Source organism: Chanodichthys erythropterus, chromosome 13 (assembly GCF_024489055.1).
Source record: "Chanodichthys erythropterus isolate Z2021 chromosome 13, ASM2448905v1, whole genome shotgun sequence".
NCBI classification, from domain to species: Eukaryota; Metazoa; Chordata; class Actinopteri; order Cypriniformes; family Xenocyprididae; genus Chanodichthys; species Chanodichthys erythropterus.
The window spans coordinates 41312880-41433301 of record NC_090233.1 but is presented as its reverse complement, the minus strand read 5'-3'; the positions used below and the strand labels follow the sequence as shown (position 1 = coordinate 41433301).

The 120422-nt window shown below is 37.1% G+C and overlaps 7 protein-coding genes across 24 annotated transcripts; 5 read left to right on the top strand and 2 right to left on the bottom strand.

The window, feature by feature from the left end:
- The first annotated feature begins 1665 nt into the window (after positions 1-1665).
- LOC137034997 (uncharacterized) lies at positions 1666-13719 on the top strand. Its single transcript, XM_067408242.1, has 8 exons — positions 1666-1746; positions 8297-8653; positions 8751-8834; positions 9484-9516; positions 9634-9675; positions 10376-10408; positions 10513-10554; positions 13688-13719. The coding sequence occupies exons 1-8, from the start codon at positions 1674-1676 to the stop codon at positions 13717-13719; spliced, it is 696 nt and encodes a 231-aa protein (XP_067264343.1). The 5' UTR covers positions 1666-1673.
- Positions 13720-18332: 4613 nt separating this feature from the next.
- alkbh2 (alkB homolog 2, alpha-ketoglutarate dependent dioxygenase) lies at positions 18333-20866 on the top strand. Of its 2 annotated transcripts, none has more exons than XM_067407143.1 (4): positions 18333-18453; positions 19178-19429; positions 20041-20239; positions 20357-20866. In XM_067407143.1, exons 2-4 carry the CDS (start codon positions 19186-19188, stop codon positions 20682-20684), a joined length of 771 nt encoding a protein of 256 aa, XP_067263244.1. In that variant the 5' UTR covers positions 18333-18453; positions 19178-19185; the 3' UTR covers positions 20685-20866. The 2 variants fall into 2 exon arrangements, with proteins under 2 accessions (XP_067263244.1, XP_067263245.1); XM_067407144.1 differs by lacking the exon at positions 18333-18453 and adding an exon at positions 18810-18913.
- A 234-nt stretch (positions 20867-21100) lies between these two features.
- On the bottom strand, positions 21101-25049 carry bcl7a (BAF chromatin remodeling complex subunit BCL7A). Its single transcript, XM_067407145.1, has 6 exons — positions 24872-25049; positions 23794-23875; positions 23331-23427; positions 22766-22936; positions 22587-22684; positions 21101-22437 (listed from the first exon to the last, which is right to left on the bottom strand). Exons 1-6 carry the CDS (start codon positions 24961-24963, stop codon positions 22372-22374), a joined length of 606 nt encoding a protein of 201 aa, XP_067263246.1. The 5' UTR covers positions 24964-25049; the 3' UTR covers positions 21101-22371.
- A 391-nt stretch (positions 25050-25440) lies between these two features.
- On the bottom strand, positions 25441-39737 carry cfap251 (cilia and flagella associated protein 251). Its single transcript, XM_067408241.1, has 20 exons — positions 39507-39737; positions 39077-39217; positions 38866-38975; positions 38337-38445; positions 37965-38045; positions 37725-37802; positions 37604-37648; positions 37299-37501; positions 36871-37059; positions 35939-36189; positions 35532-35683; positions 35062-35235; positions 34789-34973; positions 33218-33332; positions 32851-33014; positions 32030-32120; positions 30365-30508; positions 30024-30252; positions 29474-29554; positions 25441-25577 (listed from the first exon to the last, which is right to left on the bottom strand). The coding sequence occupies exons 1-20, from the start codon at positions 39735-39737 to the stop codon at positions 25459-25461; spliced, it is 2892 nt and encodes a 963-aa protein (XP_067264342.1). The 3' UTR covers positions 25441-25458.
- A 1970-nt stretch (positions 39738-41707) lies between these two features.
- Positions 41708-73966, top strand: atxn2 (ataxin 2). 14 transcript variants are annotated; one of them, XM_067405708.1, is made up of 28 exons: positions 41710-41922; positions 42174-42331; positions 44236-44269; positions 44526-44585; positions 44743-44814; positions 47114-47264; positions 49326-49340; positions 56142-56266; positions 56469-56560; positions 56646-56834; positions 58091-58257; positions 59095-59310; positions 60439-60621; positions 60710-60889; positions 61010-61117; positions 63230-63300; positions 63378-63724; positions 63827-63893; positions 64091-64231; positions 65017-65034; positions 67825-67897; positions 68192-68385; positions 70057-70095; positions 70492-70618; positions 71689-72059; positions 72142-72316; positions 72641-72679; positions 73234-73966. In XM_067405708.1, exons 2-28 carry the CDS (start codon positions 42213-42215, stop codon positions 73260-73262), a joined length of 3402 nt encoding a protein of 1133 aa, XP_067261809.1. In that variant the 5' UTR covers positions 41710-41922; positions 42174-42212; the 3' UTR covers positions 73263-73966. The 14 variants fall into 14 exon arrangements, with proteins under 14 accessions (XP_067261815.1, XP_067261818.1, XP_067261823.1 ...); XM_067405709.1 differs by having other exon boundaries at positions 41709-42331; positions 67825-67891; XM_067405714.1 differs by lacking the exon at positions 70057-70095 and having other exon boundaries at positions 41708-42331.
- Positions 73967-74179: 213 nt separating this feature from the next.
- Positions 74180-83508, top strand: riok2 (RIO kinase 2 (yeast)). The gene is made up of 10 exons (XM_067406381.1): positions 74180-74346; positions 77588-77726; positions 77819-77935; positions 78092-78267; positions 79114-79202; positions 81030-81221; positions 81308-81400; positions 81480-81899; positions 82533-82623; positions 83267-83508. Exons 1-10 carry the CDS (start codon positions 74281-74283, stop codon positions 83426-83428), a joined length of 1545 nt encoding a protein of 514 aa, XP_067262482.1. The 5' UTR covers positions 74180-74280; the 3' UTR covers positions 83429-83508.
- A 398-nt stretch (positions 83509-83906) lies between these two features.
- epg5 (ectopic P-granules autophagy protein 5 homolog (C. elegans)) lies at positions 83907-117720 on the top strand. Of its 4 annotated transcripts, XM_067405913.1 has the most exons (47): positions 83949-84024; positions 84173-84195; positions 84304-84515; positions 84606-84737; positions 84837-85694; positions 86198-86444; positions 86825-86955; positions 88791-88898; positions 89045-89118; positions 89339-89450; positions 89764-89878; positions 90274-90424; positions 90680-90841; positions 91098-91255; positions 91670-91824; positions 91948-92088; positions 92295-92456; positions 92729-92851; positions 93181-93446; positions 93592-93732; positions 93876-94017; positions 95296-95493; positions 95592-95702; positions 95795-95917; positions 96653-96819; positions 98254-98484; positions 98745-98868; positions 99171-99318; positions 99638-99809; positions 100034-100196; positions 102227-102369; positions 102448-102604; positions 102832-103026; positions 103419-103632; positions 104125-104246; positions 104360-104567; positions 106764-106839; positions 106926-107029; positions 107181-107356; positions 107983-108162; positions 108241-108450; positions 108566-108710; positions 111373-111615; positions 111862-112081; positions 114251-114466; positions 114628-114742; positions 115467-117720. In XM_067405913.1, exons 4-47 carry the CDS (start codon positions 84684-84686, stop codon positions 115647-115649), a joined length of 7644 nt encoding a protein of 2547 aa, XP_067262014.1. In that variant the 5' UTR covers positions 83949-84024; positions 84173-84195; positions 84304-84515; positions 84606-84683; the 3' UTR covers positions 115650-117720. The 4 variants fall into 4 exon arrangements, with proteins under 4 accessions (XP_067262016.1, XP_067262013.1, XP_067262015.1 ...); XM_067405912.1 differs by lacking the exon at positions 84173-84195 and having other exon boundaries at positions 83918-84024; positions 84361-84515; XM_067405914.1 differs by lacking the exon at positions 84173-84195 and having other exon boundaries at positions 83946-84024.
- The last annotated feature ends 2702 nt before the right edge of the window (positions 117721-120422 follow it).

The following is a 120422-nucleotide window of genomic DNA, read 5'->3' as shown; positions in this document are numbered from 1 at the left end:
ACAATGCATGGAATGGAAACATTTATGTTAAAAAATTGTACATGGTCCCTTTACAAATAAATAAAGTAAAGTAAAGTAAAGTTAATATCATGAAAGAAGAGGAAAGAACAAGTATTGTAGTCCCCTGCATTGCTAAATGCTAAATCTTTAGTTGCTTTGGCAAGAATTTTTAAGTTAAAAAAACTTAAGTCTTTAAGTTAGGTCAACTTTTTTAAAGTGCATGTTACTTAATGCTTTACATCAAAAAAGAAATCTGATTACATAATGCATGTTACTTGTAATGTGTTACCTCCAACACTGCTTATTTCAGATGAGATTAAAAATACCTGATCGCTAGTTTTTACTGTTTACTATTTACTACGATTTACTATTTTGTTCCCTTGATTTATAAATCATGCACATGATTTATAAATCAAGGGAACGAATTAATAAATCATGTGCACGATTTAGTAAATCAAGGGAACGAATTAGTAAATAGTGCGCATGATTTATTTTTTTTCTTGCATGTCATGTGCGGGGCTCCATACAGAACAATCATATAGTGACAATTTTAAAACACAGCCACAGAGGGGGCTATAGGGTTTGCTGAATTTTACTAACACAGTGACATCATGGATAACATGTAATGGTATTCATCTCTAATAACTTTTCTGTCACAGGAAGTTGTTGGTGGAAAGGTGCATGAGCTGTAACCAGCAGTACCCTGCAGTCGATTCAGTTTCATTTGTTGCAATGTAACTTTTAACAAGCCTTCAACTAAAAATGAAAACAGCACAGTTGAATCTGTGACTCATTTTAGTAGTTAGCTAACATGCAAAAACGTCACATTTAAGAGAATTAATATTGTATGAACCTTTTAGACTATTTATAAAAGCTTTACCTCAAAACCACATCCCTTCAGCCGTTTAACTAAATGTCAGTTGGTGAGAAATGCCTAACATTCTTTTAATTTTGTGCCTGAAAATTGTATAAAGTAAATCAGTCTCAGTATGCAAAAACATTTATATTTTACATCCACATTTATTCATGTGGCAGACACTCTTCCAAAGCAACTTACAAATGACAAAAAAGCAATTTATCAAAAATGAGCCAACAATATCATCTACATTCAGATAAGACTTTCTATACAATTTCAAACTCCGGAAAGTTTTAGTTGTCCTTATATAGACCATGTAATAGTCTGATAGAAGCATTTACTGCTATAATTGAGGCTGTGAACTGCAGTATCAGTATCACACTGAGGTGAAGGCTTTGTCTATTTGTTTTTGCCCTTAATGTAGATTGCAGATTGCATGTAACTCTGCCCAAAAGTATAAATGTCATTATGAAATGTCATTAAATGTTATTAATTGATCTATGATGTGAAACTGAACAACAGTTTTGTGGTGACCCATATGCAATATTCATTATTTTATGCAGTATAATGTTCATAATATTCATTATTTTATTCTAACATTCTTAAAATATTGTAAACAAATAACTGAAGGACATGAAGGTCACCATAAAAGTGTATATTTTTGTTACTGTTGAAAACTGTTTGCTGTAGTACCACCGTAAGCTGCAACAGGCACAAGAATGGTTTAAAAAAAAAAAAAAAAAAAGGTTGAGAGAGAGCCCACAGTGTTCAGTGGTGGTGTAGACCACAACACATACTGCAGCTGCTCTTCTGGAACATGCCGTGTGAGATGAGTTACTATATGTCTTGGATTTTAAGACTGCTTCTTTTTGATGTTAAATTAATTTATGGTAAGATACAAACATTTATTTTTGTTAATTAAGCAGGAATATATCATTTCTAAACTGTAAATTGAGTTATTCTATTAGAAATATTGGTAAAACTTTACAATAAGGTTTCATTAGTTAACATTAATTAACTATTTTAGCTGAACATGAACCAGGAATAAACAATACTTCTACAGCATTTATCAATCTTAGATCATGTTAATGTCAACATTTACTCATAAATTATTTAAATAAAAATCAAACATTATTCAAAAGTTGTATTTGTTAACGTTAGTTAATGCACTGTAAACAGACAATGAATGACTGTATTTTTATTAACTAACATTAACCAAGATTAATAAATACTGTAACAAATGTATTGCTAGTTCATATTAGCTAATACATTATCTAATGTTAAAGTGCCCCTATTATTCCTTTTTTAAAGGGATAGTTCACCCAAAAATTAAAATTATCCCATGGTTTACCCACCTTCGAGCCATCCTAGGTGTATAAGACTATCTTCTTTCAGACAAACACAATCTGAGATACAGTGTTCAGCATAAATGAGTTCACCGCCTTTGAAAAGTAACATTTTAAACAATATCTCAATGAACACAAAAACAATTTCCAAAATGTTGACAAGAATAAGTTTAATATAACATCTGCTTAACTAATAACATGAAAGTAAGGTTAATAACATAACTTGGATTACACATTTTTCAGTTTTACTCAAATTAGGGTCATGCAAAAATTAGTACACCCCACAACAAAAACTACTCCATCTAGTACTTTGTATGGCCTTCAAGATTTTTAATGACAGCACCAAGTCTTCTAGGCATGTAATGAACAAGTTGGCGACATTTTGCAACATTTATCTTTTTCCATTCTTCAAGAATGACCTCTTTTAGAGAGGATGGAAAGTGACGCTCAACTTGTCTCTTCAGAATTCCCCAAAGGTGTTCGATTGGATTCATATCAGGAGCCATACTTGGCCACTGAATCACTTTCACCCTGTTCTTCTTCAGAAATCCAACAGTGGCCTTAGATGTGTGTTTAGGATCATTGTCATGTTGGAAAAGTGCACGACGACCAAGGGCACGGGTGATGGTAGCATCTTCTCTTTCAGTACAGAGCAGTACATCTGTGAATTCATGATGCCATCAATGAAATGCAGCTCCCTGACACCAGCAGCACTCATGCAGACCCACATAAGGACACTGCCACCACCATGTTTCACTGTAGGCACCATGCATTTTTCTTGTATTCCTCACCTTTGCGACACCATGCAGTTTTGAAGCCATCAGTTCCAAAAACATTTATCTTGGTCTCATCACTCCAGAGTATAGAGTCCCAGTAGTCTTCATCTTTGTCAGGATGGACCCTGGCAAACACTAGGTGGGCTTTTTTGTGCCTGGGCTTTAGGAAAGGCCCCTTTGTGGACGGCACCCATGCATGCCATTCCTCTGCAGTGTACGCCATATTGTGTCATGGGAAATAGTCACCCCAGTTTGGCTTTCTACTTCTTTAGATAACTGCAGTGAAATTTCATGCCGATTTTTTTTCAGTCTTTCTCATCAGAAGACGCTCCTGTCGAGGTGTTAACTTCCATGGATGAACTGGGCGTCTCTTTGAGATGGTTGCAGTTCCATCTTTTTTCATTTTTTATGCCACTTTTGCTACAGTATTCTGACTGATAAGTAAAGCTTTACTGATCTTCACCTTTCTGGTGTAAAGAAATTATTATACTTTTGACATTTCTCTTCCATGTGGTGCCATTGCTGACAGCATGAAATGGGAAGGGGTTTTAACACCCTTTTATAGTCAACTGTTTGCTGGACACCCGTGTAATGAATAATTAGACTCACCTGTTGTGGAATTCTTGTTCAATTAGACATTTGTAGTCTAAAATTTAGCTTTCCTCCAGAGATTTTCTGTGGGGTGTACTCAATTTTGCATCACCCTAATTTGAGGAAAACTGACAATTTTGTTCTCAAAGTTAAATTATTAACCTTACTTTTGTTATAAGTTAAACAGATTCTATATAAAACTTAGTCTTGACATTAGTGTCAACATTTTGGAAATTGTTGTCTTCATTGAGATATTGTTTAAAATGTTACTTTTCAAAGCGGGTGTACTCATTTATGCTGAGCACTGTATATTTAAAAATATCTTTAGTCCTCCAAGGTTTATAATGGTTGTGAATGCTAGGTCAAATTCTGAAGACAGAAAAAAAATCATCTATCCATAAAAAAAAAAAATGAATCCATACGACTCCCAAGGGTTAATAAAGGCCTGTTGAAGCGAAGGGATGCCTTTTTGTAAGAAAAATATTCACATTTAAAACTTTATATATTCAAACAACTAGCTTACAGTGAAAGACAGCACGCAGAATGCGTAAGTCGACTTGCACCAAAGAATATACACTAACAAGAAGCGACACTCAATAGAACATTCCATTGCAACACCGGCACCCAGCAGCAGCCCTGCGTTTCCGCCATTTTGTGGTGAAAGCGAGTCGTCAGTCCATTAGTTTCTATGGCAATATCAGCTGCTTCGTTTAAAAGAAACATACATTCAGCTGAAATCCAACCTGAATGATGACAACACAGCATAAAATACTATCACTAGTGATCATCAAATCCTTTTAACAGTTTATTTTACACTTTGTGTTTGTCATAGTTGCATAAAATGGAAATACTCAATAAAGTAGGCTAACTATGTTACCTCAGATGGATGAATGGTTGGATTCCACAACTGGTAAAATAAAACATATACAGTGGCAAGAAAAAGTTTGTGAATTTTTTTGAGATCCATCTTTTCCTAATGAAATTAAACAGATGTTATATTAAACTTTTCCTCAAACTCAACTATTAAAAAAGTTTCAAACATTCACTGATGCTCCAGAAGGAAACACGATGCATTAAGACCCGGGGGGTGAAAACTTTTAAATTCAAATATCAAGGTAAATTTTACTTAATTTTTCTTCCGGGAAACAGGCAAGCATCTTCTGTTGCTTCCAAAGGGCAGTACCAAATGTAACACAAAGATATTTAAACAAAATAAGAAAAATTGTGACATCTTCATCCTGTTCGAAAGTTTTCACCCCTTGACTCTTAATGCATCATGTTTCCTTCTGGAGCATCAGTGAATGTTTGAACCTTTTTTAATAGTTGTGTTTGAGTCCCTCAGTTGTCCTCAGTGTGAAAAGATGGATCTCAAAATCATTCAGTCACTGCTGGAAAGGGTTCAAATATGCAAAAATGCTTGAAAACTGACCCAGACAGTCACCGTGATTTTGCCAAGAAAGATAGGTTCCTGGATCAACATCTTTGTTGATCCTTGAACAACACTCCAATCAACCAATCAGATTTGAGGGACAAGTTTACCATTTATGTCAAGTTTAGGCTCACAACCAGGGTTAGGTGCTTCTACATCAATGTTATTCCCCTCTGATTTTAGGGATAAATTATGGGTAGGATTAGTTTTAGGGGTAGAAATAGGGTTAAGACTAAATTTTAAGACTGGAATGTTGTTCCAGGATCAACAAAATATGTTGATCCAGGGACATGTCTTACTTCACAAAATCACGGTGACCTTCACAGACAGCCGATTAATAATGAAATTCTGGCAGTGTCAGAAGATTTGGCGCACAGTCCTGCAGTATGACTTCTCCTACGACAAACGTCCAATTGTCTTCATTTTTCAAGACAAGCCGTGATCAAAATTAACGTTATAGATGTCTTTGTTAGCTACCATTTCAGTCCAGCGTGTAATGCAGCTCACAGTCACCGAACGTGTGTGGGTTGATGATGTAATACTCCGGACAGGTTTTCAAGCGTGCGTCCATTTTTAACGCGTCTTGACAGTCGCACAGTCTGACATAAATGACAGCTGAGATCCCACAGTGTGACATGAGGATCATGTTCGTACAGTCTGACAAGAAACAATCGTAAAGGACTAATATAAATCGCACAGTGTGAACCCAGCTTCCGAACTTCACTCTAACAGTTTGACCAGGGAGAAGTTCAGGGAGCGCGCATGCCGAATGCCGTTGGTTGTAGTCGAATCTGTATGAACCTTTTGCTGTTGCGTCCTTCATGTAGACTAGATCCGGGTCGAATGGACGTGGCAGCAATGTCTTTTCCAGAACAGGAACAGTAGTACGGATTTGTCTACCAGTCATGAGTCATGAGCTTTCACCGGTTGCTGCGATTGGTGTAGAGCGATAACCCATAAGGGCTAAGCAGGTGTTTGAGGATGTACTTGGCAGTCCGAACAGCCCTTTCGGCAGCTCCGTTTGACTGTGGATAATGTGGGCTGGAGGTAATGTGAGTGAAACCATACCTCTGTTTGAAATCTTGGAACTCGGCTGATGTGAATTGTGTCCCGTTGTCACTGACCAGTTCTAGCGGGATGCCCCATCTCACAAAAATGTGCTTGAGCTTGTTAATAACCTGCTTGCTGGTAATGGTGGTGAGGGAAGCAATCTCAATGTCTCTAGAGAAATAATCGACAGCGACGAGAAAAGTCTTACCCTCTAACTCAAACAGGTCAACGGCAATCCTTTGCCATGGCCACTGGGCAGGGGAGTGGTCACCAGTGGTTCACGTATTTGTGTAGGTTTGTACTCTCTGCAAAAATCACATAATTTCACTTTGTTTGTGATCTGAGCTCCGATGTTTCGCCACCAAACTGTCAACTTGGCTCGCTCCCGACATTTGGTGAGGCTCTGGTGACCTTCGTGCAGTTTGTCCAGGACCCCAGCTCTGAGTACTGCTGGAACTACTATGCGGTCGTGATATAGGACCAGACTGTCCGACTAAGTGACTTCTGGCTGCATAGTATCCACGCAGTGGTGAGCCTTCCGTCATTTTGCGAGGCCACCCTTTTCGGATGAATGTGATTACTTTTTGAAGTTCGGCATCGCTTTGTGTGACTTTGCGAATTTCCTCGAGCTTGGATGACTTGATTGGTTTGCTAGCCACCATAGTGTTCACATATGCCTTTACTTGCGTTTCTGTTTCAGGCACGTAACTGTCTTTCAGTGGATGTCTGGAGAGTGTATCTGCAACTACTAGCTGCTTACCGGGAAAATGTTCAGCAGTGACATTGAATCGCATGAGGCGCATAAGCAGTCTCTGGTATTGTAGTGGCGTTTTGTCCAGATCGTATGAGTTGATCAATGGCACCAGTGGCTTGTGGTCAGTTTGTAAACAGATACCTTGGATGTAGCGGGCGAAACGTTCACAAGCCCAGACAGATGCCAGACACTCTTTTTCGATCTGCGAATACCTCTTCTCCGCATCAGTGAGTGTGCGCGAGCAAAAGGCAACGGGCCGCAACTCTCCATCGTGGTCTTGCAACAGGGCAGCACCAAGGCCATAACTGCTAGCGTCTGCACTGACCACTGTTGGTTTATTGGCGTCCTAAGAGCTGGTGCAGCCATGAGCATTGCTTTTGCTTTGTTAAATGCTTGCTCCTGAGGCTCACCCCAAACCCACGCAGTCTCTCTCTTGAGCAGGTTAGTGAGTGGATGCAACACCGAAGACAGGCCTGGCAGGAATTTTCCAACATAGTTAACCAGTCCAAGCACCTGCTGCAGCTGCTCCACGTTGGAGGGGCTGGACATCTGAGCGATAGCCTCCACTTTGCTTTCATCAGGCTTCACACCATCCGCGCTAATGATGTGTCCAAAGAACTGCAGTTCAGTCTTTCGAAAGTGACACTTGGCCCTGTTGAGCTTGAGACCGGACGCCTTAACCGTCCGCAACACCGCGTCGAGGTGGCGGACATGTTCCTCTTTTGTAGATCCATAAACCAGGATATCATCCATTACAATGACAGTCCCTTCTAGGCCTTTGAGCAGGTCGGTCATCAGCTGCTGGAAAATCTCAGGTGCTGATGTAATGCCAAATGGCAGATGTTTAAAGCAAAACCGGCCCATTGGGGTAATGAAGGTTGTCAATTTTTGGCAGCTGGGGTCCAATGGAATTTGCCAGAACCCGCTAGAGGCATCCAGAGTGGAGAAAACCTTGGCTCCTGCCAGCTTAGGTGTTATATCATCCAGTGTGGGCAAAATATAACGTTCACGCTTCACTCCCTTGTTCAAGCGTTTCAAATCCACACACACTCTGACCTCGTCCTTGTTGCGTTTTGGGGCGGGCATTGGGGCACACCAGTCTGTCGGCTCTGTAACTTCCTCAATGATTCCGAGGCTCAGCATACGCTTTAGCTCTTTCTCTACTTTTGGAAGGAGCGGAAACGGAACTCTGCGTGGCATGTTGAAGCTATACAAATTTACATATGGCTTCATTTTTGTTAGTTCAAGTTTTTCATTTAGTTTAAGCCTAGTGTTTTGGATGCCGTTATCTGGTTTATATGATTCTAAGCAATGATTCAACAGCACTATAAATAGTATTATAGTAAAAAGCATTATTACAAAAAAAGATTCAAAAGACACTAAAACAGATTTAAGATAAAGAGATTGCAAATTCATTTATGAGAAACCAGATCAGCCCACAGAGCAAATGAAACTAGACAAGATGTTGATGCTAAGTTGTTGTGGTTTTCACAGGTTTGAATGTATGTCGGGGAGATCTAATCACCAATGTTAGTTTATCCACTGAGCTTCAATCTGAAGTCCTGCTTCCCTGTACCTTTGAATCAGACCTCTTGAAACCAAACCGAACAAATGAATCTTGTGTGGTGTGGACTCACCTCAATACAGAATTTGTGGAGATCAGTCTGGATGGTGAGGCAAAGTTCTGGAATTACCGACATGGACGGATTGAGACATTCCCAAAATTACCAGAATCTGACTTCTCCATCCGTATCCGTAATGTGCAGCAGTCTGATTTAGGTGTCTACCACTGCAAACTGTTCAGAGAGACCAACTGTTTCCTCGCCTATAAGATAATTGATCTACACAAAGGTAAAGGCAGCTTCTACTTGAAATACTTTAAAAGTTCATGATCTATTATGTAATAAGAAAGAGCATTCTTCAGGTTCAGATTCAGCTGTTGTTTCAGTGGATTCGCTGACTTGGCTGATCCCAGCAGGAGGAGCAGTAGTGCTACTTGTGCTTCTCATCATCGCATGTAAATTTTTCAAATGTAAGTATGATAGAATTAGAATTCCCTACAATGTCTTATAATGTAATCAGTTAATCTTAAGAGTTAATTGCCTTTAAAGTTAGTTGCCTCTAAAGGGTTAGTTCACCCAAAAATGAAAATAATGTAATTTATTACTCACCCTCATGCCGTTCCACACCCGTAAGACCTTCGTTAATCTCCAGAAAACAAATTAAGATATTTTAGTTGAAATCCGATGGCTCCGTGAGGCCTTCACAGTCAGCAATGAAACTTCCTCTCTCTAAAAACACATTTAAATCAGTTCATGTGAGCACAGTGGTTCAATATTAATATTATAAAGCGACGAGAATATTTTCGGTGCGCCAAAAGAAAACACAAAGTAACGACTTAGTGATGGTCGATTTCAAAACACTGCTTCAGGAAGATTCAGAGCACAAATGAATCAGTGTAAAAGTACCACATGAAATATTCCTGCATGCATGCATTCATATATATATATATATATATATATATATATATATATATATATATATACATATTACTGACACAGTCAGGATAGCAGGATGGAACTTAAGTGAGAGAACGATTTATGACATATAATATTCTATGCTGGTTTTAACAAACATATTCAACATATTGTTCTGTGTTTCTGAATCTTTTAACTATACAGGTCAAGAAAAGAAAAGCAGTGAACCTGTCTATGGTAGGTTTCCGGCTCCTATAATCATGTTTTTGTTTGAAAGCTCTACAATAAGTCTTACTTCTGCTTTAAACTTTGTCTGAGACATGAGTCAAATATGATTCTGTTCAATTTCTGTAGAGAACACCTCCAATCACAGAGCAAAGTTCACTAATGAAGGGAGTAAGTATATATGTCCAGTGATGAAATAATATCAGCGATATTCAAACCTATAATCGTATGTCTTTCTTTAATGATTTCACTATGAAAAAATATGTATTTGTACACTGCTCTTGACTGAATAACTTTTGTAACTTTAATAAGGATTAATATGTTAAAAAACTGCAAGCTTATAATTTGATTATTTGTTCTTATTTTATTACTGACTGTTTAATTGCCTTTAATGTTTAAATGTATATCAGTCAGGCTAGTAGTTTTGGCTGTGGAATAGAGAATAGTGAATTTTCACTGATATCTAAAATGTTGGTGTCATAACTGCCTTTGGCAAAAACAGATTCATGGCTGGTAAAAAATATTCATTATAGTTTTAGGCTCTGCCTGCAAACCAAGTTTGTCAATATGGTTCATGAGCAATTTTTTTGTGCTACTAAGCATAAAGCAGATTTCAGAAATGTGCTGTGAAGCTAAAGATGGATTTTTCCAAAACATTTTCTTAGATTAGGGGGACCAGATATCTCAGTTTTCTGACAGTCCTGGTTTTTGGTGTCCTGGCTGTCCCTGCTTTCACTATAATTCATGCATTATATATATATATATATATATCATATATATATTACTGACACAGTCAAGCTGTGTAGCAGGATAGAACTTGGTTTCAGCAAACAAAACACATATTGTTCTGTGTTTCTGAATGGTATTACAGGTCAAGAAAAGAAAAGCAGTGAACCTGCATATGGTAGGTTTCCGGCTCCTATAATCATGTTTTTGTTTGAAAGCTCTACAATATGGCTTACTTCTGCTTTAAACTGAGTCAAATATGATTCTGTTCAATTTCTGTAGAGAACAGCTCCAATCACAGAGCAAAGTTCATCAATGAAGGGAGTAAGTATGACCTTACATTTGTGTCAATTAATGAAAAAATATTCAATATTCAAACCTTCAGTTGTATGTCTTTCTTTAATAATATAACTATCAAAAAAATGTAGATGTATCTTAATTACTTATTAGAATCTAAATGTATTAAAAATATAGCCTACTACATCAAGTGGGTCATTAATCATCTATCAGATTGATTGATATTATTTTGTGATTTTTATTATTTAGCATTTAACAGACAGAAGAAATGAAAAAATTAAATAAAAGTTACAAAAGTTTTTTTTTTTTCTTCTACAGGAATATCACACAGCAATCCAATCTATATGCCTAGTTAAATTTCATAACTGTAATAATGTGGAACAGCAATAAATATGTAGTATGCATTATATCAGCAGCATTAAGAAATGTTGTTATGGATCAGACTCTTGAGCTGGGTTTAACGAAGCGTATCGAAACTTGAATCAACTGAACCAATTGCTTGGCAATGATTCAAAGAGCTCGAAACGCCACACGCTGGTGACCTCTGCTGGTCAGAACGGTGTAAGTGCAGCGAAAATGCAAACACCTTTTCGTTGTACATCGACACAAAACCATCTATGGTTGACTTTTAATGTTGTATTTATATTTTAATGCAGTTATTACATTTACCAATTTGCCAATAAACCAGTTTTATTGATTGCAATAAAGACGAAGCTATTGGGACTGTTTAAAAATGCCGTGTCTGTAATTAGACACACACACACACACACACACACACACACACACACACACACACACATTTTTTCCCCAGGACTTTAAATGTTATTTTTAATGCGATGACCACATACATAATTTGTTCATCCTTCTGAGATTGTCCCCATTGTAAAACCGAACGTTTAAAAATGTAGGAAATTTTACATTTGATAAAAACACTTATCTAAAAATAAAAAAGACAGTAATTAGCACTTTAACCAGCAGGTGGCGGCAAAGTAGTATTTATTTGCGCACATATCAGCCATTTCCTCTAAACGTTTTTCACTTCGTTTTTGACTAAATATTAAACATTATAAAATAACTAGGTTTGAAAATACATTTTGTCAATGTGAAGTATGAAATACTCACAAAATCTTATGAAAAACAATAACTTTTATTGTGAATTAATTACACAGAAAGAGAGCACCGCGCTCTCCCTTTGTAATCACAGCAGATGTCAGTCAGAGCAGCGCAATATCAATGATTTCAGCACACTTGTGAAAACACACATTTTATTCAATTAATCTAACTAAAGTTCACAATAAATATTTAATTTTTGAAGCTTTTTTTCACATAAAAGTGAAAACTAGCCGAGGAGGAACATTGAGGTATGTCTTTATTTATTTATTTTCTAAGCTGTCTTACGTTTGAATAACTAAATTAATGCTATGCTTGACTATTTAAGTGACTATATTCTGATTATAAACTAAGTATTACACTACTGATGCTCAACACACCAGAAAATGACATCTCACCGGAAGTTTTCGAGCTGGCTTATATTAATGCGGAAGTTCTAAAGAACGCTCCGTGCATATAGCCCATTGAAACTGTAATCTATTAAATTAATTTAACAAATAATCTAGATAATACAACTAAAAATAAAGTGTCTCTATGGTATGTGATATTACTTGTTTTGTTTTTAATGGAGAGCTTGGTTAATCAGACTAGTATGAAACTTTTAATTACAACCCTTCCTTTTTATTATACAAATGTGTCATTAAATGTCTACAAATGTATAAAACTGGTCTATAGACACTGATTCTTGGACTCACAAAGATTATAGCCCGTTTCGAAACAGTTATGAATGACGTAACGAATCCTCATATTGAAATCATGTGACTTTAGCAGATTCAAACGCGCTCCGAATCACTGGTTCGATTCGAAACAAATGATTCGAATTCCAATCTCTACTTTTAATCATTGGCCAATATCCAAATAAACTAACTAAACTAAATTAAAACAAAATAAAATAAATAAAAAATCAAATCCAGACATCAGAGTTTAGGCATGAAGTTTAATACTGAATCAGTTTTGACTGATTACGTTTTCATGTGTAAACAGAAAATAAGATGAATAATTGTGAATGCTATTCAGGAGATGACTATCTCTGGTGAAGGGGTGCTGGGGCTGCTCGTGGTGACACCTCTGCGAGGCCACTAGAGGGCAGTAATGCCTTTCTTAAACTATCTCCACATTCCAGCACAGCTGACAGACACAAATTGGTTCTTATGTACCTCCACTGCCAAGTTACCCTAATCATCACCATCCTTTTAACTTATATTGAATATAATTTAACACTGTTTTTAATATAATTCATAATAATTATATTAAAAATCAAAATAAATATGTAAAAAATAGATTTTCACAGAGTAGATTCTCCCTCAGTATTTTTCTCATTTAAAAGGATTTACTCTTAAAGAAAGTGAATAAAGCAAAATAGCTGACTGAGGAAAAATTAAAATTAATGAATTCACATTTAATCATTTCTTAATGAATTTCTTTCAGCCTCGTAAAAAGCATACTTGTGCATCATTTTAAAGCTTGAGTTCAATTAAAAAATCCATCTTAATACAAATCAAGTGGTTTTGTGTAACAGTGAAGATTAAGTACATACAAGCACACATTATGAGCATAGAAATCGTCTTGAAGACACTGGCCAAGTAGGTACAGAGATCAGGAAATGACAGCAGAAGACACTTGTCCAACAGCCTCTTCACCCCTTCAGAGTTTATTGTTTCAAGGTTTCAGCTCACGCCACATACACCCTTTCTTTCCGTGTTGGACTGTGGGGCTTTTTACTCTGCATGTTTCACCTCTAAATGGTAAGGTTTATTTTTGGCTATATTTATGGTTTTAATCAGTCCTTTTGAGAGATGTTATTATAGAATCAAGCAAGCAGAATGTAAGAGTATGTTATTGTTTCCATTAACAGTCATTTTGGGGAGTAACTATTTAAACATAAGATAAACATAATAATTATAAAAAAGACATTCTCATCAGCATATAAGATTGCCTGTAAATATTGTAAAACAGCAGGAAGCTCAGCAAACATCATCATTGTGCAAAGTTTGATCACCTGTGATGTGCAGATGGAAACATTCATGTGCTTGTTGCTGTGGTTTCTCAGGTTTGAGCAGAGATGGTGTCTCATTTCTTTGAAACAGCCATCTTCAGACCAGGCTGCACAGCAGAGATGTTGCATCAATGCAACTGTACCTAATTTTAGAGAACAATCTGAAAGGTCAGGTAAAGGGTTAGTACAACAGAAGAAGTTTCTACGAAACTGGAAAGTCCTCCATCCTCCTCTATAATGTGGGTCTGTTCCACCGTGAACTGTTTTAAGACTTTAACTATAGCATTAATCATCAGGACACTGGAATTCACACATGTGAGTAAAAAAAAACATTACTGGCTTACAACTTTGCGTCCAAGAGAACTGTTTTAAAATCATGAAAAATCATGATTTATTCACTGAAATGATACAGTATGACCTTTTGTATATTTTATTGTGTCCTGACACTAAAACCTTACTTTTTAAATACGTTAATACTATTTAATACTACAGTTATATGCTCCGTAGTGATATATTGTCTCTTTTTTGTTTTTCTTTTTACATGTTACAAATGTTCTGGCTTAAAGGCAGAAGAATTTGAACAAGATGAATCGGAAAGCTCAAAGGACACATTGATGTCCTATTGGCCCTTCATAGCAGGAGGAGCAACAATTATTATATTTCTTCTTGTGGTCATGGTGTGTTGCATTGTGTATAAACAAAATAGTAAGTACATCACCTCAGTTCTGAATAAATTACAAATATGCAATGTTTGCATGCTCAATAAAGTAACATTACTGTATTTCTTACTTTCAGAAACATCAGATCAACAATTTTATGCAAACAGCCAGCAGGGTAAGCCATTCACGTATTTTCACAGTATTTGTCCACACACCTTTTTCAGTCACAGGGTCTCATGAATCTAATCAAGTTTCAAGTTTTAAAAGATAGTGACGTCCTGTTTTAATCATTGTCTTTCTCTCTGATGATAGTTCGAGATGCCAGAAATGATCAAATCATCTATGGTGGGTTTAATGAGTATTTCTTGTTTTACACATATAGTAGGTTATAATACTAATATTTAATAATGATGCTTGTAAAAAGCATGATCAGATTTTTAATCAGAGACATTATAGTTATTTCATTTCTGCTGCAGAGAATGACCAAGAGTTAAGGAAAAAAAACTCCAAAAGGAAAAGTGAGTAATAAATAAATAACATAAATTACTTTTTTTATGTAAATACTGACAATTAAATTGTTTTTTTTTTTCTTTGCAGGAAAGTTTTCATCAGTTTATATCAACAGACCTGAAAATAAGGTTGCCATATATGTGAACAGTGCAGCACAAGAAGAGGAGACGTATGCAAACTGCACTGACCATGATTACGAAAATGTGGAGTAGTCTGAGAGGACATGACTGCAGTACTTCATTCTGTGTTTTTGTTTTTTCCTTTCTTTTGTGTACACTACTAACTTAAGTGGATTGATGATACATTTAAAGACATTTCAACATTTCAGGCGTATTCGGGTAAGACATATAACTGAAAATGGAAAATCATAATGTAATGATCTGATACCCTTTAGGGTGACAAAACCATTGTGGGATAATGTAATTATACTTAGAATATTTGACCAAATCTTGTATTTGTCAAAATGGCAATGTCTTCTTCAAAACAGTTAATAAAATATTGCATTTTTAAAATTGACCTCTTTGCAAACTTTGTCCACAGTGCTGAATAAGCATGACAATATGTTAACTGCATGTTACGTTTAATAACTAACAAATAATATATTCCTGATTTTTCAGGATTTCATATGGTTTAGAGCTAAACGCAGGTCATAGCCTACATCACAAACCTACCAATGAATGAAACTGTGATTCTAACACTTATTTTACAGACATTTGCATACATGTTTTGGCCTAATTTTATTTCGTTTTTTTTTTTTTTTTTGTCAAAGAAACATGAGGTTCCTGTAAATACACTATCCTTGTTTATATATGAGTGATTCTATAATTGGAGATAGGCTTCATTTTGCATTTCAAAAAGTTAAGGAAAATATCTGTTCACTAACAGAAATTCTTTCTAGTATGTTATCGAGAACATATTCCATTTTAATAAATGGAAAAAAGAGAAGTATTTATAGTATTGTTTGTCTACTCTGCTACTGTCAATTGTGTTACATACTGTCAACATTGTTAATCTACCTTGGTAACAGAGTTTGGCGATAACAGAATTGACCATTTTAAACTTTTTAGCCAAAAAACTACACTTGCTAGCATAAATGCTGCAAAGACTTTTAAACAACCCACTGTGTCATCAGTGATAAACTGTTTTGCATTTGATATTGTGGTAACAGTATTGATGTTTTACAAAATAACTCTTGGTGTTATTTTGTAAATACAAACTTTTTAGATTTAATACAAGAACTTTTAAATACAAGAAGTTTTTAGATTAAAATATTTTCTCAGAGAGAGCACCCATACCTTTCAGGACTTCATATCTTATAACTGAGGAAAAAGTGACATCATTTTATGTATCTTACATAGTTTAGGGAGGTAATTCCACCAATTTAAAGGCAAAGTAATAACAGAACAGTAAGAATTGACGCAATATTTATGGACGCAGATTTTTATAAGATAAAAGTTATTTTTAAACAATCTAATTTTGTAGAATTAGGAAAATTACCATTTAGGGCTTTTATAAATAATATAAATTAAATACCCCCAAAAGAAAAGTGATAGCCTATATATATAGTTTTTTAATGATACATGATGGAAAAAATACACTGACTAATTTGGACAGCAAGAAATCATGATTTTAAGCTATAAAAGACACTTTTTACTGAAAAATATTATATTTTTATGGCATGTAACATTTTGTGATCCACAACAACGAGTGACAAATTATTAAAATAATTAAAAATATAACCATTTGAAAAAAAAATTGGACACCAAATGTACCTGCAATTATAGATTCACCCATATAGTTTCTTTTCATGGTTTTCCTAGTTACTCACTGTACTCGGAACAATATGGAAGTAAATCAGTAGCAAAACACGAGAGGTTGCTGATTTGAATGTGAGAACTTGTCGTATTAATATTTGTATTTGTAAACTGAAATTTACACTCACAGTCCTGATGTGAAAAGCTGAATGTTTCGATTTGCACACGCAGACAACAATCAAAACACCCGTGTTACGAAGTTGTAGTTGCAGATTAATAGTTACAAATGTGTAAAATGGCATTCACATAAACAAAATGACAGACACAAATGCGTGAGACATATTTACTTTTACACTTTACTTCAGTTTCGCTGTACAGCTTCAAGTCGGCGCTTACAACCTCTCAGATCTGGCAGTACAAGTTCAATTCCCGGCGCTTTGACTTTTGCTACTCTTTTTGCGATATTCCTGTAGCAAAACTGACTTGAGCACTTGAAAGCAGAAGTGAGAGAGCAGAACGGGGATGGGGGGGTGAAGGCGTTTTATTGGTCGATGCCTGACCAATGAACAACGCCATCCAGTGCGACTTGGCATGCGGAAAGAAATAATTGCATATGTATGAGACAATATTTTCATTAAAATATCGTTAGTTTTAACAGGTTTTTAATATTACAGTGAAAGAGTAATAAAGTTTTGGACCACCAAAACAGCGCAATCTGCTCTATGTAGTGACGTCATTGCGTACAAAAACGTCCTATTTCATTGGCTGACTCCAACCAATAAACGACTTTACTACTCAAGATAATATGAGAGGGCGCTATTTTAATTTTATAATTAATTTTGCGTAAACTCATTACATATTAAGAGAGCAAGAGAGAGGTTTCAAAGCATCAAAAGGTTTCAAAGCATTAAAAGTGTCGAAAACAGTGCCATCTTGTGGCAGGTAAAATTTACAGCAGCCATAAACCTGAGATCGCAGCTCCGTTGTTTTATCCATTAAACACAAATGAAAGCCTGACGACACTAAATGTGTTTATTTCAATAATGTAATTCACATCTTAAAGCTTGGCAATAAATGAAATGGATCAACAAAAAGAATAATTATAATAATTACTAATAATACATAGCCTACTGAGTAGTTTGATGCAAGTAAATTGTGCTGTTGTGTGTTTATTGTAGCCTATATGAAAGAACATATTATGATGTAATATAGGCTACAGGCTTTATTTAAAATGTTTAGTAAATGGACTTGAACTTTCATATAGTAGTGGTCTGGGTTCAAACATTCTAACAGGCAAAGTGAAGCATTTACACGACTGGAAACAATGTGAGGGTTTGTTTTTCATTAATCACATGTTTCTTGGGGGGGGGGGGGGGGGGGTTAAAATCCCTGTTTTCATTAAAATTAAAATATCATTAGTTTTAACTGAGTTTTATATTACAGTAAAAGAGTAGAAAAGTTGTTTATTGGTTGGAGTCAGCCAATGAAATAGGACGTTTTTGTACGCAAGACGTCACTACATAGAGCAGATTGCGCTGTTTTGGTGGTCCAAAACTTTATTACTCTTTCACTGTAATATTAAAAACCTGTTAAAACTAACGATATTTTAATGAAAATATTGTCTCATACATATGCAATTATTTCTTTCCGCATGCCAAGTCGCACTGGATGGCGTTGTTCATTGGTCAGGCATCGACCAATAAAACGCCTTCACCCCCCGATCCCCGTTCTGCTCTCTCACTTCTGCTTTCAAGTGCTCAAGTCAGTTTTGCTACAGGAATATCGCAAAAAGAGTAGCAAAAGTCAAAGCGCCGGGAATTGAACTTGTACTGCCAGATCTGAGAGGTTGTAAGCGCCGACTTGAAGCTGTACAGCGAAACTGAAGTAAAGTGTAAAAGTAAATATGTCTCACGCATTTGTGTCTGTCATTTTGTTTATGTGAATGCCATTTTACACATTTGTAACTATTAATCTGCAACTACAACTTCGTAACACGGGTGTTTTGATTGTTGTCTGCGTGTGCAAATCGAAACATTCAGCTTTTCACATCAGGACTGTGAGTGTAAATTTCAGTTTACAAATACAAATATTAATACGACAAGTTCTCACATTCAAATCAGCAACCTCTCGTGTTTTGCTACTGATTTACTTCCATAGAACAATGAGGTATTGGCTAAACCAGATGCATTTGTACACTGTAACCATCGGAAGAGAAAAGTACTGTATATGACGTCTCATCGGTAGTGACGCACACTTCCGGAGGTGTGCCGCCCGCGATTACTGGAACTTAAAACAAAATTGGGACAGAATTTGAGCGTTAAGCTATGTAATGTGGACGGTTTATTTAAGCAATAAAGGTAAGACACCCTATGAATCCTTCCCCAAAGTTAGAGTTAGATAATGCACGGATAATGCAGTAGAAAGTGCCGGACCTCTTCTCACGTGTTGTTAACCACCAAAACATTGTTGACAAACCTTAGAGCTCTCTTCATGGTTTACTGACAACCACATTTTGCCGTCAAAATGTGCATGACATATAGACAGAAGTTTTCTTTGATGTGCGCACACCGTACCTATATTAAAATAACTAATTATTATAAACTATAAGTTTTGTTCTGCAGGTGTTTGAATGGATAAGTTTGTAACTCGGCTCAGAAAAAGATCAGCTGTTGAGGCAGATGAATGGAAATCAGAGGAACAGATCAAGAAATGCCAAAAAGATGAGTGTGAGGTGGAAGAGGAGTTTTCTCAGCCCATTCCCTGGCAGAAGTTTGAGGCAGAGGGATTGGACTGTGACTACAGTTTGTTATTTGACAAAGATGAGGCTGATCGCCTGTTTAACCAGCTAGAAGAGGAGCTGGTGTATTTTACAGGTATTGAATGTGCTTTAGTATCATGTACACTACCGTCCAAAAGCTGTTTTTGAAAGATATTTTACGCTCACCAAGGCTGCATTTCTTTGATCAAAAATACAGTAATATTCTTACATATTATTACAATTTAATATACCTATTTTCTTTTCTATTTTAAAATGAAATTTATTCCTGTAATGGCAAAGCATCATTAGTCCAGTGTCACATGACTCTTCAGAAATCTTTCTAATATGATGATTTGATGCTCAAGAAACATTTCTTATTATTATCAATGTTGAAAACAGTGTTGCTTTTCAGGATTCTTCGATGAATAGAAAGTAAAAAAAAAATCATTTGTAATCTTTTGTAACAGTGTAAAACTATCTATTGTCACTTTTGATCACTTTAATTCATCCTTGCTGAATAAAAAAACTTTAGTACGGTGGTGTATTTTGGCATTAGATACAGGAAACATACAGGATGTGTTATTTAACTTATTAAATTATTATTATATTTGTACCAAATGCTGTGTGCCATATTAATATAGCACTGTATCCTGTTGTTGTTCGGATGGTGATTGTGTTAGTGTCCAGTCAGTGTTTGAAATGTTTCCATTTTCTCATGTGACAAAGGTGACAAAGCTAAAATACAAGTGTATGGAAAGTCATACAGTGTTCCAAGGATGCAAGCGACGTACGGGGACGAGGGACTGATGTACTCTTTCTCGGGAGTTCATCTCCAAGCTAAACCGTGGACTCCCACTTTGGAACACATTCGAGATGTTGTTACCAAGGCAACAGGACATACATTCAACTTTGTTTTGATAAACAGGTAATTCAACTTTCTGCTGCTGACACTGTCCTACCTATGAGCCTGAAGTGTTGCGTTGCTCAACATAGAAGTCATGTACTTTCAAAGTGAGCAAAGTATGTTTATGGTTTACATTAGGTATAAAGACGGTCACGATCACATTGGAGAGCATCGGGATGATGAACGGGAACTCGATCCTGCCTGTCCTATTGCCTCTGTATCTCTAGGAGCTGTCCGTGACTTTATTTTCCGACATAAGGATGCACGAACTGGTTCTAACAAACGTCACATTGAGCCTGTGAAGCTGGAGCTGGTTCACGGGAGTCTTCTGCTCATGAACTATCCCACAAACACATACTGGTATCACAGTCTTCCAGTCAGAAAAAAGGTCAAAACACCACGCATCAATCTCACTTTCAGACGCATAGTGAAAAACAGACAGAAAACTGGCATTAAAATGGAGTGATTGTTCTCTTAGCATCTTATCAGGTATTGCTGTGGGCAATGTTAGCTGTTCTAACATGTCGGAAAGCTAGTGAGCACTTTTCACTTTATCACATGGTTCCGGGCAAATCTGCAGTGAATCTTTGTTGTGTTTTAGCACATTCAGACATATCTTGCACACTACGTTTATCAGTTTATATTAACTATTCATCACTTTCTGTTAATCTTCATGTTATGATTTATTAGTGTTTACGAAAGATCATGTGCAATAAAAATGGACTATGATCTAAGGAAATCAAGCGTTTACTTTACTGTACAGAGCATATTCAGGTTTTATATTTGGCAACAAAATCAACTTTCAAGAGCATTCAAAGGAAATATTTTCTTTTATTTTTTGTTTTGTTTTTTTTAGAAAACCAATAAACTACATGTGGAATAAATAGGATAGACACAACCATACTTCTGTACAAGACATTTCTATTATAGACTGGGAAAGAAAAAAACAATATGGTCCCAATGAATACATTTTGCTAAAAGTTTCAAAGATTGAACTACAGAAGGCAATAGTTTGGCGAAATACTGTGGCAAAAACATAAGGGTAGCAAAAACGTAATCGTATAAATATATACATTTTATTTTTCAAGCATACGTAACAGAGTAATTTCGAGAAAGTCATACTTAGTGTTTACATTCCAGCACTGCTGGACTGAGTATGAGGTATTCGCACAGCTGTCTACCCATAACCTGCCTGTGTTACAATCTAATCAATGTCACGTTTTTCCTTGGACGACGACACATGCAGTCAGTACAGTTGCTGCTAAAAGAAACAGTAATTTGACATATCAAAATTATGCAATTATTGTATCCCTTGTGTACGTTGGAAGGTTGTAGTGCTGTTGAAATGGCAACCAGCATTTCAAAGCTTGGTTTGAACTCCACAGTTTAACTTGAGCATTAGTGAAAATGAACATTTTCGGCTTACCAGGATATTTAAAAAAAAAAAAAAAAATCAAATGATAACTAAAATGTGGGCACTTTTGGAGAAGTGTGTAGACAGTCAAAAACAAGACGAGAGGGGAAAAAAAACAAAAAACAAAAAAAACACATTCCTCTTCTCAGTAACACAAATGCACTCAACCAAGCAGGGCCTATGCTACAAGCTATGGTCTTCACAGGAGAACTTGTATAACTTGTGACTAGTACCATTTGCAGTATTTTATTTTATATTTAGCTACTTATGGTGAAATCTCTCTAAACTACAGCAGCAGAAATCAGTTACTTTCACCGTGATTAAAAAAAAACAGTGTGTTGACCTTCCTGAGTGAACAAGAAAAGGTGATGATACAAATTTTTAAAATCACAAATGGCAGTTGATATCAATGCCAATTTGGAAAAACTATGGCAGTTCCAGTGTTGTTTCAATTGACAATACTAATCTTGGCAAAAGAAACAGCACGTAGTGATTGTAGGGCAGCATGAACTGTTTTATGATCAGTACAATATCTCACAGCTTGATTCATTACCTTAACTCATACAAAGATGATCCAGACATGCCCTCTACACTAAAAATGACTGCAAAAGACAGGTTTCTGGCTTAAAGTGAATAGATGGCAGTAGGGAAGAGTGTAGAACAGAAGAAAAAACCTCCTTTATGTTGTGATGTGTTTCGGGATAAGAGATTGAGATAGCAAATGCATGGCAGAAGATAGTTAACTTTCTTCAGAGGATGAATCGATTTTCCCTTTTTTGCTTGGGGGAGCACCATCTTCCGATTCCTTCAAAAGAAAACCACTGAATCAGTCATAAGAAAAACACAGCTCATCTCTGACGGAAAAAAATGTTGCCATTTCTACTTAAATTCTCTTAAATTATTAAGAAATTATTACTTTTTGACCTTAATGCAAGTGACACTGTTAACATGTACCTGGGATGATTTGGAAGAGTCTAAAAAGTGCTCTGAATCCCCATGTGACTTGCTGTCTCTTTTGGCTGTCCTAGACTCTGACGAGCAGTGGTTTTGTTCTGAAAATAAAAAAAAGTGCTATTAAAATAAACATCAAAGGATAGAAAAGAGTTTGTAGGGGATTCATTGCAGTGACTAACCACTCTTATGATCCTGACCAGAAGGCTGTTTGGAAGGATATTGGTCACTTTTCAAGTCATTGCTGTCACTCTGAGAAGCTGCCATGGGTTCAGGTGCAGGGCTAGTGTTGTTGCTGGTCTCCTGCTTCAATGGGGAGGAGTCTGCAATGGAGCTCTGGTTACTGTTATCATCTGTAGGTGAAAGAACAGAAACACAATTAAAAAACTGTGATAAAGAATTTGATAAATGTTAGGAAAAAACTTAGTATATGACATGTTAATTAGTGGTTAAATGACAGAATAGCATATGAAATCATTTCAGTTTGAAGGAAGGCAAACAGCCATTAATAATAAAAAATGTTTTAAAATGGATAACTGTTGTGAAATTACAGGTAATTTCTGGCATAATTAACTTTTCAAGCATACTTGGAAGACCAACTGTTTAGAAATCACACAGATCACAATTTGGTGTAAAAAACGGCTAAAATGTATAATAACTGCCAAGTAACAGAGCCTGAAAAGGCTGTATCAGCATTATTTTGAGATGCGATTAGAAGAGTGATAACTGTCAGGTCTGCAGCATTACCATGCATATCCATCATTCCAGGAGAGGAGCTGTTCTCAGGGGTCGTGACCTCAGAGCCATACTTGTCATCTTTGCCTTTCTTCTTGTTTTTGTTCTTCTGTGTGACATAAATATGAATTTTTTAGGCCACGTGAAGAATTGTGAAACATCTAAAAGATATATTTCAAGATAAATGTTGGCTTTGTGTGTGATGCTACAACTAAAATGTGTCTGGGCCACCAGCAACAAAAAAACAAACAAATTTTTGGTACTAGTGACCTAAATCCCACTTTGAATTTACCTTTTCTAATTTTAAAATACAATTAATTATTCATATAAAAGAATTGGAAAAACAATATCTTTTGGAAAGTGAGACTGAAAAAGATTTATCAGTTAGTTCAGCCAAAATACGATAATAATTAAGTAGGTTATTGGTATTGACTAGAACTGCAATAGAGCATTATGGTGATTAATTGTCACTTACATCATCTGACTTGGGCTCTGTCACTGGTACCCACTTGTAGATTCGCAGTGACGTGTCACCAACAGTCACCCATTTCTTCTCCCTGGAGATGCATGTTTTTGTTAGATATCAAAGACAAAAGAAGGCCGCAAGCAAATGATTTTAACAGAGGATAAATTATTTAAACATTTACATTTAGTAGCTATAGGCATAAGAAATCTCTGCAAAGATATTGTTTGTGTGAAAAGTATTTCCAGAATATGCAATGCTACTGATAACATATTAGCAATGCATCTATAATAATAAACTATTTTTGCAAGTGTACAATTTTTGATTGTGTAGAACAATAATTAAACTAATTCAATTTAAGTCATACTATTTAAAAATCACTTTTTACTAGCTCACAGATTAGGAAAATTTCAATCACACTTATGTTATGCCAAAACCATTTTTTTCTTATTTAACTCTGGATAATTGTTTTAAGTTTAGAAAGATATTGTTGTTGTGGTCATTGTTAATCTCATAACCATTTATCTAGAAAAAAATTATTTTAAGTTGAACTGAAGTTTAAGCACAGTCTTCAGCAGTTCTTGATAAGTGTGAAAGTGCAGTCGAAGCTGAAGCTCCGCGCTGAGTTTAAACCCCAGCGCGTGGATAAAACTCTTCTCACGCTCCGTCGCTCAGAAGCGCGAGTCACTCACTCACAGATGAGATGAACGAGTCAAACGCCCGTTCAGCGGCACTTTTTGTTTGGTACGGGCGTTTGACTCTAGTTCATCATGTCAGCCCGTTCGGTTACTATTCAGCCGGCATTACAGGCTCAAACAGCAAAGCCTTCATGTGACTGCAACGAAATGGCTTCTAGGTTCAACCCACATAAAAATTTAATGGAAGAAAAATGCGATGTACATTTTTCCTAACTAATTTTTCAAAAGCCGACAAAAACACCAGCCGCGCGAAGAAACGCAGAAACGGGACATCTGACTTAAATTGGAGTGGAATAAACGCTCTCTTTCCTTTCATTTCATTGTTTCTCGTTGTCTCTCCTCCCCCACAGGCTGTCTGTACTGTTCGTTAACGGGTAGACGCTCTCTCTTACCATTTCCGCACTTTTTCAATTGCAGCCATAACCCGCTTGATGTCATCTTTCGCCCTGCTCCGCGTCTCCGCTCGAACCGACCTGCCCGACATTACTGCTGTTGGTAAAATATCTTTTTGCTCGCTGCCTGTTTAGACACAATGCGAATGCACACAGCACAGGAGAGAGGCGGGGTTTGTGCGCCTGCGCTAAAGCCAAATGCCCTCGAAGCATGAGAGACACGGTCAATGCGGGTACGCGTTTCGATCCTTTGTTAGCGAACAGAGAAAAGAAAACGATATTTTAACAGATTGTCAAACAAGTCGAACACATCGAAACAATAGCTACGACATCCACGCACGTTTTGCACATGTTTCTGGAAAAAAATGGAGGCTGAATCGACAGTATATTGTCAAACAACGTTTATTTCCGTATGATTTTATATCTCTCGCTCTCTCTGCGTTTCAGAAAAGTATTAAACTCAAATGAAAATACACCGAGACAATAGCTTAGGTAATCACAAAAGGACTGTTCGACTTGACGAGCTACAAATCAAACAATGCTTTAATTGGATAGATTATGCGTTTCAGAATGGTTCTGGACACGTATTATAGATCATGGCTGTGTTCTTGATCAAATTCCTGGGTGGCTGCAGAAAACCCCAAGACATCTGTGGCAAATGTCCCCATGGTAATTTTAGGGGGTAGCACACTTTCCAACAGAGACTCTGAAAGGGACACACACAATAGTTGAGATTAAAACATTGGTACACTTTCACTACTATTTTAGTCAAATAGTCATTCACCTTGAGAAGTTATCAAACTGTTTCTGGGTCCAAGCCTCAACCAATAGAATACCAATACTCAACTGCTATTTGAGCACTATTTATTTACAGTACTCTTAAAGGTGCCGTAGAATCAAAAATTTAATTTACCTCGGCATAGTTAAATAACAAGAGTTCAGTACATGGAAAAGACATACAGTGAGTTTCAAACTCCATTGTTTCCTCCTCCTTATATAAATCTCATTTGTTTAAAAGACTTCCGGAAAACACTCGGATCTCAACATGACACCGACTGTTACGTAACAGTCGGGATTATTAATATGTATGACCCCAATATTTGCATATGCCAGCCCATGTTCAAGGCATTAGACATGGGCAGCCAGTATTAACGTCTGGATCTGTGCACAGCTGAATCAACAGACTAGGTAAGCAAGCAAGGACAACAGCGAAAAATGGCAGATGGAGCAATAATAACTGACATGATTCATGATAACATGATATTTTTAGTGATATTTGTAAATTGTCTTTCTAAATGTTTCGTTATCATGTTGCTTATGTACTGTTAAATGTGGTTAAAGTTACCATAGTTTCTTACTGTATTCACAGAGACGAGAGCCGTTGCTATTTTCATTTTTAAACTCTTGCAGTCTGAGTAATTTATAAACACAACTTTATAAATCTCTCCAACAGTGTAGCATTAGCCGTTAGCCACGGAGCATAGCCTCAAACTCATTCAGAATCAATGTAAACATCAAAATAAACACTGTACTTGCGTGATTAGACATGCTGCATGATGAACACTTTGTAAAGACCCATTTTGAGGGTTATATAAGCTGTTTGAACTTTTTTTTTTTTAATATTGTTTAAGGCAAGCACAAGCTCTTGGGGCGTGGAGCACCAGAATTAAAGGGCCACACACCCTGAATCCGCTCATTTCTAATTATGCCCCAAAATAGGCAGTTATTAAAATGAATAGTTCACCCAAAAATGAAAATTATCCCATGACTTACTCACGCTCAAGCCATCCTATGTGTATATGACTATCTTCTTTCAGACAAACACAGTCAGAGATATATGGGCAATTCCACGCAAAGGTCATCTTTACTATGAAAAAAAAAAGTTTTAACCAAAAGAACAAAACCCTTTTTAAATTGTCCATTTAGGTCTGTAATATACTGTATTAATGTGCTCTAACAGAAATTTTAAGAAAATTGCCTTGTTTATCCACAATATATGTGGTAAGTAACAATGCTTAAATTAAATTTTCAACCAACCATATTTCATGCTTTCAAAAAAGGGATCAAAGACCCCATTTTTTAAACTTTAATTTTAGCAGTAAGCATTGTGTAGAAAGATGGATACATGCCTGAGAAATAAATACACTCATTTAGTCATAACAGCACTGCCTGATGAATTTATAAGGGCTAGAATAAAGAGGTCAGGACGCTTCAGTGCTCTGTCACGTCCGTAACGTTTTAATGATTAAGTTTATGTCATATAACAATTATAAATGCAAATAACTTGAAACTTTATATGCAAAGCTAAATTATGTTTATGCTTATTAGGATCAACAATTCATTTCACTACGTTGCTGTGAACAACCATAATAAGCGTTACGGACGTGACCGTTACGGACGCTTCATATTAAATCCTATGAGTTTGCTTCTTTATATTGCTATCATCTGTTTCAGGCTTACCATATCAGAACATACCCAATAATCGCAATACTCTTTGTGCTTTGTTAGTTTTAATATGAAAAAGGTTTAACTTTCAAATTCAGTCGATTTTATTATTTTTTTTTTCAAAAATTAAACAATAGATGTCGCTCTTTAATAGCCTACGGCGTGTGACAGATTAGCTTCTGCAGCGCCTGTAAGCGGCGGATCAGGCGCACATGAATCGATCTTCTCTTCCTCTTGCCAGAGAACGAAATATGAACATCAAAAGGTAGGCCTATATGATACAGTACAACTTATAGAAGAGCATTGTGTCTCATAGGACACTTCCCTCGGGAATTGGGATGTCGCGTTACCTGTTGGTTAAAAATGAATAGCCTAGCCTATAATGATCACAATCCGCGCGATCAAACAAAATGAAAATAATACGATTGCAATAATTTTGACTTGAAATAAAGTTTGATCATTTTGACTCAAGACTCCGCTTTAAACTCTGAAAACTAGACGAAAAAAACCGTGTGGTCATTCATACACAAAACATAAAACTGACATGATTGCGATTGGCAATAGTGTCAATCGGTTCACCTGACTGTGGGGAAAACATGCGATTTTAAACTGCTTTATGATAAACATTAATATTTGTCAATGTATTTTAGCATGCAGTTCTGTAAGAAGGAAAATCATGGTCTCTAAATTGATTCTTGAACAACGCACATGCTTGTCAACATGAGAAATAGGTCTAATCTATAACCTTTTGCACTACAGAGTATAACGTTACATTTGTATAAAGTTTAGTAAAAAGTTGATCAATTGTGGAGTCTTACCATACTGGTATCCCAGATTTCAATATTTGGTGGTGTACATGCTTGCTTGAGGTCTCTGTGAAAGTTTTAAAGCAGTTTTAAACCAGTCTTCTGTGCCGCTTTCAGACCGGTCACATCCGTAACGGAAAACTGTCACATCCGTAACGTTGTTTTTTCCTCATTAATGCGAACACGAAAAATGAAATAAAATTATTATTTTATGCTCTGTGGAGAGCCAACCCTTCTTTATTCGGTGGGCAGTATTACTTTTGGTTTGCGCAATGTAATTCACAGAATTCTTAAAAAATATGTTGTCACCCAAAACTTAGTGACTTTTTTTGTCACGTCCGTAACGCTGTATATTTCCCTCATCTAAAAAATAAAACAGTTGAGTAGACTGACATTTTTCTAATGTCTGGACTCCTTTAGTAAGGGATTATGAATATATAAATAGACGGTTCAATATGTTGCTATTAAATGCATTCTTTGAGCATTTATATTTCAAGTTTTGACTCCAAATGTCACGTCCATAACGCTGGAATTGCCCATATATAAAAATATCTTTAGTCATCCCAGGTTTATAATGGTTGTGAGTAGGGCTGTACAACAAATTTAAGCTCCTCTTTTTTTTCTCTCTTTAAAAATTATCGTTTTAGACTTATAATCCTCTGCGCCTCCGCATTCATAATTACGTTGTGCGTCAGGTCAAAGGATACTCTTCTGCTGCAAATCTATCTATTTCTGTGCATTATGCGTACGGTTGTCTGCTGGAAGCTAGTTCTTTGAATATATATATAAAGTTTTAAATATGGATATTTTTCTTATAAAAACGTATCGCTTCGCTTCAGAAGGCCTTTATTTAACCCACTGGAGTCGTTTGGATTACTTTTTTTTTCATGGATGGATGCATTATTTTGGACTTCAGCAGTGGCCCCCCATCCACAACCATTATAAACATTGGAGGACTAAGGATATTTTTAAATATATCTCCGATTGTGTTCGTCTGAAAGAAGATAGTCAAATACACCTAGGGTGGCTTGATGGTGAGTAAATCATGGGATAATTTTCATTTTTGGGTGAACTATCCTTTTAAGAAGCCAAGGTGTACTCTGGGCTCCTGGTGCTCTGGACACTGATATTTTAACAATTCAGAAAAGATAAATCACTGTCTAGCCAAATGATATTTGAGCATAGAGATAAAGGTTAGGATCTTGTTTTTTCAGTAGCATTACAGCACATTGTGAATATATATTGGCACTGTTCATTGTTTGCCTTTGGGATCTGATAGAGTGTTTGGACCCGGAAATGTGTCCACTGAAATTTGGGCATCAGTATGGTGACTCACAGGACTTCTACATACCTGTACAACTGCTTCCCTCTGCACTAATACCTAACAGAGTTGTAAAGCATTCAGCCAAGTCATCCTCTGTCATATGTTCACCTGAAATGAACATTAAAGTTACATTAAAGTAATTACTAATTTTTAATCACTTGTTCAAAATTATGCAGCGTAACAAAACTGTCAATATGTCTTCATCAAAAGCTCCTGAATTAGCTCTGTTTTTGTAAATGCGTCAGCAGAAACAGCACAGAACAATTTTGGGAATGTTTGTTTATCAGGTGTTTGTTTTTACTGAGGATATTACAGCATTAACAATTACATATACATTTGACAGCTTGTGTTGAGTGCCATGAGATAAACAAACAGAAAATATTGTCATGCTGGTCCTGGGAGACATTTGTGAGTTTCACTTTAACCTATAGAAAATATTTTTTCACCGAAACCACAGCTTCTCCCTAACCATGTGTTAGCCAAAATCTTTCTTGGTTAATTTTATTAATTCTTTCTCTGGTATCTCGTCAAGTTACCAAAAATAAAGTACTGTTAAAACTCATGAAAACACATTTACCTCTAGCCTGCAGTAACTCCAGCAGTTCGTCTCTGTCAATAGTATACCTGCCCTCCTCGTCTGCCTTTCCAAGCACCTGGAAGGCATTGCACAGCTCCTGTCCGGAAATGCCAGAGGCAGGTCTGTGGTTGATATACAGCTTAATGAACTCCTCCAAGTCGATGTCCGTCACATAATTTCTGGTCTCAGCATAGCGGCTGAACTTCACCTCATTTTGCATGTCTTCCAGCTTAGACAAAACAAAACACAACCATGTATTGACAAAAGATTGAGTGCTAGTCCAACAAATGATGACAGTTTTGTATGGTAGAGTGGATTGGTGATTGCAACGATGTTTGCACCTCTTGCTCTGTTGGATAGAAGCCAAGCGCTCTCATTAAGAAGGGCACATCAGCTAGAGGGATGTGCGTGGACACAAGCCGTGTTTCCATGGTGTTGAGGTCCTGATTCTGTAGTTGACAATAGTAAAAATATTCCTCCATTTCCTAAAAGACAAACCATTAAGAGTTGCTGTTGGTAGGCCTGGTAACAAGAATTATGAAAACTCGTAATTTTTTGATTAAGTTGTAATTTTAACTGTAAAAATGCTATAGTAAAAAATGTTACTATGTTAATTGGCTAACAGTAATTTCCCCTACTAAATGTGAGAAAAAAATTATTTAACCTTACATTTCATGTAAAATATTGTTAAATGCTAAATTTTTGGAAGTTAAATAGAACAAGTTATATTATAATTTACAGTAAAACATCGTAAACTGATGTTCCCAGAATTCACTGTGACACTTCACATTTGATGGCATTTTGTTTAAAAGATTAGTTCACCCAAAAATGAAAATTCTGTCATTAATTACTCACCCTCACCCTCACCCCCTGTTCCACACCCGTAAGACCTTCGTTCATCTTCAGAACATAAATTAAGATATTTTTTATGAAATCCAATGGCTCAGTGAAGCCTGCATTGCCAGCAAGATAATTAACACTTTCAGATGCCCAGAAAGCTACTAAAAGACATATTTAAAACAGTTCATGTGACTACAGTGGTTATACCTTAATGTTATGAAGCGACGAGAATACCTTTTGTGCAGCAAAAAAACAAAATAACGACTTCTGTCAGGACCACTGTCGTCAAATATGATTGATAATTGCATAGAGTTTGTATTGGCGGTATGGTTCTGTTCTGGGCAAGAGTAGCAATAACCCCCCTGGGGTAAACAGAAAAGAACCAATATATGCAGATATAATTAATGTCAATAATTTAACATGAACACATATTTCAAGAATTAGTTTGATTCAGGGGAATCATAAGGCCAATCCTGACTAAAGAGAGGAGGAGCTGGGGATGGAGGAGGGTAATTAGCTCCTGAGAATGCAATAGCTGCTGATAACACTGAAGAGCTTATACTGTATATGGATGCTGTGATAGGCGTCGTATTCCTATAGGTAGACGTGAGCCACCTGGGAGTCAGCTGATGCGAGCTTGACTGACGTGACCTGCCAGAACTGATGCTAACGCTGGATTTTATTCAACAATATCTAGTGATGGGCGATTTCAAAACACTGCTTCATGAAGCTTTGAAGCTTTACAAATCTTTTTGTTTTGAATCAGTGGTTCAGAGCATGTATCAAACTGCCAAAGCTGGCAATGCAGGCCTCACTGAGCCATCGGATTTTATCAAAAATATCTTAATTTGTGTTCCTAAGATGAACAAAGTTCTTACAGGTGTGGAACGACATGAGGGTGAGTAATTAATGACAGATTTTTCATTTTTGGGTGAACTAACACTTAATTGTAATTTCACTTAGTAATTGTATTTCTTAGTCTTTGTTGCAAGTATATTAGGGTTTTACATGTTGTTCTGTAAATATGTTTACATTTTATTGGATTTTATTCTGTAAAAATGACAGGATTTTTTAATTTTTAGGATGAAAAGATAAATGCCACTGATAGAAATTCTTGACCTAAATACAGGACAATGAAAAAAACAAAGCATTAAAATATCTCAAACCCTGAAGAGCTGTCCATCTCTCCCTCCCTCCAGAAGATCGTAGAAGGGCAGAATGTCTTTCCCTCCAAGACCAGCTGATGCCTCCAATGATCTGCATTTTTGCAAATGAGTGAAAAGCAAACGCTAATTATGTGACCACATTTCGTGAGGTGACAGACACAATAAGCTGTATATAGTTGAAATTTCTAGTAAGTATCTACATTCCTAAACAGCTTGTAAAATTCATGTACAATTATTATTATACACATATATTTTATGACATCATATTAATGGAATAGTTTACCTAAACATTTTCCCATAATTTACTCACCCTCAAGTCATCCTAGGTATATATGATTTTCTCCTTTCAGCTGAACACAATCAGAGTTATATTAAAAAATATCCTGGTTCTTCCCAACTTTGTAATGGCATTGAATAGTGCCTGTGGTTTTGAAGCTCCAAAAAGCACATCATAAAAGTAATCCATACTTCTCCAGGGGGTTAATAAATGCCTTCTGAAGCAATGCAATGTGTTTTTGTAAGAAAAATATCCCTATTTAAAACTTTATAAACTATAATCACTGGCTTCCGGCAACGGACAAAAACCCGGGCACTATTCAATGCCATTACAAAGCTGGGAAGCCAGGATATTATTTAATATAACTCAGAAGAAAGTCATATACTCCTAGGATAGCTTGAGGGTGAGTAAATTATGGGATAATTTTCATTTTTGGGAGAACTATTCCTTTAATTGAACAACTATGTGATATATTATGACCTACTAGATAAGTCAACTGCAAAAAAGTTTACTTTTACATGGGATAAATGTTCTTCAAACTTACGACAAATTGAGCTCCCATGAAAAGACAGTGCAGTCTTGTCCTCCAGCAGTGAACACATATCTACCATCATAAGAGCAAGCCAGAGTTGAGACGCCTGTTGAGTGACAGATCATTGCAAAGGACTTGTGAGGGTTTCCATCCAGAGGCAGAATCTGAATGCCAACCTACATCAAGGAAAGAAAACAGGAATTAAAAGGAGACTTAAATCATTAAATCATAGTAAAGGAAATAAAACTGGCATAAAGGTTCATGCTGATACCAGCTAAGAGATCTTAGTAAGACATTAAAGAGTAGAGATCATACAGTAGTATTTGTGTAGTTATTATCAAAAGCATGGTTTGTTTATGAGGCCTGAAACACTTTATACCTTATCTTGTGTTATATATGCCATGTAACGAGAATTAGAGTCGCCATCCTTAGATGCAGGTAGGATGGCCATCTTTTTCACTGGAGAACCATAAGAGGGCCCAAAGAGTGTTTTTCTGTGCAGACAAAGCACACCATCACCAACAGATATACAAAAAAAAAACCCCAAAAAACTTAAATTAGTTTTTTTATCTTGTCTGATTTTGGATCAGATCAGTTTTTTTTTTAAAGATTAAAAAAAGGAACTCAGATCTGCAGAGCAACTGTGAAAACTGCTTAACAATATAGTAGAGTGAAAAAATATTAAATTTTAAATTCAGCACTGTTCATATCAGCATAAAATAATTGTACTGTGTAACAGTTAGTTCCAGACCTCAAATTTGATTGGTCGAGCAGTGTTACAAGAGTGCGGCAACAGTTCAGTACAGCACTGAGATTTTTCACTGTTGGTTTAAAATTCGTCAGTAGGTAGCGAGTCGCTAATGAGCGAATCATTCAATAATTCACTCTCAGTGATTTATTCACACACACAAATAATTTTTTCAGACAACTAATTTGTTCAAAATGCAGATTCATTTAGGAACGAAAAACTGCTATGGCTTTGTTTGAAAGTATTTGCGTAGGCAAAGCAAATACAGATAAATTAGCTAGCACTCTTTCAGAGTTATATTTAGTTTCTTTGTGTTTTGGTTTGTTCTCCTTACCCTTGTTAGTTTCCTTGGTTTCTCATGAGTTAATAATTACATTCACCTGTCATCTAATTAGTTCCTTGGTTATCTCTGTGTATAAGTGCTCCCTGTTTTGTTCAGTTTTTTGTTGGTGATTTGTTAAAGAGTTTATTTCTCCTGAGATTCTCCTACGTATTTCTGCTGTTGGATTAAAGACCAGTTAGAATGAATTCTGGTATTCTTCGTGTTGGCTTGTCCCCAGACCTTTACACACTACTTACATAATAATATCTAATAGTTAAGAGTTAGAATGTCGAAGAGGACCATTTTATTTTTTTATTACCTCTTATATTGTGTTTACCCTAGCTATGCATAAAATTATAATATATTATTTCAGTGTGTATTACTTCAAAAATAGAAGCAATAAAACCAGATTATTTTTCTTCCATTTGGTCCATTTGGTTGACAGCCTATTTAATTATTGGAATTCAGGAGACCTGTAAATCCAATTACCTTTATTTGTATTACCTCACTTAACATGAAGTCATCACTAAGTCATTTCCCGTCACTTACGGATGATGACAAATGTACTTCAGATAAAACTTCTTTTTCTTTGTCCATAGTCATAACAGAGATGTTTATCTTAACACAATTATTAACTTATTTCCTTTTTGGATCATAAGAATGCAATATTACTAAAATATCCTTGAAATCTCATTTTATTATCCAATTTAAGTTAGGTTTCCAATTATTTTTTCCATTTTAGTTTATCTACAAATCACATTTAGACAGAATGGTTTGGCTTTTGCTTTATTTGAAATTCTGCAAAAAACTAATCAACCAGATTGTTGTTTGTTGTTTCAGTGACAGTTCTATTTGTTCTGCCAATAAGAAAACTGCAAACCTGCACATTTTGGAGGTAGCATTGAAGAGCTTCATCTTATACAGGTTGGAGGCCGTAAGGAGGAAGTTTTCGGGCGTCAAAGGAGGATACCACACCATGGAGGTGGGCACAGCACTCTGTTCGATCCGATCTGAACTCAAAATCAACAACTCATTTTCACCACTGTTCTGCAGATCATACTCCACCTGTTCAGAACAGACAGCATAGATGTTTAACACAGTTCAACAAGTTAAACACATAGGGAGCAGATCATACAGGAAAACAGGGACTCACCAGCCTGCGATCCATGCCAAGAGAGAGCAGGCGGGGCTGATTGCTGTCTAAATCCACTCCAAACAGCAGATCCTGAATGGGTTTATAATGTGAGTGGTGCCTGCCCTGGTACTTCCAAATCTCCTGGGTCCCCTCTTTACACAGACGGAGCAACGTCACGCTTTTCCCAGTGTCCTGACATAAGAGAAATACAAATGCAAATATGGATCTTCAAAAAAAGTGCCCTCATAAAATTTACTGTTACAGTCAAATTTTACACGGTAAAAAGTACACAATTTAAAGAGGTTATTTGTCAGCGATTTTTAAAAAATATTTATTTTTCCCTGAGGTCCACTTAGTAACATGTCTGTGCCAGAAACAGTTATATTTTAGTTTTTCATTTCACATTATTTCACATTGTGACAGGTTCACAAAACAATCTTTGCTGAAATGTGCTTTACAAACAGAACTAAAACAAAAATGCTACTAACCGCAGCAGCCAGATAGCATGAGTCCTGAGAGAAGGTGAGATGGGTAATGCTGTCCTGACTGTACTGTAAACACTCTTTACCATCACTTTGAAGTGTACAGGCATCAACAATCTGCAAAGCCCCACTTGCAAAGCCCACTGCCAAGTAAAAACCTAGAACGGAAATTCACAGAAAGATTATCTATAATCGCACTTTGTGACATCCTTCATACAAAAACAGTAGTTTTTAATAGGTGGTATGAATGCAATTTAAGTCACTTCATGTCTGAATGTCTATTTTTTTACAGTCTATGGTCTGAACAGTCTTAAACTCTTGAATCAGACAATGGATCAATAAAGCTGAGCTAAAATATATTATCTATGAACTGTATTATAATAACATGAGTGAGATCTTGTTTTGTAGTTCACCTTGTGGATCGTAGGTAATACACTGGATCTGTTTGTGGGGCCGGAAGACCCTGCTGCAGACCACCTCTTTACACTCATAATCCCAAACCTTGATTGTGCCGCTGTGGCTGCCCATAGCTACTAGCGGTTGTTTGGGATGGCAGGCAACTGCTTCCAGAGGTTCTGCATGTTCCTTCAGAAGGGTCTGTAGAACATTTCTCTGTGCATTTACATGTACTACAGTTGCACAAGTAGTAGAGAGAACAACATTTCTGTAATTGGAAAGAAGGAGAGAAACATTTAATTGCATTGCAGAGTTAGAATATAATAATGTTGCCTCTATAGTTCTGACTCCAATGATGGTATAAACAGATGCAAAGGGATAGCAGGGTTAATACCATACTTTAAAGGGATAGCTGACCCAAAAATAAAAATCCTGCCATCATTTACTCACCCTCATTTTGTTCCAAAACTCTATGACTTCTTTCTTCTGTAGAACACAAAAGAAGATATTTTGAGAAATGTCTCAGAATTTTTTGTCCATATAAATGGAAGTCAGCCGTCGCCAAAACTGTTTAGTCAGCAGCATTTTTCAAAATATCTTCTTTAATGTTCAGGAGAAGAAATAAAGTCATACAGGTTTAGAACGACATGAGGGTGAGTAAATGATGACAGAATTTTCACTTTTGGGTCAACTATCACACTGACTAAATTTCCTGTCTTTATGTACTCCGTTATACAGATACGTGCATCCAATCTACACACTGCACTCTTGTTAGCAGTTTTAGCTTTTAACTGATGACTTGAAATGTATCTCACGCTTATTGCTGAGGTATTTGTCACAACAATTAATTATGGAAACTTTCTTCAAGACATCTTTGAATTAAATAAATCCTAATTAATCCTGACTTGCATTGATCATAATAAATATTAGATCTTTCTGAATTTCTCACCTCATGACAAATGGTTTGGCATCAAGTGTGCAGTCTTTTGGATATCCCATGCTGCTAGTGGAGGGCTTTTCTTTGGAAAAGGAGATGGATCTAATGGGATCCAAGCTAAACTCATTGTACAAGTTGATGAGCTTGAGATTTCCATCATAGAATTTGATGTGGCCATTCACGTCGCCTGTTACTATGAAACTTGACAGAGAACAAATGTAGACACGTATACAGATATAATTGCGTAAAATAATGTCAGACAGAAAAAAACAACAAATACATAGCAAAGTGTAACATTCAACAAGTGTAAATGTAACAGGCGCAACCTTGCAGTGGCAGGGAGGCCGATGTTTATCAAATCATGATCACCTTATTAGAATTTATTTGAAAAATCCTAATGCACAAATTTGCCATATACTATATATGTGTGTCATATATACCTGTCAATCAGAGTCAATACAGTGATCGCTTTCTTCTGGAGAGGCACAAGTTTTATGGCTTTCCAAACTATGGGCTGACAAGAGACAGACTCAGTCAGCTTGTCCCAGAGAACTATATTTCCAGCTGAGGTGGCTGTAAGAGCCTGCACACTGTCGTAGTGGAAGATGGACTGTCTCAGGGAACCTAGCACCATGTTGAATGTCTGAATGGGGACAGATTTGCAAAAGGTCAATGCCAAAAGCAGAGAAAAAACCTTCACAACAGCACACACAAATTCAACCTGATGAAAGGTTGTTCTGCCAACCTTGTCAGTAATTTCAGGAGCCGAGTATTCCAGATGTCCTCTTTCCTGAGCAACAGAATTCATTGTTAGATACAAGGACAACTGAAATAGTAAATCAGTAACACAAATAAATAATTCCTACCCAGTTGTAGAAGAGAACCTGAGTGCTACTGTTGCTAACCAACTGTGTGCTGTCAGAGGGATTGAAAAGTATTTGATTCTGGGAAAACATGGAGAATGTTTAAATGATGTTAGATGCATTTAAAGTTGACTAATAACTAGTATTCATCAAGAAAGAATAAAATTTTTTTTTAAAAAGACATTGCTGCTTTTGTGTTGCCTCAGCATAATAACCACATCAAAACACAGTTTTGCAACATACCTGGCAGCCATATTTTGGGCTAAGGTCCACTTGACAATTTGGACTGTCGCTTTCATCTGTCCAGTCCCAAATACACACTCGCTGATGCATAGAAAGAAAAAGTACATAAGTGAGTGTATTTAACCAGTGAAAATATTCTGTGATTTCATGACCTTTTTTATAGTCATCATCTTTATTTATTAACATTTCAGTTAATAAAGGTTTGATTTTCATCTCTCCCTAAAGGATCAACGCCTCTTTTGGCAAGTTTAGTATGAGTTATGTATGCCGGAAATACATGGCTCCTGGAGGGTGCATCTAAGATGACATAATATATCTACAGTGAGGTTACATAAATGTAGGATACATAATATAAAACATTATGTTTTACACCTGTACTGTTCCAGCTCCAACAGTCGCCAGATATTTTGAATCCTTTGATAGTGCCAAGGCAGAAACTCCACCCTCTGGATGACAGTCAAACAATGTCCGCACAGGAATCCTACAACACATGTTATGGATCGGCATGAAATGAAAATGATTTTGTAAATGCATGTTATAGATCTTATTCTGAATGATTCATCCATGTATAGGTTTTTTCTTAATCAATTCTTAGTAAAAAGGTCTGTTGAAAAAACAAATTCAGCATACATCACCAGTCATTTAGTCCACTTAAACGACAACCAACGGATAGAAACAAGTCCTGCTTTACCTTTATTTCTTTTTCAATAATCTGTTTCACTTCGATATACGTCACAAGGAGGAAAAGATCTGTTGCTGCTTTTGTTTCATCACGACTTTAACAGGTTTTTTGAAAATCATATTTGAGATAAGGCAGATTTACAAAAACAATATAAATGGATTGTATAATCATAAACACATACATATATTCATACATATAAAATATTCGGGTCAGAGTTACCCTGTATAAGCATCCCATATGATAACAAGACTCTCCCGGCCCATGTCAGCTGTCACAAGCCAACGCCTGTCTTCACTAGCACACAAACAGGTGATTGGACTGCAGTGGCCCTGTAGACACCAAACAGCACAAAAACAACAAGTTTAAAATCAAATTTTAGGCTTTAGATTACATTTTACTTTCTTAGTTTGTAGCCATATGAGCCTCCTACTTGTAACAGATGCTGAGCATTAGAAGTGTGATCATACATAACAGCAACATGAGCACAAATATACAAGATGACAAGCTTATCTTCATCCTGCAGGCTGAAAACAGGTAGGGTTTGGTTGATCCCATAAGCCCAGTCAAGGACCTGCAATTGCAAAGATCAAAGTTTTAGATACAGGTGTGAATAAAGAAACTAAGGTATTGTGTCAAGACTTTGACAATAATGTCATTTTTACTTTGCAAGATCATTACTGTTTCTTGTGTTTAGTATTGTTAGTTCATAAAGAAACTTAATGTAATATATAAAACTCTCATGCATAATACAGTATATGACTTCTTGTCATTGTGAAATATAAAATATTTTTAGTTTTAGATATTAATATCTGGACTAAGTAATTCAAGAAAATAAAAGGGTACTTTTATCAAACCATTACCAGAGGGTGAGTTTTGGTTCTGGGCTCCTTGGGAATGACAGTCAATGATGTGGCTGTGTAAACTTGTGACTCCTCAACATCCTCTCTAAGACTGGACAGGTCAGCTCCTCGCACTCCTTCATCTTCATCATCTAATTCTTTCTTCATATGATTATCTACTGCGCTTTTCTTCTCCCTCGCGCCTTCAGTTTCTGCATTTGTCTTATCAGACGTCTCGTTTGTTGTTGACATTGCTCGTTGTGACTTGTAGGAGGAAAGCTGGAGAATCTGATCTCAACCAGAATCACGATGTTACAGATTAAAACCGCTAGACTTTCTGCGCGTGTCGGTTAGCCAGGCTAATTTAGTCTCTCTAGTGCCGCAGAAAAATTACCTATGCTACTATGCTCTTGATTTTTAATAAGACTTGTTTGTAATCTTACAAATACGAATGTCTCGAAGTTGTTCTTCACCTATTCAGTCTAATTACCCACACATCATGTTGCTAAGATACGGTCACGTGGGAGGGCAAGCTTTGCCCTCATAAAGGAAGTAAAGTAGGCTACTGAAGAAAGTGTAATAATAGGAAATGTATCAACATTAATGTTGAAACCAGATGTGCGGCTTAATATTTTGAAGAAAATCGTGAACCTTTTCTTTAAGGATTCTTTGATAAATTCTTTGATAAAAACAGAATTTATTTTAACTTTAATGCATCGTAGCTGAATAAAAGTATTTATTTAAAACAATCTTACTAGCACCAAACTTTTGAACGATTTTTGTAGACTATATAGTATTTTTTAATAGCTGTTTGTAATCAAAAAATGAAAAATGAAATGAAACACTGTCACACACACACACACACACACACACACACACACACACACATATATATATATATATATATATATATATATATATATATATATATATATATATATATATATATATGTGTGTGTGTGTGTGTGTGTGTGTGTGTGGGCGCGTATGCCAGTGTTTCATTTCATTTTTCATTTCTTGATTACCAAAAAGCTATTAAAAAATACTGTATATGTATTATGGCAGTTTAGAGTCACATGTCTAAAAACAACATACACAACCATTGCTAGAGTTTCACTGCAATTGGACTTTTTAATTCAGAATATTTACTGAGATGTAGCCCTTTTACACTGTGTTCCAAATTATTATGCAAGTAACATACCAGTAGGATTTCAGTACAATATACACTTAGATTTGTAAAGAATACGTTCCAATAGGTTTAGAAATACATTTTCAAACAGTTTTATTGCCGTGGAGTTTTTTATAGCATGGGATAGTGTTTTGTCCTGCATGAAAATCCTTTTTTTTTCAGAAGGCGTAATTATTTTTATACAATAGCAGAAAATGGCCAGCTATAAACTCCACATATCTTGCAGAAGTCGTTTTGACACCCTCAGAGACCCTAAAGGGACCTTCCATCTCACTTCCCAAAATTCCAGCCCAAATCATCACCTGACACCTCTTTGCTGACATCACAGCCTTATTGGAATGGGGTGGCCATTCACAAACCATCCATCCAGACCATCCATTGTAGTTCAGCATTCGTCAGTGAATAAAAGATTTAAAAAAAATATATATATATATATATATATATATATATATATTACATATATCATATATCTTCATGTATTTCTGAGCTTTGGTTATGGGTGGCAGAAATGCTTCAATATAGGCCTAGGCTACCTGTTTGCTGCAAAACAGTGGCTTTTTTTTTTTAAATAGCTGCCCCTTTAATATAAGTAATTTGTTTGACAGAAACATTCCTTAATAAGCCTTTATCTCAAGTTCTTTTGTGCTCTAAATCACTCTCAAATCTTTTGATAGTTTGATAATTTCTATTCAGTTTTAGCAAAACAGTTGTTTTCATTCCAGACATTGCACCATTCAGCTATACAATGATTTTGAACATTGCTTTCACTGTCGAATTATGGATTAAAAGACATTTAAAATATAGATTAAAGCAAACGGTGATCAGAATAACTGCACAGTTGTACAGGAATGTACCAGCGGGCTCTATATTACATCAGTCACCTGGCCTACTAGTGTCAAAGCGCAAACGCTCAAAGTGATCGCTGCATTTGCGGAAAGTAGTGCGCTATACATTAGAGCAGTGTTCCTCAAAACTAACATTCATCCATTTCCTGTATTAACTAAATGACGCATCATGCTTCAAGCATATTTACAGCAATTACTGCTGATCATTTCTCTTTAGAACAAACAAAACCGATAAAAGGAGTACACACATTCCTGGGATGTGTATAAATATATATATATCCTTCCGCCACTTTTTGTGGCTTTTCAGACTGTTTAGGTCTATCGGTCAGTACTGAAGCCCCGCGTGAACTGTGTATATCATAGAAAATATCGCACTTAAAATAACAAAAAGCGAAATTACCGGGTTGGTATTTTTGTTGACATCTAAAACATATGGATCGTCCTCGCTTTGGTTTTAATACGGACTAAATTGTCTCTGTTGAGTAGGGAAAAATCAGCAGAGCTAGCTGAAGTAGCAGGCAGCATTAGTGGATACTTGAATAACTGGAGGAGTAGCTTTACACGTTGGCTGTCACTAGATCAACTGTCAGCTAACACGTCAAATAACGTATTCCGCACTCGTCCGCGGTGTTAAACGTTTTTTTTTTCAAACAGTCAGAAAACTCTGCTCAAGCTGTCGTTTATGGGATCACCATGTCCATGAAGCCGCAGGCCGGTGGTAATCGCAAACCCGGCGGAAGCAACAGCGGAGCCGCTGCGGCCTCCGGTACCGGGGGAGCAGGAGGAGGCGTCGGACGCCAGAACATTGGCAGGTGGGTTCCGAATCCGCAACATATAACGGGGTTTTAATTTGGAGGACGGATGAGCGTGAACCTACAGGGGGATGCGGCATGCCCGCACTTGTGTCGTAGTTTAAAAACGCAGGTTGTGCATTTGCAGTGGTCGGGATTGAGCGCAAGTAGGCCGATATAGGCCAAGTTCTCGGGACAGGGATTCATTCACACGTTAATGGACACAAACACATTGCGGTTATAAAATATCCGCTGATAGCGGACAATACGTTCGTGAATATGTGAGAGGGGCGTGTTGTCTGCTGTGGTGAATGCGTTCCGGATGAATTGCCTTTTTGCCGGTGAAATATGCCTGTGCCAGCTTTGCCCCACAAGACAGACGCATTTGTATCCTTTCGAGATGTATTATAGTGGGATTGAACGTGTTTGACATTTGACTAACGTTCAAAGAAATGCTTTGAGAGACATAATATTGAAGTATCAGCAGCTGTGCAATTCATAGTAGTGTTGTTAGCCAGCTAACTAGCTATTTATTTGATTATAATGGCAGTAATATATCGCTTTTATCCGCATGACAGTCTAGTTTGTCGATAAATGTCATTTAGCAATTGCTCAAAATTCAATCAAGAGGTCCTTAGCTGATGATTACATTATTTTTTTTTACACCGTTTATCATTTCCCTTTGGCTGTCAATCTCAGTAAAATGGGTGGCTACGGATAGGCCTACCTTATCTGTCTTACTTTTATTTATCTTATTCTGACTAACGACAAATTTGCGAATTTTATTTTTTAATTTTTTTTATTTTTTTTGTGAATCGACGTTATGGGAATTCTTCATCCCATATGAGAAGTCACATGTTGGCTCTCCGTGTCACTACTGAGAATGACTTTAACCCAGCTTGCGTTTGGTTAACGTGAGGACACCGGGGCAGAACTGCGTCTTTCCCGTTACTATTAATTTGGGAAACGAACGTTTCAATGCTGGAACTATTTTATCAGTCGGGTGCATTTCCGATGAGTGGTGGTGGCGCGCGCTCACACGCACGAGCGCCAGAGGGGAAAGTCAGATCACTGTCAACCTTGACGTTTACAAGAGGTTGCATGTACAAGTCCGTCCTTCCTTGCTATATGACATTTGTGTAAGTATGTTTCTTTAGAGCGTGTTGTGATACACGAAAAATATTGATACGGTTTTTATTTCGCTGTAAATGTACTTGGAAACGTGTTTTCTTACAGCTAAGAAGCAGAGAGGCCTTTATTGGCATCACATAGTCTGCATGGTGAAAAATGTCAGTCATGTTTACACGGAACAACAAGAGTATTATGACTTGTAGATACTGTGGGAATCGTGAGTGGTGCAGTGAAGCTTACACCGCCTGTAATGCAGCATTTGATTTGCAGTCTGGCTGCTGAAAGAGGAGGACTGTCATTCACTGCTTTTATTCTCTTATTTATTTTAATGGACTGGAAGCACTTGATAGTTTGTATTCAGATCATGTGCTCTGAACTCATTCTTGTTGCACATCATTGGTATTTCGTCCTGTGCGCTTTATACTTTAGGATCTCTCATACTTGCATGTTTGAGGTATAATGCTGTCACTGGCCATTAATCACGTCCTCTCTGTGAAATGCTGATTTTCCTAAGCCTGTTGTTTGGGAACTTCACAAGCACTTCTTTGCACAATAAAATGTGTGAAGCATGTGATTATCTGTCACTCTCTTGTCATTGTAGCTCTGGATGTATGCTGGTGCATGTGCAATCAATATCTCCACTGGTATCTCACGAATTCTTGTCCCTGGGACTGTTTTTTTTTGGCTTTGAAAACTGTGTATACAGCATGTCAAACATTATCTTGAATCCATTTTTGATTATAGTTATCTATTATCAAGCTTATCTATCATGCTGTTGTCTTTCTTCCCTACAGAGGACGCAATAATGCCAAAGGACCTTCCACTGCAGTGAGTTGTTACTTTTCTTTCACTTTCTTTAATTTATTCATAACATTGATTTTCTAAATCGACTCATATTTAAAATTTTGCTCCCCGCTCCGCAAGCATTAAAAAGTCCTCAGTTGAACTGTATGTCAGAACATTAAACACTGCTCAGACAATTAAGTTAGAGGACCAGAACTAACTGTAATACCATTGAAATGCAAGCGTTTTCTGTATGACTCCTTACCTCAGCTAAAAATGATGGTTTTGTCGACTCTTTAAGGTGGCTTTCAGTGGAGTTTATGCAAACATGAGGATGGTTCATGTTTTGACCTCAGTTGTGGTGAGTCCAAATGCACAGTTATAAGTGAAGTTATAAAAAATGCTTGTTTGTTCAGCAGTTTGTGCTTCTGTTATTATTTTCTGTTTTTTATTTTATCAGTCAAAATTAAACCATTGTAATCACACTGAAATTTGTTTTGCACTTCACTACTCAACAGGGAAACAAATGTGAACTTAAGGTTAAAAATGGACTGATCTATGAAGGAGTTTTTAAAACCTACGGCCCAGAGGTGAGGAGACAACTTTCTATGGCTCTAAACTCAAGCATTTAAGGGGGTCGTCTTATGCTTTTAACTTTTTCAACTTTAGTTAGTGTGTAATGTTGCTGTTTGAGCATAAAACATATTTAACACAATCCACTTTCCAAAAACTAAAATGAATGATCCGATTGGACTACGACACGACTCGGGTTTTGTGAAGTCACAAACAATGTTATTAATTTAAATAATCCCTGCTCACAGAATAAAAAAAAAAGCTTCTAGAACCTAATGCAGGCTACGCACAAAAGCTTCTCCTGAAATGGAGCAGTTCTCACTTTGTCGGGACAATCTGTTGTTTGTGGATCAAAACTTGTAAGTATGTCTTATTATTTATTGTTGCGTTTTCTATTAACAGTTCGCTGCCCTGCTGGCCAACATTAGTGATGATGTAGTGTTTATTGTAGCTTTTGTAAGCTCTCATGTTTGTAAGGCTGTTCACCGCCTCTTAGGAAAATTAACTATGGTGGTTTTGGTTTTGTAATCGATTACTGTTTGTATTACCATAGTTGTCCGACAAATATCCTAATTAAATGGTATACAACATTGTATCTAAAAATGTATACGAAAATTACAAAAAAAAATATACCACTCTGAAATGTCCTGTGAAATCTGCACATTCTGCACAGTCCTCGTTTGTTAACATTCTTAAGTCTGAATCTGACTTGAATTGGTTTTAAATTGATGCCATCCTTACCCAAGAATGCTTTTTCACAAGATGTAATATATGTCTAAGGTGTCTCCTGAATGTGTCTGAAGTTTCAGCTCAAAATACCCCATAGATTTTTTTTAATTAATTTTTTTAACTGCCTATTTTGGGGCATCATTAACTATACACTGATTTTGGCAGCACTGCCCCTTTAAATGGCGTGCTCCCTGCCACACAAGCTCTCGACTATATTACAGTGCATTTACAAAGTTCACACAGCTAATATAATGCTCAAATGGATCTTTACAAGATGTTCGTCATGCATGCTGTATGCATGCTTCGAATTATGAGTATAGTATTTATTTTGATGTTTACGTTTGATTCTGTATGAGTTTGAGGCTATGCTCTGTGGCTAACGGCTAATGCTACACTGTTGGAGAGATTTATAAAGAATGAAGTTGTGTTTATTAATTATACAGACTGCAAGTGTTTAAAAATAAAAATAGCGACGCCTCTTGTCTCCGTGAATACAGTAAGAAACAATGGTAACTTTAACCACATTTAACAGTACATTAGCAACATGCTAATGAAACATTTAGAAAGACAATTTACAAATATCACTAAAAATATCATGCTATCATGAATCATGTCAGTTATTATTGCTCCATCTGCCATTTTTCGCTGTTGTTCTTGCTTGCTTATCTAGTCTGTGCACAGATCCAGACGTTAACACTGCCTTTCCTTGTCTAATGCCTTGAACATGGGCTGGCATATGCAAATATTGGGGTCCTACATATTAATGATCCCGACTGTTACGTAACAGTCGGTGTTATGTTGAGATCCGCGTGTTTTCCAGAAGTCTTTTAAACAATTGAGATTTATATAAGAAGGAGGAAACAATGGAGTTTGAGACTCACTGTATGTCTTTTCCATGTACTGAACCCTTGTTATTTAACTATGCCAATATAAATTCAATTTTTGATTCTAGGGCACCTTTAAAGGTGCTAAAGAGGATCTTTTCGCAGACTGAGAAACCAAAGACTGTTAGTGAGTTTTTGAAATGAGCGCATGCGTAAGAACAACCCCCCTCCTTCACAGCTCATTTCAAGGGAACGCCTCCCAAAACTCGTACACAAGTATTGGAACACGAGTGTTTACCACCGGCATTCGCTGTGTCGTGTTAGTGGATTCATTATGTCGGACTCACCGCAGGTAACTCATAATCTGCAGTTGTTACTCCTGTCTCCTGACAAAAACATTGCATACGGTGCCTGTGGAGTGTGGAAAGTTACTGGAGCGTGCAGCCGCGCTCGTCTCTCACAAGGAACGTCACGGCAGTGATTGACAAGCCAGAGGGCCAATCGTTTACATGATGATCGTTTAGTGCGTTCGAGCCAGACTGGGGAGAGAGGCGCTGTAATAATATAAAATATGTGAAAATATGTTTTGTTAACAATCAAGCATGAACGCATATTCTAGTACACTCCAAAAACAAAATCAAGACCTTGTAAAAGGGCATAATAGGACCCCTTTAAATCACTTTGTAGCGAAAAAGTACTGTACTTTTATGCACATATGGCATTTGTCCCTCTTTTTATATTGTGTTGGTATTTTCATCTGCAGTGTGAAATTGTCCTGGATGCTGCACACAGGAAGAGTGTAGAACCTAATGTGGGCCCTCGCCGTGAGGATATTGTGGAGAGCATCATCTTCAAATCCTCAGATGTAGTGGTAGTTCATTTCAAAGATGTGGACCTCAACTATGCCAAGAAAGGTGAGAATTGTGTCAAATAAATGATTGTCCCTGCTTCTTTAGTGGTTACTTTACAGATGTAATATAGATACTGTGTAGGTAAAAAAAAATGGATCAACTCATCCATGAACACAATATGCAGGAAAACTGATCAGTTTACTGACATCACAATAAACATCTTAAGTTCTTCAAAGGCTTATATATAATTCTAGACATTGCAAAGTGGGCTTTGACTTGATAATGTGCTCCGAGTTGCCATCAATCATCAGAAAAGATTTTTCAAGATGTAAAGTTTTTTTTACTGAAACTAGAGCCATCCGTTGTGTCTTCTGCAGAATGGGTGATGGAATGCTGTCATTCATTACATAGAGGACTTATAATGATTATATTGTGCTCAGAAATTAAAAATCAAATATTTGACTTGCACCATGAATTTTATTAGTCAGTGGATATGTACAAAGAACAGAACAAATGTGCTTTTGCAATTCTTTCTTTATGAGCTCATGCCTATTATTATAGCAGTTTGGATAATAATCCTGTAATGTACAATCCACTAGTTTTAACCCATGATTGCCAAAGGAATTTTTTAAAAATTCAACTCAGTTCCAGTTCTGTGGCATCATTCAGTTTTACATATTTATTTGGGTAAAACATAATCTATAATCTATCACAATCTATTATGTTAACACATAATCTGTCCATCATTATGAATATTCAGACACATTGTCTCATGATTGGCTGCTTGTATTTTTCTTTTTTTTGAGACACTTCAAGTTAGGTTAGCTGTTATAATTGAGTTACAGACTGTAACTGATGAAGGTGTGGTGTTTTGCTGTTTTGTTTTTTTTGTTTGTTTGTTTGTTTGCTTGTTTTTAAGCATGAGCCAAATTAGTCTAATATCCAGTGAAAATGGTTCACACTAAATAAATACAAAGCAACCATGTCTATATTTGGATGTCTATTCAGATTGTTTTTCCAGTATCAGCTGCAGATCTGATTTTGTTACACACATGTAAACAAACATATTGACTCAGATATTCATATTTGACCTGGGACATTTATGGTTCTAAACCTGATACATATTCAATATTTGGTCATCATATTCATTTCTCCTTATTTCTCAAGTTATGTGATTAATAACTACTGTAAGGGAATATTCTTATATTTGTAAACGTCCAAACAAAGTTATTCTAGCGATCAGACACATTACATCGATATGTTTTCTTCTATTTTCTTTTATTTAAATGTTAAAAAGTAAACAAATCAGCACACAAATAAATGAATTCCCCATAAATCACTCACTGACTCTGACTCATATAAGTTTTGTGATATGTTTTAAACTGGTTTTAAAAAATGTTGCACAATTTTACATTATGTAAAAAAACATGGAGTTTTAGTTCAGGAAATAACCATGCAGAAAAGATTAAGACCATCTTAGGGTATGTTAGGGTGCACTAACAGAGCAAGCGCACCAAACATGAGAAGTGTGAACACACCCAGTGTATTCGTAAGGGATATACCAGAACTATCAACTTAATCTGTGATGTGGTTACAGTGTTACACAATCAGATCTGTGAGCCTTGCAGTGTAAATGCTGAAACATCATTATGGACAGTGGCTGCTGTAGACCTGCAATTATGTTTTGTTTACTGATTTCGAAGTGTGTTGTTAGGAGATGGCATGACATTTTGATGGATCAAAGACATTGCAAACCACTCGTTATAAAATATTTATAATGCTGCTACAGCATACTGCTATTAGCAATACAAAACACACACACAGTTTCACACACACAAGGAATTATCATTCCAGACATACTTGACATATTTGATACAGAACACACCTCCTCATAAGGAGTGAAACACATTCTATTTATCCTTTTTGGTGACAACAGCATTTGAAGTTTGCATTACATTTGAAGTGTGAATATTTATTGTGTCCACTGCTCCTTCTATACAATCCAACCCCTGTCAGACTGTCTCTTTACTGTAGCTGCTAAAAATGCATTAGTTGAATCTGGTCAATGACTTTCACAAACTGACCCCTTCTTTATTCTGTCTCTTTCCTCCTAAATGGGCGTAGTCTCATCAGATGCAGGTAATGCAACTCATCCTTTTCTTTTATCAGTGTATTTTTATGCAAAAGAAAAGCTTCTTTTTTAGTTGCTTGTGGCATTCTTTGAGTAGGTGATTAAGTGCATGACTTGCAGGCAATTTGACCCAGAGATGCTTTTGTTATTTATTATAATCTTGTTTAATTGGGGGTCATGCTGGGTCAAACTAGAAATTAGTTTACTAATTACTAACACAAAACTGATGCAGCCCTCAAGACAGAGAATATGTGGTTTTTGCATTATCCTGATAAAAGCAGAGCACAGCATCAACTTTTTATATGCTTTTGTTGTATCATCAGTACAACATACTGTAGTTTTTAAATTTTCAAAGCCAGCTATATAAATGTTTGACATGACTCTATTAACACTTTCACTAAAAAAGCTCCTTTTTAAGGTGGCTTAAATGTTTGTCTCAGTTAGCTAACCAGTCACCCCTATTTTAAGTACCTAAAAGGCACATTTAAGAAGGTTTTTGTTCTACAGTACTTCACCTCATATGGATAATTGTGCACTGTTGTTACTTCAGCTACTAGATTTTGATTTTGATACAAAAATTATCAGCCAGTTTGTGTGAAGATAAAATGGCATTCACCACCACCATACTAAAAGCCAAACAAGCAACACACAAGTGCCGAACCCACTCAAAGCTGGCTGCAAGTAGCTACTGTAACATTTTGACTGTCATTGCATCATGAACCTGATAATAGAGGCCTGTTTCATTTCATGAGCACCACGCTATTGCTTCATCTAAATAAATATTGGTGTGAGATCATAATTCTTCAGGTTGTGATTTAGTTTTGATCCATTTGCATGCTTTTTCTTCTCTTCCTTTATAAAAGCTAATTTATTGAAATCAACAGGAACCAAGCTAATTTCAATGCAAGACCAGTTTAACAGCAAATGCATATCATGCTGCCATGAAAACTACTTTTTCATACAACAGCATTTGAAATCAGTCAAATGAAATGAGTTAATTTTTCATTTTTAAATTCTTTGAAACTACTGATTGAAATGGGTCTGTGTACATTTTAATCATTTTAATTCCTATTTGGAATGGAATAACGAGAAATGAAAAGATGGCTCATCTATTCGTTTTTTCCGTTTAGTTTCACAAACAGAAAATCGGATTTAGGCTCGATTTCTCATTTTTCGTTTGTGGTTTACAAATCTCAGGGCTCGAAATGAACATTTTTACTTGGTAGCACTGGTGCTCCCAACTTCAAAAAGTTAGGAGCACCAGCAAAAATTTAGGAGCACCACAACTAAATTTACACCAAAAAATTACAACGGAATTAAATTATGTAATGAGATTGTTTTAATTTTTGTATTATTTACAAATAAGAAATGTTGGTAAGAATGATACTTTTAAAGATGAAACCAAACTGAAAGTAGGTGTCAGCAGGTGACCGTCTTTAGGAGTGAGTCATTGAGTCATTCATTCAAACGATTCATTCAAGAATGAGGCAGTTGTTTATGAATGGATCATTGAATCTGACTCAACCGATTCATTCAAAAAGCTGAATTATTCAGTAACGAAAACAAGATTGTTTTGTCATGAAATGCGCAATGTTTCTGATGTGATCTTTGTTTGGAACTATTTTCACTGCTGAATCAGATCAAAAAAGCCACCATTGCGTCTAAAATGTGAGTGATTTAATTTTAACTACTTTTTACAGTTCATTGAACTGTTGTATGAAATCTGTGTTACATTTTCAATCGTGATGGTTTCATTCAGGATATTCAGGAAAACTGTAGGCCTACTCTTGGCTTTACTGTATCATATGTTTTAAATATAAAAACTAAAGTGTTAATGTCGAGCCCTGTGTAACATTGTTCTTTTCATCATCTCTGTTCAGCTCTTTATATTTTGCATGATAGTTAGCTCCCTGTCACGTGACTATGGAGCGCTGTGAAAGGGAGTGAATGACTGCTAATATTAATCAAACTAAAATCTGCTTTAGACTTAAGAATGTAAAGGTGAAGTTTAATTGGTTTAAATGTGAAAGAACAGTGGACCAGTTACTGCATCAGCTCACAGCAGACACATACTGGGCAGTAGTACAGCGAACGTTTTGTAGAGAAATGAAAACCGGTCGCGCTTCAACAATTGTTTGCACTCACACAAATGCTCCCAAATATATTTTGAGGTCACAAACATTACATTTAGGGAGCATATGCGACTACAATTATCGCAATTTCGAGCCTTGAATCAGTTTATGGCTTTGAGATTTCATTTGCACATGTGGGCACATTTGAAGGAGATACAGTACTGTGCAAAAGTCTTAGACCATCATTAGATGCTGTTTTAGCAATGATATAATGACCATATATAAATATTTCTATGTCTCTTTATTAGAACATAACCAGAAAATACAGTAAATTTCTATGCAGTATTAAAAAACAGAAAAAAGCAGCTTTTATAGGTTAAAGTGGCAAGTATTTAGTGACCTCCCCTTAACACTTGAGCAATAGCAGGAACCAGCTCTCTTAAAACTAAATGGAACGGAAAAGGATTGGAAGGCCAAGAAATACTTTCAAAATATGTTGAAGTTTCTCAGTGTTTCTTCTTTGAGAAAATGGAAGTGACGGGAGGTCACACTAAATACTGATTTTTTTGCTTAAAGAAACAGTTTTGCTCAGAATTTTTTTTTACATTTTGTGTACATATTATTATTTCCTGTATTTTCTGTTTGTATCGTAATAAAGAGACTGAATTCTAAATATGTATGGTCATTAAAACATTGCTAAAATAACAAAGCTGGTGGTGACCTAAGACTTTTGCACAGTACTGTTGCTGGGCATATAATCAGTGCTGCTGCAAAGCTTTGCCTCTAATTTACGACACTTGAGAGATTGCAAGCAATACCATATGCCAGGGATGAACAACTCCGGTCCTGGAGGGCCAGTGTCCAGCAGAGTTTAGCTCCAACCCTAATCAAACACACCTGAAACAGCTAATCAAGGTCTTTAGGATTAGTAGAAAGTTATAAGCAAGAGAGTTTTTATCAGGGATGGAGATAAACTCTGCAGGACACTGGCCCTCCAGGACCGGAGTTGTCCATCCCTGCCATATGCTGACACTTATGATTTTTGTGGTAGGTCTTACCTGTGTCCCTTTGATAAATGCAAAATAGCTACGGCTCTTTGGATAAATGTAAAATATTTCACATTACTACTGTATTAGCAACAAGGATTGTTAAAAATCAATAAACATGACCATGATAACATGTCCATAACCTTTCCCACTCGTCCTGCTGCTGGAGGGTCAGTGTCCTGCAAAGTTTAACTTCAACCCTATAAACACACCTGAACCAGCTAAGCAAAGTCTTCAGGATTACTAGAAATATCCAGGCTACACAGAAATGATACAAAAGCTGTCACTGGGATGCTATCCTGTAAAAAGGTTGTAATATGTACCATTTAGGTACTAATATGTACACTTTTGGTACCAATATGTACCTTTAAGGTACTCTTTAAGTACCCTTAGCTTTTGAAAGGGTACCACCCCAGTGACAGCTTTCTTATCTCTTTTTCTGAGAGTGCATTGTGTTGGAATGTAGGCTGGAGCTAAACTGCACGACATTGGCCCTTCAGAAGCAGGATTGGATGCATCTGGCTTATGTTAATGTTGTCTATAAATGAATCTGCACAGCTGGATGTGTAGGTCAGTCAATACAATGGAACATTTAATTTACAAATGTTATCTTATCTTTACAACAATGCATGCAACCAAAACGGAACTTTAATTTTAGAACCATCACACACACACACAACACAACACATCCTCATCGGGGAATGCTCATGCTCATCCAAAACACACATACACCCCCACTCCTAAAAGTCACCCATAGAAATGAATGGGATATTAGAAAAAATGCTTTCTAAACAAAATAATCTGCTACATTGCAGAATGCACACAGAAATGAAGGGGTGACTCCATAACACATCCACGATGGAGAACAAATATAAACACACACATATAACATGCATAATACCATGTTCAGGTTTGACTGTAATATTTTGACATAATTGCAAAAAATTATACTTCCGTACAAAAAATTCTAAACTTCGACAGAGTAATTTTTATTGTTATAATAATTTTATAATAGTCTAAACACAAATCTAAATGAAAGATTGTGAAAAAATGTATGCCTATGAGGAAATAGAGCCAAAATCTCATTTTCCATTTCTTAAACAGAGAAACGAATAGACGAGCCATCTTTTTATTTCTCGTTATTCCATTCCAAATAGGAAATGAAATTATTAAAACGTACATGGTCTGAAATGCATGTCGTGATTCCACAGTTTTAATAATCCCAAACATATTGATTCTTTCCTAATTCTTTTGTATTACTATTTCCTCTTGAGTTCTCTGTGACCCTTGACCTCTGACTTACTCCAGTGAAAGTCATGTTCTCAGGAAGCTCACTTTCTAATTAGTGTTCCTGTTCAATTAATCAAGTTTATTATGTAGTTTTAAGGTGTGGTCACATTCACTTTCTGTTAGTCAATGCAGATCCGCATAACCTTGAACCCACAGGAAAATCTTTCACCCTTATGCAAAAATGTTTGGATTCTTGAAATGACTGAATTTTGACTGAATCTCTGCACACGACAGAAAATGTGTCTGCACCTTTAGTTTAAGCTTTAGGATTTAATAAACAGGGAACTTTCTTTCTGGTTATTGGTACAAGAGGTTAATTCTTCAATAATGAACTGAATATGATGTCAGAAGAATAAATACAGCTAAATACAACGTTTTTTCTGAGAACATGGCCTTTGAAATGTTTTTGTAATGCAGTGAGCTCAGTATTGTTGTATATTTGAGAGATTTTTATATTTGAGATCCTCGCCCCTGCACCACCACTTGTGTCCATTTATGCCGGGTTCAGACTATACAGTGTTTTTGTCTTATGATTATCATTGTGTCAGATTAAGCTATATTGACTCCTAAATTCTTGTCGTGTCCAGGGGTCTCATTTATAAAACTGTGCGTAGGATCCCTACTAAAAGTGTACGTACGCGCAAAAGCTAGATTCTGCGTACGCACAAAAAAAATCAGATTTATAAAACCATGCATACGCCAGAACCTGCGCACAAATCCCTTTATAAATCCCAGTCAGCGGAAGATTGTGCGTACGTGCATCTCCACCCTGTCTCCTCCCTGAAATAACCATATATGGAGCTTACGACGCCTAGTTTTACTGTGCATAACCTAATCTGCATATCATTTCCATACACGTTCCCAACCACGTGACACCATGGTTAACACCGTCAAAGGTACAAGACATTGGAAAATATTAGATATGGACTATAAATGCCATTTGTGCCACACATTATATTGATAAAGATCATCCAATATCCTCTTTATGTTTTAGAATAAATATATCAAAATATCCATAAAAACAAAATTGTATAAAATACTTCAGATAAAGGTTTTAGGATAGAGTTGATTCATTAATTTCCACTGGCCAGATAGTATTTTAATAGTTTTAAACAATTCAAATCGAATTTATGCAGTTTTGCTGATGAGGTGAACATATCTTTTAGGAAGTTTATAGGCTATTTTTAGTGGAAACATATAGGACTAATTATTTATTGCAGTGTAAATACAATTGTCTGAAACGGCGCGTCACTGACAAAGTATTTTTTTAAAAGAAAACATGCAAATCTTACCGTTTTCCTCAAATTATATCCTTCAAATGGTCATTGTTTGAAGATCCTTCACACGACATCACCTCCTGCAGCTGTCGCTGTACAGTAAGATTTTGACTTATTCAAACTGGACAACGGACCGTTCAACCACCGAATCCAGCAGTGTCTTCCATAATATCTAAGTTAAGTGTGCATCACTGATCGTCATTCTCGAAAAAATATTTTGTCATAACATCTGTAGTTTAGTTTAAAGAGGAATTATTGTGCTCCCAGCGCTCCTTGCTGTTATTAAAACAGTGTGTCACTGGAAAAGTGATCGAAAGTAGCACATCTACTATCTCAATTCATATCACTTTTGTCTCCAGAATGTGCTTATGCACGGCTCAAAGTTTGCTTAAAGGTGCGCACATTCTCCCGTCAAGTTTGTTTTTATAGATCACAACCTTTGCTCGGGAACTGGCGTATGCACGTTTCCAGCCACGTTTTGTGCGTACGCACGCTTTATACATGAGACCCCTGGACAAGAGACATGCCAGACTACACCTTGCTTCCTGACCAATCATCGCTTGCTGTCTTTAACGATGTGCGTGATGCTATCAAGGAGGCGGAACATCTAATTAGTGTTCCTGTTCAGTTAATCAATTTTATTATGTACTTTTATGGTGCGGTCACATTTGCTTTCTGTTGGTCATTGAGGCTGATCCATATAACCAACTTGAACCCACAGGGAAATCTTTCACCCATTTGGAAACAAGTGTAAACAAACAGTGGCTACCGAAACGTCGTGTTAGCATCATAAACATCATAAAGGCAGGAGTATTATTGTCATAGCTCAATGAACTTCATTTCAGGATGTTTGAAAGCTGTGCACGGAAGAGCCTCTGTGCTCCTATCGGTCAGTGTCACAGATGTGACAGAACTCGTCATGGAGGACTGAAAAAAATTGTCAAATTAATTGTGTAGTCTGAACCCCGCTTTAGAAATCATCACCTGTTTTCCACTTCATTATGTTGCCCCTTATCGCACATTTTCATATGTTTTATGACTTTTTCCATATTCATTTGTGCGCTTTTGCATCACCATGATGCATGTTATATGAATCCTGTTGCTTGTTTTGTGTGTTGGTGAAGATAACTTCACAGACAGTGCGGTAAGTGCCCGTCTGAATGGAGAGCACAAAGAGAAGGATCTGGAACCCTGGGATGGAGGGGAACAGCACATCTCAGGCAGCATGGAATCTCTTGACACTGATCTGGTGAGACGTCAAACAAATCAGGCTTGACATAATGTAATAAACTGAAGTTGAATCATTGTAGAAGTATCATATGCAGTAACGTTTAGATGATTAAAGCAGTAAGCCACTTGAGGTCACGCTTTACTGTGATTTTTCTGCGGTTACAAGAGGTACAGTATGGTACGAAGCCCTACTCACATTTTTGAAACTGTCTCCCTCTCAGTCAAATGGTTGGGATCCTGATGAGATGTTTAAATACAATGAAGAGACATATGGTGTGAAATCCACCTATGACAGCAGCCTGTCATCATACACGTAAGCCCTCTCATCTGTGCTTTAAATTACCGCTGATGAATATCAAATGTGCTGTCTCTTAGTCTGTTTTTCTTTTTGTTTCCAGAGTTCCCTTGGAACGAGACAACTCTGAGGAGTTCCTCAAGCGCGAGGCTCGTGCATCACAGCTGGCGGAGGAGATTGAAGCCAGTGCCACCTACAAGGCCCGTGTGGCCTTGGAGAATGACGACCGCTCAGAGGAAGAGAAATACACTGCTGTGGTTCGTGGAGAGCGGGAGCTTCACAGCCTCAACAGGTGAAGCTTGAACTTGCTACCACTGCTGCATGTATGATTAGATCAGAAGATGTTTGTGCTCCAGTGTATTTCTGTCAATGAACAAATAAAAAGGAGATTCATAATAGTGTTTTTTTCATGCTTGTCATACTCCAAATTATACTAAAAGCAAGAAAAAGCAATTTCATAAGTGTATAAAGGCATATTTTATTCCACTCATATTACTATGTTCTCTCATATTTCTATGAATTACTATGAATGGAAAAAAAGTAAGGACAGAACAAGTCCTGCCATCTAATTAAATGAACCTATCGCCACTTGTCATCACGTCACTGCGGCTGCCACTAGAAGCTCTGTATTCCATAGAAACAGTGAGAATAAGAAAGTAAGAGTATAAGAAACAACATTTATGGGACTGTTTGTGACCATTATTTAAATGTGAGATTAGTGAGCAGTGTTTGAGATCTCTGTAATTGTCCATTCAAGTAGATTTGAAAGGGGTCTCCAAACTCAGTCCTAAAGGGCCACTGTCCTGCAGAGTTTAGCTCCTACCAGCTAAAACACACCTTCTTGAAAGTTTCTTGTATGCTTAGTGAGACCTTGATTACCTGGTTCTGGTGTGTTTAATTGGGGTTGGAGCTAAACTTTCAGGACAGTGGCCCTCCAGAACCGAGTTTGGAGACCTCTGAGATAGGAGTTTCATGCCCGAAATAGCTGTTCAGAGGCATTGCAAATATGGCCGCAGAGTGAACTGGCTTTTCTTAAAAGGGACTTTGATTATTTTCAAAAGATTGAATTATGTTTAAATATCCCAGAAAAACTATCGCTGGTTTAAGTGTGGTTCCTGTTAATCAGTCTGTCCAGATAAACCTTTGCATAACAGTTATCTATCTGCTTGTATCGTCTGGATCAACTCGAGTAGTAGCAGCCAATGTCTTAAGGTGTGGTCACATTTACCATTGTTCAGCAAATTTTTGCAGATGAAATTGAGTTATTTCAATAGGAATCCACTCAAACAGGGATTTTGCTTTTGGGCAAAAGATTTCCCAACACGTAAATTTAGCATTAACTAAATGGAGAGTGGACCTTTTTGTCTATGAAATTACGCTGAAATTACACTTTGACCACACCTTTACAACTTTTAGTCATTATTTGGCATATACGTTTTTTTTGTTTTGTTTTTTTTTTCAGTTTGATTCAATTCAGTTTGAAAAGTATTGCTCAATTAGTTGAATTTAAATCCAGAGTGTACCTCTTTATTTTGTTTACTTCAACAGAGAGAACAAATACATTCCCCCTAGTCAGAGAAACAGAGAACCAGGGATGTCATGGGGACCTGGTCGTCAAAATTCACCCAGACTGGTTCAGTGTAGCCCTGGGCCACCCACACCCAGATCTGGATCTCACGACTACAACGCAATGGATCAGCGTGTGGTCAATGGAGGTACAAGATGATTTGTAAACTCTTTGTGCCTCGACTTCATGTCACGCCATCCGTGTTGTCCAAAATAGCTAGTAATTAGTATTATGATGCCTCAAACGATCAAATTATGTAAACAAACTGTATTGTGAATCCATGAAATATAATCAGTGGAGTAAACAATGTGCTGATAATATTCTCCGGCTGGATCTTTGATAGACGTCTCAAAGTTTTCCCTGGTGTCACTTTCAATGGGATCATTCCTTATTAGTCCATGAAACAGTATTCAAAATTTCCACATAAAATACTAGAAATTATAATGAGGAAAAAAAAAAAAAAAAGATTCCCTTTGGCTTTCTATGGTATCTATTAATCCATTGTTCTCTCCTTCACTAACAGTCGATCTTTCAAATCATCTCTCTGGCTTTCAGTCCTTTCATGATAAAAGGATTTGAGCAAGGGAGTTCTGTAGGCCAAGACTGCTGCTGTTCCAAGAGAATCTGATTGATCTTTCCAAATGTTCTTTCTTTGAAGTCCTGTTTCCCTATTGTTTTCTGTTTCAGTGCCTCAGAATTAACCAAAGAAATCTCAAAATGTTATTTGTTATCGTCACCCTTATTCTTTGGTGTCTTGTCATTCCTTCTAAACTCATTTCTTCCCAATACTCTTTCTCAAATATCTCTCTCTGTCTTTCCTGCTGGCTAGTTTCAGTCTTTATATCTAAAATTCACAATCTATAAGGCCTTCAGACTTTTCTGTTTTCCTATTCAATTTACATGGTCATTTGTTTACCCTCCCCCTCCCTGTCAGTCAAATGTAGTTTTTCTTTCCTCTCATTTCGGCTCATTTCATCTCTGTCAGGTGCACACCCTTGGCCCTCACGCTGCCCATCTCCCTCCTCTCGCCCTCCATCCCGTTACCAGTCAGGCCCCACCAACTCTCTCCCACCCCGGGCGGCCACGCCCACCCGGCCTCCCTCCAGACCCCCATCCAGGCCCTCTCGGCCCCTGTCTCACCCCTCTGCTCATGGCTCTTCAGGGCCTCTGTCCACCATGCCCAAACGCCTGTCCTCAGAAGGTACCAGAAATTCCAGACTGAGCAGCCATTTTGTTGTGGCACCACTGCTCAGGTTCACGTTTTGCAATCCAAATGCCTAAATTAAGGCTGCCACTAACAGCTGTGGGACTTTCCTGGTGCTTAATAAAACTCACTTCTCCTCTTGTTCCATTTTCTAATACTGTCCCTCTTTCTATGCATGATTGAAGTGAATTTGGGGCACGTTTCACTCACTCATTTTCTGCGGTGTGTTTAAGGACTGGCATCGTATTTTGGCCATGGTGACACCACTGGCAATGCCCAAGTGTTTCTTTCCATGTCTGACATTGGCTTGACATTGTATTCTCTTACATCAAATGAGAAACTGTCACAGCCTCTTAAGTTCAAATGTATATTCGGTAGATTGACTCGAATTAACATTCTTATCCATTAACATTTCATGAGTACAGAGCACCGCACATGACATGCAGAAGAAAAAAAAGATACCGTGGCCACAATGTAATAATTTGTTCTCCTATTTAAGTTAAATTGTGGCCATTTTGTACTAATTCATTCCCTCATGTACATTTAGTTAAATTGTGGCTACGCTGTACTAATTAGTTCCCTTTTTTTACTTGGTTAAATCATGGCAACAATTTGATATTTTATTCCCTTGTTTTAATTACTGTAAATCATGGCCACATTTGACAAATGTGTTTTCGTTAAATTGTTAGCACTTTTTACTAATTTGTTCCCTTGTTTAAGTTAAAACAAGCCCACATTGTACTAATTTGATACTGTACCTAATTTTAATTTAAAACGTGGCCACATTTTACTAATTCGTTCCCTCACTTTCATGGTCACTTTGTTCTAATCTGTACTTTCATTTTTAGTTCAGTTGTGGGAATGAACTCCTAATATTTGGTCAGTATAGCTTTTCTTTTTTTCTTCTGCATGTCATGTGCAGACCACAAACTGCTAACATAGTTGGCAGTAGTTAGCATAGTCATTTCCCCTCAGTCTTTGCTTCATATTTGATATTTTGAATGTCACATAGTACACAGCATCTGCTTTTGGAGAGAGCTACACACTACACATTAATGAGAGATGCCCTAAAGGGTGTTTGTTTCTTCTTTCAGAACTCGCTCATCTCTATGTTTGTGAATGCAGGTCCTCCAAGAATGTCTCCCAAGTCACAGCGAACTCCGAGACCTCATAGAGTGGCCTCTTGTCGGGGCGGTGGGCCTCCTCCACCTGATTATATGTCTCCAGGTGCATCGGTGGAGGTTTCTGCTGCCCCACTTGCTCGCAACAGCCCTTCTGGGGGAACATGGTCATCTGTTGTCAGTGGTGGTAAGCCTAGATTTTAAATCTGTACCCAGATTTCAGTTTCAGTTGGGAACACTCTAATGCTGACTGATTTATTTTCACTTCCTCTTAGCGCACAGACCACGTTCACCTCGACAGAATAGCGTTGGTGGAGGTGCTCCCAGCTCCTCCTGCTTGTCTTCCCCTCAGGCTGGTACAGTGCCAGTAGACTCTGTGACAGCTTCCACAACAGCGACGTCACCCACAGCAGCTAACCCAGCCACCAACCTGGACGCATCTCCAATCGAAGAGGGTTAGGACATCCCTTACATAATTTGTGTCATTTTAAGGCCTGTTTGTTAATTTGTGTTATTAATTTCCTCTGTACCAGATCTTACAACAACCCTGTTTTCCATTTATCTTTCTTCTATAGCCAAAGAATTAAGAGTGCTAGAGACAAGACAGAATTCTCCCAATGCCAACAAAGAGAATGTGAAGCCTATTGAAGCTTCTGCAAGCATCACTCGATCCATCGGCAAGGGTGTGTACCTTTGGAGATGACATACTATTTATCATCTACGGCCAGCAGTTTTTAATCTGAATTTTGGAGCTTTTGTTAAAGCTGTTTTTTGCTGCATGCGATTTTGCTGTGCTGACAAAGCACGTAGAAAGCAGAAATTACACAATGTCAGTATAATTTAAGGATTTGGCTTCCAAAAATTCATTTTCTTCTTAAAATTGCTGATACTGTAAAAAGAGAGAGAGTGAGAAATGACTTTTTCAGTTCATCTTAAATCAAACACAATCTGCATTAAAGCTGCAATGATGAAATGGCCCTCGCACCCGGGCTCACCGCCACCCATTGGCCTTAGGAAAACAGGGAACAGTGGGCTACATGCATGTAAGCGAGTAAATACAAGGGAAATATGGCATTTCAAAGTGCCACACTTCCTGCTGCCAACAGCTGATGCTTTGACTGTAACTGAATATTGCCATGTCGATGTCTTCAGGCCAGGACTGTTATCAAACCTGTGAAGTTTGGAGCAGCTCAGACATTGTATGCCTGAGTTACAACAACTTCATCATTCATGGCGAAACATCAGAATTTGTCAGGCCGCCACGGACACGCCGTGGAGGAGTTTGTTAAAGTAGAATGTGTGGAAATGCCAAAATTTTGTAGACTGGGTAAACCCAGCCTGATCTGCCGGCGATTTGATTTCGCCCGGCAACTCAGTCTGAAAACCCGTACATTCATTTCTACTGCTTCTGTTACATTTTTGCGGGAACCAATCACAGACTGGCTTATCCACCTTGCTCGCTATTGGCGGGTATAACACAATGACAAAGAGAAGCGACGGCAAAGCACAACCTTCAATCCAATTCCTTTTAACCTCTCGACAATGCTGAATGACTTCTTTAGTTTAGCAAACAAATCGCTCGAGTGGGTGTAAATACTACTCACTTTCATGTTTTTTTTTGTTTTTTTTTGCACAACCTGCAAAAATCGCTGGATGCCATTGCTGCTTCTGCAAACCGCTGATCAATGCTACAAACCAATACAAACTAAACCTGTCTGGAGTTTTCGCGTCGTTCTGCAAAGTACGTCACCCGAATCGTTGATCTGATTGGTTGAAGGACTATCCAATTGTGTGAATAATGCTCGTTGATCACGCCTCTTGGGCAGTAGAAAATACATACAGTCTCCCCATACCAATGTTCAATTTTAAATTGAGCTTGGTCTGGTGATAGCAAGACAAAAAATTTTGCAGAGAAAATTCAAAATATCTCACTTACTGTTGGGTTTACAGATTTTGCACCTAGGGGCTTTTTTGTAGGTACTGGGCTGTTGCATCTCTCTACCAAATTTCATAACTGTACGTGAAACGTAGCACAAAGGGAGCTTAATTGAAATTTTGTAGATGGCGCTATCGAGCCATTTTGACAAACCTAATTCTAAAACCCATATCAGACGTAAATTTTCACCACTTCTGGCGCGTGTGCAAACTTTCATGAGTTTTCGTGCATGTTTAGGCCCTCAAAAATGCGATTCATTTCGGAGAAGAAGAAGAATTACAATAGGGGGCCCTAAATACAAGTGTAGGCACGGCATATGGATTAAAGTAGGTTTGTCACGGTATAAGATTTTCTCTACACAAATTAACGATAATGATATTATTGTGATGTCTATAGAAATTATGAGAAATTAATAATGATATCAGTCACATTCCTCTTCAACTTTATTTTGTGTTTTTTCTTGTTTGGCCAATTAATTACACTCAAAACCATAACTGTACAAATGCATACAACACTGTACAAATGCATCTCTAACACAGTCTTTTTACAGAATCCTAAAAAAAAAATTTAGGTGCGGGGGTCTAGTGATTTTGTGTGGCTGTAGTACTGTAGCTACATGCTGCATTGTTGCCATCTACTTTTTTCTGTTTTATGACTGGTGTCAACCAGATAGTTACTGCCACTTGATTATTTATGATATTATATGTATAGTATTAACTCTATTTCAGTTCATTTTTTAAATGAATACCTGTATATTGTGACATCACTACATCAAAGTGAAAAATCAAATGCAATAATGTAAAATATTATAAGTAAATGTGCTTTTTAAAATGATTCTTTTACTTTTTAATCTTCCTAGGGCCTCCCAACATGGCTCCGGATCAGAGGAAACAAATAGATAATTTAAGGAAATTCAGTGAAGATTTTAGGGTAAGTTTTGTTTTTCTTCCATTATATGTGTTTCAGCAACTGTACTTCAGGTTATTGAATCCCTTCATCATTTATAGTTGCCGTCTAGCTCAAATTCAGATACAGTTTTTGAGCCCATGGTGACCAAGACTCCAAGGGACCTTGGAGAAAAGCCAAAGGATCAAGCAGCTGAGAAGAGTGCAGTAGATTCAACAGGACTCAAAGTCTCCATGGAGTCCGGCGTTAGTGAAGAAACCTCCACTTCTGTGATTGTCGCCCTAGCAGGAAGTAAATCTGGTACCCCTTCACTCTCTCCTTCCTCTGCTGTACCAGAGCAGAAACGAGGGCCTGATGTGACATCTCAGGGCGTCCAGACCACCTTGCCTCTGGCCAACACTGCTGCAAAAGATAAAGATGAGAAGGAGAAGAATGACCCTGTAGCAGAGTGAGTCACTGGAAGACAATGTAGAATCAGTGACAGAATTCATTGTCAAAATAAGTTATAGTGAATAATACAATGTTGATTTATTGTTTATGCACTTTTTAGGAGTGTTAGAAAATCTACTCTCAATCCTAATGCCAAGGAGTTCAACCCAAGGGTTTTTTGCTCCCCCGTAAGTAAATCAGTTGTTTGTTTTGTGTCATTAAATGAACTGAAATCAACATATTCCCAAAACTGTTATTTTTTTTCTGAGAGAATATATAATGTACCTTTTTTAAAGTTTTTTTCCCGTTAGTATTTCTGGAAGAGGGCAAACAAATATAACATAGAAATGTACGTTCATACATTTCACATTAACTGTCTCCTCAGCCTAAACCAGCAACAACCCCCACTCTGACCCGACCTCAGGGTCAGCCCAGCCCTTCCATCGTAGTACAGCAGCCCCCTGCTGTCTATGGCCAGACCATGTTCCAGATGTACCCTCTGACCCCTGTCAGCCCTGGCGTTCAGGTGAGCATCATAATATGAACCTCTCTGTCAGTGTGATCTCATTCGTTCTGTGCATGGTTTTTATACTAAAACTTTTTATTTTCATTTATGTGCCAAGATCATTGATTTCCTCATTGTGTTCATACTTCAGCCATCCCTCCTTTACTTTCATTTGTCAGTTGCATTTGCATAGTATCTGCATGTGTAACCCATCACATGATTGCTCAATTGATGATTGACATGAATGCAATTTTAATTTAATTTCAGTGAAAAGGGCCAGTAAAGGCCTGTTCATGCTAAGTTTGGTTTAAATAAATGGCATGAAAGTTAAATGGTTCATTGGTGTGCACTGGTTTATTTTACAATATTTGCAAAAATGTGCACTTGGTGTGAATAGACCTTAATGTCCAAACAAATAAAGTACAGATGGTTTGACTGGTAGCATGCTGTCAACCTTTAGAAGGAGCTCATTGTTCATCATCAGCTCGAAAAGTTGCACCACACTGATGTTTGATAATATTTAATAATTTACATTTTTTTTCTACTGACCAAAATAAAAGCTTTACTTTTTTGTATAAATTGTGGTGTAGAGTGGAAAGATGCATTTCAGTAAATGCAAAACTCAAATGCAATAGTTCTGTCCTTTATATTCCTTTGTAGCGTCTCTTAAAAATACTTTGACTCATCATTTCTCACTCACATGTTCTAGAAAACAAATCTTACTATAATGAAAAAAGCAAATGATAATCACACTAAAGACTCGTTCTTTTTGTTTTTTTCCCCCCTCTTTCCTCTCTCTCCATTAGAAAAGCATTATCTGGAAGGTTTGTGCAATTCTAAGATTTTTTTTTTTCTGCTGAAAACGTGTATGACACTTTTGCCTGCGTAACTGACCAGCAGATTTTGGTTTGCCTATTTTCTTACTGCTGATCAGTTTATTATTATTATTATTATTATTATTATACCATGGTCTGTCTGAATACTCGATTCTGATTGGCTGTAAGGTGTTCAATAAAACTTTTTAATGTACAGTGAGTTCCAAGTCAGTTTAATCACCGTTCTATATTAATGCGCTGTTTTCATTGAAGCACACACACGCATGCGTCACTCGGAGATTGCGCTGCACACACAAAAACATTCAGGATCACAAAAAATTGTCAATGCTGGCCTACAACTTTTATTAATAACATAGCTCCACTACTGAATCGCTACATATTTCTCCGCAATGAGGGGCTAACATCACTGGTTTTGAAGTAATCAAACTCACAGCTTCATTGTTAATAGAGAGATATACTAACCAGATGCATCTCTCTCTCTCTTTCTCTCTATAATGAATTTAAATAAATGCTGTATTCATTTATTGACATTAATTTAATCTTATGCACTACTTTATATCGGTGTCTGATTCAAAGAGGGCAGAATGCTAGATCTAAGGAGCCATAATTGACCAAAATATTGTGCTGTAAAGCATCAATAACAGCTTAAAGTTGTCAATGCTGGCAAATGACCATGGTATAAGTGGGATAATCCACGGCTAGCTGGGCATTAAACAATTTGAATGCACTCCACGGAGGCTTCACGACGGGTGTTTTTTGTTTTGTTTTTGCTTCCACGTTGTGCTTAAAATCGTTTAAAGCCGTGGATTATCCCTTACTTATATTTCAATATTGTTGTCAATTTTTTAAACTTTATTAGATTATTAGCTTACCTTATCAACAAAGATTATTCAGTACTATGAATAAGCAGGGTTTTTTTTTTGTTGTTGTTCTTCTTCTTTTTGCTCCAAAATTAGTAATCAGTTTTTGTTTTTAACCTTTTCCTTTCCTTTTTTTGTTCTGTTGGAGCATTAAAGCTTTTTTTGCATGTACCCTTGACCAGAACAGGAAAAAGCCAGAACGTTGTGTGGATTTATGTCAGTCTTTTTTCAAAAGCATTGATGTGTGTATCTCTTATTGTATTTAACAACCCTTAAGCAGTAGAGGACTTTTTTTTTTATCTTGGCACATCTTTCAGAAACAGAAAATGTGGGGTTGAACATTGGTCTAAAATATTGAAAATGTGTACAAATAGCTATTTTCCTTTGAGCCCTAGAAGAGAAAGTGTTAAAAGTAAATTACAATAGTGATCAACAGAATATGATACATGATAGTCTTAAGATGCATTCAGCAAGTGTTTTTCAAAACTGTGAACTAAAATCAGAACATACAGTGCTCAGCGTAAATGAGTAAGCCCCCTTTGAAAAGTAACATTTTAAACAATATCTGAATGAACACAAAAACAATTTCCAAAATGTTGACAAGACTAAGTTTAATATAACATCTGTTTAACTTATAACATGATGGTAAGGTTAATAATATAACTTAGATTACACATTTTTCAGTTTTACTCAAGTTAGGGTGATGCAAAAATGAGTACACCCCACTGTAGGAAAGCTAAATTTTAGACTACAAATGTCTAATTTAACAAGAATTCAACCACAGGTGAGTCTAAGTATTCTTTACACGGGTGTCCAGCAGACTGACTATAAAAGGGTGTTAAAACCCTTCCCATTTCATGCTGTCAGCAATGGCACCACATGGAAGAGAAATATCACAAGACCTGAGAAAGAAAATAATTTATTTACACCAGAAAGGTGAAGGCTACAAGAAGATCAGCAAAGCTTTACTTATCAGTCAGAATACTGTAGCAAAAGTGGTACAAAAATTTAAAAGAGGTGGAACTGCAACCATCTCACAGAGATGTCCAGGTCATCCACAGAAGTTAACATCTCCACAGGAGCGTCTTCTGATGAGAAAGGTTGAAGAAAATTGGCATGCAAGTTCACTGCATTTATCTAAAGAAGTAGAAAGCCAAACTGGTGTGACTATTTCCTGTGACACAATATGGCGTACACTGCAGAGGAATGGCATGCATGGGTACCGTCCACAAAGGGGCCTTTCCTAAAGCCCAGGCACAAACAAGCTCACCTAGAGTTTGCCAGGGCCCATTCTGACAAAGATGAAGGCTACTGGGACTCTATACTCTGGAGTGATGAGACCAAGATAAATGTTTTTGGAACTGATGACAATGATCCTAAACACACATCTAAGGCCACTGTTGGATTTCTGAAGAAGAACGGGGTGAAAGTGATTCAGTGGCCAAGTATGTCTCCTGACCTTTAGGGAATTCTGACAAGTTGAGCATCACTCTCCATCCACCATCCAGTCTCTAAAAGAGGTCATTCTTGAAGAATGGAAAAAAATAGATGTTGCAAAATGTCACCAACTTGTTCATTCCATGCCTAGAAGACTTGCTGACATGCTGACATTAAAAATCATGAAGGCCATAAAAAGTACTAGATGGAGTATTTTTGTTGTGGGGTGTACTCATTTTTGCATCACCCTAATTTAAGTAAAACTGAAAAATGTGTAATCTAAGTTATATTGTTAACCTTACTTTCATGTTATTAGTTAAGCAGATGTTATATTAAACTTATTCTTGTCAACATTTTGGAAATTGTTTTTGTGTTCATTGAGATATTGTTTAAAATGTTACTTTTCGAAGGGGGTGTACTCATTTACGCTGAGCACTGTATATGTAATTCTGCCTCTCAAGTTCTGCTCCTCATCCTTTAGCCTCCAGCCATGTACCATGTTCAGGTTCCTCATATGGCCATGAGCCAGACCAAGCCCTACAGACCAGGTAAAGGTGAGAATGCTTCTCTCTCAGTGTGCATGTTTTTAAAGCTGCTTTCAAATGATGTTTAAGGCTATTTTGCATCTACTATAATCATAAGCTTTTTCAGTTTGAGGGAGTTACCCTCTATTATTTTTGTTTATTGATTTTGTATATTGTTTGCCGGGCTGTGCATTTAGGAAATACGATCTGTGTAAGAAGTTTTTTTTGTCTTTTTGTTTTTCCCCATGATGTTCTCACAGTCTGTAATGATTTAAGGCTGTGTACCCATTTCATGCTCTCTTCTTTTGCTGAATCTGCTTGCAGTACCGAACATGCCACAGCAAAGGCCAGACCAGCATCACCCACCTGGCACATCTACAATGATGCATCCAGCTACAGCTGCCGGGCCGCCCATCGTGGCACCAAACCCAGCCTACTCCACCCAATACTTCACTTGTAGCCCCCAGCAGTTTGCTAGTCAACCTCTGGTACAACAGATGCCCCACTACCAGTCCCAGGTACTGTGACTTTAAATGTCTCATTACTAACGAGGAATTATTAAAGTGGAGAAATAAAAGATGAACAAAACTAGGGTTGGGTATCATTTGAATTTTAATGATTCCGATTCTACTTATCAATTCCAACAGGCTAGAGAATACATACACAAGTTTTTTTTTTTGCCTTTAAAAATACTTTAGAAAAAACAACTTGCCCAACTAATAGCCTAACTAATATAAATTTCAGGTTTATTAAAGACAAGTAAACACTCAGTAATTAAAAAAAGAACACAGAATACATTTTAAGATTTACAGGTATTCGGGAACAGAAACTGTACTCAAATGTAAAATAACACTGCACTTTATAAATAAAATAAACATTACAAACATTACGTTCACTTAAAGGGTAAATTCACCCAAAAAATGAAAATTCTGTCATTAATTACTCACCCTCATGTCGTTCTACACCCGTAAGTCCTTCATTCATCTTCGGAACACAAATTAGGATATTTCTGATGAAATCCGAGAGCTCTCGAACCCCTTAATAGACAGCAATTTAACTACCACTTTCAAGGCCCAGAAAGGTAGTAAAAACTTTGTTGAAGTAGTCAACATGACTACAGTGGTTCTACCTTAATGTTATGAACCGACAAGAATACTTTTTGTATGCAAATTAATTTTATTCAAATTAAATTTTATTTATTCAACAGTTTCTTCTTTTCCCCGTCATGCTCCTACGTTGTTTACATTGTATAGACAGTTCAGTGCTTCCGGGTTCTACGTCAGAACACCGGCTCATTATTGGCAAGGTCCTGCTTCAGCATCACGCGCATACGTCGTAGTGCTCGCATGAATAGTATTGGCCAATAGTGAGATTTCATCAAAAATATCTTAATTTGTGTTCGGACAAAGGTCTTACGGGCTTGGAATGACATGAGGGTGAGTACTTAATGACAGAATTTTCATTTTTGGGTGAACTAACCCAAAGCAACTGTTTACACAAGGATATTTTGACTTATTTTTGTATTTGTCCATAAAATTGCAAAAAGACACGGTAGAGAACTCAGTTCAGTATTGCACACAGTATAAAAGGAGGCTTTATGTGCACACCTTTTGGATGTGCACAGCACAGAAAATAGCGCACGAGTTTTCTTGCACTTAAATGGTTTAAAATCACTTTTTCTGTGTGCTCGCTTTGGATGTGTGTGCAGCACAGAAAACAGCTTGCAGGTCTTCTTGCACTTGAATGGTTCAAAGTCATACAAAAATGGACACAAAGGAATCAATAAGAGGAATCACATTTTTTATTTTATAACAAGTATCCGATTCCAGAATTGGAATCTCTTTTCAATTCCCAACCCTAAACACCACCAATCATTAAAAAAAAAATAATAATAAATATTGACCCTGTGTCCGAATATGCTTTCTTCCCTACCTACCTCCCTACTAGTAGTCAGTACATCAAATTAGTTCACCTGGATTTCATACTATATAGACTTAACTATTTTAATTAATTTATTTATTTATTTTTTGCATGTACTTGATAATGTACTTATCAAATGTAGTACCTACTTGGACAGTATGTGATTTTTTTTTGGACACAACTTGTGCCTTTTTATAAATGTGGTGTCTGACAATCTTCAGCTGAAACAAAATATTTTGTATTTGTGAACATTGTATTCCCTTTCTTAGAACAGTGTTGAAATGCTGAAAAGATACCAACAGACAATGGTGGGATATTTCAGAGTCTTTGATTTTCTTTTGCTTAAAATGTTATGGTTATGTTGTTTGTTTGGATACTCTGTCTTTAAAAGCTGTTTTATGGTTGGATGACATCATTCAATTGACTTTATAACATTCGGGCAGATTTTTTTTCCCCATTATACAAGAAAAACACATACGATTACTGATCAGTAATGCAATATTTTTTCTTAAAGAAAATTATTAAAGGTACTACCTTGCCGTTCAATAAATTCTGATCATTTGGGTTTAATGTATTGTCAATTTTATTTTTTATAATTAAAAAAAAGTTGTATCTGGGTCCTTTTTATGGATAATATTTATAAAATATTTCTTAAACAAGAAAATTGAAAGTCATTAATATGATGTTGGGTACATGTGTTTCAGGCCCAGCATGTGTTCAGTCCAATGATTCAGGGCAGTGCGAGGATGATCACCCCTCCTGGCCACGGTCAGCCCAGCCTGGTCTCTTCCTCCACCACTCAGTATGGTGAGCAGACGCATACTATGTATGGTAAGAACTCCCCCCAGCACAAAGCCTAAGCCATTACCAGCCCATTTTAGCCCTTTACTGTCATACTGTGCTAAATTTACGATAGGGCTGGGCGATAACCGATATATCAAGATTGCGATAAAATTTACGTTGATAATAGTGATAAACTCTGGACATTTTTACTCTATGGATTAATCTAACAGACTATCACAGAAATTTACACAACAATGGCCAGTCAGTGCGTGTCGCTAATAAGGGATTTCTGCGTGTCTCTGTATGAATGAACAGCACAGTTTCGTCTGATACAGAATCTATATAGATCTTCACTACAAATCGTCAAAATAAAAGTTTGGTTTAACTTCAAGAAATGATGACAGAAATAAATCACTATTGTGAACTAATATGTACTTCTCAAAGTAATAATAGTAAAAATAATATTTCTAAGGAATATCATAAAACCAAGATATTTTTTCATTAAAATTAAAGTTCGTATATATTTGTATTAAATCATAAAACACAGAATCCATAAATAAATAAATCAATAAAAAAAGAATGAACGAAATGGAAAACACAGAATTTTGGAGAAAATAAAATGGATTTCATGGGGCCCTAAATTAAAAGCTAGCTACTCTTTGGAGTTTAATTGTGAACAATCAAGTTTACTTGTTTACATTCATTCTCAAGGTCTAACAAATATGTGGAAAGCATTTCCTTCCACATTAATGGTAAATTAATATTTTGATAAATATCGATATTGTATATGGAGAAAAATAATGTGATATTTTTAGCCAAATCGCCCAGCCCTAATTTGCAGTCACATTTTGTTGCCTCTGAATAGCTTCATGCTACAGAAATTAATGTTGATCTTTGTAATGAGCCACACATTAATGACTCAAGGAATAAAGGAAAATTTGATGCTTAAAATGTACTCTAGATTAAATTTTAATTTTTAACTTCTCTTCCTCCTGTCGTGTTTGTTGTTGTTGTTATTCATTTATAATTATACCTTTCTTTTTGTTTTTATTTGTTAACATTCACCGGATTTACTTTAACATTATAACTGCTTGTACTTGCGTTTTTCTGTGTTTCAGTGTCACCTACCCCCATTCCTCAGCAGTTTCCCCACCCAAGCTCCACCCTGCACCCTCATCCGCAGCATCCTCAGCCCTCTGCCACCCCAACAGGACAACCGCAGCAGGGTAACCAGCACGGAGGCAGCCATCCGGCCCCCAGCCCTGTTCAGCATCCCCAGCACCAGGCTGCAGCCCAGGCCATGCACCTGGGCAACCCACCACAGCAGCAGATGTACTCTGCCCTGGCTCCCACCCCACCCTCCATGACCCCTGGCCCCAACCCCCAGTCCCCTCAAGCCAGCTTCCCCTCCGCTCAGCAGACAGTCTACATCCACCCCCAACAGGTGCAGCATGGGTACAACCCTAACCATATGGCTCATGTGCAACAGGTGAGTGCTAGTGAGTCAGACACCAGGATTATAAAATTACTAATAAGTACTCAGAAAGTATTCATTCACTGTGTCTCTAAAGGCCCACATGCAGTCAGGGATGGTGCCTCAGCATCATGGCACTCCTTCCCACCCCCCCACTATGATGTTGATGGCCACACAGGCTCCTACTGGCCCCCAACCTGCGCTGCCCCAGGGCACTCTTAACCCCATCCCTGTGTCATCAGCCACACACTACTCCTACACTCTCACCCCTGGTAAGGACCTATCTCAACTGAACACATAGAGAATTAAATTGGGAGAGAAAATTTTTATTTTATATATATATATATATATATATATATATATATATATATATATATATATATATATATATATATATATATATATATATATATATATATATATAATATTATTATTATTATTATTATTATTATGTATAATTTGTCTTATCTAAAAAATAATAATAAATATTGTATAACCGTGTTTATTTTATCTAAATAATAATATTAAGATTTTTTTTTTTTAAATGAACAAAATAATAAAATACTTTTTTTCCCCCTTTTTTATTGAAAACAAAGATCTAAGGTTCATCATGGGTGTTACAATGTCAGGTCACAGTACGTTTTCAACATACATCTTGATATACAATTTAACACTTTTCTAAATGTATATACATAATTCAGTTTTCCCAACTTTTTTTTTTTTTTAATTGATTTTATTATATGTGAATCTCTAGTCAGTATATTTCAGTAAATTATAGCTACTACTTAAGCTTTCCTACTACACTAGTATTTATTCTTGTCTGAAACCGTTTTTGGTTTCCCGAGGTGCAATGTAATGAATGAATAGTCAAACTCCTCTCCCATTATTTTTTCAGTTTTATCCAGCACCTATTGCCAATAAGGTTGTATTTTCAAGCAGCCCCCCCCCAAAAAAGATAATTACAATTATCAGCCATTGAGGTTCCACATTCAATATAATCTTCAAACCAACTTTTTGTTGTCTTGTATTATGTATGCATTTGAATATATAGTGATCTGCAATTTCTGTTTTGCCTGCAATGTTAGTTGCATACTGTTAGACTAGTGATGTTAATTGTTGTAAATGTGCATTTAAATTTCACTGTTCAATTTGCTATCAAGTGTGTAAAATAAATCTTTGTGTGTTTCAGTGCAAGCTCACCATCAGCAGCAGATGTAGAGGATGAAGACCAGAGAACAGCATTTGAGTTGAGAGGCTCCTGATCCTCGCAGAGCCATTTGGCCCCACCCACCACATACTGGCCAACCAATCCTTACCTTTCTCTAAACACCCCCTTAAATGGCCACGAGAACCTCAATCATGCTGCTCTGCTGCTACCCACCATCAGTGATTAAGAAAAGTTAACAGGCAAAGATGGGGTGAACTCTGGCTTTTTAAAAAAAGAAAAGAAACACAAGAGTTTTAACGAGGAATCATTTTTCACATGTTTCAGTGACACTAGAACTCTTGCATTGGGTCCTAACAATAACAAAAAAGCCCAGATGAGTGAGAAAACTGTGCATAAATAACTGGAACATTTTGTCTGCACCTTCTAAGTTAAAGATAATTCTTCCGTATATTGACAGTATTAACATTACTGTTAAATGCTGCTGCTATAGCTGTGCTCAAGACCTTGGGGTAAATCAACACCAACAAAACAAAATGGTTGTAACCAAACTAAACACGAGAAACTTCCATTAATGAAGATGTTCGGCAAAAAAAAAAAAAAGCAGATAAATTATTTATTAATTTAATCTGATGACAAAACCCCATTTGACTTGACCGTTATAAAACGGTTAAGTTAAAATAACTTTTACTTTGTAGATAATATAAATGAATTTAAAAAAAAAAAATAAAAACATTAAAAAAAGTTTTAAAAACTTTTACACGTCTTGGGTGTTTTATTTTGTGTCCTTTGTTATTTCATTTAACAAGATTCAAGCTCCTACTTCAGCTTTAAATATTGCTGATTTGCTCATTTTGTGGATATGGTAGAAGTACATCAGAAGGCTCGTAAGTTGTCCCATGCACTTCCACTCCAGGCCGCCAGGAGAATCACTGAACCCGTCAACTTCGGAGATGTGAACGTCAAAATACTGCTCTCTTCCGGTTTAAACATGTGGAATGGCTGGTTGAACTAATCACGCATTACATACCAGAAACTTTTATAAAATTAGGTGGAAACGGATTTGCCATCATGGGCAAGTTAAACGTCGTTATCCTGAGGTATCTGTCCAGAGATGACTTTAGAGTCCTTACAGCGGTATGTATCCAATTTAAAGAAGCCGTTAATATGTTTACATCAATTTTTCATCTAACGTTAGCTGTATTTTTAACAACCATTTGAGCTAAAGACGTCTGTGTCAATCAAAAAGATTAACCCTTTAGCTGAATGCTCATTGCAAACTGTCGGTTGTATCATGGCATATAATGTACCGGGGTTGGACAATGAAACAAACACTGGCCAGTATTATAGCGTTGGAGGTTTCAAACCTATATAAGCGCGGCCTGCTGGTCAGTCTTCACTTATTTTATAGCACATAAAATACTGCAATCCACACAACATAACATCAGTCCAAAAGAGGACAGATTGTTGGTGCATGTGTCGCTGGCTCAGCGATTCTTGGTGGTGTACCGAAAGCCATGGTATTCAGGGTAATATCGGCATACCACCGCACAGGACGAACCACATCCAACAGGAGTAACTGTCGACGCATGAGGAAGCTGTCTGAAAGGGTTGTCCAGGTACTAACCCGGAATGTATCCAAATACATAAAACCACACAGCTGCCCAAATCACTGCAGAATTAAATGAGCACCTCGACTTTAATGTTTCCACCAAAACTGTTTGTCGGGGAAGCTCCACAGAGGCAGTGTTTATGGTCGGGCTGCTATAGCCAAAGCTTTGGTCAGTCGTGCCACCACTAGGGTTGGAAAGGGCTGGAAAGTTTCCATGGGAACTTAACCTGGGGAATTTTGGAAATATTCCAATTTGGAAACTTATCAGGAATTAATTGTAAATTTTGGGAAATTTTATATAAATGTATAATATTTACATAAAAAGTATCATATAAAAACAAATATAAACATTTTGTTTGGTCATAACATGAAATAACAGTTATTTATTTTTTGCATTCAATTAATTCTAATTTAGTAAATATGTAAAATAAATATATATATATTTATTGCAGCAATTGTTATGTGTTGTTTATTTCAGTGTCACATGATCCTTCAGAAATCATTCTAATATGCTGATTTGAAACTCGGTTATTATCAATGTTGGAAACAGTTGTGCTGCTGAATATTTTTTTGGAACCTGTAATACTATTTTCAGGATTCACTGATGAACAAAAATTTAAAAAGAATAGAATTTATTCAAAATCTTTTCTAACCATTTCACTTTAATATCACTTTTTATCAATTTCTCACATCCTTTCTGAATAAAAGTATTATTTCTTTCAAAAAAAGACAAAAAAAATTACTGACCCCCAAAATTAGAACAGTATATTACGGAAGAGGATTTAACGAGAAACAAGTTGTTAAATTATGAGAACAAATTCATTAAATTATGAGAAAAATGTCGTTAAATTTCGAGAAAAAAGTCAAGATAAAATGTTGAGAATAAAGTAATTAAATTATGAGAATAAAGTCATAAAATTACAAGAAAAAAAGTTTTATTATTATGAGAACAAATTATGAGAACAAATTCGTAATTTAACGACTTTTTTCTCAAAATTTAACAACATTTTTCTCATAATTTAATGAATTTGTTCTCGTAATTTAATGACTTTATTCTCAACATTTTATCTCGACTTTTTTCTCGAAATTGAACATCTTTAATCTCGAGATGGTTTTATATTTTATTATTGCTTGGCCCTAATCCTCTTCCATAGTATATTGTTACAAAAGATTTTTATTTTAAATAAATGCTTTTCTTTATTATTTTTTTATTCATTAAAGAATCCTAAAAAAAAGTATCACAGGTTATAAAAAATATTAAGCAGCACAACTGTTTCCAACATTGATAATGGAGCATCAAATCAGCAAGTTAGAATGATTTCTGAAGGATCATGTGACACTGAAGACTGGAGTAATGATGCTGAAAATTCAGCTTTGATCACAGAAATAAATTATATTTTTATGTATATCAAAATAGAAAAAACATTATTTTAAATTGTAGTTATGTTTCACAATATTACTGTTTTTTTTCTGTATTTTTGATCAAATGTGCATGTTATGGATCGGGAGAATGCACAGTGCATGCAGGGGGTGTGGCCTCAATAGCCCTGCAGTAAGTCGTGTGAATGTGAATGTAATTGAGAAATGTGCAGGGGAAAAAATTAACTAAAATTGCATTAAATATGGTTGTTTTAACCAAAATTATGCTGTATAAAAGATATTATTTTCAACTACATTTAAGTACCCTGTTATAGGCTAACCTGTAACTTTGTAAATTCCCTGTTTATTCCCATTAATTTCCGTTAATTCCCATATATTCCCGTTTATTCCCATATATTCCCGTTTATTCCCATGGAAAGTTTCCAGCTTTGAAAATTCCCGGTACTTTGCAACCTTAGCCACCACCAAATGTCGGTTTCATTGGTGCCAGCAGGGCAGATCTTGGGCTGTGGACAATGTGAAACATGCATTGTTCTCTGATGAGGTCATCTGAGGGGGACTGAGTTCCCATTTCCATGGGAGTTACATTGTGGAGAAGTCCCAAAGTCTGTTGCATTCCCAGAGTGAAACATGGGGGTGAATCGGTTGTGGTTTAGGCTGCAATATCATGTCATTCCCTATTGTGGTGAATGGGTGCATCACTGCCAAGGACTACTGAATCTTTCTGGAGGACCATGTGCACCTAACGGTTCAAACATTGTACTCTGAAAGGGGGTGCCGTGTATGCACCAGTACAAAGCAAGACTTGTGACAGAATGGTTTGATGAATATGCGAGTGAAGTTAAACATCTCCCATGGCCTCCACAGTCACCAGATCTAGTTTTTAGCCACTTTGGGGTATTTTGGAGGAGCAAGTCAGAAAAGTTTTCCCCCGCCTGCATCACACAGTGACCTTGCCAATGTTCTGGAAGAGGAATGTCTCAAAATCCCTCTGGCCGCTGTGAAGGACTTGTATCTGTCATTCCCATGACCAACTGATGCTGTATTGGCCACAAAAGGAGACCCTACACCATACCAATAAATGATTGTGGTCTAAAACCAGGTGTTTCAGTTTCATTGCCCAACCCCTGTAGTTCACATTCATTTTATGAAAATTAGTGAAACTTGTTCAATTACTGTTGTCAGCTATTTCACAGAATGTAATTATAAACATTATAAACTCAATTAAATCACATTTCAGTTCAGAAAGATATTTGCTTCTTGTCATTTGATTCATTACGGGTTTGCTTAGATGTCAGCACATTACAATCTAAGAGATCCTATTATATTTCAGTAATCAATCACATTTCCATTATGCCATTATTTTTATTTCTTTGGGGTATGCAGGTGGAAATGGGCATGAAGAATCACGAAATTGTCCCAGTGAGTCTTATTGCATCCATTGCCAGTCTCAAACATGGAGGATGCAACAAGGTTTTGCGGGAGCTGGTCAAACACAAACTGCTGGCCTATGAACGCAGCAAAAGTAAATGTGCTAGGCTTGATATCATTCTTCAGTTTCATTCAGTAATGTTTTTGTGGATGAGTTGCAGCTTTGATTATGTTTCCTCACTATAGCTGTGCAGGGGTATCGGCTAAATTACGGTGGTTATGATTACCTGGCATTGAAGACACTTTCATCCAGGGATGTTATTGTGTCTGTTGGAAACCAGATGGGAGTCGGCAAAGAGTCAGGTCAGGATTATTTTTTAATTAGAGTTTATTTGTAGGCATTAAGAAGTCTGACACATTTGATTTGTTGTTTTGTCCATTCTCCATCAACCCTCGAATAGTTTCACTTATCATAAAGGAGACTTTTTCCAGACTTATAATACTTGTTTTATATTTCAGACATTTACATTGTTGCAAATGCAGAGGGGGAGCAGTTTGCTCTGAAACTTCACAGACTGGGTAGGACATCCTTCAGAAACTTGAAGAATAAGCGAGATTACCACAAGCACAGACACAAGATCTCATGGCTGTACCTGTCCCGGCTCTCTGCCATGAAAGAGTATGCATATATGAAGGTAATATCCAAATATTCCAAGAGTAAATGTTCTGTACTCTTTCTGTACTTTTTTTTTTTTTTTTGGATGTCAGTGTCACTGCAGATTTGGGTTTTTTAATCTGTTTCCAATATTAAAATAATCTTATTTATATTTGCATCCATGATTTTAATCTGAAATTGCATTTTTTTCAAAATCCATTACATAGCTAGCACAAATGGTTCTCAACCTTTTGGACTCCAAAGCCCCACTTTTTCCAAGACAATATTTGAAGGCCCTCCTCCAACTAAGCTGATCTGTACCTCTGGTACTTATTTTGTAATACAAATAAATTCATGTATGATGTCAGTTCAGTGTTGTACATCTTTATTTTAGTGTGTGTATGTGTTTTTAAGCAATTCAAGATTAATAGAAATGAACAAAATTGGTTAAAAACCAATGATAAAGCAAATGGTTTTTATCTAAAGTTTCTCATAGTGTCCAATAACAACCAAAAAAAAACAAGGTTTTGTCATTTTCAACCAAAAATATCTTGAGTATGTTTACAACTCTCTGCAATACTTGATTCTGACTGGTCAATCACAGCATTCTGAGGTCAAATATTTGTGTAATGCCAACCAACATTCCTGTTGACCCTTGCAACCAATCTCATACATTGTGCTAGATTCATATCTTCTCTTCTGAAATAATTTTAATGTAAATCAATATTTTATGTCGATTTATTTGCTATTTGAGCTGCTGCAAGCTATTGCTTACTTGATATTTTAATGCTAATTGTAACCAAATAAAGACCAGATAACACCTATTTCTTGTTCAAGCTAATGTTTGTCTGGATTTTTTTTTTTAAGATTCTTTGTTTTCCAACAGGCATTATATGATCGAGGGTTTCCTGTTCCAAAGCCAGTGGACTACAACAGACATGCAGTGGTTATGGAGCTCATTAATGGTTACCCGCTGTGAGTTTACCTGCACTTTGCCTTAGATGAACACTCTTCACACACTATATTTTCTTACATTAAATATTTACTTGTATGTCAGGTCATTGACAACTGTGCACGTTATCTAGTACCACGCTTTATTAAAAAAAGGACTTGGGAACACCTTTTTTTGTTTATTTACAGTTATGTTCAAAATAATAGCAGTTTGTTTAAAAAAAGTGAGTAAAGCTCAAAATCCATATAATAACCTTTATTTCAATACACACAAATGCATTAGGAACACTGCACATTATATACTAAATCAAAACATGAAGAAAAAAATGATCAAATTTGTTATTACTTTTCAGAAAGTGAAGGAAAAGGAATATTAGGCCGTTCAAAAAAAATAGCAGTGTCTGCATTTTTCTTTACAAAGTCACATATTTACTGTATAAACTGAAAAATGCTTAAAGATTTAGCTTTCTTGTGAAACACTGAACTAATATTCAGTTGTATAACCACGGTTTCTGAGAACTGCTTCACATCTGTGTTGCATGGAGTCAACTAACTTCTGGCACCTGTGAACAGGTATTCCAGCCCAGGACGATTGCACTACACACCACAGTTCCTCTGCACTTCTTGGTTTTGCCTCAGAAACAGCTTTTTTGATGTCACCCCACAAGTTTTCTATTGGATTATGGTCTGGGGATTGGGCTGGCCACTCCATAACATTAATCTTGTTGGTCTGGAACCAAGATGCTGCTCGTTTACTGGTGTGTTTGGGGTCGTTGTCTTGTTGAAACACCCATTTTAAGGGCATTTCCTCTTCGGCATAAGGCAACATGACCTCTTCAAGTATTTTGATGTACTCAAACTGATCCATGATCCCTGGAATCCGATAAATAGGCCCAACACCATAGTACGAGAAACATCCCCATATCATGATGCTTGCGCCACCATGCACCATTCTTCAGTGTACTGTTGCTTGAATTCAGTGTTTGGGGGTCGCCTGTCAAACTGTCTGCGGCCCCTAGACCCAAAAAGAACAATCTTGCTTTCATCAGTCCACAAAATATTGCGCCATTTTTCTTTAGGCCAGTCAATGTGTTCTTTGGCAAACTGTAACCTTTCAGCACGTGTCGTTTTTCAACAACGGGACTTTGCGAGGGCTTCTTGCTGATAGCTTGGCTTCACATAGGCGTCCTCTAATTGTTACAGTACTCACAAGTAATTTTAGACTTTCTTTGATCTCTCTGGAGCTGATCATTGGCTGTGTCTTTGCCATTTTGGCTAATCTTCGGTCCATTCGAATGGTAGTTTTCCGTTTTCTTCCATGTCTTTCTGATTTTTGGTTGCCATTTTAAAGCATTGGATATCATTTTAGCTGAGCAGCCTATCATTTTCTGCACTTCTTTATATGTTTTCCCTTCTCTAATCAACTTTTTAATCAAAGTACGTTGTTCTTCTGAACAATGTCTGGAACATATTACTACGATTTTCAGAGAGAAATGTACAGTACAACATTTGTTGCCTTCGTCCTTAAATAAGGACCATTTGTTTGACATCAGTTTTTTCACAGAATTAATTGAAATTGATTAATTTCTAATTGAACTCCACACTGCTATTATTTTGAACACGCCCATTTCAATTAATGATTCAATTACACATAATCAGCAGCATGCATGTCATGACTGTTGTGTCTGTTGGTTTTCTATTACTCTACTACATCTATTAGTAAAATATTTGCCATGTAGAAATATAATTTCTATCAAAAACAATGATTGATCTGGTTAGTGATGTTGGACTGCTATTATTTTGAACACAACTGTATTTACTTGCATTGACTGTTGCTGTTTGTTTACAAAGGTGTCAGATTCGAGAGATTCAAGACCCTGCTTCACTATACAGTGAAATCATGGAGCTAATAGTCAAACTTGCCAATCATGGCCTGATCCACGGAGACTTCAATGAATTTAACCTCATGCTCGATGACAATGACCACGTCACAATGATTGACTTCCCTCAGATGGTGTCCACCTCACATTTAAATGCAGAATGGTGACTGTCTAACCTGATAACAAATGGTTAATTATGTAATTATAAGCACTGGCACTATAATGAAGTTTTTAATTTTTTCCATAAAGGTACTTCGATCGAGACGTCAAGTGTGTTCGAGATTTCTTCATCAGGAGATTCAACTACGAAAGTGAACTCTATCCAACATTCAAAGATATCAGGTAATTTTTTTTAATAGCTTGCTTTATTGCACAGTCTAGACTTTAGAGACCAAACTAAGTTACACATTCCTCTATGCAGAAGAGCATGTTCGCTCGATGTGGAGATCTCAGCTAGTGGCTACACCAAGGAGCTGCAGCAGGACGACAGTTTGCTCCACCCTGAAGGTCCAGAGGGTGAGGAACTCGGTGAAGATGAAGATGATGACATCTCCGAGTCAGCTGATGATACACAACAGGCAGCCTCAGAGGACGTTATCAGCATGGAGGAGTATAAACATGCCATGCTTGAGCTGGAAGGACTACAAATTAGCAAGGAGACTCCATCAGAAGAGAACGACACAGAGGAACACGAAGGAGCTCGATGTCAAGAGGACATTCAGAAAGAAACTGTTTCTGACATTTCCAAAGACTTGGGAAGGGATGAGGAAGATGAGGTGGAGGATGAATGTCCTGATTTGGTTGACCTGTCTGCATGCAACAAAGAATTCAGGCCTTTCAGGCAAGTCATTTATTTGATTTATTTGATATGATGCAAGTATTTTTTAATTGCACACGCATAACCTTTTTCACGCTGCTATAAAGCTACTGTTCCTATTGTGCCTTTTTATCCTTAGGATTATTTCAGGATACTAGTACAGTTGAGCTTGTTTGCCATATTTGATGTGTTCCGTGGATGTTCGTTGATCATTGTTTAAATGCGACAGAAAGCCTAAATTTGGTCATCATATAAAGTGAATGTGTTTCTTCAGAAGGCTTTGATTAAACCATTCTATATGGATTATGTTTACAATGTCTTTATGAACTTTTTGAAGCTTGAGAAATGGTTGTGTGGACTTTCAATGCATAGATGATAAATTCAAGAGAATATTACTAATATTGTAAAAATGTGTGAAAAGTTTAATGGTTTAGAAACCAGTCACAACGTGCCATATTTTGGTTGGAGAGCTTCAGTGTAAACAAAGATGATCTGTGAATTATTAGTATTAAATTACTTTTACTGTGCTTTTTTGCTCTTTTTGGTGCTTGATAGCCTGTTTGCGTTGTGAACTTGAATTTTAATTTTTGTGTGAATTATTCCTTCATATAAACCCTTACTCTTACATATAATGAAATGATTCATGTGATCCCACAGAGACCAACTGAGCCTTGAGAACGAGCACAGAACCAGAACAACCAGTGAAATGAGCATTGGAAGTGTTGGCAGTTGTTCAACAATCCCACCAGTAAGTATAATCCTTTGAATTTCATTGTATGGCAAAAAGTTTGCTTACTCATTCACAAAAGCATGTTGCAGTGAAACTTCTTTTAGGTTTGCATATATACATGAAAAGTTCCTGGTGGGGGAAAGGCAGAGGCTATTTTGCACTAAGTGAAAATATCGATAGATGCTGTTTATACGAAGTAAAAATAGCAGTATTTTCTTTGCACTAATTGTAAATAGTTGCTGCATGCTATTTAAACTTGGCACAAATAGTGGCAGCCCATCTGATCATCGTGAGGACATCACTTCCAATTTCAGTTATAGGCCATTTAAATACCAGTTCAGCACTTTATTTCCACCTCTCGAATATTTTCTTAATTTTAATTTAAAATGACACCTCTCCAAGCTGATATGCCATAGGAAAAGGGAGAAGAATGAGTTTGGAAAAAGGCAAAAGTTAAGGGCAAGCCACTTTACTTTCCACACCACTGCTCCTGTTATCAGATGGGTTTCTTTTCTAATTTTGTCTGAGAAATGTTGACAATTGAGGGCAGAGTTAGTGTAAATAGCCTCTGGCAAAAAGGCAGGCTATTTGCACTTGATGTAAAAAATTATCTAACTTTGTATTCATGTTTTAAGTAATGAGTTGATGTGCCCCTATACAGGAAGTCATCAGGCAGAAAGTGAAGAGACAGCTCACCAAACAGCAGAAGGCTGCTCAGAGAAGACGTCTGCAGAAGGGTGAGGCCAACCTGGTGACCAAGGAGAGGAGAGAGAATCAGAACAACATTAAGGGCAGTTTGGATGCAGCTTCCTTCTGGGGCTGAGGATGGAAGATATGACCTCAGGACTTATAACATTTTTCAGTGTCATTTGTGTATGAAATTCATTAATAAAACATCTACATCTGGAAGCTGTGTTGTGGTTAGCCTTATTTATGCTTGAAATATATACCGCACAGAGGTTTGACCTGGTTTTATTTCAAATAATGGAGAATTGTAGTTAATTACATCCAACTTTATTATCACTCTCAACTAATCAAATCAAATATAAACATCTCATTATCTGTCCTTTGCAAACATGAAGCATGGGGTTTTTATTGGAAACAAGATACATTTTATCGCCTTTAAACTGTTAAAGAAGATTTCAGAATCTGTCGTTTTATTGTATTTGTTTTGCAGCAACTACTGATACTGTAACAAAATTGTAGAAACGACAAAACAGAACTACGGCTAGCACTGAAATTCAGTATCAATTTCATAACGTGTCTTTCGCGTTTTGTCCCTTTCCGCTCACCATTGTAAGGACACGTGATCCTTGTATTGCAATATCGTCCAGGAACAAAACAAACCAAGAGTTGACAGCTTCGCTAAATCTTTATGGCTGACTGACAGCTGCTGTTTATAAGAGTAATATCGCTTAGGTGAGTTATAATAATCTTCCTTTCACACGACATGATTTTGTTGTGTTTTAGAGAGCGAATTAGCCATGTTAGCAGGGTTATGTTGGTTGATCCGCTCCTCCCTTCAATCCTGTGATGTATCTGTCTATTTCTGTTTACTTTTTACTAGAAATAGTAGCCTCGTTCGTGGAAGTAAGTTAGTGATCATATATTTATCCTGTTGTTACAACCCATGTGACTCTTCAGTGAAACAAGAAACATATCTAAACCCTAACCCTTCCATCTATCCTTCTGTCATAGACGATTGTTGTGAATTTTAGATCATGCCGTTACAAACCCAACACATTCTTTCCCCAGTGAAACACAAAAAGGAAGGGATGTTACTGAATGTTGGGACTGACAGTCTCAGTCACCGTTCACTTTCATTGCATGATCTTCTCTTCACCCCACGAAAGTGAAAGGTAACGGAGACTGTCGTTTTGTGTTCCACAGCTAGAAACTCAATCATGCAGGTTTGTAACTACATGAGGGCGAGCAGATAATGGTGTAAAGTTTTAATTTTTGTGCGAGCTTTCCCTTTAAACGGAATCTCTCTTTTAAAGCTCCAGGACTTGAGTGTTGCAGGGTCCTGTAGAGGAATGGAGTAATTTTATAACGATCATGTGGATACCTGTGTGGAGATGGAGGCTGTAAGACCCAAAAAATCAAAGTCCAAATCCAGTGGGAAGCCACAGGTGAAAACCTACCTTTAATATTTATCTTACTATTCTTTGGGTTGCAACTTTGTTGAAGTTATCTCATAATTCTAAAAAATAGTTATCATTCATTAACAGGTCAAAAAGGAGAGACAGTTAGAGAGAGTTAAACAGCCCTCTGAACCTTCTAGAGAACTTAATGAGCCGGCGCCGGAGTTCACTGATGTCCCTCTCAGCCTTTCTCATGTGCCTGCTGCCCCTGATCTGATCCCACCCACCACACAGACCTCACTAGACCATAATGACAGAGATGAAAAAGACTTCTTGTCTGATACGACTGAAATAGTGAAGAAACCATCCTGCCATGAAGACAAAGAGCAGCAACCGCCATCACAAGACACGGCGCCTCGGGTGGACGAAGTTTTGGCACCCACTCAGTACAGCCAATGTGATCCCAAACCTCTTAGTGCTAAACTTGAGCCATTTATTGTCCCTTCTATATATCCGTCTATCCCAGCTTCCTGCTCTGAGCCACAGCTCTCGGAGGACTCGTACTCTATCGCCTATGGACTGTTAGACACTTCCTTTATGCCAATGGCTTTTGAGGGACAGATAGCTCCAGCTGTTCTGACTCTGGCTAACCAGGAATCCTCCCCACCCAGTTTGATCCCTGTGAAGGTTGCTGATGTGGAGAAGCCCAGAGAGAGGCTTTATCCAGAGCTGCCCAGGACCTGCCAGTCCGTGAAGCCCTTCACTAGCGAGCAGCTACGGACATGGGAACCCGGTTCCTGGCTGGAAAATGTGGAGCTCCATGAAGCTGAGTTCCAGAGTCTGGCCCACCAAGAGGGACATGAGCTGTACGAGCTGCTGCTGAGCTACTGGAGGTGCCGGAAGCAGCTGACGCAGGCCCAGACTGAACTGCAGGCTGCTAATTCAGACTGCAAAAATGTACAGAATCGCATGTGGAGCTTCAAGGATGAAAGGCTTTCATTACAGGTGAGTCATCTATATATCTGTCTGTCTGTCTAGACCATCTGTCTATCATATCTAAATATAGTTATATTTTAAAGCCTATAAACCTTCAAATTAAAAGACAAACTTAAAAAAAAAAAAAAACATTGTCAACTGATAGTCAAAGTTTGGCCAAAATTGCTTTTATTCAGTAATTAAAGCAGTATGAATTTCAGTTCATTTTAATTCTACTTCCTTACATTCAAATTTGAATTGTGATTCTGCATCATGTTTGCTGTCTCAATTCTAATTCAATTCAACTCTATTTAATTTCAAATTCAGGAATGCATTCTAAATGGCGAACAACCCTGATCAGCTGTATATTTTTTTGCTGACTGGTAGCGTGATCTCTAATCTAATTAGGTTTAATGATGTGTCCTTATCAAAACTGTAAACCCAGCTGTTTAAGTCTCAACTATGTATTTATCATAAAATGCACTGCATTAGTCTTTTTTTGTTGATCACAAACACACCTGTTTGCTTTACAGGGTGTGTGTGCTGACCAGAACAAGGTGTTTGGCTACCACTGCTACCAGCAGGTGACTCTGAACGAAGCAGCATTAGCTGAGCTGAAGCATCTGTTTTCTGCAAAAGCAGAAATACTCCATCAGACAGTAGCCCTGCACTCATACACCTCCATCCTGTCCCGTCTGCAAGTGGAGTCTTATCTCTACCGCTTGTTTAGCAGTAACCCCACCACCAAGAGTGTGGCTGTACAAGATACAACAAGCACAGGCAAGTTCATACTGATAAGTCTAGACACAAATAATTGGTTAGTTTACACTGTTTGCTAAGGAGTATCATCTGAAATACTTTAACAGTTACCACAGGTTGTTTGGTTTGACAAAACATCAATCGTTGTCAAATGTAAAAAATGTTTGATAATTTTGAGGCATATTAAATGCAATTCTTGTTGGATTTTGCTTGTTCACTGTTTATGTATTTAGCAGACACTTTTATTCAAAGATTGGATGACCAGAACTGACAACTTTCTTCTCTATTATTGTGTCTGCTCCTACTGACAATTGAAAAAGTATAGGATTACTGCAGAAAGTAGTTCTGTCCATGATTTTCAATGTCATGCTGTCTATTGATTTTTCTATTGAACTTCTTAGTGAGTCCAAAGTCTCAGCCCTCCTCTTTGCAACCGCTGAAGGAGAGCATCAGTGTGCTGTTCATCTTCACCCGACGGGTCCTAGATGACTCTCAGTTTCAGGCTGACATCCATCTTTGGCTTCAGAGGCTGGTAAAGATCCCCAAACACCAGCTAATGAACTAAAAAAAAAATAATCAAGATAAGTTAAGATAACATGAGATAACATGAGATCATAATATTCATCATTCTGTTTTCTTCCGAGGAACATTCTGAAAAAGTAGCTACAAATTATTTCTAATATGTGGCCCTGGACCACAAAACCAGTCATGAGAATCAATTTTGCTGATTTTTTGAACTTGAGGAGAGATCAGAGACCATTCCTTCATACAGAATCTCTCCAGATCTTTCAGATTCCCAGCTCCATGTTGGTGCTTCTTCTCTTCAGTTCACTCCACTCATTTTCTTTAGGGTTCAGGTCAGGGAACTGGGATGGCCATGGCAGAAGCTTAATTTTGTGCTTAGTGACACATTTTTGTGTTGGTTTTGATGTTTGTTTTGGATCATTGTCTTGATGGACGATCCAACCACAGCCCATTATTGGATTTCTAGCAGAAACGGTCAGGTTTTGATTTTTATCTGTTAGTATTTGATAGATACCATGTATCTGAACAAGATGTCCAAGACCTCTAACAGAATAGGCCCACAGCATTAAAGATCCAGCAGCATATTTAACCGTGGGCATGGGGCACTTTTTATCCATGTGTGCACCAAACCCATCTGGTGGGTTTGCTGCCAAAAAGCTATTTTTTTAGTTTCATCTGACCATAGAAGCCAGTCCACTTTGAAGTTCCAGTCTTGTCTGACAACTGAATATGCTGGAGTTTTTTTTTTGGATGAGCAAAGAAGGATTTTTCTTGAAACCCTCCCGAACAACTTGTGGGGATGTAGGTGCTGTTTGATCATATTTTTAGGCTTTCTGAGACTCAAGAGTCAACTAATTTCTGCAATTCTCCAGCTGTGATCCTTGGAGAGTCTTTGTCCACTCAAACTTTCTTCCTCACTTCACATTAGGACGATTTAGACACACGTCCTCTTCCAGGCAGATTTGTAACATCTTTAGTTGATTGAAACTTCTTAATTATTGCCCTGATATTGGAAATGGGGATTTTCAATGCGTTAGCTTTTTTCTTATACCCATTTTCTGTTTTGTGAAGCTCAACGATCTTTTGCTGCACATCAGAACTATATTCTTTGGTTTTTCTCATTGTGATGAATGATTAAGGGGATTTGTCCTTTGTGTTTACACATATTTGTACTCCTGTGGAACAGGAAGTCATGGCTGCACAATTTCATGCTCCTAGTCACCCTGGTGTGCTAAAAAATGTAAATGTGAATGGGAATATACTTCAGATATATTTTACTCAGAAGAATTTCTAGGGATGCCAATAATTGTGGCAAACATTTATTGGAAAAAAAATGTATTTTATAATGAGCTTTTTCCCCCATTTTCAATTATTTCCCTTCAATGAAAGGTTAGAATTTTGTGAATTTTTTGAATGAAAGATCAAAAAGATAAACAATGCAGATTTATTTTCACAGCCGCCTTTGCTCTTATTTACTAAAGGTGCCAATATTTGTGGAGGGCACTGTATCTGCATGTAACATGATCTTTACTTAATATCCTAATGATTTTTGGCATAAAAGGAAAATCAATCATTTTGACCCATACAATGTATTTATGGCTATTGCTACAAATATACCTGTGCGACTTAAGACTGGTTTTGTGGTCCAAGGCAGAGTCACATATTACATTCATATGAAATATATATTTGTATAGGAAACGTGTAGGAACTATTTTTATTCTGATATCCTTCAATTTATTAAATTCAAGTTTTACTGGCAATACTAATACCCTTACATTACTCCAGAGGTAAAAGGATCTGAGTTCACAACCTATGATGAAACACAAGCTTTTCTCCATCCAGGTGTCTGTGCTGCATCAGGTTGGTTCTAGAGGAGATCATCTCTTCATCCTAAACCACCTGCTCTGCTGCCCGGCAGGTGTGGGGAAATGGGCTGTGCCATTCTTACAGGTACTGAGGCTTGATGTGTGACTCAGATCATCTGTAACAATGACAATGAGTAAATGTTAATGGGGAAATTTAAAAATATATATTTAAAAAAATCTCAAATATCTGCTTGTCTTATAATAGTCATTGCATCCACTTTCCTTCAATAGATCAAAGTATTGGATAACCCATCTGGAGTGTATCATTTCATGCAGGCTCTGGCTATCCTCATGTCTCCAGCGAGGTAAAGATTAGGTTTACTGGAAATTGAGCTCACGATCCATTGAATTTTGTTTTTATATCATCTGTATTATTGTCTGTGTTATCGCCATTGTTATAGTTTGACTCAAAAAGCTGCTTCTTTTGTTTAAAACTGTTATAACTAAAAGCACAAACTGGAGACGAAGAATTTGGCTTTGCGTTATTCATTTGATTGAATATGGAGATGTGTGTGTGACATGCAGGCACCGTGCAGATTTCCTGGGACACATGAAGCCCAGTGACGTGAAGGGCAACAATAGTCTTACAGGACCTGCATCTGGTAACTGGACTCTAGTGGATGAGGGTGGAGAGGAGGTGAGGAGGTCCATCCTGTCAGTGCTCTATAAGAGAATGTCTGAACTCATATTGTTATGCTGATTTGTATTAAAATATTAAAATGAAAAACAGAAACTTTTTTTTTTTTTTTTGCTAATGGTTTCAGACCTTTTGACCTCACTGCATTATTGTCAGGAATCAGGAATCAATTATTATTATTATAACTTTTAATTTGACTTTTGACCTTTGTGTCTCTTATCCAAGTACCAACAAAACCTTTGTTGTGCTTGTTATGACTGTACACTATACTACCATGTGATGTCTACTGTAACACTCTTGTGAACTCTTTCAGGATGAAGACCCAGAAACAAGCTGGATGCTGCTGTCTGAGGATGATCTGGTTTCTCTGTTCTCTCAGTTTCCCTTTGATGAGCTCTTCAAACACTTACTGGGTATCTGCTCTAAAGGTGAGACTCTCATCGTATCCCATAAATGAGCTGAGACAGCCATGCAATATTCAGTCTATGTCTGGTTCTCTTCATTAATTAACTCGTCATTAGATTGTATAGTATTCACTTGCTATTAAAAAGATAGTTCACACAGAAATGCAAATTCTTTCATAATTACTCACCCTAATGTGGTTTCAAACCTGTATGACTTTCCATAGAACACAAATGGAGAAATACTGAAAATTGTCCATTTATGTCTATATATTGGAAGAGAATGGGGATACGAAATGGGAAAAAAACGTGTAGCATGTATTTCCCTTAAGACTTACAAATCTTTAGACAGTTATTTGTATATTAAAGTTGACATTTTTCATACTGATTCTAATAAGTTTACCTGTTACTCTTGCCAATAGGGGACTATCAGCCTCAAGCCACCACCAGTCAAAAGATGATGAAAATATTTGCATTTGCATCTTCGTTGGTCGAACTGCTCGCTGTTGGCTTACAGACCTACAACAGAGCACGTTATCGCCAATTTGTGAAGAGGATTGGTTATATGATTAGGTTCGTAAGCTTTATTATTTCAATTCAGTTTTTCATTTCATACTATAGAAAGCTTTCATACTTAAGTAATCCTGACAAACTACCAATATTGTTTTAAGTTACTATTGCTATTATAATTATTAATTATTATAAGAAATGATTCAGCAGGTTTGCAGTCAGGTATTCAGGTATTTTTCAGGTAGTTTAATATAGTTAATCTATTGAGTATTTTAATCATTACTGACTTTTATGTCCATGTTCTTTTCTTCTTTCTAGGATGACACTCAGTTATGTTAGTGACCACTGGGCGCAGTACATCAGCCTGACAGGTGTGAGTAGAACCACAATGCAGGAACAGTCATTTTCAATGGAGAAGCTGCAAGTGGAGTTTGACCATCTCTTCCTGAGAGCAGTACTTCATGTGCTCAAGGCCAAGAGGTATAGAATAATACCGGAGTCTAACTATTATTGCACATGCTACGGACATTAAGTTTTGGTGCTTATATGGGAGAAGTAGGTTGGAATCCGGCCTATATTTTGCCATGAACACACTGTCCCCTCTCTTGCCAAATAATTTCTTGTCTCCTCTCTATGTTTGCTGTCAATAAAAGATTTCAACTAAAGCAAAACTTTACCCCATGTGCATCACTTCTTGAAGCAGTGTCTATTTAACTAACTGTTTATTGGTTTACAGACTGGGCATATGGCTGTTCATGTCTGAAATGCCGTATGGCACGTTATCCAGCTCCATGCTGTGGAAGATCTTCTACATTATGCAGTGTGCAGAGATGGATGGTTTGGAGAAGCTTAGCTGTAGTTTGAGTGCTGAGGACTGTATCCAGGGACTCAGAGGTGAGACGCCAAGCACATCTGATGCTAGAAAATCACAAGAGAATAGTTTAGAGCAGTGGTTGGCAACCTTTCTGACTCTAAGGCCTTCTATTGTCAAAGACAATGAAAATGTCAGCTTATGTTTAAATTTTTTTTTTTAGCTTATTTTGATGATTTTAAAGGGTTAGTTAATCCAAAAATGAAGTTTCTGTCATTAATTACTCACCCTCATGTCGTTCCAAACCCACAAGACCTTATTTTTGATGAAATCCGAGAGGTATTTTAACCTAAATTTCATTTTTCGGTGAACTAATCCTTTAGGCCATCTGCGGCCCCCCTTGGAAATGTACTGAGGCCCCCTAGTGGGTGCCAGTCCCCTGGTTGAGGACTACTGATTTGAGCAAAAACACTTATTGTGTGTTTATCTGCATCCAGAACCAAGCCACCAGGAAAAGTTTCAGCACTGGCTGTCGGAGATAAACAGCTCGGATGGAATCTGCCTTTTGACAACGTTTGCACACATGGCCCAGCCCAGACGCACTGACGTAGACCCTGAGTTTGTCAGGAACATAGTGCTAGAGATATATGAGGTGATTTAACTTTTTTTTTTTCCCCTCACAAAATTTTTTACTGAAGGCAAAAAAAAAAGATCTGATATTGACATCATCCCGATGTTATAAATGCAATAAATGTGTGATTACTTTTTGCTCTAGGTATCCTATGTTAGTATTGCCACCCGTGAGATCTTCTCTAAAGTTGGGCGGGAGTTGTTGGCAGCTGTAGCAACTGCCCACCCTCACATCATCTCTGTATTGTTGGAAAGACTAAGAGAGACCATAGAGAAAGTGGGCATGGTGAGTGATGGACAGCATCCTTCAATACATTTCTGATTTTTGTAGTAACCGGATGATCAGAGACTGATAAAGATTGACAGTTGAGCATGTAACACTCTTCTAAATATGCATTCAGAACAAAATGTACATTTTTGTATTGTCTTTGATATTTCATCTGCAAATACTGATATATGCTGTAATTTGCCCTAAATATGATTGCTGTCCAGGTGTCACTCTACCTGTTCAAGGAGTTGCCCTTGCACTTGTGGATGCCAGCTCAAGCTGAGGTGGGGTTGATCCGAGATTGGCTGTTGAACTTCAGTCTCACTGCTGTGGAGAACAGATTAGCCTGCATCATACTCGAGGGCCTCAACTGGGGATTTCAGCCTGTGAGTCTTACCTATGATTATTGAAAGATAAACGCTCATTCATCATCATAAAATATGTCTGCTTTCTCAATTGAAGCCAAGAAAGGAACATAATACAAAAAACAATGATTGTACTTTTGTGCCAAATTTTGATATTCGCTGATGAGTCTTTGATAGGCCTGATATAAATTAATTGGACTAATGTGGTTAATCTTGCCATTATTTATGCTATTTTGTGTTTTTTAATAAGTGTTGTATGTATTTACAGTAAAAACTTTCTGTCTTGTCCACAGAATGGTTGCCTCATTCTACCAGCGTCTTTGCACAACGAAGTCGCCCTATTGGTGATTGAGGCATATCAAAAATATCTCACAGACAAGCCATATGGTGGCATACTCTCAGAAGGCATCAAGCAGGTATGAAATTATGAGGCTACATATCCTGCCTATTATTCAACACTGATTGTCATTCATTGACTGCTGCAGATTAATAAGCTTCCTCAACATTTTAAAAGGACAGTATTGCATATCTTATGGCATTGTTTTTGGAGAGTTATGCAGACCAAATCAGTCTATGTAAAATGTCTAGTTTGCAGTTCACCTCCATTCATCAGCACAAATGAAAAGTTGAATCAGCCACTTAAAGTTGATTGTTAACAATTCCCTCAAAAAATGAACATTTCTTCCTTGTGCCAAACGTTTGTACTGTTACCAGCTCACATTTGCTGCATGATAACTTTCTGCAGGTGTCATACCTGGCTAACGTGGTGCGGCTTGGCCAGACTCCAGAATCCTCCTTTAACCAGTGGGCCTGGGACCTGGTTCTGAGGCTAAAGCTCCATGCCAATGAAAGAAGTCCTCAGGATGCCTGGTGCCCGCTTCCCTCCTCCAGCGCCCCCAGTGTGCCTGAGATCACAGACTCTCCCACCATGCACCCAGTGTTCAAAGCAGTCAAAGCAGGCATCCCCATTGGCTGTTTTCTGGCTATCGACATGACAACCATTGGGCACAGGTTTGGAAGGAATATTATAGCTCTTGTTTCAAACAGATGAAGTGTAGTGAACATCGACTGACTGATTCATCATCAATAACATTCCAGTCTGGATGAAAATCCAAATCTAGCAACATGAATTAATTTTAAATGTTTTTCATGACAGTTTGGAGAAGATTTGCAGTGATGGAATATCTCTGCTGAAGACTCTGGTTCAGTCCCGTCATCTCAAAGCCGTAGTGCACATACTGGAAAACATTCTTCCTCTGGTCTACCACTGCCAGTTCTACCTGCTCAAGAATGAACAGTTAAGAACATTTGTGTTTATATTGGGAAATATTTTTCACTTGCTCTCAGACTTTTTTTTATAGACTTAACTGCATAAATAATGAATTAATAATGCTGTTGTTATGCAAGAAAAACCAATGCTTTTCTCCTAATATGAATCAGGTTTCTGAGCTGTATTCAGCTCTTCTTGCAGCTGGATAGTGGGACTCAGGGTGTGACCCAGCAGGTCACACAGAAGGTGGCCCAACATCTGATTGGCACCTCTACATGTGAGAACATCAAACTCCTAAACAGTGTGATCCAGGTAGGATTTTGAAATGTGTTGAATTTTCCATCTATACTGGACACTTGTTGCTCTTTTTCCTCCATTAGCTGATCCAACTCGGCCAAAAAATATATACCTCTGTTCAAATGTTTGATGTTGGTAAGATTCTTTAATGTTTTTGAAAGAAGTCTCTTATGCTAATCAAGGCTGCATTTATTTATTCAAAAATACAGTTAAAGGTACAATATGTAAAATTTTTGCAGTAAAATATCCAAAAAAGACTAAGCTAGTGTTATATATTTTGTCCAGCTGACTACTAACAATATCTCTAATGTTTTCAACGACTTGTAAATCATGAGAAAATTCCCATTCTAAACAGTGACACGGGGCAGTGCAGTCGCCTGTCAATGACGTCAGTTACCTTTGTTACCGCCTTTACTGACGTAGAAACCACATGACAACAGTGCCGTGGACAAATGCGGAAGTAGTGTCTAGCGTCCAGCAAACCACTAGCTTGCTTCAAGCAGTTCCTTATTTACTTCTTGTACGTTTTATGGTGGATTGTGTTACTTATTTATGTAACATAATTACTATTTACCATCTGCCGCTTGTTCTGTCGACAAGGACAGCTCCCGTAAACTCATGACCGGAAAAGCGGAAGCGGCGCCGGCGACTGTGTCATAATAAAAGTCCCACTGCTCGTGAGGTGTGTATTGATCAATCGCTCCAGCTCCTCATTCAGCTCCCGCAACACTCGGTCCTGCTCTGCTTCATACTACAGTAACATTAATAATCGCATCCATGAACATGAGTTCTTCCAGACTCCAATCCCTATTCTTTTGCACCGTCCGTTGAGATAAAACTTGGCGTCATCAAACTACGCCTTTGTTTTGAATAGGCTTCTAGCGACCTCTAGCGGAAAAAAATATCACAAATTGTACCTTTAAATACAGAAATATTTGAAATATTATTGCAACTGAAAGTAACTGTTTTCAATTTTAATATATTTTAAAATGTTATTTATTCCTATGGTGGCCATTGCTTTTTTTTTTTTTTTTTTTCAGCATAATTACTCCAGGCTTCAGTGTCACATGATCCTTCAGAAATCTGTCTAATATGCTGATTTTTTTTTTTTTTTTTTTTTGTCAGAATCTTTCGTTGAATTTTTTAAAAATAAAAATCCTTTTTTAACATTATTGTCTTTACTATCACTTTTGATTAAACTTTTGAATGGTAGTGTATGAATAAAAATAAATAATTTTAAATAAAAGACCTTGAAATCTTCTAAGATCATGAGAAGAACTTGTTGTCCTGCAGGCTCATATTCTGGAGAGCTCCAGGCCCGGGCGTGTTGGTGCAGTAGCTGTTCTTGAATTCTGGCTTCAGGTTTTAACTGAACAGAACCTCTGGCATCGAGACAGAGCTGTTCTCTACCTTCTGGACCACCTGTGTCGTGCTGCATTCATTCACCAACAAGAGGAATGTCTCCAGAAACTTCTCTACCAACAACACAAGGTTTTTCATTCTTCGATGATTTAAACAGCCTTCTTCTAACAAATTGCTGAAATAAAGAAAATTACTTACAAATGGTGGTGTTTTTTTTTGGCTTTTAGAGTGCCCTAGGTTATCATGGAGACAAAGGTTTGCTTTCATCTCTAATGGGCTGGATAGTGGCAGGAAATGTTACTCCATCCTTCATAGAGGGCAATTCTCTCACAGGAGAGGTATGTGCAGGTTATTACTTATACGGCACATCTTGATCGAATTACTTTTATTCATGTCATCATGTCCCTCTCCATGTTTTTATTGTCTCAAGGTGTGGTTTGCTTGGTTGGTCCTAAACATGGAGACAATGTTTGAGGAAGACTCTCAGCTGCGACGTTGTGTGGAGCATGAGCTCCTCTCAAACCCTGCTTACACTCCAGATCAGGCTCTGAAGGTACACTTTCGTTCTGCTCCTACCTTTTCCTCTCCAGTACTATTTACATGTGCAGTCACATCAAAGAGATTGTTTTGAGCTGTAATGATGTGGGAATGTTAAAATTGTTTAAAATTGTCCAGTTTTTTCTCTTTGCAGGTTGTCTTTAGAGTAAAACTTGCAAACTCCTTTCATTACAAAGCCCCTAAGGCAGTGGTCTCAAACTCAATTCCTGGAGAGCCACAGCTCTGCACAGTTTAGCTCCAACTCACACCAGCTTGGAAGTCTCTAGTAATCCTGAAGACCTTGATTAGCTGAATCAGGTGTGTTTGATTAGGGTTGGAGTAAAACTGTGACCCTCCAGGAACTGAGTTTGAGGCCACTGCCCTAAGGGGACATGGTGATGAAAAAAAAATGGATGTGAGGAAAAAATTAAATATACATGTGTGTGTGTGTGTGTATATATATATATAAGTATATAATAATTATATCATATAATTATATACTTTCCCCCCCCAACTCATATCCCGTGTTCACCTATGTATTTCTTTGAGGGTCTTATTGGTGACATTTTTAAATAAGTAAAAAAACAAACTAAAAAACAATTTATCCATTAATCATGAATGGCTGGAAAGATAATAGATATTCATCTGTTAATGTTTGCGATCCCTGTAAATGTGTACACATTTAAATGTGTAAATACATTCATGCAGTAAACATTCAGTTTCACTAGCCCATTTGTTTTCGGTCTGTCAGAAAGCCCAGGTGCGCCTCAAGCTTCAAGTTGTCCCATCCCTGCAGAGGTTGATGATCTATCGCTGGGCTCAACAAGCTTTAGCTACCCCTGCAGATCATCCACTCCTGCCTTTAGTGTGGCAGAAATTCCTCCAACTTTACCTCCGTCAACCTGGACCAGAGTTTGGGTGCGTTAAACATGGAGACATTCTATCCTTTACATAACTGCTATTTGTAGTTTTTTGGTACCTATACGTTATGAATTATCTGTCTCCTTAAAGGATTAGTTCACTTTCAAATAAACTTTTCCTGATAATTTACTCACCCCCATGTCATCCAAGATGTTCATGTCTTTCTTTCTTCAGTCGAAAAGAAATCAGGGTTTTTGATGAAAACATTCCAGGATTATTCGCCTTATAGTGGACTTCAATGGATCCCAAATGGTTGAAGGTCAAAATGACAGTTTCAGTTCAGCTTCAAAGGGCTTTAAACAAAACCAGATGAGGAATAAGGGTCTTATCTAGTGAAACAATCGGTCATTTTCTAAAAAAGCTTACGCTGTATGTCCTACGTCTTCCCTATTCTGCTTACGGAAAAAACTAAACTGGCGCAGCGTTCATTCCATAAGTAGAATAGGGAAGGCGTAGGACACACAGCTTAAGTTTTTTGAAGAATACGAAAGTGTGGTTTTGGCGGAACCACTTGGAAGGCGATCATTTGTTTATATAAAGCATATACGTTTAAATTTTTTTTTTTAAATGACTGATCGTTTCACTAGATAAGACCCTTATTCCTCGTCTGGTATCGTTTAAAGCCCTTTGAAGCTGCACTGAAACTTGAAAAAATGTTCAACCGTCTGGAGGCCATTGAAGTCCACTATAAGGAGAAAAATGTTTTCATCAAAAACCTTAATTTCTTTTTGACTGAAGAAAGAAAGACATGAACATCTTGGATGACATGGGGGTGAGTAAATTATCAGGAAAATTTTATTTGAAAGTGAACTAATCCTTTAAAGTGAAGACGTCCTAACTTTACACATCATTCTATTTCAGTTCACTAAAGTCTAGTTGTTACATAATGCATGTTGGATTAGTACATGCTGTATTCAAGTGAAACAGTTCATACTGTTCCTCTTTCCTTCTTTTTCTCCTCCCTCCCCCTCACTTCCCTTTTTGCACTCCTTTCTTATTGATGATTTCATGTTTTGCCAGATTTTACTACAAGCTTTTAGCAGTACTAATGACTCATAAGACTGTTCCAGTTCTTTGAGGAACACCGCTTCTCTTTTGACTATAATGTGTTGAACATAATGTCACAGATGCATTTCACTTCATGCGTTTGTCAGTATAAGATTTTGTACTTGAAAAATATAATTTTTTATTACAAAGATCTCTGAAATGCTTGCACTTCACACTCTCTTTCCTTTAACATAATGAAATAATTTCAGCTCATATCAATATTTTATGCATTTATTATTTTTATAATGTTGTGTCAAGTTCCTGATCATCTGTACACTTTGCTTTGTATATTACTTAAAATAATGTATAATATTTGTTTGTTGTGAACTGCATATGTGGGTATTTCTGAACCCGTGTCTCTGTTCTGTTATCTGACATCACCAGACTGGAGGTGAAAGGTTGTATTGGGAGGCGTTATTTCCATAGTGCGGCCCATCTCTCCTTGCTGAAGAGCCTCAGACAGCGGCTGGTTGAGGTGTCTGACTTCCACCACGCTGCAAGCAAGGCTCTGAAAGTGCCCTGCTCAAGAGGTGATTCCAGTGATGGTTTGCTCACCCCCGGGACGCCCATCTCCCAGCACATGACCTCTCCTGAGCTGCACACTGAGTTTGTGCGGTAATGTCCAGTGATTTATTCTCTCAACATCCATTATTCTGTTTACTGTTGAGTGTTAAGTGATTAAAATTTGACATCAGAAAGAAACTTGATATTGTTTCCAAGCTGTGAGTCCTGCTATGTTGTTTGTGTTACTCAGAAGTTACAAAATTAAGTCTGAGAATTTTAGATTTCATTATTTGTAAATAGAAGCCACATCATTCAACCATAATGTTAGAATAGAAAATATATTTTTTAAATGTCAAACTCTTATTGTTCAGGCTCTTCGCTGTGTTTGCTTTGTGGTTGGATGATGAAAACCTTCAGAAGCAGGAAATTTATTTGCCCTCTTTGCCAAAGCAGTATGACACCCATCGCCTAGCCAAAATCATGCAGCGCCAGCAGGTTTGTTCGAATCCAGCAGAGAGTGCATTCTTTATGTTTTGGTCTTTAAGAGGACTGTGAGCCATAAAAGAATTTAGTGGATTGTTTTGAATGAATATGTTATTTAAAACATCCCTTCCAATTATAAAATGTCAAGCTGTATATTTAACAAGTCTACAGATTTTTGTAATGTTTTTGAAAGAAGTCTTGTGCTCAACAAGGGTGCATTTATTTGATCAAATTTACAACAAAAACTGAATAAGCTTTTGACAAAACATTATGAAAAATAAATTGAAGCCAGGTTTGTGTCACTTCACCTTTAGGAGGTGTGGATGGAGCATGTGGACATTGAGCGAGTCCAGCATGAGCTGCAGGAAGTGCTCAGTCTGTGGTCAAAGATCAAGAATGAACCTGCACATTCCCAGAACACCAACTCCTCCTACTTTACTGACTTCATCAATCCTCTAGCTGGTACTGAGCCCACTTTCCACTGATAATCATTCTCCGATATCTGGACTCTCTAATTTATAACAGTCAAAATGCTACAGTAGGGAATGCTTCAGTTGTTTGGTTCAGGCATAGTTATCCTTAATTTACAGGGGCTGTATTTATGTTGCAACAAGCCCTTTTTCACCATATTCGAGTTATAATTTTGTATAATAAAAAGATGTTAACATGTATTTTTTGCTGTTGGATATTTAGATCTTGGGCCACAGTTTGCTGTACAGATTAATTGAACAGCAGATTGTACTTTTTGCACTAAATAATATATTCCTTAACTATTTTACAGCAAGGGAACGTATTCTCTCGCACCTGAGAAAGCATGTTGCCCCCCAGGGGGCGCTGTTGCTCGTGCCTATGAAAGCTCCAGTGCCTGACATTCCCACTGAGAGTCTGTCTGATGAGAAAATCTCCACTGCCTTAATTCAGGAAGACCTTGCTAAGCTCCAACATCAAGCCAAGTGAAACTCATGAGCACTTAATCTGTAGTTTTGAAGCATTTATTGACTGATAAAGTAATATCAAAACTCACATAAGATATAGTCTGTAAGTGCATGTTAATGAAGTCTCCAGTGATTTAATAACTGGATCCTCTCAAATTATTCAGTGATAATCTGTATTGCTGTATTTGCAACTTCGTATATGCTGAATGATGTTGTAAATCATGACTGTGTCCTCTTCTCAGGTTGGCAACGGTCCGGGAAACACAGCAGGTCGCTCTAGACAATGAACTATTGGAGGTGTTGCCGCAGCTCTACATGAACCGAGAAGATCAGCTCTCAATGCAGTTAGAGTGCCGTGGCAAAGGCGGACAGCCCTGCCAGGGACCCGCACATATCACTGTAAAGGTGAGCATGTATCAGCCATTTTGTGTCTTTCTGCTCTGCCCTATCTGTACGGTGTACTTAGTATTTATTTTTCTCATTAAAAGGTTTTACAGATAAAGAAATTAGTACATTTGAAACACTTTATTTTAAGGTGTCTTTGTTACACTGTAATTATACTGAGTAATAATAAGTAACTATATGTACTTAATATAGGGTTAGGATTAGGGTTTGGTTTGGTTTAGGGCTAGTTGCATGTAATTGTTCATAATTTGTAGTTATTACTATAGTAACTACATGTAACATATGCAACAATGACACTAAAATAATGTGTTACCTTAAAATCAATTATACTCGCATAAGATGAAGACTTCAGTCATATTCAGGAGCCAAAAAAAAGTTGTTTTATGGCAAGAGTGCTAATCCTGTTCTTGGAGATCTACCTTCCTGCAAAGTTCAGCTCCAAACCTGATCAAACACAACTGAAGCAGCTAATTAAGATCTTCAGGAGCGCTTGATTATTACAGACAGGTCTGTTGGAGCAGGGTTGGATCTGAACTCTGCAGGTGGGTAGATCTCCAGGAACAGGATTGGGAACCCTTGTTTTATGGTATATGGAGTGTCACCTAATGGGGGCGCCATGTTGTAATCACATGACCTGCTGAACACCATTCACTTTATCATGGTAACCCCCATATTATTGGACATTTTTGCTTGTGTAATTAATTAATCTTGACAGAATGCAGTTAGCACGTTTCTACAGTTGCAATGGTAACTAAACTAAAAGCTTTTTTGTATAATAAAACATCCACACCACTAGGTATCAGCATGATGTCAAGGTGTCAGCAATCCATGATGACTGGTGGAACTATGACGTCACTTTGTAGGCCAATCGGCAGATAGCATCACGCTGGTTCCCTTGACTAAATCCCAATAGGAGTTTCCCAAAGTATATCACAAAAAACAAGTTCTGTGATCAACAAAAGTTTATGATATTTACACATTTTGTCCATCAAGATAATTTTCACAGATGAACACAACATTTGTGTATTTTGAGACCTAAGTGCAGTAGCCATGACGTTTAATGTTGACAACAGCCTCTGTAGTCCGATTTGGCCACTTGTTAGCAACCGTCATTTTCAAGACATGTAACAGCTTAAAAATCTTGAGGTAGGTTAATACTGATGTATTTTATGTCATAGAATAAAACGTGAAAGTATCTTGAGCTTGTGTTCCCCACAGACCTTATTTTAGCCGTTTAACCAAAAACCCATTTAAAAAACCCATTGACTTTGAGATGATAGAACCAGAAGTGCTAAAATGCTAACTCGCTTCTTGATTTTGGCCTACAAAAATGCATCATAGTTCCACCACTCTACTGAAATAAATTTGAAATAACATTAAATATGAATATTTTATAAAAAAATTTAAACATAATAAATCTGAAACTTTACATACCCCTTGCAGAATATGCAAAATGTTAATTATTTTAACAAAATAAGAGGAATCAAGCAAAATGTGTTATTTTTTTATTTTGCTGAATAAGATATTTTGCATAAAAGTTTTTTACATATAGTCAAAAAATAGCTGAATTTATAAAAATGACCAGTTCAAAAATTAACATACCCTTGATTCTTAATACTGTGTGTGATTACGTGGATGAGATATATATGAAAGCACAAAATTACTAAAATGAAAACTGAAAATATAAAAATAAAGGCTTATTCAAAATATTAATAAAATCTATAGTAATATATAAGTAATACTAAAATAACACTGGAATTGTGTTTTGTTTTGTGCTGTAATTTTTGGTTTTGTCACAATCAAATTTAATATCCAGACCTATCGGAGTTATGGCCTAGCAGTTTGCACAAGCATGTTCCAGACCCACTGAACTGTGATGTTCAAATCCGGCCTGTGTCCAAATCCCATTCCTCTTATCTCTCCATAAATAATCTTGTCTTCTGTCTGTATTAATATTTTGAAAAAAATTGGCAACTGCCCAAAAATCCTACATCTCATGAGCTCTTTCTCCCTTTCATTGTGTATTGCAGTACTCAAGAATGCACAAACTGGATCCAGTGCAAAATCAGATCCATTGCCTGAAGAGTGATATTAAACAGCTACAGGCTGATGGAATCAAAGCTCCTCCTCAGAGTCTGGCTGAGGCGGCCGTGCACACAGAGAACTTTATCACGTCAGTAGCCACTCAACTCATTTTCTACATTTTCTAAATTTGTGTAACTAAATGTAAATATCACGTTTTCCTGTTTAGGGCTTTGGTTAATGCTTACAAACTAAATGCATCCCCTGGCATACTGAAGGTGGGCATCGCCGCATTCTATCAGATAGTGTCCTTTGTGTGTGAGGACACACAGAGACATCCACCCACTCGCCAGTTCTTCACGTCCTGTATTGAAATCCTGGGTCAGGTATCGTCTTCAACCCAATGTTCAGGAGAACTTTATTGTTATGTTACATTATTTAACCCCTAATTTAAAACTTGGGGATGTTTTCTCAAATTATTTTTCCTTTTAAATTGAATTTATTTGTCTCTTTTCACGTGAATCTTTTCTCAAAGTGTCTGTGGTTTTATGTTTACAGCTGTCTTACCCGTTGTATGTAATACAGACTATATGCAGTGTGTCTTTGATTATAGGTCTTCATTCGGGACGTCCGATCAGAATGTAAACATATGCTGAAGACCATCCTGCTCAACAGGCACTTATGTAACCTGCTGTCACCATACTTCACCCCAAACGCCTCTCCTGCAGAGCTGGTCTCTCTGTACGAGGAAGTGGTCAACACCCTTCACACAGACAGCGGTGATGTCATATTCATGCTCCTCACAAAAGTAATTCACCTTCATTGAGTAATGCTGTAAATGTTTGTCAGTCAGGTTGCATTTCATGAGATTATTATTTTTTATTTTATTTTTTTGCTTCATTTGTAGAAGAATTCATTGTTTTGTTCATAATTATGTGAAGTAGTGCTGTCATATCCTTAAACAGGATTTTATTAGCATATTGCCATATGAAAACCCTCAGAGTAGTTAATGAAATGTTTTGTGCAGAAATAGCTGGTGAATCAAAACAGTCTCATTTAAATGTAAAAGATTTATGCTGGATTCTTCCTGTGGCCCTCTGAGACTTTGATTGCTCTACTTTTTACTCTTGAATGTGTAGCTCATGTTTGCAACTTTTCCTTTTTGAAAGTTTAATTAAATAATCTGTTCTGTGCTTCTAGTTTGACTTGACTCAGTGGCTGTCAGCGACGCAGCCTCTGTTCTCTGAGCGTAGCCGGCTGATGGAAATCATCCATCAGGCTCTGTGCACCTGTGGGCTGGAACCTGAGGCAGAAGTCCTCATGCCCTTCAACATCTTCTGCAAGCACTGGACTGAACTGCTGCTTTACCAGTTTCCAGACCACTACAGCGACTTCCTTCGTCTTCTCATGCAGAGTATGACTTTCCTTTTCTTTGACCTAGACAAATTTGTTTTTTTGGATTTGATTGGGTCCATGTTGAATTATCCGTATGAAACCCTCATTTGATCACCTCAGACTAACAGTTATTTTAGTTTAATATTGATTTTAGTATTGTCTGTTTATATCTTCTGTTAGATATTATGCTTCGTATCAAATTTCTGTTGCAAATGTCCATATCTTCTAAATCATATGTATGCAGACTAAGTCTATATCAGTCCGGACCTGCATTTGTAGATTAGATTATCTATGGATTTCTGTCATAGTAGTTTTTCATGTGACTGTCTAATCAATCTTCTTTCACTTTGTTTTTGTAGTTTACCATTATGTTTCTATTCATAATTCATAAACGTTCAATGTAAACATCACAGATTTCATGAACAGTTTGTCATAAGTGAATATGTACTTAAAAAAAAATTTAAAAAGCAGTTTGTCCTTGGAAACATTAACATTGTTCACTTTCCTGCAGGCTCTTCTGAGCAGCTTCTCAGTCCAGACTGTTGGAGAACGTCACTAAGAGTGCTGGGCTGTTCTCCTCATCCTAAGATAAAGACAAACAAACCCCGCTCCATCCTCCTTTCTCCTCAACAGGTAACACAAAACACTCTTATTTTTGAAACGTAAAAAACGTATTCATTTACATGCTCTATTAGTGTTAAACACTTCGAACTGAAGGAGAGTATTACAATTATATGTTTTTCTAGGTGGATGAAACAATCGAATGGCTCTCAAAGTTCTTCCTGAAGCTCCGTCTGTCTAATGGGGACTTCAGGAGCTTTGGTCTCCTCTCAAAATGGGGGCCGTACATTGAGGAAGTCAAGGTGTTTTGGGAAGATCTGATTACCTACGTCATTCATCTGGAATTAAACAACTGTAGCAAAGAACCAGTAGGAAGTCCCAGACTGGTCAAAGGTATAAATTTATATATCTCTCTTATGCATTGCAACTATATATGTACAACTGCAGTATATTAGTGTTGTCACGATACCAAAATTTTGACTTCGATACGATACCCAACTTCAGTATCACGATACCGATACTTAAACGATACTATGGCAAAAACCTAAAACAGTAGGAAAAGTAAATAAATAACATATGACAGAACTGTGGCTAGCATTTTTATTGGCCACAATTTTGATGTTGGTAAATTACATTTTAAATTACATTTTATATATTTCTTATGCTTAAATTACTTTTGAGTCATTTTACTTGATTTAGAAGATTTAAAACACTTTCAAACTTTTAAATGCAGACTGACCACCCAAATCAAGATTACATTTTATATCAGCTGGTATGTACAGGTGGGCAAGAGGTGGACAATGTATGAGCATGAGCTAGTATGAGAACAAGTTATTTGTGTTATGCTATATAAAAGAACAAAGAAGCAAATTACAAAAACAGTAGTAAATTAAAAATAATCTTTTTTCAGATACACTAAGTTTATTTAACATATTTAACAGGTTTTGTTGTTTGATTAACATTAATGATGGACAGGCCTATTTAATTGGGCTGCTGAATGCATGGACGTAACTGACAAATATCCAGTTATTACCCACCTGTTTACGTCCACTTAAGCCATAACCGACTGTATTCACGCGAGATACTCCACATGATGGACATTTAGACATCTGTGTGCACGTGTATTTGACTATTCAGACGCGTGGAAAACTGATCGCGCGCGCGACAGACAGAGAGAGAGAGAGAGCGAGAGAGAGAGAGAGAGAGAGCGCTTCTGTTGTGTGTCATTCAGCGCAATTCCGCCTATCCCTCCTTCACTAACTGCATGTAAATAACGAATTGTGTGATTGGATTGTAATTTTGTGCTACGACGATCTTCGACGACCATTTGGCTGTAAACTTAAATTATATTCAACTCGCCAAAGTGGCTAGTGGGAGTGGCTGTCATCAAGCCCTGCATGTAAGTGTTTTGACAGTGAGAATATTGATTACTGTAAATAATTAGAGCAATGTTATTAAAGCATAAATTGGTTTAATATAATTGTATAGTCCCTTCACATATTTGTTTTTTAAAATTAATTTTATTTTAGCAACCAGATATCACTTATTAGACTCAATAATACACCTCTTTGCGGATGTCTGCTTGCATGAGTAATATAAATAACACTCATTTAATTTTTGAGAGCATAAACATAACGCTGGTATCACATTCACTAACCTGTCGCTCTTTAAATTCTCTGTACAAATCGGGATGTTTGGCAAGTTGGATGCTCCCTTCGCTTGCGTTATTTTGTAACGTATTTTGCAGACGGGCTTTGTGGTGTCCGTGGGCTTGCCCTGACTGTCGGCAATGTAAGCAAAATAATGCCATATTTTGCTTTGTGCATCTGCCGTTGCGCAGTTGACAGGAATAAACACGCACTCAATGTGCCTCAGAAGCAGCGCGCTGCACACACACTGCTCCCTGCTGTCGCACATTAGGAAATACAGCTGGCACTCAAAGTACCGGTACTAATAAAATGAAGAACCGTACCGTTTCTAAAAGCAGGGTATCGCGATACCTTTCTAGTACCGGTATATCGTGCAACACTACAGTATATAGATGTACACTATCGTTCAAAGGTTTGAGGACAGTAAGATTTTTATTAAAAATTAAATTAATACTTTTATTCACCAAGGGCACACTAAAATGATCAAAAGTAACAGCAAAGACATTTATGATGTTATAAAAGATTTCTATTTTAAATAAATGATGTTCGTTTGAACTTTCTATTCATCAAAGAATTCAAAAATAATAAGCAGCACAACTGTTTTCAACATTGATAATAATATGAAATGTTTCTTGAGCACCAAATCATCATATTAGACTGATTTCTGAAGGATCATGCGAGACTGAAGACTGGAGTTATGATGCTGAAAATTCAGCTTTGCCATCACGGGAATAAATTACATTTTAAAATATATTAAAATAGAAAGCAGTTCTTTTAAATTGTAATGATATTTCACAATATTTTTGTTTGTACTGTTTATTTATTTGATACTTTGCTCAAATAAATGCAGACATAAAATAAAATACATTCTGTGCATGCATAGCAACTATTTGTACAATCATATTTTTTTATATTTTTTCTCCTTTTCTCCTTAATGCAGCTCTTGAGAACCTGCATGCAAAAATGGCCAAACTCTTTAAACCGTGGATTCTGGTCCTTGAAACTGACAACACTAGGTATGCTTTGATGTGGCTCAGAGGTTTGGCTATTATAACACTGATGACAGAAGTGATGAGTAACAACTCTCTTGTGTATGTCACAGTCATCCCCGCTGTTCTCCATGGCTTGAATCAGATGCTGCAGGTGCAGCGAGCTTAGTGGGCTTATATGCCTGCTTGGTGAAGACTTTACATGAGAAATTCAAAGGTAAACATCCACGGAGACAACACACAAGTCATGATTCATTAATGAAAGTTTTCTACTCAAATATTTTTTAACTGTTCAAATACATATTCAGGTCAAATTCATGTGTTCAGAATTACTTTTTAAATCTTTTTTTTTTTTTTTTTTTTTGCAGATCGCCTGTTGCCAGGACAAAGAGGAGCTCTGTGGCTTCATCTCATGCATTACTGTGAGACCTGCACATCTCCCAAGATGCCAGAGTATCTGCTGTACACCTACCACACTGAGTACAGCTGTTTGCCATGGAAGGACCTGCATCCAGAACAGACACTAATGAACCAGTTTTTCAATGTGAGAGACTTACAAAACTTTAAAATCTCATGTTTTACCTGTACTTGTGTAGGGTCTAGAATGTTGATGAGTGTGATGTTTCATCTAGACCTATTAGAAGTTTCATAAGTTTTATAAACAATACAGTAAAATCAGTAATATTGTGACATATTATTATAATTGTAAATAGCTGTTTTCTATTTTAATATATTGCGATTGCAGATCTGAATTTCAATCAGCCATTACTCCAGTCTTCAGTGTCACATGATCCTAAATAAATCATTCTAATATGCTGATTTGCTGCTCAAGAAACATTTCTTATTATCAATATTTAAAAAACAACGACAACAAAAAAAAAAAAAACAGTTGTGCTGCTGAAAGTTCAAAAGAGCAGCATTTATTTGAAATGGGAATCTTTCATAACATTATGAAAGTATTTACTGTCACTTTTGGTCAATTTAATGCATTCTTGCTGACTAAAAGTATTAATTTCTTTCTTTCAAAAAAAAAAAAATAAATAAAAAATCATACTGACCCCAAACTTCTGAACAGTAGTCTGTATACATTTGTTAACATCTAAGGTAGTTTGAGGTAAGTTAGCATATTTTAATAGATCATTGTCAGTAATTTAATTTCATGATGTTCAGGTGGAGCGTGGAAGTCCAAAGAGTTGTTTCCTGTTTATGGGAGAGCTGCTGTGTGAGGTGAACTGGGTCAGTGTATTGAGTGACTCTCTCAGCCCCCAGATGAGCCCCTCAGCTCAGACGATGGTGGTCTCTGTCCTCTACCTGATGGTGTTTCTGGCCAAAGAGGATCTCAGCAAGCCTGTGAGTGGTCACCTGTTTACCCCAATCATCTACAAGGGTGACTATTAGAGGTTTATCTATTGTGGTTTACTTCTACAGGAGTCTTCCATCCTCGCTCTACTGGACCAATCAGCTTCTCTGCCTTGGCACCTAGTGGATTTTCCTTCTTATCAAAATGTTATGCGCTACGTTAGCACACATTACCCAGCATCCCTTGTTCTCAGTAATGACATTTCTTCACAACAAGTCATCAGATTGCTTAGAATGGCTGCTGGATTTGGGCCGACCACACAAATGTTACATCACAAGGTTAGATGATACATTATTGTCAAATACATGTTTGCACACTGTAAATGAATGAAACGTATATCTACATCTTAACAGCATCATGAGTTGCTGCTGCTGTGTGTTTTGTGTCTGTTAGGACATGACTTTAAAGTGCCAAGCCTTCCTTCATCTCATGGTGAAGTTCCTGACCTCTCTGGATCAAAATGGGAACATCAGTCTTTCTTCTCTGGAGACAGAAATGGAGAAATTACTGGAGTACATTGTCATTTTCAGCCCTCCTGGTGAGGAGAAAGTTTCATTGCTATTTCATATTAATGTTCTTGTCACGTCCCTCAGCAGGCGACTCAAGAATATTGCATAAGCATAATTTGTAGTTCTGTTTACCACTGGATCGTGTTCACACCGCACACAGTTCTGGTCTGTTTTTCAGATCCATTCTTTCAGATTGATTGTTTGTACTTTAGAAGGTGTCATTTAGAAGGTGACAAAATCAGATTTGTTTGTTCATTCAGTTCTCAGTACATCGGTTGCCATAGTAAATGACAAAAACATTCGCACAATGCCAAGAGTGAGGAAAAAGTAAGAAACTAGTGAATTCAGACAGAGATAAGCACTGCTGTGCATTAAAGGTGCCATCAAATTGAAAATTGAATTTACCTCTGCATAGTTGAATGACAAGAGTTCAATACACTGAAATGACATACAGTGAGTCTCAAACGCCATTGTTTCCTCCTCCTTATATAAATCTCATTTGTTTAGAAGACCTCCGAAGAACAGGCGAATCTCAACATAACACCGACTGTTACGTAACAGGGTTCATTAATATGTACGACCCCAATATTTGCATATGCCAGCTCATGATCGAGGCATTACACAAGGGCAGCCAGTATTAACGTCTGGATCTGTGCACAGCTGAATCATCAGACTAAGTAAGCAAGGACAATAGCGAAAAATGGCAGATGGAGCAATAATAAATGACATGATCCATGATATCATGATATTTTTAGTGATATTTGTAAATGGTCTTTCTAAATGTTTCGTTAGCATGTTGCTAATGTACTGTTAAATGTGGTTAAAGTTACCATCGTTTATTACTGTATTCACTGAGACAAGAGCCGTCGCTATTTTCATTTTTAAACACTTGCAGTCTGTATAATTCATAAACACAACTTCATTCTTTATAAATCTCTCCAACAGTGTAGCATTAGCCGTTAGCCACGGAGCATAGCCTCAAACTCATTCAGAATCAAATGTAAACATCCAAATGAATACTATACTACGCGATTAGACATGCTGAATGACGAACACTTTGTAAAGATCCATTTTGAGGGTTATATTAGCTGTGTGAACTTTGTTTATGCAATGATAGAGTCGAGAGCTTGGGAGAGGGCCGGGAGCGCGAGCAATTAAAGGGGCCGCAGCCTGAATCGGTGCATTTCTAATTATGCCCCAAAATAGGCAGTTAAAATTAATTTAAAAAAATCTATGGGGTATTTTGAGCTGAAACTTCACAGACACATTCAGGGGACACCTTAGACTTATATTACATCTTTAAAAAAAAACGTTCGATGGCACCTTTAATGTATGAATCTCCTGCCAGAAACATTTAAAATATGATCTACTGATTTGCACACTTGAGTACACCAGTGAACTCTCTTTGGCATGCTAGAGCATGCTATATATTTATATTTACAACATATATATGTGCATAGAAATTGTGCAGTAATTTTTTAATTAACCCTAGTGTCTGTCCACTTTCCTTGCTCGATTTTGAAATTCGATTTTGAATTCAAACTGAAACACACTTCCAAAAAGCTGATTTTAATTGAATTTCAAACCAAATATGAATGCAGTTTGTAATTGTTTGTCATGCTGTTTAGACTACAAAAAGCTTAATTTCAGTAAGACACTTAAAAAATCTTGTTATTTTACTCCTTGTCTGAAGCCTGAGATTTTAAGTCTGAATAATATAAGGGGTTTAAAAGGAGTAGATGTATATTAATTTTTTACATTATCTGAAGGCTGATTTTAACTTTTAACAAGCTACTCAACGATTAAGAAGTTTGGGGTCGGTAAGATTCTCTTATGCTCATCAAATCTGTATTTATTTCATCAAAAAACAGTAACATTGTGAAATATCATTACGGTTTCAGAAAACCTTTTACTATTTTATATATTTTAAAATGTCAATTATTTCTGTGATGGCAAAGCTGAATTTTCAGCATCACCGCTCCAGTCTTCATTGTCACATGATCCTTCAGAAATCATTCTAATATACTGATTTGGAACTCAAGAGTCAATTCTTATTATTAGTCAAGTCAAGTCAAGTCAAGTCAATGCAGATTGTGTCAAAGCAGCTTTACAGTGATAACTGGTATACAATTTTGGCTGCACAGCAGCTCTTAAAAAAATGGTGTTGAAAAAAAATCAATAGTTAAATAAAAATCAATAGTTATTAATTTAGTTAATTTATCTATATCAGCACTGGAGTAAACAGTGATGTCATCATCCAGCTCAGTTCAGTTCTCTGTTCACATCCAATAGTGTCAATGCAGGCAGATCAAAACACTGCTGAATATCAAATGTCAAGTGTCCCAAGATAAGCAAGCCAAAGGCGACCGCAGCAAGGAACCCAAACAACAGGTGACATCAGGTGGCAAACAGGTGTTAAAATGGATTTTTACCCATGTTGAAAACTGTTGTGCTACTTATTTCTGGGGAGAGCTGGATACTTTTTTTTTTTTTTTTAAACCAGGATTCAGGTATCCAAATTCTGAAAAAATCCAAAAAACTACTGTTGTTTTATTTTTTATTTACAGAAAGTGTTTTTAAATTCATTAATGTCTAATTAGCATCTTCGCTTAGAACAACATGACAGGCTGCACCAGTATCTCTCTTTATTTTGAATGAACTGATCTTAATGTGTCTTGTCCTCTCATTTAGAGACAGACCTCCAGCAGCGCCACATGGCCACCTGCAGTCTGTTTGCTGAGATGCTGACTCTTCTGAATGAAGCTGGCATGTCTACAGCAGAGGGACTCGGGACTAAACTCCACTCCTGGGTGGAAAAGCGAGCTCGGGGTCCTTTGGTTCTTCCCCTGCTAACCGCTGCATGCAGATGCCTGGCCTCAGTGCGTCACATGACACGCACCACTGAGGCCTGTATTCTCTCCTACTTCACTGACGGTAATAATAGCTCATTCTTGTTCTGGGCTTAGTCACAGATTTTAAATGGTCTGTCTGCGTAAGCCTTTGGGAATTACTCCTCATCACAAAGTTAGAACCATATAAGCAAAGATCTGTGCAGAATCAAAACATTTGCATGTTTTCCCATTACAGTACCATTTAAAGAGTACAGTGAGTTTTAGTTTCTTATAAAACTGTCTAAAATGTCCACATCTTCTAGTATTATTTTGTGTGTCTCACTTTTAGGTGGATGTGCTGATCAGTACTCTGGTTGGGGGCCCATCCTGGTCTCTCTTCAGGTTCCTGAGCTGACCGTTGAGGACTTCATCCAGGAAAGCCTGAGCCTAGGCAGTTACCTCACACTGTACGTCTACATCCTCCAGAGGCTCAACCTGGAGCAAACCCTCCTGAATGAAAAGAAGACCTTAATGCTGCTGAACACGTGGATCAGTCAGGTCTTCCCTAGGTAACGTGCACTTTATCACATATAGTGGCATTGTGTTCTTTCACATGTTGAAGGACGCACGCAAAAAAAACCTGAATGGAAGCAGTGTAGAATTGCAGAGGTATTAAATAACTTCCCTTTTTCCTTTAGTGCTTATTGTGAGACAATTCCAGGGTCCCCATTGGTCCTTAAAAAGTCTTTCATTTGTTTGTTTTTTATCAAATTTAAGGTCAGCACACAGTGTTGTAAATGTTAACCAGTAGATCCATAAGAAGCTAATGTGCATTCAAAAAATGTACAAACCCGATTCCAAAAAAGTTGGGACACTGTACAAATTGAAGTTTCAAATTTCAATATTTTATTCAGAATACAACATAGATGAAATATCAAATGTTTAAACTGAGAAAATGTATCATTTTAAGGGAAAAATAAGTTGATTTTAAATTTCATGGCATCAACACATCTCAAAAAAGTTTGGACAAGGCCATGTTTACCACTGTGTGGCATCCCCTCTTCTTTTTATAACAGTCTGCAAACGTCTGGGGACTGAGGAGACAAGTTGCTCAAGTTTAGGAATAGGAATGTTGTCCCATTCTTGTCTAATACAGGCTTCTAGTTGCTCAACTGTCTTAGGTCTTCTTTGTCGCATCTTCCTCTTTGATGCGCTAAATGTTTTCTATGGGTGAAAGATCTGGACTGCAGGCTGGCCATTTCAGTACCCGGATCATTCTTCTATGCAGCCATGATGTTGTAATTGATGTAGTATGTGGTAAGGCATTGTCATGTTGGAAAATGCAAGGTCTTCCCTGAAAGAGACGACGTCTGGATGGGAGCATATGTTGTTCTAGAACTTGGATATACCTTTCAGCATTGATGGTGCCTTTCCAAATGTGTAAGCTGCCTATGCCACACACACTCATGTAACCCCATACCATCAGAGATGCAGACTTCTGACCTGAGCGCTGATAACAACTTGGGTTGTCCTTGTCCTCTTTAGTCCGGATGACATGGCGTCCCAGTTTTGCAAAAAGAACTTAAAATTTTGATTTGTCTGACCACAGAACAGGTTTTCCACTTTGCCACAGTCCATTTTAAATGAGCCTTGGCCCAGAGAAAGTGCCTGCACTTCTGGATCATGTCTAGATATGGCTTCTTTTTTGACCTATAGAGTTTTAGCCAGCAACGGCGAATGGCACGGTGGATTGTGTTCACCGACAATGTTTTCTGGAAGTATTCCTGAGCACATGTTGTGATTTCCATTACAGTAGCATTCCTGTATGTGATGCAGTGCCGTCTAAGGGCCTGAAGATCATGGGCATCCAGTATGGTTTTCAGGCCTTGACCCTTAAGCACAGAGATTGTTCCAGATTCTCTGAATCTTTGGATGATATTATGCACTGTAGATGATGATAACTTCAAACTCTTTGCAATGTTTCTTTGAGAAACTCCTTTCTGATATTGCTCCACTATTTTTCGCCGCAGCATTGGGGGAATTGGTGATCCTCTGCCCATCTTGACTTCTGAGAGTCACTGCCACTCTGAGAGGCTCTTTTTATACCCAATCATGTTGCCAATTGACCTAATAAGTTGCAAATTGGTCCTCCAGCTGTTCCTTATATGTACATTTAACTTTTCCAGCCTCTTATTGCTACCTGTCCCAACTTTTTTGGAATGTGTAGCTCTCATGAAATCCAAAATGAGCCAATATTTGGCATGACATTTCAAAATGTCTCACTTTCAACATTTGATATGTAATCTATATTCTATGGTGAATAAAATATAAGTTTATGAGATTTGTAAAGTATTGCATGCCTTTTTATTCACAATTTGTACAGTGTCCCAACTTTTTTGGAATCGGGTTTGTAGAGTAATATATTAATAATAATATAGAATATTATATAATCATAATTTAAATTAATATATACTGTAAAATCATTATATTTATCATTTTGACATCCCTGTTCTTAAAAAAATAATAATTTAAAGGCTGAAATGTGGGGTTTATCATTTTATAAAACTTGTTTTGTCAACTTGTATTATTTAAACTGCAAAGTTGTTTAATCCCTTACATCCCCCAATTCGATATTAATTTTATTTATGCAGGTCTTAAAAAGCCTTAAATTATATTTTAAAAATCCTGCAGATACCCTTTATTAATGACCTAAGCGAGTGTGTCATCTGTTCCTCCAGTGGTCCAGCTGATGAGGCAAAGCTGTTTTTATGGTGGCATAAATTCTTGGAGCTTCTGCAGATTCAGGTGGACCAAGAGGACACCGGTGCACTTGACACTCTGATTCTCGCCTTAATGGCGTTCCAGAACCGTCTAGTCCAGCTCGGTGAAGAAAGACTGAACTCAGGCATCCTGGGAGCCATTGGCCTTGGGAGGAAATCCCCTCTTTCTAGCAGGTGAGAGAAGTTTGAGAGTTGTTGAAATACAGCTAGAAACAGAATTTTGGTTTGATGTCCAGATCGGAAGTAAAACGTAACTCCTATCCTCCATTAAAGCTCATGAAAGTTGAATTGTGTGAATTGCATGCCTCACAATTCCATTTCTTACTGTATGTCAGGTTTCGGGTTGTGGCGCGCAGTATGTCAGCATTTCTCCTGGTCCAGGTGCCCTCAGAGAATCAGCTGCGTCTTCATCCAGGCACAGAGCTGCAGCTCTCAACTAAAGCCCAACAGGTAAGAGTTTCCAGGGAATGGGATAAAAGTGTATAACATAACATAACATTTTCTATTTTTAGGGAAACTTAGGATGTTTTCTATGTTTTGAATTTAGAAAAAAATATATTACAGGTAACATTTTATAGACAAATACAACTTCTGTCATGAAACTCTAGATAGCACAGGCTAATAGGTTGGGTTCCGAAAGGTAACTGGAACCGTGCAAAATTTCTAAGTTTCAGTTCAGAAAACAGTTCCAGTGAGCAACCTTCAAATACTTGATTAGCATTCAAAAAACCCTCCACCTTCCCCAGCTCCACCTGCATAGATCTGCAACGGGAAATTCATGTACGTTATATTGTACAGCAGCAAAATGTCTTACTTGCTCACAGCAGCATGTCGTGTATGTATTGGCAGTAGCAAATTCTGTACTTGCTCTGCAGTTGCAGCAACAGCAAAAATCAGCAGTAGCAGCAGCATAGCAGATCTATTCCGCCAAGACCAAACATATCAACATTGTCATAACCATTACCATGCCAAACACTCAGAGAGTTGTCATGACAGAACTGCTAAATGTGACCCAAAACCTTGGTATTACCAAGTTTTATTTCCCCCTTAAACAAATGTTGTGTGGCTTTCTGATAGTTATATGGGAATATGTTTTAGATATTTGATGATTATTTGTTATAATACAAGCAAATGGTATTTTTCTGTACCTTGAAAGATTGCTCTCTGTCTTCAGGCCTTATCTGTGCTGGAGTCGATGCCGAGTAATAAGCAGTATTCAGAGCTGCATGTGTCTGTGAACCAGGCCTGTCAATTCATCAGGTACCCAGGTCACTGTCTGCGTGACAGCAACAGTCTTTTGACCCTGCTGGTCAATGCGCTCTACACTGACCTGCATTACCTGGACATCATCCGTTAGCTATAACTTCAAATCAAGATTCAACTCCTGCTGTCAAGCTGTCAAAACCAGGACAACAAGTCCAACTCCAGATGAGATGCTAGAGTGCTCTTTGTTGAGAATCAGTGCAATGAGCCTCTATAGCATTAAACCACCTTAGGTGTTTTCTGGAAAAGGACATAATAGGGAGGAATGCATTAAAATCATGATTTTAGTCACTGAGACAGTGGTCATTTTTTTAGACTGTGCTAAACAGGTCCAGGTACACTCATTTTCTTTCGTTTTCACATTCATATCCCCATTTTTTTCCTTAAAATGGCATCCTTTAAGGCAATGTTTCTCAACTCCCGTCTTCGGGACTCTTCTACCAGAATGTTTTAGATGTCTCATTAATTAAAACACCTGAATTAACTCATCAGCTAAATAGGGAGACATCTTAAACATTCCTGCCTGAAGTTGAGAAACACTTTTTTAAAAGAATCCATTGCTTCCGTGTTTCAGACCAGAAATAGCACACAAGCAAACATGCATACTGTTCATGGTCTCATAATATTTGTGTGGTCATTTATATAATTTATTTTGGAGTGGTGAGGATTTTATGAAGCATGTATGAGGATGTTTTAGACCTCCCATGTTGGGGGAGTTTTGGTGACATCTAATGATAATCCACTGAATCACAGTCACAGAGTATCTGTGCCTCGTTTTGCATTTGTCTCCTATTTGATTTGCACAACAAATATGCTGGTGAATTTACAAAATATTATATTTTATTTCGGTTTCATTTTCTTTGAATATGTTTTAGTAATGTGCTTTTTAAAAAGTGCATTCCTTATGAGCTCATGCACACAAATCAAATTGGACATCTTTGTTTCAATGAAAAAGTGAATGTTTGAGAGCATCATCTTTCCCATTGTTATCTTTTCATTGTTTGTACAGAGTATTAATCAAAATGTTGGTCTGGCCAACATTGTCCAAACAAGATGAACTGCTCCAGCATGTGATTTGCCTGATAAGTGCACTTAATTTTTAAATATAGAAGTGCTCCCTTAAAGAATTTTCACAATTCTGACGTCACACATTCCTTTCCCCTTTTAAAAACTTTGTTTCTCCACTGCAAGATGGCTGTTATTAGATCATATGAGATTGAAATAATGTGCTTACTGCTGTATTTGTTTAGGTGTATAGAAATAATTTTAGAACTAATATTAGTTTGAATTGGAGAAAAATCTATTTCTGTGATACTATTGCCAGCATGTTGCTATTTCCATATTTGATTGCAGTTTTTTTTGACTAAAGATTATAGGTCAGCACTTCTGGGGATTCCCTGCATGCTTTTATTATACCGTCAGAGGTCATTTTCTGTACTTTCTCATATCAGATCTTTCACTGGTTTCTATAATGCTTCAGCATAAACACGTTGTACATTGGGTTCATAGTTATAGCTGTTTAGATCCTCCCCAAACAAACAGATGCCCAAATTATAAAATAAAATTAACATGATGTACGTATTGTCATTGACACTGTCATGCAGTTGAGCATAATGTGAATAATGTTTAGAAAACCTCTTATAAAAACAAGAAGAACAACTATTGAAATAACCTGGACACTTGTATAAATGTACAATGAAAAGAAGTATAAAGTTGCATAGAACATGACTTGCCTTAAAATGTTTTCGATGTGATTTTCCCTCCCTCCTGTTCCATGATTGGTCTTCTGTCATTCGTTTACAACATAGTGTGTCAAATTACTTGTAATGTACTGTACATGGAAATGTAAATGATAGCAAAGGTCAATAATACCTAAAATCAAAGGAAATGTGTATGTATGATCTCCTTCCCTTCCTTTCAAATTATGTTGTTTTTTTGTTTTTTTTTTACATTTTTGAATGTCTTAGTACTGACATGAAAGCATTTATCTGCACACCATTGCTCCCACCTACAAGAGAAAGCCATATTAATTTGACAAAATAGTATTGGTCAGATTTACCCTTTTGAGGCAGTGTAAGTGTAAGAAATTCACATCTCAGGATATGGCGGTTGCCATGGCGATCTCATCCACTTTAATAGATGCTACAGAGGGAGTGTTATCAGGGTACCCAGACAGCAGATGGGAGACTGAGATGTGGCATGCCAGTGTCTTTACTTATGTTTAGCTGTTAATACATTCTTTCACATCTGAGTCAGAACAACACGCTGAAGTATCTGTGAATAGTAGCTGTGCAGCAGCATGTATGCACATATTAAAAAAGTAAACAGAAGAGATTAAAAAATTCATATGCTGTGAGTTCTGCATCAACTCCCTATGGCTTGGCACTAATGTTAACGTCTAGGATCTGAAGTTCGCTTTAACACAGCAATGTTTTTGTCCTCAAAAACATGTTGATACAAACAGATAGTAGCTTATGGTGATCTGACCGTGCGCCATCAACTTGTGAAGCTTGTATTTAATGCAATGCCAGCTGGAATTCTGAAGCTTCTCCCACAGTCTACCACATTTAATTACATATCTCACTTCAGTTATTTATCTATTTTTTACTTGCCAGTCCTGTAGCTGTGCTCTGCAGCCTTATATCAAAACAACCTTCTTTTTTATGAATGGTACCTTTAATGATGACAACAGTGCAACATATTCGTAGGGACTGAAATAAAAAAAAACAATGAATATATACATTTTACACTACTATTCAAAAGTTTGGGTCTGGTGATTGGTAATTTTTCTCTAATGTTCACTAAGGCTGCATTTATTTGATCAAAAATTCACTAAAAACTAATATTGTAAACTATTACAATTTAAAATAGCTGGTTTCTATTTTAATATATTTAAAAGGGGACCTATTATGCAAAATTCACTTATAAGCAGTGTCTCAGAACAAGCCATTTGCAGTTTATATGCAATGTGATGTCATATTGCACAGGCCCCGCCCACATGTTGACAGACTTTCTATTAGCATAAATGTTTTATGTGCAATAAGATGTGTAAGAGAAATCGGTTTAATACTCACGGGATGCACTGACAGCCAGCTTTCTGTGTGCGTGCTTCAGATGTGTGCGCTCAGAAAACTATACAGGTGCTGGTCATATATTGTGAAAAAGTTCATTTTTTTATTGTAAATTATTTTTAAAAATGAAACTTTCATATATTCTAGATTCCCTACATGTAAAGTAGGGAATCTAGAAAAATATAAAAAATATTAGAATATTTCCTAAGATCAATCAAAAAATTGATTTTCAAAACAGAAAAGTTCACGTTCTTTAAAGTATGTTAATTTGTGCACTCAATACTTGGTCGGCAGCACATATTACAAATGACTTGCTCCTAGCACAAATTACAGCATCAGTGAAGTGTAGCATGGAAGTGATCAGTCTGTGGCACTGCTGAGGCACTATTGAGCCTTCAGATCATCTGTATATTGTTGGATCGACCGTTTCTCATCTTTCTCTTGAAAATATCCCATAGATTCAGGGGTCAGGCATGTTGGTTGGCCAATAAAGCACAGTAATATCATGGTCAGCAAACCACTTGGAAGTGGTTTTTGCACTGTGGGCAGGTGCTAAAGTCCGGCTGTAAAAGGAAATCAGCATCTCCATAAAGCTTGTCAGCAGATGGAAGCATAAAGTGCTCCAAAATATCCTGGAAGATGGCTGCATTGACTTTGCACTTGAGTAAACACAATGGACCAACACCAGCAGATGTCACGGCCCCCCAAATCATTACTAACTTCAGAAACTTCCCACTAGACTTCAAGCAGCTTGGATTCTGTGCCTCTCCAGTCTTCCTTCAGACTCTGGGACCATGATTTCAACATGAAATGCAAAATTTACTTTTATCTGAAAAGAGGACTTTCGACTTTTTCTCCTTAGTCCAAGTAAGATGCTTCTGATGTTGTTTCTGTTTCAGAAGTGGCTTAGTAGTCATTTTCCTGAAGATGTCCGAGTGTGGTGACTCTTGATGCACTGACTCCGGCTTCATTTGACTCATTGTGAAGCTCTCCCAAGTGTTTGAATCGGCTTTACTAAACAGTATTCTCAAGCTTGTGGTCATCCCTGTTGCGTGTGCACCTTTGCCTATCCATTTTCTTCCTTCTAGTCAACTTTGCATTTAATATGCTTTGATACATCACTCTGTAAACAGCCACCACATTCAGTAATGACCTTCTGTGACTTACTCTCTTTGTGGAGGGTGTCAGTGATTGTCTCCTGGACCATTGCCAAGTCAGCAGTCTTCCCCATTAGTGTGGTTTCAAAGAACAAGAGATACCTGGAATTTATACTGTAGGGAGGGTCATTTAATGAAACTCAAATGTAAATATTTGAATATTTTGAGATACTGGATTTTGGACTTTCATTAGCTGTACGCTCTAATCAACAAATTAAAAAAAAAAAAAAAAAAAAAACTTTTGAAATGTTTTATTTTACATGTAGGGAATCTAGTATAAATTAAAGTTTCATTTTTTAAAATAATTTACAATAAAAAAATGAACTTTTTCACGATATTATAATTATATGACCAGCACCTGTATAAATTATATGTTTAAACTGACATGGCTTTAAAACGCATGCAGATAATAAACTTTCATGATGATGAAGAACTGCAATGTCATGTGAGCATGACCGTGATAGAGATGATGATCAAAACCAAACAGATGTTTCAGTTTTTGTCAGAGTATCCGAGGCACGAGCTGTACAGGCTCCAAAATCTGTAAATTTCTTTATAGTCACTTTTGATCAGTTTAATGTGTTCTTGCTGAATAAAACTTTAAAAAATAAATAAATAAATCAGACCCCAATATTACCC

What these genes read in the sequence shown, in the direction of transcription:
- LOC137034997 (XM_067408242.1), top strand. Translation starts at nt 1,674, where the DNA reads ATGCCGTGTGAGATGAGTTACTATATGTCTTGGATTTTAAGACTGCTT. An exon ending in TGATGTTAAATTAATTTATG is followed by an intron (nt 1,747 to 8,296) that starts GTAAGATACAAA and finishes TGGTTTTCACAG; the next exon opens with GTTTGAATGTATGTCGGGGA. An exon ending in AAGCAGTGAACCTGCATATG is followed by an intron (nt 10,409 to 10,512) that starts GTAGGTTTCCGG and finishes CAATTTCTGTAG; the next exon opens with AGAACAGCTCCAATCACAGA.
- alkbh2 (XM_067407143.1), top strand. Translation starts at nt 19,186, where the DNA reads ATGGATAAGTTTGTAACTCGGCTCAGAAAAAGATCAGCTGTTGAGGCA. An exon ending in GGAGCTGGTGTATTTTACAG is followed by an intron (nt 19,430 to 20,040) that starts GTATTGAATGTG and finishes CATGTGACAAAG; the next exon opens with GTGACAAAGCTAAAATACAA. An exon ending in AACTTTGTTTTGATAAACAG is followed by an intron (nt 20,240 to 20,356) that starts GTAATTCAACTT and finishes GGTTTACATTAG; the next exon opens with GTATAAAGACGGTCACGATC.
- bcl7a (XM_067407145.1), bottom strand. Translation starts at nt 24,963, where the DNA reads ATGTCGGGCAGGTCGGTTCGAGCGGAGACGCGGAGCAGGGCGAAAGAT. An exon ending in ATTGAAAAAGTGCGGAAATG is followed by an intron (nt 23,876 to 24,871) that starts GTAAGAGAGAGC and finishes ATGCATCTCCAG; the next exon opens with GGAGAAGAAATGGGTGACTG. An exon ending in ACTCTTCCAAATCATCCCAG is followed by an intron (nt 22,438 to 22,586) that starts GTACATGTTAAC and finishes TTTCTTTTGAAG; the next exon opens with GAATCGGAAGATGGTGCTCC.
- cfap251 (XM_067408241.1), bottom strand. Translation starts at nt 39,737, where the DNA reads ATGTCAACAACAAACGAGACGTCTGATAAGACAAATGCAGAAACTGAA. An exon ending in CATGCTATCTGGCTGCTGCG is followed by an intron (nt 35,236 to 35,531) that starts GTTAGTAGCATT and finishes CTCTTATGTCAG; the next exon opens with GACACTGGGAAAAGCGTGAC. An exon ending in TTGGCATGGATCGCAGGCTG is followed by an intron (nt 34,974 to 35,061) that starts GTGAGTCCCTGT and finishes TGTTCTGAACAG; the next exon opens with GTGGAGTATGATCTGCAGAA.
- atxn2 (XM_067405708.1), top strand. Translation starts at nt 42,213, where the DNA reads ATGTCCATGAAGCCGCAGGCCGGTGGTAATCGCAAACCCGGCGGAAGC. An exon ending in AAAGATACCAACAGACAATG is followed by an intron (nt 70,096 to 70,491) that starts GTGGGATATTTC and finishes CATGTGTTTCAG; the next exon opens with GCCCAGCATGTGTTCAGTCC. An exon ending in ATATGGCTCATGTGCAACAG is followed by an intron (nt 72,060 to 72,141) that starts GTGAGTGCTAGT and finishes GTGTCTCTAAAG; the next exon opens with GCCCACATGCAGTCAGGGAT.
- riok2 (XM_067406381.1), top strand. Translation starts at nt 74,281, where the DNA reads ATGGGCAAGTTAAACGTCGTTATCCTGAGGTATCTGTCCAGAGATGAC. An exon ending in GGCCTATGAACGCAGCAAAA is followed by an intron (nt 77,727 to 77,818) that starts GTAAATGTGCTA and finishes TCCTCACTATAG; the next exon opens with CTGTGCAGGGGTATCGGCTA. An exon ending in AAAGAATTCAGGCCTTTCAG is followed by an intron (nt 81,900 to 82,532) that starts GCAAGTCATTTA and finishes GTGATCCCACAG; the next exon opens with AGACCAACTGAGCCTTGAGA.
- epg5 (XM_067405915.1), top strand. Translation starts at nt 84,684, where the DNA reads ATGGAGGCTGTAAGACCCAAAAAATCAAAGTCCAAATCCAGTGGGAAG. An exon ending in CCATAGAGAAAGTGGGCATG is followed by an intron (nt 92,089 to 92,294) that starts GTGAGTGATGGA and finishes ATTGCTGTCCAG; the next exon opens with GTGTCACTCTACCTGTTCAA. An exon ending in TCTCAACTAAAGCCCAACAG is followed by an intron (nt 114,743 to 115,466) that starts GTAAGAGTTTCC and finishes CTCTGTCTTCAG; the next exon opens with GCCTTATCTGTGCTGGAGTC.